At 39.4% G+C, this 144179-nt stretch overlaps 1 protein-coding gene across 1 annotated transcript; it reads right to left on the reverse strand.

The window, feature by feature from the left end:
* Positions 1–63164: 63164 nt before the first annotated feature.
* On the reverse strand, positions 63165–63320 carry LOC311625266 (large ribosomal subunit protein eL39-like; the record flags this gene model as incomplete). Its single annotated transcript, XM_084889352.1, has 1 exon — positions 63165–63320. The coding sequence occupies one exon, from the start codon at positions 63318–63320 to the stop codon at positions 63165–63167; it is 156 nt and encodes a 51-aa protein (XP_084745478.1).
* Positions 63321–144179: the final 80859 nt, after the last annotated feature.

Consider the following 144179-nt stretch of genomic DNA (forward strand, 5'->3'; position numbering starts at 1 on the left):
TAAAATATATATTTAGAATTAATCCCATTGTTTCTTTTTTTTAATGTAGCTACTAGGAAATTTGATGTTATATATGTGAATTGAATCTATAGCTCACACTATATTTCAATTGGACAGTATTGACCTAGCATCTGTGACTTACAGAGTCAGCATATCTGACAGCTCAAAGGGATCCTCTATCTTGCAGTCTTCAGTGCTAATTCTTCAGCTACGAGGCTCCTCTTGACTTAATGGATAAGGTTGGTTCTACATGGATCAGTTCTTTGTGATTTAGGAGCCTACAACAAGCACAGGCTAAGTCCAATCTTGGACAATTTTATCTAAGAGTCCATTTAAGTTAATGCTAGCTTTTCTTTATAGCAACCAAAAATGAATCCTGTTAAATTCAATGGCAATACATTGAGTCGTCATTCTTCTGATATGAACTAACTGTAATGTGCCACTAGAGCTCCTAGCAGCCTGCATTCGGAATTGCAGAACTGATCTCTAATGACTAAAAGATCTGTAGGGTCTGTGCCTGTGAATTAAAGTGATGGAATAGATTGAGCAATATTTCAAGGATGTTTGAGATTTAGAGGGAACACAATGCTTTTATAGGTGTTTCTTTCCTTTAGGTAAAGTTTAAGTTTTTCTAAAAATTTGGGAATGTTCCTATAGGCTACACAGTTAAAAGGAAAGTAGGGATAGCAAAGTTTGCCTTGAAATAGCTAGACAAGACCATGGAATAAAAGGCTGGCAACTGGTATGGACTATGGAATTGCCTCAAGAGTCCAATTAATGAAAATAAGTTTTTTTTAGATTTGGGGCCAGGTTCTAAAACATAGGTTTTAGTCACTATTCTGCTTATTACTGACCATCTAACCTGTGGACAAATCATTTATCCTTCAAGAATGTTATTCTAAACAATAGAGAAAGGCAAGTACTAGAACAGTTGATTACCAAGATCCCTTCAATGCTGACATTCCATAAAACTACCCCTTCTAGCATACACATGTACACACACACACACACACACACACACACACCCTATAAAGAATATTGGTCCTAGGTTTCTATCTATACTAATAAAAGGGCAATATGCTAATTAGACCAGGAGACCTTCCAGGACACCTTCTGGACATCCTTCTGGACAAAGCCATGGTGGCGTTGCCGAGGCAAAGGCAATTAGGGGCCATCAGGCCAGGAGAGAAGGGCAGTTGGGGGTGATCAGGCCTGCGGGGTGGGGTGGGGAGGGGGAGTTGGGGATGAGCAGGACACCAGAGAGGCCAATTGGGGGTGAGCACAAGGTGGGGCAGTTGGGGGCATGGAGGCTGGCAGGGGGGAGAAAATTTGGGGCGAGTAGGCCCGAGGCAGGGGGGGTGGCAGTTGGAAATGAGCAGGCTGGCAGGGGGGGAATTGGGGGTGATCAGGTTGGCAGGCAGAGTGGTTAGGGGCTATCAGGCAGGCAGGCAGGCAGGTGAGCAGTTAAGAGCCAGCAGTTCTGGATTGTGAGAGGGATGTCTGACTATCTGTTTAGGCCTGATTCCATTGGCAGTCGGACATCTCCTGAGATGTCCCAGATTGAAGAGGGTGCAGGCCAGGCTTAGGGACACCCCCATTCCCCATGTACAAATTTTGTGCACCAGGTCACTAGTCTTATATAATCTTATATAATAAAGTGGTAATATGCTAATTAGACCAGATGGCAGAATGACCTTTTAGATCTGGAATGGCCAGTGGGCAGGGGGCAGGGCTGTGGGGCTGCAAGGGCCAAGGCAGCCAGGCTGCCAGGACTTACCCTTGCATGAATTTTGTGCATTGAACCTCTAGTCTTAAATAATAGCTAAATGCTGAAGCTGTTTGCTGAGATGGGGAAGTTTGCAATGGGAAATATTGTGCATTCATTGGGCTGTGTTAGGTTTGAGATGCCTAAAAGGAGATGCCTCATAGTCAGGAACTGAAATACCATCTAAAGGTCAGAAGTGAGTTTTGGGTTTGAGATAGAAATTTTCAAGTCAGCAGTAGAAAGATAATATTTAAGCCCAGGGGAACTGATGTGCTCACCTAGGGAGAAAGTTTAAAAAACAAAAGGTGAAATTTCCAAAATAGGAGTTCCAGGCATGTTTTAAACAATGGAAAATTGAGGAAGTGTATGATGTCCTAAGTTGTATATTACTGTAGGCTGTCGGCCATTTGGGTGTTTGCTATTTTTTTCATTTTTAAAATTAATTTCTTTATTGATTAAAGTATCAACATATTTGTCCTCAACCCCCCATTTCAATCCCCCCTACTCATGTCCCCCCCATTGTCCTTGACCACTGGTTAGGACATAAGTCCTTTGATTCATCTCTCCCTTTTATCCCCACCCTCCCTTTGAGGTCCAACAGTCTGACCCATGGCTCCTTTTCTCTGGGTCTGTTCTTGTTCATCAGTCTATGTTGTTCACCATTTCCTCTAGATGAGTGAGATCATGTCCTACTGGAAATATACTTATAAGAATAAAAAATGAGACAAGCAATAATCATTATGCTGAAAGGTATATGAATCAGTCTGTAGTGAGCTTCTTTGTTTGTATTTTTGCTTAAAGAGCTCATAAGCTTTTTTTCTCTATTGTTATTTATTAATATAAATCCAACTCTTAAATATATTGATAGTTGAAGGAATGGAATTGTATGTTGTTTGTGTAGATAAAAGCCTAAGTGTTTTTTCTTGGATGTCTACAAGGGTTCTTGATCCTTTGTTATTATAAAATTCTACTTGTTTGTTCAGTACTTATCCCTGTGACTCAGGTAAAGTGAGGCAACTTTCAGCTCTAGCATCAGCCTAATGAGTCTAAGAGTAATCTCATGTCTTTTGCATATGATTGGTTCAGGGAATTGTCATGTGACCCAGGTAAGACTGTTATTGGAGAAAATTGTGCCTCATCTTCACTGGTTGTTGCTGGGGGTGGAGTTCTTATGATATCTCAAGAAAAGGAATTTTCCAGGACTTGCCTGGAAGGATGTGAAACAATAGAAAGCTTTATGTTTGTGGAATTATACCCCTGGGTTTTCAAAGTACCATTTCCCTTAGTACGTTCATAGAAGAAGAGTAGCTAGAGTTTCAGTAGAGCTAAAGTCAGTCAGTGTCCAGAGTTTCCTTTCCATCTTGGAGCCAGATCCAGTACCTTGTCAGATTAGTTGGAGTCCATTAGTCAATTGTGTGTGGGGTCCACATGGTCATGGGCCACACGGGAAAATGCCAAGAAGCCAAACATAAGCCATGAGCCAAGATTGCCAAGAGAAACCAAGAGAGTGAATTCCTCTCCTTAGGGAATTACATATCCCAAATCTTCATGTTCTTGCAGTGGCCATGCCTATTCTGGCCAATGACCTCTGTTCCCAGGTATGACTGACAGATAAGTATCTTCCCTTTGTCATCTCAACTTTACTGGGCATGTGTCAATCTTCCCCATGTGATTCTCTCTCCCAGTGTTTTACAGGGAACATGCCTATAATGTCTGGCCTTCCATTTGCTCTTTCCCTATTATTAATAACTAGCTAATTACAATGGTATCAAGACCAATGAAATGAGAAGAGAGATTTTTTCAGGGGTTTAATTACTTGTCTTTCTGGATTTTTCTGGGAAATTTTTGGGAATAAATATATGGACCAGAAGTGTGAAGATAAAGCTGATTAGAGAAGGGCAAATGTCAGAGAAGAGAAAGGAAAAGAGAAAAGGACCCTGGAAAAGCAATTGCTGAAACTCACCTTATGTCTAGACTTTTAGAACTGGGAGCCAATATTTTCCCTTTAGCTTAAGCAACTTTGAATTGGGTTTTTGGTGCTTGTGGCTGAAAGTGGACTTCATGAAACACATAGCTAGAAACTAGCAGTGCATAAAATGTTTGGCTCATTATATCTTGTTGCAAAACATTTCATTATTTTTTTTAAAATAAAGGTTGGAGCCACTGAAGAAGTGAAAAAAAGCATGTATATTTTCAAGGGTCTTACATTAGAAAGTTCTCACTTCCATATTTAGCTGTTACTGGCAGGCCCCTTGATAGCTGAAAGGTTCAGTTACCAGAGTCAGATCCTCAGTCCCCTTTTATCTTACTGTGAATGCTAATTCTTCCTGCCAGTTCACAAGCCCTGGAACTAGAGGTGTGCTAGGAGGGAGGGCATGAGAGTGAGGATGAGGTATAAGGATCAAAGGGTGTAGTACTTAGGAGGGTCAAAAACCTATGAAATGAATCCTATGAAATTTGCTCAGAGTGAAAGAAATAAGAGCAGGTTCATAGTTTTAATCTTCCTTACCCATAGTGGTTCTAAAATAAGGAAAAGGAAACAAACATTTATTAAGTACCTACTATTTTAAAGGCACTCTACTAGGAGCTAGGAGCTTGTCAGCCTTCATAACTGCATGAGCCAGTTCCTGAAATCATTGGCCACGGTGATTGAACTCAACCTTCAGCACCCCTTTCCCTTCGCTGAGGAGAGTATGGGAGTGAAAGTCCTAACCCTTTAGTTACATGTCTGGTTCCTCTGGTGACCAGCTGCCATCCTTAGGTGCCTTCCAAAAGTCATCTCAATACCATAACAAAAGACAATTGCTCTGCACACTTAGGAAATTCCAAGTATTTAGATGCTATGTGTTTATTTTCATAAATTTAACTAGAGGCTCACTGCACGAAATTTGTTCACTTGGGTGGGGGCTCCCTCAGCCCAGCCTGTGCCCTCTCACAGTCTGGGAGCACTTGGGAGGATGTCTGACTGATGGGGAGAGCAGTTGTCGGGGGGGCCACACATGCAGGGGAGGGCAGTTAGAGGTGACCAGGCCTGCAAGGGAGGGCAGTTAGAGGTGACCAGGCCTGCAAGGGAGGGCAGTTGGAGGTGACCAGGCCTGCAAGGGAGGGCAGTTAGGGGTGACCAGGCCTTCAGGGGAGGGCAGTTAGAGGTGACCAGGCCTGCAAGGGAGGGCAGTTAGGGATGACCAGGCCTTCAGGGGAGGGCAGTTAGAGGTGACCAGGCCTGCAAGGGAGGGCAGTTGGAGGTGACCAGGCCTGCAAGGGAGGGCAGTTAGAGGTGACCAAGCCTGCAAGGGAGGGCAGTTAGAGGTGACCAGGCCTGCAAGGGAGGGCAGTTGGAGGTGACCAAGCCTGCAAGGGAGGGCAGTTAGGGGTGACCAGGCCTTCAGGGGAGGGCAGTTAAGAATGACCAGGCCTGCAAGGGAGAGCAGTTAGGGGCAATCAGGCTGGCAGGGGAGCGGTTAGGGGTGATCAGGCTGGCAGGCAGAAGCAGTTAAAGGCAATCAGGAAGGCAGGCAGGCAAGCGGTTGGGAGCCAGCAGCCTTGGATTGCGAGAGGGATGTCTGACTGCCTGATTAGGCCCATACTAATCAGGCAGTCAGACATCCCTTGAGGGGTCCCAGATTGGAGAGGGTACAAAATGGGCTGAGGGACACCCCCCTCCCTCATGAATTTCGTGCACCAGGCCTCTAGTTGTGATTTCAATGTGTTAATATCTGTAAAACATTTAGAAGAGTCCCTGAGAAATAGCCAAAAATCAATGAAAAAATATCCTCTGGTGAGGATTAACAACAAAGTGTGTGAGGTGAACTGTATATGCACTGAAATTGGAACTATGAGAAGACGGTGACTCGAATCGAGAGCAACTGACTGGGGTGCTGACATTGTTTTGACTATGAGTTTTAAGTATCCTGTATGTATGTATGAATGTATATATATACTAGAGGCCTGGTGCATGGATTCGTGCATGAGTGGGGTCCCTCAGCCTGGACTCTACCCTCTTGCAACATAACCCCTTGGGGAATGTTGGACTGCAGGGTTTCTGCCGGACATCTCCCCTGAGGGATATAGCAGTGCCAGAGGGGCAGGCAGCTGGGGAGGAGGCCCAGCCCACTGGGTGCAGCTCCGTAGCTGTCGCTGCTTACCCCGCTTGCTGTGCCTGCCTGCCACTGCCGGGTAGTGCTGCTATGGAGGCAGGAGAGGCTCCCACTACTGCAGCTGCACTCACCAGCCATGAGCTTAGCTTCTGGCTGAGCAGCACCTCCACTGTGGGAGTGCGCTGATCAGCAGGGGGCAGCTCCTGCATTAAGTGTCTGCCCCTTGGCGGTCAGTGCACATCATAGCAACCAGTTGTTCCGTCATTCAGTCATAAAGGTCGCTTAGGCGCATATATATATATATATATATATATATATATATATATATATTCCCACCGAAAATCTTAACTGACTTTTCAACTCCTACTAGATTTTTTTCTTCACTTTAGGAGCATATTTTGCACTGAATAAATATGTGTTGAAAGGGTTTCATGAACAAATTTTTTTTCTAGTCTCCATTTAGAGCATGAGGAGGGCTTGCTCACCCACAGACCTGAATCCCTGTGAAATGTGATATTCCACACTTCAGTGCTGAAAAGCTAGCACTTATCTATTTTGGTTAGGAGAGACTCTTTCTCTAATCTCTTCACTTTTTCTTCAGTCAAATGACCAGCAGTAGCAGTTACCCTGAAGTGGGGAAAACTAGGCCGTCAGAGCACCTTACTGCATGCTGGCTTCATGAGACTAACTTCTGTCATGTGTGCTCTGCAATTACTGTTCACGTTGCTGTAATTTACTTACCCCTCTTCCTTTCCCTCAATGCCAGGGATTTCCTTCTAATCATAGCTGCCCCTTCACTCTTAGCACATATCCTGGCTAATGGAAAGTGTTCGATAAATATTTTGTTGAACAAATAATTTGTCTGAAACAAATATTGTGAGAGAGTATTTTAAGAATATCAACCAGTGTGTTTTTGCTCTTGATACATCTTTTTCACCTGTGGCTCTTCCCTTTCCCTCTGCAGCCAAGTGTGCCGCATTGGTTGCCTTCACCTCTTTGGGGATGCAGTGACACATAGAAATCGGGGGGAAAGTCACTATTTTTTCTTTCTGAGTTTAAAAAAGTCTATATCTGGAGGAGGAAGGGGAAAGACCTCAGTGCATAAAAATTAATGGAGAAGAAAATTCTCATGAGAAAGAGCCTTGTTCCCCTCCCTTTCCAATCCCTGAGGTTAGAAAGGATTCTCTGGGATGGGGAGAAGAAAAGAAATGGGAGCATGGGAAGGCCAAATGTTTATTTTAACAGGGATCAGGGTCTGAACCTGGGTGGATACCATGGGCAAGAGTAGTGCAGGATCCAGATACCGCTTAGCTGGCCTTGAGTAAACTCTAGCCATGGTCTATAAGGAGTTGTATTTTTCTGTACTTCCTGCTGTGCTCACTGAGGCCCTCCTTCAAGAGCAGCCAAATCATCATTGATTGTCCAGAGCAAATTGCACCCATCTGTGCCACAAGGATCTGCAGCAATGCCATCCGAGTTACAAGCGTAGAGTGAAAGCCAAATTCCCTCCAGTGGGCTGCACCCATCTTACTTCTCAGACCCTGTCTTATAGAGCTTTCCCTTTGCTCGCTGCACTGCAGCCACGCTGACTTCCTCACTCTTCCTGGAGACTGAGGCATGCTGTCCTCTTAAGGCCTTTTCTCTATTTGTTTCTTCTGCTTAGAAGGGTTCCCGGCTCCCCAGAAAGTCACTTGTCTTTGCTCAGGTGTGATCTTCTGCAAGAGGTCTTCATGGACCATCCTGCTTAAAGTTTCAGCCCAACCCATGTTAACCTTCATTTCTAGGTCTCTTTTTGGGGTGGCTATTTTCTCATTTTAATGCAGAATGGGTAGAGAGGCCATTCATGTGGAAAGTACTAATGAAAATTATTTATTATTGAATATGTCAGGCAATCTGACAAGAATGATATTATGAGACTTATGGAGATGAGGAAACGGAAATTTTAAGTAAGCTAGGTTCACACATTCAGTAAGAGGCTGAGCTGAAATTTGAACCTTGTTCTACACTCTGCAAACCTTCTGTTCTTTCTATTCTGCCCGATGGAGTGATCAAACAGCACTTCTGATGACCCTTGAGTTGCCGGAGGAAGGCCAACTGGAAAATATTTTCTACCCATGATAGCTGGGTAAATGGAATTGCTATGCCCTTCTCAGAGCTGTGGCTCCACTCTTTTGAAAGGCGGTTTTATTGGAGAATTTCTCTGGGTATCAGGCTACTGCTATGATGTATATCCTGTACTAAAAAATACGATATTTGGTCATAGAGTTGCGTCTGACCTAACTACAAAACCTTCATTACTAACATATAAAATACATGTGACATCCTTATGGGACCAGCAACTGGGTCACATTTGACACAAGCTCATGTTTGTTCATTTTTAAGTAGTCTTCAGCATTAAACAGGATCACACCTTGCAAACCTGAAATTCACAAATGAGGCCACCCATTAATATTTTGGGGTTATGAACCTTTTGAGATTCTAATTAACCTGACACTTTCACCTGAGGAAATATGTACATGTAAACATGCCAAATCTTGCAACATTTAGAAAATGTTCTTGGACCCTAGTTAAACCCTGGTCTGGAGGATCAAAGGCTGGGGGCCCTTGGACTTGAAAGAAGTGTTTCATCCTCTCTTCTCTCACTAGCCCATCTCCAACCAAAAATATCTTGAGGAAAAAAAGTGGCAGGTGTCTCCTTTGTAGAATCTGGCTCACAATCTTTATTCTCTAATTTGAAGTTAATGATTCTGAGCACTTATTTCCTGGAGAAGTCAGTTGAGTTTAAAACACACACACACACACACACACACACACACACACACACACACACACAGTAGAACAAGTGCTAAGTTAGAGAGAATATGAGGGGGAAAAACACACCACGATTGGTGTTCTCAAATGCTGTTATGCATCTGCGGCTGAGGCTGCATCATTCCGGTGGTCACCTACCACCTGCTGCTGACACTTGTGCCGTCCATCACAGTGGCCTGGACACTCTCAGTGATGCTGGGTCCATTTGCTCCAGAGAGGTTGGCTGCATGTAGTGAGTATTTACCTGTTAAAAATTCATTAAAAATATGGCACAAGGTGAATTGAACTTCCATGGCCAAACTTTTAAAAAAGAGTTTCATTTTTCTGCAACTGTGAACCTTTGGTGTGATTGCCCATTTCCTTGAAACTTAGAGGGTATGTTTTTATTTTTACAAAATAAATTGGTTTAAAATTAGTTTTATTTTGAAAATTTCTGAGTGTTTTCAAAACATCTACTTAGGTAATTGGAAAGAACTGGGATATTAAAAAGCTTTTTTTTTTTTTTTTTTTTTTTTTTTTTTCCAGGGCCAATACCAGCTCTGTTGTACGTGGGAAAATAACAGGCTCCACACTATGCAGAACCCCAGTTAAGTTATTACATTTTAGGCCGACAGGCAAACGTTTCAATCAATTAGATATTTGCATTGAGTTTGTAAACAGAGCTTTCAGTGCCCCAGGGACCATAGGAATCAGTGATTGTTTAACACTGTAATTAAATTGATTGTTGATTTCTCTTTGGTAAAGGAACGTCAAGATCACATAGTAATTCACCTGGAAATGTGTTTTCTTTCTTTTTTTGGAATAACTTTCTTTAGTCATGGTCTAAAAAATGTTCTTCCTGGAGTTTTGGACAATGTGATTGATTCTACGCTAAATTGATTTTAACATGTGCATTGAGTCAGAAATTAAGATTTGCAAAGCATTATTGCTTCATGTTCTGTTTCCTGTTTTGTCCTCCCCCCCCCCCCCCCAAATCTTGATCTCCCTGTACTTACTGAGCTTCCCTGAACGATTCTTGAGCATCTGTAAACATTGAAAAAGGTTTGTGAATGACCACATCCTCAGCAAGGACCAAAAGGTTAATGTCTTAATAAAGCATTTGCTTCAGTAGACTTTAAATCCATCAACCACACATTAGGATTGTGGTGGTAATTTCCACTTTATCCCCACTAAAAAATTAATAGAAACATTTACCCAGGTTAACTCTGCTGTAACCCAGGATGGATTTCTTCTGTTTTATAGTCTAGATTTTACTGACCGTTTACTCCCCATCACTCTTGTCACAGGCATTTGGACAGGACTATTTCTCTCATGTTCCATATTCTTTCTACTATTGACAAAAATTCTGTCTCTAATCTGTATGTGTTAACAGTTCATAAAAATAATAATTTAAACGAATTGTATTATCATCAAGAGCTATTTTCTTTTATATTCTGTGCAAAATGTCTGCCACTAATTCTTTATTAATGTGAGGTTGGCATCTCTTGCTGGTTGCAGCGGGCTTTGTCCCAGCAGGCACCTGGGTGCAGCCTCTCCATCCTCAGTCTGTCTGAGAGGAAGCAATGAGGAAAATGCTGGGTTTTATTACTTCCCAAGGTAGATCTTACTGTTGATGAAAAGCTTTACTTATTAGAAATGTAGCCTTATACTAATCCAAGGTCTGTCTTCTGGAACTTTTATTAGTCTCTGTTTTGATCTTTGAGTCATAGACATTGCTTGACCCCCTCAGGGCCCTATAGCTAGCCTGTGGATGTAAATAATGACTGTGGAACGAACATAAAAAGTATTTCATGAAACATGAAAAAATAATGACTGGGAAACAGTATTTACTTTGCAATTATTGTAAAAATAATGTGCTTATTGTTTAACATATGCAAAGTACAGATATATAAATGAGAAACCAAAGATAACCTATTATTTTACAAGCACAAAATACTCATTTTTATTTGATATAACTTTCTATTTCAATGTGTATTTTCCAACAGTTTGTATGGTACATGTAGTTTAAATTATGTTTTCTAAATATGAAATGGATTGACAAATTCAGTCTCTTCAGGGGAAAAATCAGATAACACGCCTATTTCAATCTTACTGATGTTAGTGATTACTACCTACACGGGGATGTGGAAATTTCATGGTCATGCTCAATATCATATTCTTTCTGTAAACACATGGTGGGGAATTTGTAAAATGCTTTACTGTAATTCTCTGCCCATGCTATGCTTTGCCTTAATCAAGTGTGGAATTCTTGACATTCACTCTTCACGCTTGGATGGAGAGGAAAATAGTGGGATGTTATTATTCACAAACACAACAAAGAAAATTTCCATTTATTTCTTTTTCTCTCTTACATCTTATCTCTGGAAAATCCCAGAACCCCTCTCCCTAGCTAGTGCATGACCAGGCAGGTTGAGGATTAATTAGAGTTGGAGTATTTTGCAGGTAGCCACGGACAAGGCTTTGGGTGACTATTGAATATTGACAAGCATCTTTCTTGGCAGTGTGGGTGCAATCAGGGGTTATCTCCTCTCCATAATCATTTACAAAGGTTTTAATTAGCACATAGCCCCTCAAATCTTGAACTTGACCCAAAATGAATTTTTCTGGGATTCCTATGGAAGCTTAAGCTCTGTACGAATTGTGAAGCTGCAGAGATTTGAGAGTAGGGACTGTCAGGGAGTAAAGTAAGCTGAATTTCAGATCAACTTGCAATGTACTAGTAACTGAAGTCACAATTTTATAGTTACAGAGGCCTTGAACATCAAGAAATTGGCTAACTTGAGTTCTCCAGAAGAGGCTAGGGAAAAACACTTACAGTAGATCTGTAACCTTTCAGAGCAAGTGTAACAGTATTCAGTTTTGATTTCAACACTTGAAAAATGGCGTGGAATACATCCAGAGAAGAAAATCTGACATTTTCTGGCATTTTAAATTGTTACTTGTACTATTTCAGTTTTTAAAAAAATTCTCCCAAAAGCAACTAACTGAAAAAGAATGTAAATTTCAGGTCTGACAGATTGCAGTTTGAATATAGGCAATATCTCTCAGCTATGTGATCTTGGGACTTCAAAGATGCTAATGTTAAACATACTAAAATATTTATAATTAACATATGATGTCATAAAATAAAACAATAAAATGAACACTTTTAGTTGTTTTGCCTCATGAGCATGTATTTCAGAATATGTGTCTGATATACTATCAGAAATGAAGTTATTAAATTTTTTTCTGAATTTCTGTTTTTGAATTTATAAAATAGACATAATATCTTTTTAAAATTGTTGATAGTATTACAGGACCCCCTTTTCCTTCCCTTCCCTGCTTCTCAGCCCCTATCTACTCCACCAGGTCTTTACCACCCTATTGCCAGAGGGATAATGATCCTTGATTAATACGATTGCTATGAAGATTACATGAGCTAGACCTGTGAAAACAGTAAGTAGAGCATCTACATAAGGACTAGTCTTACCCACTCTCTACATTCTCATGGTCCATTCACTTCTCAAGCGAGCACATCCTGACCTCTGCCCAGCCCACTTCTGGAACCAAATCTCATCAAGAGCAGTCTTAGAGCCTCTTCATTACCAACACTAATTCCAGGATAACTGTTGTCTCCTTTCTTCACTCCCTCTTTGACCCATCTGCTATTTTTTGTGCAATGCTATTAGCTCTTAGTTTTCCTCCTACTGTTCTGATTAGTCCTGCTAATTCTCCTTCTAAAGCTTTTCTTTCTTTGTTCACCCCTTCAATGCCAATGTCTCCCAGACATTTGTCCTCAGCCTCTTTTTTTCTTTTCTTTACACAGTCTCCCTGGGTGATTTATTCACTCAATGTGTAAATTACTACTTTAAGCTGGTAATAAAAATCTCTGTTGCCAGCCACATATTTCTTTTGAGCTCCAAATTTATCAATCAGCTTCCTATGGTAATTTCCACTTACAAATCTACAACACCTCTAAAACAAGTCATTATCATGTATTCATTCTCTATATATTGATTGGGTGCCTGCAATGTGTGGGTCTTGCCATTTCTCCAGTGCCATGTCCAGACTACTCCACAGCTACCTAGCACCTTGCCTTTAAGTTAAATGGCACCATGATGTCCTCCAAATCCATCACACTCCCATATGTCTCTATGCACAGGAAGAAGAGACAAGAGACCACGTGGTCTTGGACAAATAGAGAAAATTTCTTGGGGTTCTGATTTTCCAGATCCTGATTCCAGTTTTCATGAGACCCAGCTGTTCTGCCTGCTCTTGAGTTCTGTGACATAAATACCTCTGTTATTCTTCCAATAAATTTCCCTTTAAGGTTGGCCTAGTTTGGGTGGATTTATTCTTTAAGATCAAGGAGATTTGAATGTAATGGGCCATGGGGGGAACTGTTGGAGATGTGGTTCCAATGGGCTTATCTTCTCCCTTAGTAAATGAAAATCAACAGTCTGTGCAGAGTGGCATGGCTGCAGACTGTTTTCCTTTAGGGTAATTTATTTTCTAAATATAACTTATTACTATTTCATTGTCCTCCTAACTCCAGCCTCAACACAGTGCTTGCATTCACTATAAAGACTTTAGTACTGAAGAGTTCCTGGGAGATAGGAGGAGAGAGTACACTACTCTATTTATCTCTCCTGAACATCCTTGTGAGATAGTCTCTGCCCCTTCCAAGTGTCTCTTTTCAAGGATCAGTTACCAAAAATTACCTCTCTCCTAATATTTCCTGATCCTTTACATTTTCCTGTGGGCTCTCCCATCTTTTTGGGTCTCTCAATTTCCTGTCCTTTTCTTATGCACAGAACTTGCACCCTTTCCAAAGTACTGAAAGATGTGTTGATTCTAACCAAGGAGTCTTTTTTTTCCTGGTAATTTCCCTCCACTCTCCCCATCATTTATGGGTGGCTTGGACTTTGGCACACTTCCATCTGGGTAAAGCTGGTACAGCAGGCATACAAGAGAAAAAGGAAAACAGGTACTTGAGTTTCTAAGTAGCCTTTTGAACAACTCATCCCATAAGTAGAAGGAAAATGTTTTTGAGTTGCAAAAGTCAAAGTTTATGTTATAAACAACATATTTGGGAAGAATGTGTGAAATTTCAGAATCAGATTCCTGGTATAAATTTGTTCTAGAGTAATGGGCTGATGAGGGGGGAGAGATAAACTGGAGATGAAGAAGAATGAACTTTTGGTGAGTACCCTGTGCTCTCCCTCTCCTCCTCCAGCTTTTGGATAATTCTATGTAAATTCAGTGATCTGAGGTCAGAGAGGAAGGTGCTTGATTTCTGGATGTGGCTTTGAAAGACAAATAAGGCTCTAACAATCCCCACAAAATACCAGGAGAATGAGGTGATGACCGAAGTGTTTAGACCCTGTGGGCTAGAAGCCATCCCCAGCCTGTCATAGCTACCAGGTGGCTGGGAAACATGGAAAAAGGCACAGACATGCATGGGCAAGGCCTGGCAGAACTAAAGGGAGTTTGCATCCCAGGTGAAAGGGCTTGGATGGCATGGAATAATGACCCAGACTATGATCACCAGCCATGTGGACAGGGGACGATGACTGAGAACCAGGTGATTCTATGCCATGAGATGACACAAGGCATTTTGGGAGAAAAAAGAGAGGGAAGGAAGGGACTCTGTAGGGAAATGCTGGGCATTTCTCAAGCAGCAGGTATGGGATTCTTTCTCATTGCTGGTCTTCCTTTAAGCCCAAATCATCACCAAAATTGTGTTGATGTTTCAGATGGAGAAAATAGACAATAGGTTGTATTGGGGAGGGGGGATTAAAAAGAAAATACAATAGGGGTGTTTGGAAGTGATTTGGCAATGAGTGACCTGTAGGAGGAGCAGGACAAGCAGCATGGAACTGCCTGGCTGTGCTAGAAAGTCTCTTGGAGATAGTGTGAACAGTGTTAAAGGAGGCGTGTACATTATCTGAGGATTCCCGCAAATACCTATAGGAAGAGAATTCTTTATATACCTGGTTTGGTAAATTAAACTTCAAACTGCCTGAGTGATTCAAAAAGTCATTACAATTTGCATATCAAAGAAAAGTTGACCTTCTAACACTCAAAATTAGGCAATAAAATTATTTTTTCTTTAAATTCCTTTTCCATTTTAAAAACTCTATGATTTTACAAATACATTTCTTATTTTTAAAAGGATTTTTAAAATTGACTCAGAGAGGAAGGGAGAGGGAGAGAGAGACAGAGATATCAATGATCACAGAGAATCATCAATTGGCTGCCTTCTGCATGTCTTCTACTAGAAATCAAGCCCACAACGTGAGCATGTGCCCTGATTGGCAACCTCCTGTTTCATAAGTCTATGCTCAACCACTGAGCCACACCAGTTAGACACAAATACAAATTTTTAGTATAGTTCTAAAAAATGTCATCTGGACATAAATAATCGTGACCAATCCAGATCTTATGAATTTGTTACTTAATGCCAGTGACCTACTTCCAGAGATTCTGATTTAATTGGCATCATAAACATTGTTTTCAAAAGGCGATTATAATGCACAAATTAAAGGCTCCCCAGGATATTATAACCTTTGAATTAAAGACTCTGAACCACTGCAATGGTGACTGAACTCATTTCACATGTAGTTTTCAGGAAAGTATCTATCTATATAAAAAAGGCTAATATGCTAAGTGTCCCTCCAACCATCCGACCAATCGCTATGACATGCATTGACCACCAGAGGGCAGATGCTCAATGCAGGAGGTGCCATGACACTCACTGGCCATTTACAAAGAAATGGCATTGAGAACCTGGCACTGACAAAGCAACACTCAGTTTCCCCCAAGTGGGACACAAGCCCCACCACCACCCTGGAGTGACACCCCACCAAATTGCAGCCAAGACTGCTGAGACCACCTGGTGCAAAATGTGGCCCACAGCCCAGAAATGGTGGTGGGTGCCAGGCAATGATGTCACGTAGCAACAGCTGACTTCCTCTGCCTAGCAAATAGCCTCCTTGTAGTTTCTTCAGCCAAGGAACACCACTTGCTTTATAGCCAGGTGCAAACATTTTACACATTAATCAAATATCTGTGAAGCGTTTCCCATGCCTCATTTCATTTGATCCTCACAGAAGTTCTGGAGTAGGTAGTTAGGAGACTTGGTAGAATCCTATCTTCTTTTCATTAGCCAGAAAACAGAGATTTAGAAAGTTTAGAATCTTGACCCAACTGAAAAGAAGTAAGAAATGGTGGACCTTGAAAATGACTGCAGGTTTTCTCACTGTGCAGAATATAGTCAAACACTGGAGGACTTAAACATTTTACCCTTTGTTCTCCCTGTGTGATCTACAATAATAATGTGCTTTGTGTTGATATTTACTGCTGTGTTGTTGACAATTACCTGAAAGAGAAGTTGGGATGCTTCACTGGGCTGGAAAAAGTTTAGCTAAGTCAGAAAGCAGGTCTAATTAAGCAAGTTTATTCTACATATATGAACGGCTAAGTTGACTCATGCATGTGCAATACACTGGTGCCAATTGCATGCCTGTGTTTTGATCTGTCATTGTTGATTGTGAATTTGGTTGACATTTATATTATAGAGAAAGGGTGAATAGTGATATTAAAACATTTCTTCTAATTAATTTCATTTTAATGTGAACAAATTCGTGCACCGGGCCATTAGTCTTTTATAACATCCATGTCTTTTTAAATTGGAGCGAACCTATTGAACAAGATTCCTAAGTCATCAATAATCAGAGAAAAAGGAAGGAGGATGTAAGCGAAAGCTAAGATTGGTCTTCCCTCTTAATCTTTCTAAGTCTGATCATGCAGGTTGTAAATGACCCTAAGTTCTTTCTTTCTTGCCTCTTTCCCTTTAATGGCCTACCTTCAGGACATTTCATTTTCTTCAGTTCTTTTAAAAGAAGATGGATGATGACTCTATTTTGTTGTTTGATTGATTTAAAAGTTTTGGGGGATAAAATTAGAAACGATTGACTTACTTGAGATTGGGGACAGGGTACAAATTGTACTAATCTGTACTATGAACAAAAATGGAAGATATGAAAACTATTTTATGCTATCTGACCTTTCACATTTTCCAACTTAATTTAGAATTGTGAAAATTCTTAACCTTTTTAGAGTTAATAATATCCAATAGATATTTGCATAATATCACCACCTATCCTATGAACCCTAGTCTTAAAGATACTGCACAACATAGATTTGATTTAAGTTAAATGATTTAAGAGGAATTCTCCTTGAGAGATCACTGAAAATTGTTGGCTCACGTGGCTGAGATTTTGACTATTGTTCATGTCTGGTACCATCTTCCTCACCATTTGGGCAGGAAGCTTAGGTTTGCTCTTATACATTTTTTTGTTTATTGTACAGCTTTCCCCCTACCTGACTATTTTGAGTAGAAAAAGTTCTGATTTGTTTGAGTATTCTCATTATGGGGAGGAGGATTCTAGAGTGAAAGGCACTTTTATTATTTTTAATGGCAGTTAACTGTCTACTAGTCTCAAGTTTTTGTTCTGGAGAAAAGTAGAAATTATCTACATTCTGTTAGAAATAAACAATAATGTAGCAATGTTCTTTTACACTTACTTTTCAGTCTTTATTCAGGGAGCTCGTATGTTGCTGTGCAAACCAGCAGAACTCCTTCATGGCTTTACAGATGTAACCTTGGAAGTGTAATCTTTGGATCAAAGTGAATGTCATTGCACATTAATCTTATGAGCATTCAATTGTATAAGCCAATTTTTTTTTATCAGGCTGCAATGCAGAAAAATGGCAAAAGGTTATAAAGCATTGGCTTGCACTGGAATAATGTAGTCATTTTCCTTTAACCACTTACAATACTTTAAGCCATAGATATATCTTTATTAGCTTTTTACCTGGAGAAGCTAGAATTAAATTCCCAACAATGTTTTCACATTCAGATTTATTTTTGTTTTATCTTTTAGCTTATAAAGGTTGCTATTATTACAAATGAAAACTAAATCTGAAGATAGCTTGTGTTTTTTTTTTTCTATTCCTTTGGGTTTTACTTGCTAACCATAAGAACAGGTAATGTTATGGGCTACCAATAGTGAGGGCAAGAAACAGGCACAGTATAAGCCTTTTAGAAAGCCATGTATATTGATATTTTTAAATTGTTCATACTATTTGATACAGTGGTTTCACTTTATGGGCTTATATATAATAAATCACTCTAAGTAAAATGCTTCATGTGCAGTGATATTCATCATAATGCTATTTACAGCATAAGATGCTGACGAACAAAATAGAGCCAGATATATGGAGTCTTGGAACAGATTGAGGGGGATCAGAGGGGAGAGGAGTAGGAGGGACTACTTAAAATAATTTGAAGAGATTAGCCAAAGAACATACATGCAGAGCCCATGGACACAGACAATAGTGTGGTAAAGGTCAGGAGAGGGCGTGGAAGTGGAGGCTGGGTGGAGGTAGGCAAACAGGAAGGGGGAAATGGGGTCATCTGTAATAGCGCCAACAATAAATATAAAAAGTTTAAAAATATATATTTTATTGATTTTTTACAGAGAGGAAGAGAGAGGGATAGAGAGATAGATAGTTAGAAACATTGATGAGAGAGAAACACCGACCAGCTGCCTCCTGCACACCTCCTACTGGGGATGTGCCCGCAACCAAGGTACATGCCCTTGACTGGAATCGAACCTGGGACCTTTCAGTCCTCAGGCTGATGCTCTATCCGCTGACCAAACCGGTTTCGGCAAAATATAAAATTTTAAAAAGTCAAGTTAGAAGGAATCTGCATGTTCCTGTATAGTGAAAAGGCTAAGTGAATTATAGGACATCTGTTGGATGAAATATGACACCACAATTTAAAAGAGAATATAGAAATATAAGAGAATATTTATTATACTATATAAAACCAGCAGAATAAAAATTATATAAGATGTGCAAGCACAGCTCAGTTAAAAAAATAAACTCCAAATTTATGCATAAATCCCTATTAAAAAACCATTATATTGATTATGTCTGGATGGTGAGATGGGGAATCCTAAAACATTTTCCCTATTTTTCAAAATTGCTAGAAAAGATACATTTAAAATATCAAATATAATAAGTAAAATGAGGGACTAACTGGTTTATGGGCTCTGGGCTTAACAGCTGCATGGGCATTGGGAAAGAAGGGAGCTGTTCTTTCCTTGGTGGGTAAAGGGCTGTGAGAAGACATCACCAGGATGAATGGACAGGCTGTTTTGCAAATAAGAAAGCCCTCACATACTTATGGCTTTCCCAGTCTTTGCCGTCATTGGATTGTTCAGTGATGACTTTAAAATTTGTGTTAACCAAAGAGACATTTTGTTTAGAAAAAATGTCATAGGAACAGAACAAATGGAAGCAGAGCTGCTTTGATTGCAGTGAGAGCTCTGATTAGCCCACACCCTCCCCAGCTCTCTTCTGACTGTAGAGAGAGGATGATGCCGGGGAACACCTAAACTATTCACAGTATTTTTAAAAATATATTTTATTGATTTTCCACAGAGAGGAAGGGAGAGGGATAGAGAGCTAGAAATGTTGATGAGAGAGAAACATCGACCAGCTGCCTCCTGGACAGTCCCCACCGGGGATGTGCCCGCAACCAATGTACATGCCCTTGACCAGAATCGAACCTGGGACCTTTCAGTCTGCAGGCAGACGCTCTATCCACTGAGCCAAACTGGTTTCGGCTATTCACAGTATTTTGAGGAAACCATAATAAATATTATTTTTTGAAAAAGAGAAAGATAAATATCACATGATATCACTCATTTGTGGAATATAATGAACAACATAAGCTGATGAACAAAAATAGAGACAGAGACAGAGAAGCATGGAACAGACAGACTGTCAAACTTTAGAGGGAAGGCAGGGGAAGAGAGGTGGGGGTAAGAGATCAATAAAAGGACTTGTAAGCATGCATATAAGCATAACCAATGGACACAGACACTAGGAGGGTGAGGGCATGTGCTTGGGGGTGAGGGTGGCCTGGGAGAGGTCGGGGGGGGGGGGGAGGAAGGAGACATTTGTATGCTATATGTAACACTTTAAACAATAAAGAATTAAAATATATTATTTTTGAGTGACTTTTAATATAAACTCTATATTCTAGTACATGCTCTATTACTTACAATAATGCTGTGACATAGGTATTATTATTAGGTTTATTTTATAGATAGGAGACCCGGGAGTTATGGGCATGATGTGAGTTGCTGAAGATAACACATCTCAATGCCTAGATTTTGAGCTGGTTCCTGTGTGATTCCCAAACCTATTTTTTTTTTTTTTTTTTTTTACCACTATGACATGTTGCCATTCATGGATTTATAGGACAACACAGAAACTACTCTATGTTTACGATACAGTGTTTTCAAAAATAGCAGAAAGGAATTTGACAGCTAACTAGATGTGCCCAATTTTCCTCCTTACCTTTCTCTTATAATACTCATGAAATGAGGAAATGTGGAAATCTAGCCATGATGAAGACTTGGTGTATGATTGACGATCTGTCAGGCCTCAAAGAAGCATTTCTACCCCTTGAACAGGATCTAGAGTAGAGTAATAGAAGTCAGGAAGATGCAAGGTGGTTTTGGTATTCTTGCCTGAACAATAGAGTGTCTTCGTAGGCTTGGAGTTGCTTTTTGAGTTAGCCAGGGCCATTCCACACTCTTTTTCTCCATGCCTGCCTCTGCTCTTTCTACATTTCTTTGGGAAACTTAGCCTAATAATGCCTAAAGTCCATGGGGAAGCAGAAAACATTGCAGTTGGGATGAAAGGCCTGTACCAGGCAAAGATGAAGGTTGAAAGTATTCTGGGGATTCTTGTTTGTCCTGCACTGTTTGTGAAGAAGAAAATTAAAGGCTTCCTCTGGGGTTCTACCAACAGGTGGATGCCCGTGGGCACCAAGGAGAAGCTTCCCTTCTGTTTGTTGGCCAACATCAGACCTTGTCCCCTCACCCTCTCCCCAACCCCCTCCCAGATAACATAGTAGGAGTTAAAACAGTATCATTTATATTTTAAGTCACTTGAAGACAAACAAACAAAAAAGCCAAAGAAGTTGTGATTCTTATGCCAAAAGACAAAATAAAAATGCAGTAAAAAACATAAAAGTCAGAAAACATAAAACAAGTCCATATCAGTAATATCAGGTTATTATTTTTGATAATCTATAAATTAGTTAAAACCCCATAAAATACAAAGACTCTCAGATTAGATCAAAATACAGAATCAAACTATATTCTGTAGAAACTGTAAAGAAAGGCACCCAATAAAGTCAGGGGCTACAAGAGGCCCCTATTCACTGGGGTCTCAGAAGATCTCAAACATGAGAGCTAACAAGCTCCTCAATGTGCTATTTCCTTGTATCCCAGTTCTAACTAGAGCAGTGGTTCTCAACTTTTCTAATGCCATGACCCTTTAATACAGTTCCTCATGTTTGGTGACCCCCCCAACCATAAAATTATTTTCATTGCTACTTCATAACTATAATTTTGCTACTGGTATGAATCGTAATGTAAAAATCTGTGTTTTCCAATGGTCTTAGGCTACCCAGCTAATGGTTCTCAACCTGTGGGTTGTGATAGAACTAGAGGAATCTGCTTCATACGCACAAATTTCTTCACACTGATTTATTAATTTGCAGTGTGAAATATCAGCCAAGTAGTCTGTTTAGATTCTCACATCGGTCTAACCCACACATCTTCCTTACATAGCCAGCTAACATTTCCTGTGAGGCTATTGCAAGACTTCATGTATATTGACTCCACTGGGTTCTCTATGTTACAGATGGGAAACTGAAGGAACACAGTGTTTGTATGAGTTACCCAAGGTCACACAGTGAGCAGTGGTGAGGCCAGCAGCTTAGCGATGACGGAATCAGAGCAGGAGAACTTAGTTAAATGGTTCCAATGTTTGATGGTACCAAAGCACTCAATGCCTAGTGTTGTCCCTCTCTAAAGTAGACATCATGTAGTTGGTCTGACTGGACCCTGCTTCTTGGAAAAAGACTGCATATGTTCTTCAGTACTTTCCCCCCATCCCCAATTCACTCCTGACTGACATGTTCTGTAGATAAGTTAGTACCTTTGATCAGGTTTTAGACACATCTTATAGGCATGGTGCTTTCCTTCTTTTTAAGGTGACTTTGCTGCTCCTGCTCTGCATGCAGATATTGATTTATGGTTTAACTCTCATTTCTCTCCTTTCAGCTGCTAATTAATGGACCTACATTGATTTGGAGGGAGATCTCTCAAAACATATCCAAGGACTCTGTCCTTGACCAAGCAGTGTGGAGTTTTTTTTTTTAAATTAATGACATCAATGAGAATGCAAAGAGAATATTGATCAATTTGTGGATGACACAATTTGGAAGCAAAAGGTAACATATTGTCTACTCAAATCAGAATAAATATATATTAGTAGCCTGGGACAGATTTATTTACTTAAGCTTTTATTTAAAAAATGTATTGGGGTCCTACCCAGTTTGGCTCAGTGGATAGAGCGTTGGCCTGTGGACTGAAGGGTCCCAGGTTCAATTCCGATTTAGAGCATGTACCTTGCTTGCAGGCGGGCACACCCAGTGAAGGGTGTGCAGGAGGCAGCTGATCGATGTTTCTAACTCTCTCTCTCCCTTTCTCTCTGTAAAATACCAATAAAATAAATTATTTAAAAAAATGTTTTGGGGCCTAGTTATTATGGCTCAGTGGTTGAGTGTTGACTCATGAACCAGGAGGTCAAGGTTCGATTCCCAGTCAGGGCACATGCCCAGGTTGCAGGCTTGATTCTCGGTGTGTGTGTGAGGGGCGGTGGGGCGGGGCTGCAGGAAGCAGTTGATCAATGATTCTCTCTCATTATTGATGTTTCTATCTCTCTCTCCTCCCTTCCTCTCTGAAATCAATAAAACATACTAAAAATGTATTGGGTGTCTATTATGTGCCAGGAAATAAGGGGAAAATCAATAGTAAGATAGGCAGATAGGGATCCTGACTTTATGGACTTATGGGTCTTTCAGAAAAGATAAAATTTAATAGGAATAAATATAAACAATTTTACTTAAGTCTAAGAAAAACAAACAAACAGTGAAACAAATTTGTGCCTCCTTCTTTCCAATAGCACAAAAGCAAAAATGATGGAGCTGTGACCTAAAAGTGCCTGGAAAAAGATTTTTGGTTTACACTAACTTTATATAAATCAATAGTGGTAAGTGGTATAAAAAAGCTGATATGCTCTAGTTACATTAAGAAAAATATAATGCCCCAAAGAAAAGTTTTATTGTCATTATAGCCCATGGTGACCAGATCACTCCTGAAACATTGCTTTAACTTCCCCATAGCACACGTTAACATTCACAGGTTTAATGAGGTCCTGAAGACAGCAATAAAAATGGCAAAGAAAGCTTTAGAGCACACACACTACAAGAGGAAAGATGAAAAGAAACCAGGGTGTTCATCCCAGAGAAGAGAAATTCACAGGCTCTCCGAGGGCAATTTTCAAATGTGTGAAAGGCTGGAAGAGAAAGCAGATTAGCTCTGATTGACTAGTTCTCTGTGGAAAGATTAGGTTATTGGGCAGCCAGGGGCCAATATCTATGCTTGAGCCATTGGGCAGGGTAAAGACCAGCAGGTGACTAAATGTGTTCTCATTTAAGACTTGTACAGGGGAAAAGAAATACAAATATCAAGAAATCATGTCTTACTGGCATTTTTTTGAAGGAGTATATCCAAGAGAATTGATTGACATTAGTGTTCCATCTTACTTCCCGAATGACAAATTGCAAACCATATAGTTTGGATTTTCTGTGGAGCAACTGGGTTCCTATGCAATAAACCACTATGTTATATCCAGATTTCATTTTGGATATTTATATTTCACTCTGGAGTAATGACACGTCAGGCTTCTTGACAATTCCTTTCACTCAGGGTGACATAAAAATTGGGCATTAGGCTCTTTAATTTTGGCTTTCATAAATGAAATCCACAATGAGAAAGGATGGCTTGAGAGAACATTTTGTGTTTCAACCTAGAATTAAATGCCAATTAGGGTGATCTCAGAAGAACTGCAGTGCTAACTAAGGCAGTAAAATAATCCTACAGGAACGGAGTAATTAATTGTTCATCATTTGGCTCCATAAGCTTGGCATTCTCTACCATATCAGATGCTAATCTGGAAAAAACAAATATTATGAGTGATAGACAAAAGCCTTCTCCTTTTTTTTTATTTTGTGTAAAATACTGTTTTAAGGCTGGGATGTAGCTAGGAGAGACTACCTCTTACATAAAATAAACTTGAATATTGGAAAAGACAAAATAGGCCATAGCCATCTTCTAGCAGGGGAATGCCTGGCCTGCGGACCATGTCAGGCCAATAAAGTAATTTGGTCTGGCCCTGCCAAGGCATTAGGGGTGAGTTAATTAAATGTTTGACCAAATATAGCAGGCTAATTTTTAAGTTGATAATTTTTATGGCCCATGAATGATGTTATAAATATCCAAATGGCCCTTGGCAGAAAAAAGGTTTCCCACTCCTGTAATCAACAGGAATCTAGATGTACAAAGCCTTAGGTATATTGGGCTTTACAAAAACACTCTCTTTGTATGTTACATAGTTCTTCAAATGTGTAAGGTGTAAGATAAGAACTTCAAGCTATTTAGGGTGTGTTGGCCAACACACAACTTTTATGGGTTTACTGTTGTTTTCATTTCTAGTAATAACAAATAATATTTCTAGATGCAGTTGTTATATTTTAGAAATATAAATCTTGCTAAGAGTATTCCTAAATTTGGCAACACTGAATCATAGTATCAGGCATTCAATTGCAATAATAGCAACAACAATTATTAATGCTATTTAGGGCTAGGTAATGATATATTTATATGGTGTATCTCACTTTCATAATATATTATTTCATCAGATCCTGTAAGCAGTACCCCTTGAGATTTGTTTTTTTTATAATCATTATCTACACTTTACTCAAGAGGCAACTAAGAGTCAGAAAGGTTACACAACATGTTCCAGGTGTGCTTAGGAACTTGCACAGGTGGAATTCAATTCAGAACTCCAAAATAAATTCTGTTTTGACAAGCCACAAAAGAACACATCTTGAAAGAGGAGTTTCGACTGCCGAGGCAGCTGGGAGGAACGTTACAGCATCAGCTCTCGTGGGGAATGCCACTCAAAAGGAGCAAGGATAGAGACTCTATGCCACAGAGAATAGAACATGCATGCCAACCATGGACTTATGGACTTATGGTGGTGTTTGTAAGAACTGGAAGAATATATTTTCATTACTAACAACAGGAAGGAAGGCTACATTTTGTTGTTGTTGAGAATTTCACACACTGTATTTTTAAGACAGAGTTTGAGATTACAGGTCTTGAAATTGAAAAGCATTGGGATAAGAACTCATTTTTTTGTTGGTTTTGTTAAACTCTGAGTGACTGGCCCAAATACTATAGGAGAAGGAGTATTTTTGATTGCTGAGTTTGGAAGGGGAAAACCAGAGGAGTGTGACCCAGACCTTTCTCATTTCTTCCTCTTGGAAGACAGCCTCCCCATAAAGCCTGGGTCCTGAAATGCTCTTCTAGACTGTAGGTTTTACAGATGTGGTCACCATACATGGAGATTTACAGATGTAGGCACCTGCATGGAATTTTATGAATGCAGGCACCATACATGGAGACTATTGGTGACACCTATGTAATCCTGCCTAATCCAAACACTTCAAATTCATCGTGATACCCTTGTTTAAATTTTTCCAATCATTTCCCATTATGAGGGGTTAGGCTCTATGATTCTTGGAATGGTGTATTAGACCATTCACAATCTAAATTCAGATGTCTTTCTGAGTTCCTCATTATGTGCTAAATATATAAAAACTGAGGCTATTATAGAAGTTGAGATTTGTGTCTAATATTTCTCTGTGTTGTTCATGTACATATTTTTAGTCTTATTTTAAGCCTGAGAGAAAGTCACAGTATTTCAGACCCTTTCTCATTTTTCAATTCCCAGTTCAAATGTTACCTCCTCCTTGAAGTCTTTCCAAGTTCAGTAAAAGAACAAGGATATAAGACCAGTTAAATGAAAATAAGTCAGTGTGTGGAATTTGTGCTCCCTCCCTGTGCAAATCAGGTATGATTAACTACTCTGCCATGTTCCCACAATATAAAAATAAAATATAACAACAGCTACCATATAATATCATCACATTATAAAGTAGTAATTTGAACATGATTTTTATCTCCCTACATAATTTTGAACTCCTTAAGAGCATGATCCATGCTTGCTTAGTCTTTGCATCCCAGTGTCTAGCTTTAAGTCTGTGTAAATATCCCCTAAATGGAAATGAATTAGTAAACATTCTGAAATAAAAACCAAAACAAAATATCCACAGGAGGGCTTGGAGGGCAAGTCTGAATTGACCACTAGTGGTTGCTTGGTAGATGGATATTAAAATTCTCTGGTGTGTGAACATTATATTTTCCTTATCCATTAGCCAAATGTGCTATATCAACTAACTGGGGTGCGTGTGTGAAGAGATATGCATCTCTTCTAATATACGTACACGTATTCCCTTCAATATAGGGTACTAGAGGTCTGAACATATTCTTCCCTTGTGCTTCTCAATCTCTCAGGAAAGTTTCTACAGAAGGAAAAGATAAGACATGATATAAGGATGAGATCAGTTAAATAATCATACGGTCAGCTATTATAAAAACCAAGTATTTTATAAAAACAATGAAATGTTTTCCTGGTTGGCATAGTTAGAATTCTAGCATCTCAGTCATCATGGAATTTATAAAAAAATAGGTATATTTATTTTTGGGCAGTGCCCTGAAAATTTAAATGATAGGAAACATGCCAACTTCTAACATGAATACACTTTTATAAAAAGGCAAATGAAAAATAAATTCAGTTTTATAAATCCAGAATAAAAATAAAACAGGGGCTATTTTCTTCCAATGTTGAATAGCTCCACATTTGAGAAAAGACAGTTAATTTAAAACATTAAGGGGAAACTGATGGAGTTGTTAATGGAAAATGGAAGATTACAGTTTTTAGTGACATGTTAGACAAGCACATTTAAACAATTTAGAAGTACTTTTCCCTGGCAGAATTACTTATGTCTAGTTCCTGAATTGTCAGAGTCTTAAATTCATTTCACCCTTTGAAGCAATGTGGTTTTTTTGTGATGAGTTAAATGCATCTTTTCTAATGCACACGAAAAGCAGCCCTCAAAGGGTCTTATGAAGCACTCACAAAGAGTCTTATGATAATGCCTATCTCATTTTATTAACATAAGCTACATTTCAGAAGATGAGAGTTTGACTAAGTAGCCAGGACACCAGGGATGAGGTTTTCAAGAGACTAAGGATGTGCGTGTGTGTGTGTGTGTGTGTGTGTGTGTGTGTGTGTGTGTGTTAAAATAAGGCATATGTGACCCACATCCTGTTTTATGTAAGTACTACATCACCTCAAATGGCAGAAGAATGGTGCCAAAGTGCTGGAGTAGACCCAAACAAGGGTTGATGGTGGGAGAAATACCTTTTCAGCTGAGACAAAACATGCATGAGGCAGTGGGAAGTTCAGCATCAAGTCTCCAAGGTTGGAATGTGTGAGTCTAGGACTGATTTTGTCATTATAATCCTTATAAGGCCCGTGCTGCAGGAGATAGCAGGTGGCTCCCTATAGGGGTGGTTGTACTCCTATACAGTTTGACATGGAATTTGAAATGAAAGTTGGACTGCTTATGAAGAATAAAGGTGGATACATGAGGGATTCCAGAGTTGGTAAGAATACCAAAGCAATATTAGATCTCTCAACATACATCCTAATCATTATTCCATTCTGTCACTTTTTGGACTACCTTACCCCTAAACTGTCATTGCACACCTGGAAAACTGCAAATAGCCTATCAGTTATGTTTCTATCCTTCCATTTTTTTCTTCTTCTTTTTTTTTAATTTAAATTTTTTTTTATTTATTTTTTTTATAATCCATGCTTTCCATAGTAACCAGTGGAATATTCTTAAAAACAAATAAAATTATTCTACTTCCTGCTTATGACCCTTCAATGTCTTCCCATTTCACACAAGATAAAACCTAAATTCCTTGCAATGGCCTTCAAAACCCCAAGTGGCTTGGGCAATACCTCTCCAATATCATCTTCTGCCACTCTTTCCTCTGGCCACAACTTTCTTCGAGTTTCTTCCTAGAGCTTTGGAACTTGTTTTCCCCTCTACTTGGAACATTCTTTTTGAATATTTGAATCCCTCCTCTTTTTGGGGTCCCAAAAAAGAGTAATTTAAGGTATTAGCTTAAATATCTTGATCCAGTCTAAATTACACATATCCTTCCATCACATCTTTTAATTTTTCATAGCATCTATCATTTTGCCATCTATCTATCTATCTATCTATCTATCATCATCATCATCATCATCATCATCTTATCTATCTTGTTGCCATTTTAGTGTCTATTCCTTTACTACACCCACTAGAAACTTCATTAAGGTTGTGGATTTATCTATCAAACTATCCTTACCTTCCAAACACTGCAAATCTCAATACTGATCATTAATTGTGTGTTGGGGACATTTCACAGGATAATACATGTGTCCTGTGGATGCCTGACCACTCCAAATAATCCCAACCACACTCAGTGATTCCATAAAAGGAGTAGCCTCTCTCCTCAAGTCAGTTTAACTTAACAATTCTCTCTCTTCCTCTCTCCCTCTTCCTCCCTCTCCCTTGGACAGAAGTCCTGCGCTTCCCCCATCAGATGAGGCTGACCCAGTGCTCTTGGTGACCCACAAGCTGCTCTACTTAATCCATCTACCCCCCACCTTTCAGGGTCATGGTGACAAGTATTCATTTGGAGTGGTGAGAGCTGTCGTCCTTTCTGTGCCCTGGGCTAGGTCAACCCCCTTCCTCCCTGCTGGATTTTGAAGGGCAGGGCGGTGAGTATATGCTCTTTATGTGGAGATCACTTGGCTATACAAAAACCCCTGCTCATTGTTCACTTTCTGAACTAGAGAATGAGATTTAACCAGATATGGCACTGAGCAAAAGTTAGATATCAAGTGTTTTGATTATATTTCTCAGATCATTTTCATGAATGCTTCTCTAGGTTAGGATCTCAGAAGGAACCAGACATCTGGTGGCCCTGACTGAGGTGGAGGCTTTAGCAGAGGGTCAGAAACATTTCCCATTGAATGACTGATGATGCATTCAGAGGAGAAGTCAGTGCCATTTGATACTGAGATTTATCTGACAGCTCAGAGAGAATGTCTACTGCTGGTGCCTTCGGAAATTAAACGCTAAACCCCATGGCCGGAAATACAACCCATCATAAAAAGGGCCAATTAAAGTACACACATATGGTTGGTCAGGAACTCAGTATCTCCGCAGTGTGAGACCGTGCCAACTTTTTCCTTTTTCTGGAACCTATAATGAGGGTAGCAGGGAGGCAATCATTATAGAAAAAGCTTAGATATTGATATTACTGGATTACTTTTGGAGGTGCAGTTGAGGTTTAATTTTCTAATACAATTTTTTTTTGCAGTAACATTTGGAATTTAGGTGGGTGCCTTTGCATGCTTTAGAAATGGTAACTTTTATTTCTTAATGTTTGTTTACCTACTGCTTTTATAGCAAATGTAAGGTATTTCTTTTTTGTTGTTATTAATATAGTAACTGTTTATGACGGGCTTTCCCTGGAAAGCTACCCTTTGCGCTGTTTGGTGATGTTTTCACTAAGGCTTTTTGTGTAATGAGAGAGCACGTGGGTGCAAAGACACCTGTTTCTGACACATTTCTGTTCCAAGTACTGTTCTTTTATTTTAGCTTACTGTGTACCATTATTTAGTGTTGTTTTAATACCATTCTCACTGGGCACCACAGTTAGGCTACTATAGGTTGAAAATAATTAAAATTTAGCAAGTTGATGGCAAAATTAATTTTTTCAAAGTTAGGGACCATGGTAAATTTCCACTACTCAAAGGTTAACTCCTGATCATCAATCTGTAGATTCAAAAATAAAATTAAAAAAGCTAAAAAAAAAAAAAAAAAAAAGCTAGCTAAGTATCAGGACCAGGTCAAAGGTTGACAATGAAGAAAGAAGGCAGCAGAGTGTTGTTTAGTACTTGGAAGACATTGGAGTTGAGGCTTGCTTGACCGTCTGGAAGAAATACGATCATGCCAGAGTTTGGTCATCTTGTTGGGGCAGCTGACAGCCCATTGGGCCTTCTTGGATGTGTATAGCATGCTTCCCCTGAGTCCCATTTTTGATGACTTCTTTAGATGTGGTAGCATTAATTATCTCTGCAAATGTAATATTTATCAGTGTAAAGGAATTGTTAATGCAAAATGCACATATGCTCCATGACTGCCTAGGTACTGAGAGTCAGAGCTGAAATTTGAATGTAGGAGTATTTGACTCCAAGGCCCAAATTTTGTTCCCTATGCCCTGCTGCTTCTCTAATAATGTGTCTGTACTGCTAAAATGTCTGCTACCGTGACTCAAGGAGTAAATGATGGCTGCAAAGAGGGACCAGACAGCAACGGAAGGGATGGTGGGCTGCTGCTTTCATACCTTTTCAGATGCTGGTTTCTCTATGGTGCTTTAGATTTCTGAGATAGAGAGCAGATGGGGGATTCTGGCAGAGTACACAGTCGTTATCATTAGCATATAATTTCTGTCTACTCACTTGCCATAAGAAATGACCGGAGGAATGAATACCCTTCAAAAACATTTAGGTCTCCTTTCTTAAAATCTAGGAAAGAACTGGCATAAGTCATCCATTATGCTTCCTTTTACAGGGACTCCAATCAGACCCTACTCAATCATTATAACTAGGTGTCTTCCAAATGAGAGGCATCAGGCGGTTTTGCGTTCGTCCCTCTGTTGGGAAGCCACGTGGTGTCCATCTTGTCCTTGGTGCACACTGGGGTCGCTTTCCTGGGGAGACTAGGAGAAGGGAGGAGAGCAGCAAGGGCATCTGAGCACATAAAAGGAGATGAAACTCACAGAGAGGCCAGCTCTTCTTAACTGGGTGCTTAAATATACTCACTATAGCTCTCCAGGGGCAGGGTCTGGGGGCCGACCCTCTAGTATTTCTTTATTCCTTTGGTGAGAAACCAGAGAAGGGTTAACGGAAGGGTTAGTTCCTGCGAAAGCCCGGCCTGAGGAAAAGGACTTTCGAGCTAATCTTTTCCAGAGAGTAAGAGAGAGAGCTAAGAGGAGAGAGGCAGGGAGGAGGGGAGAGCTAATACAGGATACATTATTGTCAAATTTGTCATTGCTATGTACACCTGGTTGTTTGATTCCATGGGTCTGCTATCCAAGAAGCCACACAAATACATCTGAAGGTAGTTCACTCAGAATGAGAAGCTGGGAAGAATTTTTTGGTTAAAGAGTAACTCTGCAGGGTGCTAATTCGCCTGCTCTCTTTCTCAGGTTGTACCTGCTCCACCAAACGGGCTCCTGCAGTTTCCTCATGCCTTCATTTCAACGGAGGAGTCCCAGACAGAGCAAAAGGTTCAAGCCATGGGCCTGAGGTGAAGCACTGTCAGAGTTTGCCTGTTTGGGGTTGGCTCTGCAGTGGTGGTGAGGCTGAGGGGATATAAAGTGGTTCATAAGAGTGCAGCACACACTGCCCATGACTTGTGCTACTTTCTAGCTCATCTCATGGCCTCCAGTAGTACAGTCATTACAAGGTTAACAAGCCAAGCTATAGTTTCCACTGCTATAGCTGGTTGCAAGGTTACTATTGAGAGTCATCATCTTCCTTTTCCACCACCCATTGTAGTTTTCCCTCAACATCTGCAAGCACTTTGACTAGTCTAGGTTGTCTTTATTCCCCCTCTCTTCCCCCACACCCACATTCTCATTATTTCATTCTCTGGGGCCTGAACCTTTAGTTGTCCTGCCCTTGTTAAGCTATGGTTGCTGTTTTTGTCCATTCATTGTTATTACTGAGCATAGATACACCAAAAGATGCCCCAGGGATCTCATGGCTCCATTGTTTAGCAGCAACCTTGTTTCTCATGGCAAAATAAGGTCAATTACCCTTGCCAGTTTAGTAACTTCTTTCTTTGCCTCCTAATTATAGTCTCTCTGCTCCCAGTCTCTCCATGCTCCACTTCCTCTTACATCCAGCTGCCAGAGTGATGTTACTAATGCAGAGCTCACACTTGCGTTTCCCTTCACACTCTCCTCACCTCCGTGTTAAAAATTCTGGATGTGTAGAGTTACTTACTGCTCAGCCCAGCATTTCAGATTCTTGATAACATGGGCCATATCTATATTTACACTTCATTTATACTTCAAAGTTGCCTTAAAAGTTAAATAATATGTGAAACCAGTTTGGCTCAGTGGATGGAGTGTCGGCCTGCAGCCTGAAAGGTCCCAGGTTCGATTCCGGTTAAGGGCACATACCTTGGTTTTGGGCACATCCCCAGTATGGAGTGTGCAGGAGGTGGCTAACCGATGTTTCTCTCTCATCGATGTTTCTAACTCTATCCCTCTCCCTTCTTCTCTGTAAAAAAAAAAAAAAAAATCAATAAAATATATTTTTAAAGAAGGTTAGATACATACCCTACTACTCCCTGCTCCCTGAATTTGCTCTGTGGTGCCCCATCTGCATGTCTCTGTCTCCTGCTTGAAATAACAGCTCCACCGCAGCCCTTCAACTTCTTGAAATTGTAACTGTTTGCACAAGTTTCCTTCAAATGGCAACTCCTCCCGGAGGCTATGAGGCTATCCTTTGCTCTCCCTTCTTTGCCTCTTGTGTTATTCTGTCTTTCCCCCCATGGCTCTTACAAAAATTTTGTTGTTATTATTGCCTTGCTATGTTATAAGGCCCCAGAGGAAGAAAGAAGCTAGCACACAGTACTTTGCACATAGAAAATATTTCTTGATTTTATATATATTTATTTAACTTTATTGTCATAGGGTATACTTTCAAGTACTATAGATACAGCTTGCCAATAAACACTAAATACATATACATGAAATATGTTTTGCTCAGATAACAATGACATTGTCTGACCTATCTCACGTAGGTGAAAGACACTCACGCAATGGGTGTCATTGTAAAGCATTAAGCTGGAGTCACAACATTGTTAACTATGCTACAGATTCCAGGTGCTAGATCAAATGTGTCACAGAAATGATTACCTCAGGGAGAGGTAAAAGCCAATTTGCTTCTTACGAGTTTAATTGCAGGAATTAAAATACAGAACATCTGGTAAGTACGAACCCTGCTGTCCCATTCATAGTGACCATGGTGTCTGCTGTAATCATGTCAGCAGGAAAGATCAATCCAAGACTCAAAGGCCTGGCCGGGGGCAGTGCTGGGAGATGGGCAGGGTCTTTTGGGGCCCTCATGCCCTTTTATGGCCACTTTTTGGGTATCTTTTTTAGACTCACCTTCTTCCTCCACGCCTATTTCCTGTTGTCCTAGCTCTCATGACTGGTCCTCGTTGACTGGGGCACATCAGGAACCCAAACCCCCAGGTGCTCATCACCAGCAAGCTACATCTCCTCCACAGAAATGTTAAAGGTGTGTTGTTGCCTCTTGAGAAAAAAAGAGGTACCTTCTGGCCAACATCTCTTATAATGGTTTTCTTTTAAGTGTAGTACATGGACCACTTACATCAGAATCACCATATTTGGGGGAGTAGTCACTAAAAATTCAGATTCCAAGGCTCTACTATTATGACTACAAATCAAAAGTTTTGATGGTACAATCCAAGGGACCTTTATTTGCAGAATATCCTCAGTGATTTTTCTGCACACCGAAGTTAGAAAATCACTATTCTAACGACCTTTTCTTTGGGAATGGGACGATTATATACCTGTTTCTTACCCGACTAGTTGAGTTCTAATATATATGACCTGCAGCAAGGTCTGTGAAGAGTGTTTTGTCATTTTCAGAAATTATCACAAACATTTCTACAGGAGGTTGATCACCCACATTATTATATAGGTTCAGAGTAGAAACAAAATGACACTTGCATGATGGAGTGTTAAAGTGGAGGCAGCTGGGAAAGAAGAGGATGAGGAGCAAAAATAAATAAATAAATAAAATAAGGGAAAGTGGGTCAACAAGTTAAAAGCCTGTCATTTTCAATGGTCTTCTGGTACTTCCATCAACCAGTTTTGAAATTTGTTGAATCAGAATATCAACTTGGCATCACAGGCAGCCCCTTACCACAACGTGAGTTAGAGATGCTTCTTTTATACAAATGACTTCGCTTTTATACATACATGCTATGTCTTTATTAGCTTTAAGAAATACTCCTGATGCTCAGGAGCCGGCACTTTTGCTGCTGTCCAAGGATTTGGAAGCTCTGGTCACCTTCTTCCTTCTTCAGATTCCTTGTTCTGGTTCCCACATGGATTCTGCAAACTTCCCCTTTCTCACCTGGTACTGCTCTTGGCTTCTGTCGCATTGTAAGAATAGTCACTATGGTAGAATCCAAGGAACCTTTATTTGCATGGATAGTCACCATGGAAGAGACTGATTCTTGTATATATAGCCCATTATCATGGAACTTTCCCTTGGAACATTCTAGAGGCTTCAGTCCCCCTGCCGAGCCAATCCTTTCTTTCTTTAGAGTTTTTTTTTTCTACCAGAAACATTTCTCATCTCTCTTACCGGAGATACCCTGTTTCCCCGAAAATAAGACAGTGTCTTATATTAATTTTTTCTCCCAAAGTTGCGCTAGGTCTTATTTTCAGGGGATGTCTTATCTTTCCATGCACTAGGTCTTATTTTCGGAGGATGTCTTATTTTCAGGGAAACATGGTAAAATGAAAATGAAGTTGTTGTAGAGTCAGAAAATATGACTTCAGGGAAGTAATTTTAGTCTTAGAACTTGATTGAGGAAAATACATTGCCTGCACTCCCAGTTAATATTTGGAACATAAAGTTCTAGAAGAACAATCTTCTATATTAGCATCTGTATATAGCTAAAACAAGCCTATTGTCAACTTGTCTTTGAAAATATGTTTTTATTTTTGTGGGGAAAATGCAATCTGAGTCTGGAGCAAAACTTCTGAAAGTTTAATGTATACACGAATAAAAAAAGAAAAAAATATTTGAATGACAGGGGATTTTGTTAAATGCAGGTTTTGATTCAATCAGTCTGGAGAGGGACCTGAGAGTCTGCAGTACTAACAAGTTCTCAGCTGCTAGTCTACAGACTATACTTAGAAAAGCCAACTTCTAGACATAACATATAGATACATTTTTAGAATATAATCCATTATTTAGCTTGCAGGGTGGTATGTTGGAATGAACATGAGGCTCAGATTCAGAAAGGCTGGCTTCCAGTCTGGGTACTGAGGTTTGCTGTGCCAATGTTGGCAGTTCACATTATCTCTAGATCTCACATTTAAATTGAGGACATTAATTTGGAATGATCTTAATGGTTCCTTCTATTCTTATGACTTTATGGTTAGTTTTCTTGTCATTCATATTAAAAGTGGCATCTATGAACTGAAGAATTACTATAGCCTACTAAATAGTAAAATGACATATTGTGGGCAGTGTTCCTTGTTGGTAGTAATCAGAAATGCTAACAGCAAACTAGTGAAAAATGTCTTTTTCAACATGTAAGCTAATTATGGACATCTTTTGACAGAAAAGAAGTGACAAAGAGTAGATAATGAAAATTTAGGGTCAATGGCTCCTTTTTCTGACTGAGTAGTCACATGATGTTGTATTTTCCCTAAAATTTTATAGTAACTTGACCATCAAGACATTTCTGTAGCTAGTAAGCTTTCCTTACTTTCAGACCCCCCATTTGAAATCTGCCTTTAGGATCCTCTTTCTAGGACCCACTTTTAAACTTAAGTTGGTCCTTCTTGAGGTTCTGCTTTCAGACCTTTTTTCACTCATCTATTACCTAACCACCCAAACAGAGGCCACCTGATGATTTCCATGACTATAACATCTTGCACAGACTTCTCCCTAGATGTCCCACACAGGCCATCAAAACCAAAGCACTCAGAGGTGAATTTATGTTTCTTTCCCTCTAAGCTAAATCATGAAAACATTAAAAGAAAAGAAAAGGAAAGGAACCTCCACATTTCCCATCACCATTCAGTCATCCTGACCAGCAATTTGGGAGTCATTGAGATGATTGCTGAACCTCTGTTCCCATAGCCAGTGAATGAGTGGCCAACTCTGCTTGATTCTACCTTCTAAATTTCTCATACACACATCTCTTCCTCCTTTTCATCCCCTCTGTCACTGCCTTGATCCAGACTCTCATCAGTTATCACAAGACCATTGTAATAGCCTTATAATTGCTCCCTCTGAATTAAGTCAGGCCCTATCTCTCTACAATTTCCTCCTGCCTGTGGAGTAATCTTTATTAAGTCCAAATACGATTGTGTTATATTTCTTGCTAAGATTCATTCACAGTCCCTTAATCACTTACATGGTAGAAGCATCAGTGCTCCCTACCTAGTCCCTGCCACTTCTGTAGCATCATCTTCTTTTGCTCTTCTGCAGGCACACCAGTATCTTGCCACAATGAACCAGTTGGACTGTTGCTTAATTGAGAATCTCCAAGCTTTTACCCTCTTTCTTTTCCTTACTTGGAGATATCCAACTCTTCCTTGGTGCCCCATTCTAGGGATTACTGCCCTTGAAAAACTTTTCCTGATAACTTTTTTCTCCCTCAGCTAATAGGCTCGCCTCCTCTATATTTTGATATCATCTTATGTAATGACCTTACCTGAGTGTTGAGTAAATAACTAAATGTCACACAACACATACAATTAGAATGTAAACTCATCTCAGGCAAGGGACTCTATACCATCCACCTCATCCAGCAATGAGGCCATATTGGTTGATAATGCTAGCTGATACATGTTGATGAAATGAGTGACTAAATAGAATAATTTTCAATGGACTTCAGGCCATTCTTGGAAGGGTCATGCTAGGCACAATGGGCATTGCATGATAATGAGAGTCTGGTGGCTTGATGTGGGACTGCATCAGCATGGGTGTGGGAGAAGGGGGTACTTCCATAAAGACAGGCTTGATATCATAAGGGTAAAGAAATTCCCCATCCACAGGCTGGAAGCTTGGCTCATTTTAGAGATAAAATGATGAGGAAGACAGATAAAAGAAAGGAGAGTTTTGTAATAAATCAATGGCAGAATCAAAGTGAATCTTTTGGGAAATATATCAGTAGTCATGAAAAGTGTGTTGAACCATGAGGGGAAAATTGTATTAAATAATGTTGCATGCTTTTAATGGGTCACATATTATAAGGGAATATTTTATCTTGTTTCATTTTTATAGTATGTAATCCTTAGGAAAAGATAATTTTCCCATTTTACAAGTAACTTCCCCAAGATCAAATCTTTAGTAAATGGCTGAGCTGGGATTTGGGCTAGCTTTACAATTTATATCCAGAGGTCTTTATACTAGAGAAAAGAAGGAGATCTGAGTGTTAATTATGTCTCTTACCTAGCTGTGTGAACTTAACATTTCTTTTTCTCAATGTTTCTTACCTGTAAAGTTATTTGACTTAGTTGTGGGTTTGATTTAATTATGGTAGGCACTTAAATGCTTGTCAAACAGATGACTGAATGGATGAATGAGTAAATGAAAGGTTGTTGTCAATTAAGTACATAACTTAATTAGGGGCAAACAGACAAAGGCTAGGATATAGCCATTAAGTAATTAAGAGGTTATACCCTAAGTTCTTTAGTGTCTCTTATGGCTTCTCCTTTACATGAAGGATGGAATTTGTGGAAAACAATGTGGTGGTTTTATCATTATTTTAAAATTTTCTCTTTTAGATTTTGTGTAGATGTATGCAGTCTACATAAATTAGTAGTGTAATTAGCATTTCTTGTAGGGCAGATCTAGTGGTGATAAACTCTATTAGCCTTCCTTGACCTCGGGTCTCTTTCCTAAAAAATGAAGAAATGGATGAGTGAATAAATTATACCAATAGCTGGGTTGCAGCTAGGAATGTTATGGTCTCTGTTGAGAAGCAAAACTCATCAAATAGTAGTATTGTTGCCTCCCATTGGATGGCCCGCCCATCTCTGCAAAGTGAAGCTGGTGTAGCTCCCGCTGCTGTGATGGCTTAATGCCTACCACCAGCGGAGCAAGTTTCTATGTTCTTTGGAGCTACTTAGATGTCTCCATGTGTCTCCTATTAGTTCCTCCTGACTCTCCCGCAGTCTCCAGCAGGTCTTGAATTACACCCTCCATAAGTTACAAAGACCCAAGACTTTCTTTTCAGGAAGGAACAATCAAGCCTTGGATGTAACATTTTCTGAGGTGGGTTTAAACCAGCTTGGCAAACAAATCATGCAAGAGGCTTCTGAGAAGCTAACGGTATTCTCCAACAAGGTAATCTCTATCTAAAGTAAATACTTAAAAAAAAAAAAAAACCCACAAAACCTACTGGTTGGAGAAATTGAATGTTGTTTCTTTTTCTTTTTTTAAAAAAAATTGTTTTACATTTTATAGGAACACTATCTTTTGTAGGGTTATTTTGTTATCTCATGTTATGTCCCATAGTAACTTAGAAATAAATGTTCTAGAATCTAGAGAGAGCATTCAGTACCGTACAGAATTCCATGGCTCTCTGGAACAATTTGTTCTAATCAACATCTTGCATTCTCTTAGCACAAATGGAGAAAAATACAGTTATTCACATCCTAACTCTATGGCTTAATGTATAAATGAGCTTGGATATTACCACAGTGTTCATAGCTCAGGCTTGTTCTGGAGGGTCACACCGACCAGGCAGTAGGCAGTTAGAGGCTGTAAACTCTCTAAAAGCCTTCCAGCTCTGACCAGGAACCTCCTATGCTGTATGACAGCATAAGGTTTTTGGGTATCAAATGCAGAAGAAATCATCCTCAGGCTCAGAAACATTTATACACAAATCTTCAGCGCCAGCTTATTTGGTTGCTAAAACACTTTCGATGAAGTAAAAAATGAAGGACATAAGATGCAAAGGCTGGGACTCAGAGCAAGGGCTCTGGAGTTTTTCCCTTTTGGCTGGTGGGGAAATTTTTAGACACTGGAGGGCACTGAGCCTCTGCTGGGGAGTGGGGCAGGGAGAGCAAAGTGTTGCCCCTGGGAAAGAAGAGATGAGTTCTGCCTCTAGCTGCCTGTTTATTCCCCGTTGTGCGCTGGGTGGCCAGAGAGGGGATGGCTGTGTCTCATTATTCAGGACTAAGAAGGGGCCTGCCTGCAGTTGGACCTGAGTGAGCCTGTAGGTTCCAGTTTTGTAGATATGTCTGTTACTGATCTTTGTTTTTGATGTGGATTTGGAATTTAGAGTTTCCATTAATTAATCAATAAATAGATCAAGTGCTCACTTCTTTTCTAAAATATTATCACACAGCCCTAGCTGGTTTGGCTCAGTGGATAGAGTGATGGACTGCAGACTGAAGAGTCTGGGTTCGATTCCGGTCAAGGGCATGTGCCCAGGTTGTGGGCTTGATCCCCAGTAGGGGGCGTGCAGGAGGCAGCTGATCCATAATGTTCTCTTATCATTGATGTTACTATCTTTCTCTCCCTCTCCCTTCTTCTCTGAAATCAATAAAAATTATTTTTTAAAAAAGATTTGTGTTAGATTAAAAAAGAAATAAGTAAAAAATAAAATATCAAACTTTCAAACATATAGCAAAGTGGGAATTTTGCAGTGAATACTGCTATATCCATCTCCTGGTTCTCACCATTAGCACATTAGTGCATTAACACATGAGTGTGACTGACTCCTGGCTGCCAGAACCCAGGACCTACTGGCCAGCAATTAGTTTTTTTCCTTATGAAGAGGCTTCACTTCTCACAGAGCTGCCTGAGAGTGGACATTACATGCAGGAAGAGATCTGGGCATAGTCAGAGGGGAGGGGAGGACAGCTCACCAAGTCATGCTAATAGAGTGCAAGCTGAAAAAAGAATATATAGAGATATTTGAATGCCCAGGAAGGAACCAGTCTGACTTTTACGAAGGCCAGAGAGCTGTCTGTCCTCAACTGAGGGGATGGGGGAAATAAGATGAGAAGCAGCAAGGTCTTTCTAAGCTTCAAAACTTATTTTAGTTTATCTATAAACCAGTGCATCTTCTCATGATAAAACCTTAATAAAGACTTATTTTTAGAGGAAAAAGTTGAAATTTTTAAAATTAAAAATCAGATTCAAATTAACTAGTTATCTCAAATAAAGCACTGCTGCCATCTCTTAGTTTTGTATTGGCACGTCCATTCAGATGTGAGCAATTCTCACTTACTGTAACCCTGTCTTTAGCTTACAAAAAGAGCTGTGATAGTAACATTTGCCTCGTGTGCATTAGCATATGTAACATTGCTCCCTATGTGAGAGTTCATTGCCCTTTGGGAGTTTGGCTCTGCTGAGGTGGTTACCCTCCTGCACACATGCTTAGGAGAGACCAACACAGGACCCAGTGGGTGCTTCCAGTCTGTCCAAGAATGTCCCAGGATGCCAGAGGTAGGAAGGAGGAAGCTGACAAAGGAAAGCAGTGCCCACTTTAGGGATAACAACACATGTGCTGAGTTTCACTTGCCTGGTGAGGATACAGAGTCCACTGAAGAAATGTGAGTTGTTCACCAAGTGGGAAAAGTCAGGATGATTTCCGTGTTGGAAAATGATTGAAAGTGTACACTGTGGATAGGGCAGGATGAGTCTACAAGCTACACATGGCTGATTCAACAAGACCCACTGCAAAGGTTAGATAAGGTCATACAGTTGGGTCCAGCAAGATTCTGGTATAATGGGGTATTCAAAGTTTCTCATTGTTTTATCAACTTTGGTGGATGGCTCAAAGTTTACGGTTGTTTAAGTGCTTCAGGTCTGATGAAATAGAGCATTATGTTTGGTTATTGCCTAGGCAAGTGCTGTTGTAAGTGGAAAATTTTCCTTTTAAAAGTGTAGAGGTTTTCAAACGCTGTATCTACTTTTATTATTATTGTTTTAAAGCAGAGCGACCTTTCCCCCAAATATATCCTTACACAGAAGACCAATAGGTAAGACAGAGAAAAGAGCTATCAGGAGGATAATGCAGATGGGGGGTGTGAAGTCCCTCTGCTCAGTATCCAACCAGTATCCTCACCCACATACCTGGAAGGGAATGCTGGGGTGGTGTCTGGTCCTCCGTCTAGTTTCCCAGGGAAGGATGGAGATGGCTATTGGTAGAACATGAAACTGAGAAATCAAGTGGTTTGTTACTAAAAAATCTGGCCCCGTCATCATCACCATAGAACCTCAGAATCATAGGGTCAAAGAAATTCATGCTTAAATAGAGCCTTGAAAATCTTTCTTCTCTCACCCCTCAACATTCCAGCTGAGATTACATTCTCAGTGACCAGCTTGCACTCATCTGAGCTTCCCCATGCTCAGTCAGCTCTGAGCAGAGACTGTATGGCAGCAGGGATCATCTCTCCCTCCTCACATCTACTTCTTAAGGATCGCACAGAAGGAACCTGCTTCCATGGGAAACCTTGCTATAATCATCACCATTATCATCACTGTTGTCATCAAATATGTACTGTGTCAGAATTTAGTGGGAATAGACACATTTTGCTGTGGCAGAAATCCTGGTTTTGAATTCTAATTCTCTACTTATAAGCAGTGTGACCTTGAGTTAGGGACTTAAATTTTTCTACCCTCAGTTTCATCACCTGTGCAATAGAGATAAGAATGCCTGCATCAAAGGAATTGTCTCAAGACTCCATGGGATCACATTTGTAAGGCATGGGACATAGTTCCCACACAAAGTGGAGCCTTGGTTACAGACATGTGTGATTAGCTGAAGGGCATAGACTGTGTTAGCTACAGATGCTGCATCTAATTCGGTGTTTATGTGCCCATCCTTATAATCTGAAATGACTATAGTTTTCCTTTATTTTCACAGTGACACAATAAGGCATGCAGACTAGAAACAATAATTCAGTGGATTTTAGAAAACAAAAATAAATGCCTCTAGGAGAGTTTCTTTTTCTTATCAGAGAGAATGGAGATAATGTAAAGCGTTAAACCTCTGCTTTTCCCCTCCCCCCCCCCTTTGGCTATGACGCATGGACAATTAATTCCTGCGTCGAATCAGCATGCTGTCATTCATCCAGGATGTGGTAGGAGCTAAGATGATGCGGTAGAGCAGCAGATGATGGCGAAGGAGAGCTGCATTATGCTGTGTACTGGTTTTTCTTTGAAACTGCGTGTGTTTCTTGTACTAGCACCCCTGAAACTGTAGTTTACTGATGATGGCTAATAATAATACAAATAGCCGAAACCGGTTTGGCTCAGTGGATAGAGCGTCGGCCTGCGGACTGAAAGGTCCCGGGTTCGATTTCAGTCAAGGGCATGTACCTTGGTTGCGGGCACATCCCCAGTAGGGGGTGTGCAAGAGCCAGCTGGTCGATCTTTCTCTCATCGATGTTTCTAACTCTCTATCCCTCTCCCTTCCTCTCTGTGAAAAAACAAATATATATATATATATATATATATATATATATATATATATATATATGATTATTTGTATATGTGTGTATATATAATTATTCCTTTCTGATTATATTTAATTTTGATTGTTAAAATATTATACAACATAATCTGAAATTTTAATGATTCCGTTCTCTCCTCTAATATTTAGGGATAGACAGGCTTTTACACAGCTGCAAATAGAATGTTTATTACAGTTTAGTGTTCTAATTTGCTCCCATGAATATTTGTCATGTTGCTATGTTGTTTCCATGAGTACAATTTTAATAGAAGCATAATTATGCAACATCTTTTACTTAACCATCTCCCCACTGACATCTATTTGAGTTATTTTTAATGCATTTTCCTTATTAAAATTTGAGCTGCATTAATTGGGCATCTGTGATTTGTTGTCAACAGGGATTTTTCTTGGAATAGGTTGACTTCATGAAATTGATCCTGAGGCAAGTCATGAAATTCAGGAGGAGTTCGGTAACCAGTCCCAGAAAAGGGCCAAGAGGAGGCTGAGTGAAAGCACCATCGCCGAAGTTTGAGGGTTTCTTTACCCATGGTCCCTTGTGCCCCTCTCTGGGCAACTGTTTAATTGTCCTCTCCTGTGTCAGCCAGACTTGTTTTTCTCAGCCCAAATGACAGAGAGCAAGGCTGCCTACAAACTCCAGAATTTACATGCTGCAGTTTGAGCCATCGAAGAGAAACCACCTCTGTCTAGTTTCCCAGGGAAGGATAGAGATGGCTATTATAAAATGAGGTGTTCATCTCTGGATGGATCCATGTGGTCAGGAGCTGTTGTCGGGGTAAGGGTCAGGTCCCCACCTTTGGGCACGGCGGGAGCAGAGGCAGGTCCATATCTATAAAAGGATTGCTCCCATGGAAAGTATGCAAATGTGAAGGGCAGTTCCCAGAAAAGTGCGGTAATGAAAAATATAATTATATACCCAATCCAGCCCCCAAGCCATTAGTATTTTCATTTTCTCATTCTTTTGATTAATTCATTTAACAAAGTTAGAAGGATTAAAATTTATGGGCCTAAGGGTATAACCCAACTAATAATTCTTGAGATAACCTAGTAGTTTACTTTCTCCAAGCTCCCTGAAATCAACCAACCTGGAGTGTTATTTACTTTCAATGCCACTCCTCTGCTTCTTCCTTCGGATGTAAAACATGTGGGTGCAGCCAGTGTCCTTGATCTTAGGAAGAGCCATTAAGGTCAGAGTTTGGACCAGAAGAGAGTTTGCCTGTGGCTCTTTGGGGACCTCACAAGGGCTACTGGTTCTTCCTTCCCTCCCCGGGCTGCCACCTGACCTGCCTTCTTTTCTGCTGCCACTGCCTTGTTTTACTTTCTGAACTTCCTTCCCTACCCAGTCTTGCTGGAAAAGCCAACCATTTTCCTTCCTCCTTGCTGTTTCTGAAATGACCAAAGAAACCCCATTTTAATGATGTGTTCTTACAGCTGGTCACATCAGGGAAGCCAACAGGGTTGTTCGAAATGACAAACAGTGGTGAAGGTTTGGAATAGTTTACAAATCCTGAAATTGTTTCAGGACTCCATTGGAATGTTAAAAGCCCTTAAAAAGAATAGTTTTGTCCTCTTCCATAGGTCATCTGATTCTCCTAACCACTTCTATGTTTTAATTACATTTTAAAAGGCATTTACAATTATTCATTGTAGTTTGAAAATATAAAAAAGAGTGTAAAAATATCACCATTAACACCATTTGCTTGAAGATTAGACCACTTGATTCTGTTTGGTTTGTCTTGGTCTAGTGACTCAGATCAAGGTGGATTTGGTGCTGTGGTGTGTGTGTGTGTGTGTGTGTGTGTGTGTGTGTGTATGTGTGTGTGTGTTGGACCTTTTTAGAATCCATTTCCTGACATCCTGTAAAGACTTGGCTTTTTCTCCTCTGATCTCAGAGTCCTTTCTGGGCATCAGGACGTAGTGTCCACCTTGCAGTCCTCTGTGTGCACATCCTGGCTATTTCACTTTGTCCCTTTGTCCTCCTTCTGCTGTTTGTGTTCAGTTTACTTCTTTTCCTGTTTCTTCTTTTCTTTCACTACTGTGAGGCCTTCCACATTCTCTCTTAGTCTCATCTGCCTGCCTAAAGAGGACTCAGTAGTGAACTCTGAGGTCTTATAGAATCTCAAAGTCTCAGGATGGAAAGGTTTTGTGAATCTAGATGACTGCATGGAACAGAGCCTTCCCCATTTTAACCCCACTGTTCACCCACAGTGGATGGTCCTGTGAGAAATGAACCTTTATTTAATTATCTACTGAATTTTGTTGTTGCTGTTTTAACAAACAGTTGGACTGACTAATACTGCCTCTCATAACTTCAGGCAACTTCCACTTTTCCCTTTGCTTTACATTAAGTGCCCAATGCTAAGTTTCCAATAAATATAAATTTCTGCTCTGACTGAGACAGCTCTCAGTTCCTTCCAGAGTGGAGGTGGTGGCCCACTGAACTCAGTGATACAAACATTTACCAGTTCTACTCATGTTACTAGTTGTCTTCTCAGTTATTACCCCAGGCTGTCACTCCCATCCCTGCCTTCCTAGCTCTCCATTTCATTGGAGTTATCCTTCAATAAGCCAGACTGCTTTGATATCATAAGAAATACTTATGCCATGATTTTTAAATGAAAAGGCGGGCATTGTTTCTTATTCTTTTGTCCATATTTAAGAACTATTACTTCTTTCCCAAGCCTTCACAGTCAGTCCACACAAGCATATTCTTTGTCCTCCTTTACATCATAATGGCACCTTCAGCTCATTAAGTAACTTCCATGTGATAGTGTTTGTATTTAAAAAAATATTTTAAAAAACTTATTGTTGACAGTATTACAGATGTCCCCATCCTTCCTCTCCTATTCCCATCTCCTTCCAGCCTCCAACCCTCCCCAGGTGCTGTTCTTGATTACATTATCCCAGCTAGTTCTCCCAACCACCCTGCATTGTCAATATTATTATCTTTATTTTACAAGAGTTTGACTAACTTGCCTAAAGTCACACAACCTACAAGAGATAGAACCAACATTATAATTTGAATGGATCCAGATCTTTCACTTCATTATTCAACACTGTATTACTCATTTTACCACTTAATTTTGCAGACATTGGGATCTTTTTATTTATATCAGCTCCAACAATGGCTAGGGAAAAAAAGCCTAAAAGAAATGTAAAGAAAAAAATTTTGCTAGCAATAACTCTCTAAAGATATTGAAGAGCAACTGTATAAAAAGAAATTTTTTTTTACATATTTATGTCAATCATTTCCAAGATAATGAATAGTGTAGACAATATATGTCCATATACCTCACTACATGTTCTTCTTCAATTCTTTCTTATAAAAATAGTTGTGCAAGTTGCTTAAAATACCATTTTTTAGAAAAATAATTCCAGATTTAGAAACTATTTGGTGGAATTCAGTAGAGCTTAAAATTTAATTGTTTCTGAAACATGAATGACAGCTTTATGGCAAAAGCGGGACCACGCACCATCCCAGAGCCCATAGCAGAGATAAATAAATGCTATGGAACTCCTTCCTACCCACTTCAGCTCTCTCCAGGCAGTCATTTCTACCAATTGATTAGAGTTGGTGTAATAGCTCATTTATCTGACAGATATTTATTAGGCATTTGTTGTGTGTTCAGGAGTGCTCTATGAGAAGAAATCAATTTGGTCTTTGGGCCATTGTTCAAATTTATTTTGTGGTTGCCAGGCACCCTGAATCGTTCTTAGTTGATAAAGAAAGTCAATCAACCCCATCTCCAGCTTAGAGGGTAAATGACTTCTAAAAGCTTGAACAACTTCAGTTTTCCATGATCTCCACTGCAGTGGAAGAGCCCACCTTGCTCTGGGGCCAAGATAAGAAGTAAAAATGAAGTGAATTAAGAATAAGCAGACTTAACAACACCTGAAAATTTGTTTTTCTTGACCTATCTTACTTGTATGCCTCTTGGCTAAGTCTGAACCCAAATGGTTGACATGAATCAAAGACATGAATTATGGGTACTTTAGCAGTAACGACTCCTATTCTTGAATATAAGGTGACATGTTTAAGCATTAGAAACCTAACAACACTTGTTTGCCCACTACCTTCAGCCTTCCTCTTTTAGGTATCCTTGTTCTTCAGTCTCATGTCAGACTGAATATTTGCTTTAGACTTACTATTGACAGCTTAAATAAAATGTCAATATACACACTTTTAAACAAGCGATAGAAGCAAAGACTGGCCTTTTGTCAGAAGGTGTCAGGCAATCAATCCACATCACTGTGCAGGGCTGCAGTTGTGGTACTGGATGTTTAATATCTGGCCAAAGCTCTTTAAGGCGTGATGAGCAGAGTCCTGCAAAATTGGTATGAATTCCTGACTGAACTGTCCCCTCGTTCCTACTTCCAATGAAATGGAAGTGCTGGGGAAGGTTACACAGAGTAACTAAACTATTAAGCACAACTTCTGGCTATTATTACTTTTTGTTTTTAGGCAGGGAAGAGGGGGAATTCCCGGGTGGGTTTTGTACTAAGATGGCCTCCACACAAAAGAGTAAATAAGTCAACTTGATGCTTTGTAAAAAGCTAGACTGCTTCCAGTAGTTTCTTAACTGTGTATCTTCTCTGAATCAAGCATAAGACATTAGCCAACATTGAGTCACATTCATCTATTATATAATTTGAACACGTTGAAGAAATACAACAGAGAATTCTTTTGAAGTGAAGCTTCCCAACAGAGACAGTTTAAATAAATTTAGATTTCCAGTAAGAAATCAGCTTTGATAGAACAGACATCAGCTTAATACTGCATTTCAAAGTTTGAAGGTAAGTATGTAGATGGACAAGGGTGTCATTAATGAGGGTGCAAGTTTTCTTTATAAAATGGTCCTCACCTTATAATTAGCTTGGGTACTGCCTATTACCTGAAATGAATGAGGCACAAAAGTATTATTAATTTTTCTGTCTTTTTGTATCATTCCAGTCAACGTACTAACATAGTAATTTTCCTTGAAGGGAGGAAGGAAACAAATTGAAATTGCTTTTCTTCACCTCATTGCTGTCAATTTATTTTCCTATTTCTCTGCTCCCTTTAATAACAGAAGTTCTCTGAGTTGACTGTATGCACAACCTCTACATCTCCACCTACAATTTATTTAAATATCTTATAACTTGAAAAAATTGTGTGCATAATTTCACAATAATTTAGAAAAGGACTTATATCAATAAAGAGCATCCATATTTTGTCTTCCCATTCCCCTGCTCCTCCCTCTTTTATCTTTTCTACTTTGAAATATTTTGATGCTTATATTTATCTACTTAAATCCTGAGTTTCTGGAATAATAGTTGATGATTTAGCTCATTTATATCATCACCTCTTTCCTTCCCTTCTCTCAATATAGTTGTATTAGTACTTTCAGTTACTTTATTACTTACTTTTGTAACTTTATATAATAAATGTATGCAGCATAAGGAATACAGTCAATAATATTGTAATAACTATGTGTGGTGCCAAGTGGGTACTAGACTTATTAGGTGAATTACTTCATGAGATATATAAATGTCTAACTACTATGCTACACCTGAAACTAATATAATATTGAATTTCAACTGTAATTAAAAAATAAAAAAGAAAACCTTATATACCAGCTTCATGTATTTAACACTTTTACCTATGTTTAAAGATAATATTACTAGAAACTCTTTTCATATAGCATGAGTTTAGTTGTGAAACCTACTAAAATCTAAAATTAAATTCTGCCAGTTAACTCTCATGAGCAATAAGAAACTATACTTTTTCTTATTTTTTGGCTTGCTTTTATTATTATTACTAGAGGCCTGGTGCACAAAATTCATGTATGGAGGGGGGGTTCCCTCAACCCAGCCTGGACCTCTCCAATCTGAGACTCTTCAGAGGAAGGCCGAAACCAGCAGTCAGACATTCCTCTCACAATCCAGGACTGCTAGCTCCTACCTATTCATCTGCCTGCCTGCCAGCCTGAACACCCCTAACTGCCTCTGCCTGCCAAGCCTGATCACTCCTCACTACCACCCCTGCTGACCTGGTCACCCCCAATTGCCCCCCTCTGCTGGCCTGGTCATCTCCAACTGCCCCCCACCCTCCCCTTCTAGCCTGGTTGCCCCATGCAGCCTGCTGTTCAGTTGCTACTATGAGGGCATCATGACCAATTTGCATATTATCCTTTTATTAGTATAGATTATTATTTTAATCCTTACCTGAGGAGTGAGGATATTTTTTTTAAAATAGAGAGTGAAAGGGAGAGGGAAGGAGGACAGAGAGAGGAGAGAGAAAGAGAGAAACATCAATGTGAGAGAGACACATCAATTGGTTGCCTCTCCTGCATGCCAACCATGGGTAGGGATTGGACTTGCAACCCAGGTGCATGCTCATGACCAGAATTGAATGTGACCTTCTGGTGCACATGCTGAATCAAACCCTCAATCCTCTGGTGTGCAGGCCAACACTGTAACCATGGAGCAATGCCAGCCAGGGCTTGCTTTTAAAAATAATAAATTGTTTAAGAAATGAAAAAAAGTACATGTATATATATCTTCTTGTCCCATCAATTATAAATATAGACTATCTTTTGACTTAAATTTCTAAGGAAGAGTGTGGGCATTAACTTTCTGTGCTTTTCATGTCTGGATATATCTTTATTCTGTCTTCATATTTGATTTATGTCTTTATTTTATTCTCACATTTGGTTTAATTTATAGTTCTGTTGTAAATTGACTTTCAGGTTGCAAATCTGTTCTTTCAAAACTCTGAAGACATTGGTACGTTGTCTTCTAGCATTAACAGTTTTGAATAAGAAGATGCCATTTTTTTTTTAAACTGGCAAGAGCATATAAAGAAACTATACTATAACATTGTTTAGATTTTGGTGTAAATGACAGTGGTTTTCCATTTTTAGTAATGATATAAGGCATCTTTTAAAATACAATCATACTTCGCTTTAGTGTGCTTTGCTTTTTGCACTTCCCAGTTATTGCATTTTTTGCAAATTGAAGATTTGTGGCAACCCTGCATTAAGCAAGTCTATCAGTGCTATTTTCCCTACAGACTCAGATGATAGTTAGCATTTTTTAGCAATAAAGTATATTTAATTAAGGTACATACATTGCCTTTAAAAAAAAGATATAATGTTATTATACACATAATAGACTATAGTACAGTGTAGCCATTTTCATTTCATAGGTGGTTTTCATTTATTTTGCGGTCTCCACAGGGAGGTAGTGGCTTGCTTGTTAATTAATATTTGTGCTGGTCCCACAAATACTATCATGTGGGAGGTTTTCCCAGTGTTGCTGACACAAAAGTTTTTCTAAATTTCCTTTAAAACTGTTTTGTTTGTTTGTTTTATTTTTTTAAACAGATTGTCCCCATGTTTTGTCTCTGTATGGGGCATAAATACTTGCCTTTGGGTGACAGGTGGAAAACGACATTGGGTGGGTTTATGGCTTTATATATTGACTTCTAATTAATACTTTATTTTCAATCTGCATCTTTTACTTTCCATTATATTTATTATATTTTTTTCAAGTTTGGGGCCTCTCTCTCTCTCTCTCTCTCTCTCTCTCTCTCTCTCTCTCTCTCTCTCTCCTTTCTCCATGCTACGATACAGATATTTTTCCCTTAAATTTTTTCATGTGTTTAAAATTAAAATATAGTAAATGTACATTATTATAGCTACCAAAAATTTGCCGAAACCTCTTGCTTCCTGAAGAACCCTCTGCTGTTCTTTTCATCCCCACAATCATGTATTATGCTCTTGAGAGTTAACATGAACTCTCAAAGAGGGTCAGTTGCTTCCTGGAAAGAAGAATCACCAGAACTCGGTGGAAATGGAGAAACATTGATTACAAGGAATCCCAGGGATTTCCCTCCCACCCCCAAATAGCCCAAACTGGCAATCAAAAAGAGGGGGAAAAGAAGTATTTGAACAAAAAAATGTCCTAAATTACTGCCAATAATTTCTGTGCTCATGAATAACCTCATTTAAATTTTTTTTCTGTTCTTTTTCCAAATGTGTGTCTGGTCATTCAGTTGCTTATCAAACAACTAAAACAAAACTCTTTGATTTAAACAATGTATGGACTCTGTAGAGCATTTGAAAATGCATAATACAATAGTACCAAGAAAGCATAAAAATTGAGCAGGTATGATGCCTCTTACCATTTTGGCAAATTTTCTTAAATTCAAGTATATCCATATGCATTAAAAAAAATCATAATACAACTCTAACCTCTATTTTTAATTAGAATATGTTTAGCAATTCCACATTATTAAATAATTTTACAAATCATATATTTTAAAATAATTCTAACAGTTGCATAATATTCCTATAGATTGGTATTTTATAGTTATTTGGCTCATCTATTATTGGACATCAGGAAATATGTAGTTTTTACTAACAAAATAGTGTTTCAACAAAACTAATTATGTATTGCTATTTGTCTACATCCTAATTATATTTTTTAGGATAATTTTAAATAATTTAATTTAGTTTGTCTTAGGCTATGAACTTATATCAGCTCCCTTATGTTTCTTTTTTCCAGAAACATTTCACAAACTAATGCGTTTCTGACTCATCACACCCAGCCCAACTCTAATATTAATTTTTAAAATATTAATCAATTTTAAGTGCAAACCAGTATTATGCTTATAAATATCTTTAATATTATAAAGGCTTATAAATAATTTAGAGTTGAATATTACATTTTTATTCTTTTATTCATGGAGTTAAATCTATCTTTTAAATTATAATGCATTTATTATTTTCTCATTGTTTTCTTTTTTTGTGTGTGTTTTTATTAATTTTTACTTTTGTTTTCTTTCTTGGAGATTTGAAAGGTTTTTATCTATTTTTAATTCTACCTCCAATTACCTTGAAAGTGTTTAAAAATATATTTATTCACATGTTAATATTGAAAAAATGAAGAATAAATATTTGAACTCCTTTTTTTTTTAATCCTTTTCAGATGAAGAATTTAGTGTGTGTTTTTTGTTTTTCATTCCAACTTCTCCTCAGCCTCATCTTCCAGCTTCTCTTGATATCCTACAGTGTGTTTCCCCCCTTTTAGAATGATAACTTAAAAACTACTTTTTTTCTACTACTTATCTTCTCTTCCAGGAATTATTTTAACATTTGGTTTTACTTTTTGTTACCAATGTTACATCAACCTCTTTAATTTTATGGTTTGATTTTATGGTCTTCATGTTCATTGGAAAGCTTATTAAAAGCATAATTTTTATATTGGATTTTCAATATGTATTTATTTTTATCTTAGTAGGTGGAGAATAACTTCAAGGAAAGTTTTAAAAAAGTAAAAACCTGTGAGTGGTTTATATACTGTGACTTTGCACATAGGAGAACAATATTTTATTATTGTTTATGAATAATAAATTAGTTGGGACTCAGCTTTTTTAGTAAAAACATTTTTTATCCTAAAAACTCTGTTGATGTTGTTTTACTGTTTCTTGATATTTAGCAATAGAGGAACGCTCTGATAGTTTTTTGTAAATAATTTGTAAGTTTTTTTTTCTCCCCTGTACCCTTATATTCAACAGTATTATAGGAGATTTATTGGTATGGATCTCTTCATTATTTTCCTGGTACTTTAAATAAAAATCTTTGCAAATTGTTTTGTTTCCAGTTTAGTGATTTTCCACCCCTGTAACTATACCTATAATTCTCTCTCTCTTTTTTTCTTTCTTCTCTGATCATTTAAATACCTTTGTTCTTTTTCTCTACACTCTTGAAAAGCTGCTCAGGTTTGTCCTTCATAAGCAAAGTATGTGTTTTTATCCACAAAGCTAAACTTTTTTTTTTACTTTCAGTGTAGATTTTAATAATGCTATTGCCATTTTGGCTTCCTTGCAGGCTTTATCTCTCGCACCCAATTTTCATATCATGACATTGAAAAATCTCATTATTTCAATTTTCTTTCTTCTCAGAGATACATCTGCTTATTTCTGGTTTCTGAGTTCTGATGGCTACAGAGGGAGCTCTGGCACCAATGTAGTTTTCAGGACGCCTTTTTCCCAGTGGGCCAGCAGGAGCTGTTGTGGGTGAGTCTTGGTTGCATGCTGCAGTGCCAACGGCTTGAGTCTTCTTTTGATCAAGACTTTGAGCAAAACTATTATCACCTTTCCTCCCATGTTTTAAAACAGGGCCTCTCATAGTTGGCACTATGGACATTTGGGCGGGATAATTCTTTGTTGTAGCCATGTCTTGTGCCTTGTAGGTTGTTCAGCAGTACCACTGGACCCTACCCAACACAGGCCATATGTGTCACTTCTGCCACCCCCCATGCCTGTTTCTCCAGACACTGCTACATGGAGCAAAAATTTACCTCATTGAGAACCACTGTCCTAAAGGAACTTTGCAAGTTCAACTCAAGTAAAGAAAGCTTAAACAAGATTGCTAAATAATTACATAGGGTGGAGATAAAAATAAGTCAAGAATCATGAAAAGACACATTTTAAAAGATTTTAAAGCAACATTTACATTCACAGAAACAGTTTGGTATTTCTAAGAATGGCCAAAGGTCATAAATGCTCAGAGAGGTGGATAGTTTTGTGAATGATGCCATTAGTCTGATAATTACACAACAGTAAAGACAGCAAGAGCTGAGATGTGACAGCCAAGCCACTGTTCCAATCTTCAGTGTGGAACTGACATGGATCTAAAAACCAAAAGGTCAATAGTTGCATAGATAAATCAATATTTTGTTCCAGAAGATCAGTTTCAAGAGCAGGATAGTACATTTCAGTGTCTCCAGATACTCTGAAAATTGGGGACTGAAGGCAAGAGGTGGGTGGATGTGATTTTTAATGAGCCATGTAGCATGATATGAGTCATTTATATCAGTTGATACAGTTGGCATTTTTCTAGACAGAAGTTTTATGTCCTCATAGCAATATAATCTGAAGCTCACCCATTTGAGATAGTTTTCACTGTTTGAATAAAAGTTCATTGTCTTAATTCAACCAGCCATACTATGTGGCACAACTAATATGATTACATAATTTTTGGCAAGTATTATATATTTTCTCCTTTAAAATTTAAAGGAAAAAATCTGCACACACTTAATTATATTGTCATCTAAATAAATGTATATTTTGAAATGGTTCCAATGTTTGATTATGAAATGCATTTTGCCATTGCTTTCTTTATTATTCTTGTTCAGAAAGAAAATGACTAATGTCTTCTAGTAATAGCACTTATAGGAAAGATGGTTCATGTAGCAACAGTTAACTTCTGATAGTCCTTTTTCATTTCACTGTCTAACTTGCTTGAATAGTCTAATTGTGTGTAAAATGTCCAAATTTTAGATTTTGTGCAAAATAATCAAAACACTGAACACTGGTTCCAATTATAAAAGTGCCTGCATTATTTGTCATCAGGTGAAATGTATTTGGGAATGTAAAGAAACCATGAAGCTTAAGGGGCTAAAAAAGGGAAATCAAAGAAAAAATTTTCCCCATTTGAAACTATATTTTGAATAATGTAAATAGTCAATATTGTTACCTCAAACAAAAGCCTTAACATTTTTGGCAGGCTGTAAGAATACAAGACAATGAACCAGAGGAAGAATTCTTTGGCCTCCCTCTTCCCTCTCTCAGTTGGTGCAGGAGTCTGAGGCATCTCTACATATGCTAATTATCCCTCTGTTTGACCAGTCGCTCTGACATGTACTGACAACCAGGGGGCAGATGCTCCAACCAGTAGGCTAGCTTCCTGCATCCTGGGCCCTCCTATGGTTCCTCCCTGGCCCCATTGTGCACTGGTGGGGTCCCTCAGCCTGGTCTGCACCCTCTCACAAACTGGAGAGCCAGTTTCTGCCTGATCCTCGCAGGCCAGGCTGAGGGACCCCACTGCTGCACTAATCTGTACACTGGGCTTTATTCAACTACAAAGGTACTATTGGCTTCTACGTGTCTGCAAAGTATTCTGGTGCATTAAGTAGGCCTGTATCCCTCTGCCCCCTACTCCATGCAGCATATTTTGTATCAAAGCACCCCCCTCTCATTCCATTCCTCTGAGGAGGAGTTGGCCAGGGGACATTAAACTCCATTTTGCGACGAAGCGGGTTTGGCTCAGTGGTAGAGCATTGGTCTGCGGACTGAAAGGTCCCGGGTTTGATTCCGGTCAAGGGCATGTATGTTGGTTGCGGGCACATCCCCGGTAGGGGGTGTGCAAGAGGCAGCTGGTCGAGTTTCTCTTTTATTGACGTTTCTAGCTCTCTATCTCTCTCTGCTCCTCTCTGTAAAAAAATCAATAAAATATGTTTTAAAAAACAAACAAACAAACAAACAAACAAACAAACAAAAAACCCCCTCCATTTTGCAATTTCTAGCCAAGTCTGGTTGAAGAGCACCTAGGGCACTGGGGAGAGTTAGGGTTAGAGATGTCTCTGTCAATAGCAATTGCAGCCTGTGACGTGCCTTTGGTTTTTCAGAGGCCCTGCAGTGACTGGATGTAACTTGTGGGCCTGAAAGGGCATTTTTATGTCCTAAAACTGAGAACTACTTTTCTTGCAATTGCTAGATTCCCATTATAACAGAAAACCTTTCTTCCATTTTGGTTTCAACAGTCACCAAACATAAGAATTATTCATGAACGAGACGTAGTCATTCATGAAACTTCAAGAAGATTCCAGAAGAGAACAGAAAGTAATGTGGGAGGGGTATGCTTTCATTTTTGATGAGAAATCTGACAGACAAAAAGTCAAACCGCTGACTGAAGGGTTTGACTGAGCCATTATTTTTAAGGCTTTTCTGATACTATTACAACTATACTTGTAAAAACACTTTTATTGATTTTATAATCTACTTAAAATTTCTATACATATAAAACATACGTAGTTTTTTCTGCATAGTTTAAAAGCTGATTAATTCTATGAAGTTTGTAATGAAAATCAGCATTTTCTTACTTACCTCTCTCCCACCTCTTCTCACTGCTGTTCAATACTTAGCCATTCTTATTTCTTTTAAAATGTGACATTTTTAGAGTATTGCTTTGTATGATAACCAGAAAAAAAATCAATAAAGGAAGTTCACAAAACCTTTTTCTTTATAATACTTTTTATTATGAAACAACACCTATAAAAACTCATATTTGTAGGTCAATACAATATCACAAAGTGACCATGTTAAAGCATCAGAAATAGAAAATTGCACCTCAGAAAAACTCTCTTCATGGTCCCTAATTATTACCTCCCATCTGCATTGGCAGGTGCTGTCATAATTTTTATTTTTATCAATTAATAACTAATAGTTTTATTAATAATTCTATTGCTTTTAAAAAATCATTTTACTCTGAGCAAGCATTCCCTAAAGTTACTGATTAGTTTCATATAGTTTTGAACTAATATAAATAAGTTATACATACAATCATTTTCTGTGACTAAGTTCTTTTTTTTTATTGATTTTTTACAGAGAGGAGGAGAGAGGGCTAGAGAGCTAGAAACGTCGATGAGAGAGAAACATCAACCAGCTGCCTCTTGCACACCCCCCACTGGGGATGTGCCCGCAACCAATGTACATGCCCTTGACCGGAATCGAACCTGGGACCTTTCAGTCCGCGGGCGACGCTCTATCCTCTGAGCCAAACCGGTTTCGGCAGTTCTTTTAATCAATATCATACTTATAAGATTCCTGCATGTTATTTTTGTGTAGCTGTATTCATGTATTTTCATGACCATATCATAATTTCTTTATCCATTCTATTGAAGAACACTTGGATGGTTTACAGTTACATCAATAATAAAGTTATGTATATTTTCACATTTCTTAGTACACATGTGCATATATCTCTGTATGTGATACACTTATTACTTTTATAGCCACAATTCTTCATCCCACCCTATATCTACACCTATTTCCATATAACTTTGTGCTGCCCTCTCACTCTGAACCTGGACTTTGTCATGTGATTTTTTTTTACTAAGAGATTTTAGCAGCAGTAGTATAAACAGGCTTAACATCACCTGTGCTGTTGAGCTTTCTTGCTCTTATTTCTGTACCATCACCATAAGAATAATGCAAGTGTAGCTTAAAATAAGATGACAAGCATGTAGCTCATAGTCCCGTTGCCCAGCAGAGACACTGCCAAACACATGGGTGAATCTTGAGCGAAAGATGGGCCCATTGGAGCCCAGCTGTATCACCAGCTTGTAGATGTTAGTGCAGGGGTCCTCAAACTTTTTAAAGTGGGGGCCAGATCACGGTCCCTCAGAGAGCTGGAGGGCTGGACTATATAAACTACTAATTCCTACTGTAACACCTTGGCTGCGCTCACTGCCCAAAAAACCTGGCGGGCAGGATCAGACTCCCCTGGGGGCTGCATGTGGCCCTCGGGCCGTAGTTTGAAGACCCCTGTAGTGGGTTTGTGATTAGGTATCTGCTGACATTTCAAATGCTTGCTGTCTCCTTCAGCACCTGCACCTGGGCTTTCTGTGCTCTCAGAGTAATACCATCGTTCTTCTCTGAGATGAGCCAGGTCTCACTGGCTTCAACATGAGGCCTTCAGGAATCCAGACCCAAAAGGAGGAAAATAGGACCCATCACATGGAGTCCCAAAGGTCTGATTCACATAGCCAAGGACTGTGGTGGACTGGCAGGGCCATGGCATACTCAGCCCCAGGGCGCCTATGTGCTCAGCCAGGTTCAGTGACCCTGCGTGGGGGCGGTGAAGAATTAGAAAAGACAGACAAGACAAGAAAGCTGGGTCTTGGTGGGATGCTGCCTGCTCTGATGAGAGGCAGTGCCACGGATTGTAAATGGTGTCTTTATTTTATAGCCAGGTGCCACCAGGCAAAGTAAGGGCGTGGTCAAGATGTTTACAGCATTCTCTGGATCCTACTCAACTACATGCACCTGGACTCTATCAAGCCCACATCACTCAGGCACCTGGGGCCACGTGTTCGGACCATAGGTTCAAGCTTATAACCATAGCTGTTGGCTATAATTGTGCTGGGAGGGCTCTGCCCTTCAACCTGGGACTTGCACGTGGCCATGGGAGGACTGTGCCCTCTCATTAGTCCGAGGCTTGAACTATCCAAACACCAACCAGACTTTTATCCTAAACTGCTATGGTTATATAAGAAAAGAGCAGGTAACTCTTATGAAAGTTTATGAACTGCTTCCTCTGTGATATCATAAACCTGTTGCTTTTTTTTTTTCCAGTAGGACAATAAAACCGTTTTAATAAAAATGATCCCACCTACAAAAAGCTGGTAATCCTCAGCTTGCAATCTAAGGCCCTGCAGTTCTGGGTTAGTGAGTAAGGGAATTAATTGGTGCTGTGTTAGATACAAAGGGATTCCCCAGTGTTCTGTGATGGTGGCAGAAGCGTTATTAAAAACCACCAGTAAAAACAGCAGGACAATTAAAATACAATGTAAAAGCCAAGAAGTTTAAAACTCTGCCTGATTTATGTTTATCTTGAGTCCTCCTGAAAAGAGCAGGGTCAAAAATTTTGCTTTGTGAAGAAATCTCATTTTAATGTTTTAAATTAAATGCAGACTATTGTGGAAACAGTATAACTCTAAAGTAATAAACACTATGTTACTTTAATTTGCTTCTTTCCTGAAGATTCTAAAATAACCCTGGCAGATCTACATATGTTACTGGCACCAGGTCATTCATCTAGTGCTAATGATTTGTGGGGATCCTGGTGCAATTAAAAGGGACATAGAGACCTCCATGTGTATCATGTTAGGTGTTTTGTGAATGACATAGTATCTACTGTTCTGTGGAATCTAGTCAGGACCCTGGATCAAGCTTGACTTGCAAATTTCACATATTTTTATTAGACCTAATATTGAATATCTTCTTTTATTGCTTCTCAGGTTTACCTACTTCCTGTCATCATGCCACACACATAATAGGGCAAGGGGAGGAGATCTTGATGCTTACCTGGTCTAGAAGTCTTATCTTGCTTGATATATTATGATATATATATTACAGCACTACCAATAAGTTCGGCATTCTGCATTCTCTATTTTTAAAGAAATATATTTTATTGATTTTTTTACAGAGAGGAAGAGAGAGGGATAGAGAGTTAGAAACATTGATGAAAGAGAATCATTGAACAGCTACCTCTTGCACACCCGCTACTGGGGATGTGCCTGCAACCAAGGTACATGCCCTTGAACGGAATCGAACCCGGGACCTTTCAGTCTGCAGGCCGATGCTCTATCCTAGGGGTGTCGAACTCAATCAGAGAAGGGGCCAAAATCTAAAATCCAGCCTAAATCGCGGGCCGAATGGTTTACTGAACAGTCATAAACTGACAATGTCATAAACTGACAGCGAAGTGCAGTGATGACAGCGCGGTGCGGGCCACATTGCAAGGCCTGGCGGGCTGGATTTGGCCCGCGGGCCTTGTGTTTGACACATGTGCTCTATCCATTGAGCCAAACCGGTTTCGGCTCCCCTCTATTTTTTTAACTGAGGCATAAAATGCATAAATGAGGAAAATGATTAGAATAAAATGATTTTGATACAAATATGCTCACTTGATGAGAAATATGAAACAAACTTCCATGAGTTGTTGCCAATATTCTCATTGAGAAATAGGAATAAGTCTAATTGTCATGCAAGTCTCTTTAAACATTTTTTTTTTTTTTAACATTTTCTAGACATAAAGTTAAAGAATGAGTAGTGAGAGATTTCAAGTGAGATGTCATGTGTGAGGCTGCTCCTTAGCTTACAATAGATTTGTTGAAAAGGTTTATTAAGTAAAAACAATGTGGAAATAGCAAATTTATTTATCAGTGTGATGAAAACTGCTGTTTACATAGGTGCTTTCAATCTTTTATTTCCTTTTTATCAACAATAAAGCAATAAGAAATTATTATTGCTGCAGTTTAAAAATGAGAGAAGTTTAAACACAGAGGATTAAATAATTGGCCTATAAACATAGCTAGTAGAGTTTGGTTATTCCTAAGTGATGTCGGCTGGGGCTGCAGTCATCTGGGGACTGTGAGACTGGAACATCCAGGAGGACTCACTCACAGAACTACCAGTTTGTGCAGCTTTTGACTGGGAGCTCAGCTGGGACTGTCAACCCCAAAATCTCCATTTTCATCTACATGACTGCTTCATGGGGCTAGGACAAAGAAAGTGTTTCAAGCATTAAGGCAAAAGCTGAAGGTTTTTAAGGCTTCACCTCTGAAACTATACAGTATTATTTATGCTGCATTCTGTTGGTTACAACTGTCACAGGGCCAGCTGAGATTAAAATGGAGGGGATATCAGAGGGAGGGCAAAAATTTGTGGCTCCTTTTAGTCCATCATAAGTATTGACTAATTCAAACAAGGAGAATGATCTAGGTCCTAGATTCCAGGACAACTGTTGTTTTAATTATTCAGAATGATCTGATATTTGGTATGACTTCATTTTGTTGTACCTGACAAACCCTGATGTTTAGAGTTGGAGATTCAATTTACCAATATAATTTCATGAATAGAATATTTCAAAATGTATTATTTCTTTTTTTAAAAAAATATATTTTATTGATTTTGTATAGAGAGGAAGGGAGAGAGATAGAGAATCAGAAACATCGATGAGAGTCATTGATCAGCTGCCTCTTGCACCCCCCCCCCCCCCCCCGGGGATATTCCCGCAACCAAGGTACATGCCCTTGACCGGAATCGAACCTGGGACCCTTCGGTCCCCAAGCCGACTCTCTATCCATTGAGCCAAACTGGTTCGGCTCAAAATGTATTATTTCTAAGGTGAATTTTGGAAAACTCACAATTTTACATTTATCAGCTGAAATGGAATCAGGTGTAGATTTTACCATCAGTCAATCCTCTCTTCTCTTTATGGGAGCTAGAGGCCATGAGGGGCCTTGTGATGTTTTAAGCAGAACTATGAAGTACTGAAACTGGTTTTTAAAAACATAATCATGCAACTAGTGCTGCCCTATCTAAATAATTATCTTGGAAGCTCTATCATTATTCCAATGACACTGTTTTATTTTAAAAGTTCTGGAAATATTATTTTGGAACATTCACTTTGAAAATCCTGACCAGTTATCTTTTTTGAGTGTGACTAATTTTTTAAGTGCTATAGGCCAAACAGACCTAAGTCTGATGAATATGTTGGGTGGTCAAAGTAGGAGTCCTGGTTTTGATGCTAAATAATATTTAATGACAAACAAATTAGGATTTACTTTTTTTTGTGTGTGCTTAAAAATTGGTAGTAAGACCAAAAAACAAAGCATTCAAACATGTTTTGAGCAGTAGCATCCTATTAAATAAACTGCTTTTCAAGTTATCTATTCTGGGGGAAAAACACTTTTGGATGTGTAAATTCTGGTATATTTATTTAAAAACAGATTTTGTCATTATCTTTTATCACTTATAGTCTGATCATGTTTTTTACCTCATGTTTAATGTTAATATACTGTGTATATAATATTAACATGTATGTCATGCTTTTAAAAGCATTTTACTCTTAATGTTTAAATCTTCATAAGGTCACATACATATTATTTAATAAATATATTATTCTATTTAGAAATAAGGAAATCTAATTAAAGAGCATTTGAGACTTTTTTAATGGTGCTTTAGGTGTGCTATAATAGCAATAAAATTAAGTGCTTTCATTTCCTGCCTCTCATATTGCAGCAATTGTTCTTACCATGAAATGGTATTAGAAATAGTGGAAGAATGCAGTTATTTTATAAAGATGTAAAGATATTTGGATCTAAAAGAATTAGTTAAAATAACATTTTATGGAAGAGCATTTTTAAAAAAAGTATTTGTAAGACTGACTGAAACCACTAATTTTTCTCATAGAAATTTCAATTGATTCAGTTCATAATTCTAGTTTCATCACTTTTAAGTGGATTTTCCCGTGTCTAACAGCATATTCTAAGCAGGATGCTTTTGTAGTGCTTTAAACCAGGCCATTTGGTTTTTCTAAAAACTAGTCAACAAGATCAATAGTGCCTGCACCCTATGCCAGCCTGGGAACATGGTAGTTGTTCAATAAGTGCCTATGGAAAAAGAGATCCATAACCTTGAGTCACCAGAACAATACATCCTTCCTCAGGAGGAGAAATTGCATTTCACCATAAATGGCTGTGCCACCATGTGTTACAATCCCCGAGCCTGTCCGAAGTATTTCAGCAACTCCCTGCAAACACTTCTCTACAGGTTGCTCAACAGAGTGAAGAACACAGCTCATTGCAATTAAGTCCTACTTCAGAAGTTGTCCCTGTAATCATGAACATGGCTGTCCTTGTATTGTCTGCATTTTTTTTGCTTTAATTAAAGAATGAGTTTCCTAATAACATTAGCCAGAAGAACTGCAACCAGATATCTCTATTTAAATACTCTCTCAACTCACGTTCAGCTATATATCAATCTTACAGGTAATCCAAGACCGATTTGTTAGAATTCTGCAGGACCTTGCTTTTCCTTCTGGCATGGATTAAAAATTTCTGTCTTCAATCCTATCCTTATAGACATTGTCTTCCTGTTTAGTCCAGCAAGGCTAGGGTATTGGGTGTAGTAAATGGGAATGAGTAGGAGTAGGTAGTCTTTCCCCATGAAAATGTTCCAAAGGTAAGAGACTTTTGCAGAACTATTGGCTTTTATTTTTTACTTTTAAACAAGGAACAAAATTCTTATGATAAATTGTAGCTTCTAGATTGTAAATAATAAGGGAAAAATTCTCAGATAGCTTGACAGCTTAAACATACCCAGGCCTCTTCTGTATAAGGAAAGCATAGACAGGCTCCGAAATGGGAAAAATAGCTGCAGACTGTGCCAAACAGGTTGCAGGTCTGTCAAGTCTCGGCTCTTAAATTTGTTGAAGGGCCAATTCTCTAAAACTTCCTTGAGGTAAACCTTTCATCAAGACTCAGAGAAGCCACGATTCCTAAAACAGGGTTTGGGACATCTTTCTGTGCGGTTCAGATAGTACCTGCTCTCCAAATATGGAAACATGGATGTATGTGTGTCTATATGGAGCATATAGACAAGGGTTCAGAGAGGAAGACTGTTAAAATGCAGCGATTTCTTCTGAGGATTGAGCTGGTTATGTAAAGATTAAGTGAGTTGAGCTATTGTCACCAAAGTCACAAAGATAATAATGAAGATCATAATGTTCAGATCCAAGTGAGTAAGGTCTTTTTTTTTTCACATGTAGCCGCGGTCTTTATAAAAAACGAAATGCTTTTAAGGGAAACTTTTTTATTTTTTATTTTTTATTTATGAAAAGCATAATGAGAACAAAGTGGAAGAGGCAGAATTTGATGACACAAGGCTGGCTGTATGAAGCTTATTTTCCAAATAACAAAAAGGGGGGGGGGGGGGAGATGAAATGAGTGGGGACTGGAGTATTTGTGTTTTGAGGAGGAGAAAGGTAGGAGATGAGAAAAAGGGGAGGGCAGAGCCTGGAAACAGGCGCCGCTCCTGTCTCACATCGAGGGGCATAGCCATGGCTCGGGGCGAAGACAGCCTGGCGCCCCAAGTGTGAAGCCAGGGGACCCCCCCCCTCCCAACTTTCGCCCCCCCCCCCGCCCCCGCCTCCAAAGCGCCCCTGACCGAGCCTGCGGATAGGAAGTTGTGTTCAGAGATTAAGAATCCCCCCCTTCCCCCCCCCCTTTTTTTTTATAGCAGATACCCAGTTCGGTGGGGCTAATTTTTAAGTTTAGTTCTATCCCATGTTGCCTAATGAGCGAAAACAAGATGGACGGGACCCGGCATTTGTCCTTAAAGACTTCTATGACGCCACACTTTTTTTTTTTTAAGGTCTCACATATTTATTACCGAACCAACCTCTGGGTGCAGGAAAACATTCACCAAGAGAAAACTCGCATTCTTCCAACAATTCACCCCCCAAAATGGCCATGTTTGTTATCAAAGTCACAAAGTCACTGTCCAGGGAGGAGCCATCTTTTCAGGAACGGGCGGGTGCGGGGTGCCGGCAGCGCCGACGCGGGAGCCCGGAGCCGTGGGGCGTCCTCACAGGCCCAGCTTGGTTCTTCTCCAGTGCCGCCTCTTGGCGTTGTACCGGATTCGGTTGCCGGTCTTCATCCAGATCCACTGGGGAATGGGCCGGTTCTGCTTCTGCTTCTTGGCCAGGAACCTCTTGATCCTGAAGGTCTTGTGAGAAGACATGGCGAAGGGCACAGTCAACCGCTCGCACCAGCCAAGCCGCTCGCAGGAGTCCGCCGTCAGCGCCCGTCACCGTCAACCGTCGGCGGCACCACCACAGCAATGGCGGAGAGAGGAGGATGTGGGCGGAAGTACGTGCTTAGCGGAGCTTCCGGGGCGGGGCCTGGCGGCTGACGTTTCGTGCTCCCCCCCCCTCACGCGCAGGCGCTCTTAGAGCGGAGGGGGAACTGTGCCTGCTCCCTAGGCGGGTCCTTTGGGTGCGTCACTTCCGGGAGCACCTGCTTCTTCGGTGAGGACGGCAGCCATTACAAACACCGAAGCAAATGGTAAGAGCTCCTTCTTTTTATTTGTAAACTCTTAACCATTTGCAACAGCAGGGATGGACCTGGAGAGTATATTACGCTAACAAAAGAAGCCCGTCAGAGACAGACAAGTATCCCATGATCTGACTCGTGTGGGATTGAATGAACAAGGTAAACTGATGAACAAAATAGATGCAGAGACACAGAAGCGTGGGACAGGCTGTCCAGCCTCAGAGGGAAGGCGGTGGCGGGTGGGTGGGTGGAGAGAGATTAACCTGGGAATTTACATGCATCTATTCATAGTCCATGGACACAGACAGTAGTGTGGTAAAGGCTTGGGAGGGGTAGGTGCAGGGTAGAGGGGGTCTGTGGAGGAAAAAAATTTAAAGGGACATCTGTAATACTTTCAAAGTAAAGGTTAAAAATAAAAAAGAAATACTCAAGCAGAAGCCCTCCCAAAAGCAGAGGAAGCAGAGTGGTGGCATAACACTTAAATCTTTTTAAAAATTAGTTTTAATATTTAGCATTCATATATGTGTCAAAAATTACAGAAATGGGTAGGGAAATTTTATGAAATGCCTTCTACACAGCGTCCAGCATTCATTCTTCCCTGTTCTCATTCTTTTATGGGGGTGCAGGGAGGAGGGGGGAGATATTTTTAGCCTAACAACACATTGCCGGATTTTCCCGGTAGCACATCAGATGACTGTGACCTAGGCATCTGCAGGCATTTGGGCAACAAACCCTTATTCTAGGTCTGTGGCTCTAATTTCAGGGAAGTATGTGTAAGGGGTGGTGAGGGATTTGTGTGTGTGGGGATCAGCAGGACTCATGCACATGCCTGAAACTGTGGTCACGCGGCTTATTGTACCCTGACTGATAGTATGTATCTGGTTCAGATCGGTAGTCTTTTGCACATGCAGAACTGTTCCAGCCATATAAGCACATAAATTTGTCGTATATAACTTTGGCCTTAAAGGGAGACAGCTGAGCTTCCACAAGCTCTGATGTGATGTTATTACCACCTTAGCTACCAGAACTGTGCACTTACTTTCTTCTTTGTCCTTTTAAAAATATATATATTTTTATTGATTTCAGAGAGGAAGGGAGAGGGAGAGAGAGACAGAAACATCAATGATGAGGGAGAATCATTGATTGGCTGCCTCCAACAAATCCCACAAGGGGGATTGAGCCTGAAACCTGTGCTTGTGCCCTGATCTGGAATCAAACCATGACCTAGTTAGTTCATGGGTCGATGCTCAACCACTGACCCATGCTGGCCAGGCTTCTCGTCCTTCTGATAAGTGAACCTTGTATGGTTTACCCAAAGCTGTATGTCTTCTCCTTTCTTCAATCCAGTCCTACTCCTGAGCTTTGTCAATATTCTTGTTACCCACACATTTGAGTTTCTCTGAGAGAGGCAATAAACATTAGCCAGAAAGAGATTGGCTTATCTTGTTGGTACTGTGTTTGTTTGTTTTTAAAAATATATTTTATTGATTTTGTACAGAGGAAGGGCGAGAGATAGAGTTAGAAACATCGATGAGAGAGAGTCACCGATCAGCTGCCTCTTGCACACCCCCTACTGGGGATATGCCCACAACCAAGGTATCGAACCCGGGGCCCTTCAGTCCCCAAGCCAAAGCTCTATCCATTGAGCCAAATCGGTTTCGGCGGTACTGTGTTTTGAAGAACAGGAGGATCCACATTCTTTTTTCCAGGAGAAAACCAGGAATATATCTCTCCAGCCTCGTTCATACCAGGCAATAGGTCTCCTGGATTACAATAATTAAGGGCAATATGGAGTAGAAACCCCGAAGGCAGGCTTAAGTTGTGAAAAAGCAGAGGAGCAGAAAGGTCAAAGGGGAGGAAATTCCAGGTGTCCAAAAGAGGCTGACTCTGTGAATTTAATTTGTCCTGATGTCAACGGTAAGAGAATATTTTGCATCATCTTGAAATTCCTATATGTATTTATCTTATAGATTATCTTTCTAGTAAGTCACTGAACCAGTATTTTTCCAAGTTCATGAAGATAAAAGTAAATTAGAAAATATTAATCAGTTTTGTGTACTCTACTAGATTAACTTTTTTTTTTTCCAAAATAACTTCATGATGTGTATATTTTTAAATATTTTGAATGGCCATCCATAGATTTTATAATTTAAATAATCATGCAAACATGGACCTTAGCTTTTACCCTATAAGCAAATGACATTTATAAAAGCAGTATCTACACTCAGTGTGACAGGCTCAGCAGCATTTAGCATTATTCTTTACATACATGCTTTCTGTTGGTTGTTTCCCTTTTCATAGTGACTTGTCCAGATCACCAGGTCTTATCCAATCTTTTGATGCAATGCAATACCCAGCTCTAATTTGATCCTCAATATGTTAAGGTGCCCAGACTTTTTGCAGACACCTATTGCTACTATTTTGAATTATTCTCAATTAGCAGATCCCACAAGGCCAGAGGCAAGCTTTTGCTGAGATGATAGTATTGCTTACAATATAATTTTTTGATAGTGCCCCAAATATGAAGCCCAAAGACTATTCTCCTACGTATCTCATAATAATTGCTTTATCACAAAGGATATTTGGCAGGCTTTTGAAGTGTTGATGCCTCTGGCAAGGTTAGATGATTCCCCCAGAGGAGGCAGGAAGCGTGTTTTTTTTGTTTGTTTTTTTTGTTTTCTGAAGCTAGTCTTTGAGGTAGTTCCTGGGGTAGCTGACCTGCTGCTTCCTCTCTCAGATATTTATGTCAAAATTGCCTCAATAAAGTGATGAAAAAATTCTTGATTATTCCCAATTTTCTAATTGTCCTTGAAAATGACTACTTTATATCATTTTGGTACAAAGTTCTTAGATTTTTTAAGGGCATGAAGGATAAACTGAATTTATATAATAATTTTCCAGTTTTTGACAGAGGTGGATACCAAAGTCAATTCCTTTTTTTGTTCTTGCTATCTTCTACACACATATGTCACTGGGTTGCAAAAGAATAAGCATATACTACCCTCAAAAACTCATAGTCTTTTGGGAATGAGTTATGTAGATGACATTAGAAGTGTTAAAGAAGCCGAAACCGGTTTGGCTCAGTGGATAGAGCGTTGGCCTGCGGACTGAAAGGTCCAGGTTCAATTCCGGTCAAGGGCATGTTCCTTGGTTGTGGGCATATCCCCAGTAGGGGGTGTGCAAGAGGCAGCTGATCGATGTTTCTCTCCCATCGATGTTTTTAACTTTCTATCCCTATCTCTTCCTCTCTGTAAAAACTCAATAAAATATATTAAAAAAAAAAAAGAAGTGTTAAAGAAGACAAATGGCTGGAATAAAACCTCCTTTAACTGTGAATGTGTGCGTGGGGACTTGCACATATATGTATACAGCCCTCATGTACTGGAGGAAGGGCTGTTGAAGATGATATGGAAGAGAAGGACTTACGCTCTTCTAAAGAATGGATGATGTTTCACCAGATAAAGTTGGAGGGGGGAAAAAAGAGGCTTTTCAAGTGGAGAGAGGAGCATGAGCTAAAGCCAGGAATGGGAGAAGTAAGGTTCTAGAATTATATTTTATTTATTTTCATGGTGTTAACATAACTACCTTATTATAAACTGCACAACAGAGGTTAAATCTTATAATTAAACATACTTGAAGAGGCTAATGAAATGAAAGTGAAATCAATTCTTCGAACTCATAATCTCTTCATATCAAATTTCCAAGGGAAATATATGTGAGCCATCTCACCCAAAATTTGGAGGAGGAAGTAAGCTAAATGCTATGCTCTCTACGACCAGCTCTGGTCCCATGTTGAAAGAAACAGGGCCCAGTCTGTATAGCTCAACAGTTAAGTGTCAAGCCAGGAACCAAGAGGCCACCGGTTTTGGCACATGCCCGGGTTGTGGGCTTGATCCCCTGTGGGGGGCATACTGTATCTTTTTCATCGATGATTCTATCTCCCTCCTTCTCTCTCTAAAGAAATCAATAAAAACATAAAAAAAGAAAGAAAGAGGGAAATGAGGCAATATTTATGGAGTATCTATCAGATGACATATATTTAGTCATTTAATGCTTATGATAATTGATTTTATAGACTTCAGGGCTATGATTCAAAAGAGTACCTTTATTTTTGTGCTGTTCCCACAAAAACACCACCATGTAAGCAAAAGATAAAATGGATTTCATGTGGAGAACTGAAGAGTAAATAGGTTTCCCCTAGGCCAAGGAAACTGGAAGAGGCAAAATATTGGAGAGGCATGTTGATGTTAGATAGGGCCATATCAATGAACAATCAACATATTCATTAATTTATTAATTCATTAAATGTACAAATATTTATTGAACTCTTACAGTGTAAAACACACTGCCTAGTGGACTCTTGATACAACAATAACAACATAGACCAGAGATTCCTCTTCTTATAGAGCTTACATTATGGTGGGTAGAGACATGCAAATAAAAAAAACATGAAAAATAGAAGATAGTGATAATAAATGCTACAGAGAGAATTGTAACATTAACATTATAAAGGCATGGCTACTTTACATTAAATTGAATGGTTAGGGAAGGTAATACATAAGCTGAGGTCTGAATGACATAAAAACAAAACAAAACAAAAAACTAACACCCACCCCCCCAAAAAAAAAAGAGAAAAAAACAAAAACAAAAAAAACACATGAAGAAAAACAAATCAACAAACACCTACCAAAACCAAACTCTATCTAGCCATGTAAAAATTAGAAAAAAATGAAATCCTGGGTGCAGTGTCCCCAAGGATTTAGACTTAGTTTAATATGCTTAAGGACCATAGAGAAGGCTAGGGTACCCAGAGTGTAGTGGAAAACAGAGAGAATAATATGAGCTGAAATCAGATGAGCAAACAGGGGCCAGATCATTTATGGATTTCTGAGAAGTTCAGATTTTATTCTAAAGGACATGTGAAGCTGTTGAAGAGTCATACATTAGAAATTATTTGATATAAATATTTTTAAAGACCTCTCTTAATGCTGTGTGGAAAGTGAATCTGGAGGCTCAAGAATGGAATCAAGACAAGCTGGAAATCATCGCTTTGTGAGACAATGTTGTCTTGGACCTATATGGTTGCTTACAAAGTTATGAGAGTAGAACAGGCTCAATTTAATCATATATGCCAATGAAGTCTTACGCAAGCCTTGATGATATAGAGTTACAAGTTGTCAAGCATTTGGAGTGCAGACATTTGTGCAGAAAGATATTGTTTTCTGGCAAAGAGCAACCCCCCCACCCCCCACCCCCCACCCCCACTTTTCAAAGACATTGATAACTATTGAAGTTTCCAAAAGAGGCTCATAAAATTGGGAAAAAAGATAGTATCAATGTACAAGTAATGATTAAAAACTCTGCACTGCCTTCATGGATAGATAGAATTTCAGCTAGATTCATGCTGAGAGGAAATTGTGTAATAGCCGATTCCTCCATAAATGAAACACAAAATATTAGAAAATATAGTAAGAAACTATTTAGAATTTCATGGACTAAATAATGTCACTTGACAAAGGCATAGTTTCCATTTTCCTCTGCTGCTCTGCCATTGCCACAGAGCATTTGGACAATCACCGGACACAATGGAACAAATGAATGGAAATCTAAGCCTCATTGTATTTTATTTTCTTTGAAATATTCCATTTTAAGCTAATGTAAACTTAATATAAACCAAGGCAGCTATTATCATAACAACATATGTTTTCCTTAATCACTATCAATTTAAAATGATTTTCGACTTTAAATCATGGAGGTGATCGCATTTAACCAGTATACAGTAGAATATATCATTTCACAAACGTTTGCGGTGAAATAATACCTAACTCAGACTTGCATAATTCTTTCTTTCTTTTAATTTATCTTTATTGTTGAAAGTATTACAGATGTCCCTTCCCTACCCCCTCAGTTAGCACCCCCTCTTCTGCCCCACTCACTTCCCCTCCCCAGACCTTTACTCCACTATTACCTGTGTCCATGGGTTATTCATATATGCATATAAGTTCTTTAGTTGATCTCTTCCCTCCACACCTCCTTACTTCCATGTTTCAGGATCTACTTTGTCAGTTTATTTTGTTCATTATATTCCACATATAAGTGACATAATGTGATACTTGTCTTTCTCTGACTGACTTGCTTCATTTATCATGATACTCTCCAGGTCCTTCCATGCTGTCTCAAAGGGTAGGAAACTGCTTTTTTAAACAGCTGCATTGTCTTCCTTTGTGTAAACCCCAGTTTTTGTTGTTGTTTTTTTTTAAATCCATTCATCTACTGACAGGAACTGGGTTGTCTCCAGATCTTGGCAATTGTAAATAATGCTTCTATGAACATAGGAGGCCATTGGATAATGGGGGGTACATAGAGCAAAGATTCTCTGAATGAATAACTATGGTAGGCACTGGGTATATGTTGGAGAAGTTTTAGCAAGATCAAAAAAGAAAATGATGGCGTCACTTAGTGAAGTGTAGCAAATTAGAGGCAGGAGGTTTAGTATAAATAATGTGGATAGGTGAGCCAGTGCTATCTCAATTACTGTTGTGAGTCTCTGGTGTTATTTGTAAGAGAGTTTCACAGTTGGTAAAGAATTAATATGTGTATTAGTTATTTTTACTTTTGAGAAGATGTCAGGAAGAAAATGATTGCACAGATGCCTCACTAAGTTTGGGAGCTACTGTTCTAGAGAAAATATAAACATCATCACCCTTTTTAGTACGTAGAAGACTCAAACATCTCTAATACATGCTTAGAGATACAGCTGGACCAAAGTATTAGAGCAAGAAATTAAGAAATATGGCCTGGGTTCTGTAAAAAATTTTATTAGCTTGGGTTTATCTCCCTATACCTCTTCTTACATAAGAACGGCAAGTTCTCAGTACCCAAGGTAAAGTTGTAAACATAGGGTTAAGGTGAGCCACAAAACTCACCAATATTACTCCGGATATAAATATGAAAGTTGATGGTCCATCTAGAAGTTATTTCCTCCCTCTTCTTTACTAACAGATCCTGCTTTTCTTCAGAAACTGGATAGCTAAATGCTTCTGGGGAGCTGAACAAATCCACAGACTCACAGGATGAGTCCCGGGGTAATTCCATTCCCCTTGCCAGTAATTGGTTTAGAAATAGCAAGTGACCCAAGTCTATTAATAAAAAGTGAAAGCTAATGCCAGAGGAACTTGAAGCTGGTGGTATACTAAAAGTTACTATAGCAACAGTAAAAATTAAATGTAGCCCCTGACTAAATTGATTCAAGTTTTCAGGCATAAATATTATTTACCTCAGACTCTACTGTTAGATACACTATGTCTGAAAATCACAAATTTATGAACCACACAAAAATAAAGAACAGAATGCCTACTGTGATAACACAAAACAACATATATATATAGACCAAAAATTGATCCAGATATTGGGATTGCTAGTTAGGGATTTAAAAACACATATGATTAATATGTTGAATGCTCAAGTATGGAAAGGCTGGTGGTGGTTGTGCATGTATGGTCAATTTGCATATTTCCTTTTTATTAGTGTAGATAATCTGAAACAATCACCACTAGTTGGGTGCAAACAGCTTCCTGTCTGTACCATTAAAAGTGACTATGAATGAACATGTTTTCAAATTTAAATTTTACAAAGTTTAATTTTTTACAAGCAATAAACATTAATGTCTCAAGAAAAACAATTTAAAATATGATACTGTTACAAGCAATAAATACCAATTATTTATGAAAAATTATCTAACAAATAATAATATTACATGCAATAAACATGAATATTTCAAGGCTTAGTTTTAAGTCAAGGGACCAGACACAGCACAATTTCTTGTAGCTACAAGTTAGGTTTAATTTGAAAGATCAGTTACTAATCTTCTCTGGAAGGTTAAGTAAAAATCACTTAACTTTTCTTTATTTCTGCTTCTTTTATATCAAATAGGACTAATTTTTCCCCTCTAACTTCCTACACAGATATAAACTGAAAATTAAAAGATTTAGTGCCAATGGTTTGGATGAAACAACAAGCCACACCTCTATAAAGGCAGTCTTATGTTTAATCTTGGCTTCCAATCAAGAGTTCTGATTCTGAAGAAGATAGGTCCTCAAGACATTGGAAATCAACTGTAATCTCATCTCCAGCAATCTCACTTACTGCAGCACTTCAAATCACCTTTCATTTCTTTTTACCTTTAATCAATAATACATAAAAAAAGGCAGCAGACTAAATGATACCGTTTTTCAAGTTTTTAAAAATACATTAGCATTTTTGGCTTGTTATACGTCCGATTTATCCTACTTGAACTCTGCTTTGTGGAACTTTTCTATCACAGTGGCCAAAACATAGAGTTTTCTATAAATATTAGTCCCCCCCCCCCCTCTCTTTTTCTTTTGCTTGCCATAAATATTTTATAAACTACATTACATTATTTTAACATCTTTAACTTAATTCTCTGCAGTGGTCAAACACATTTGGGAACTTCTTTCTCTCATTCTTGGCCTGGAGCTTCCACACAAGTATTAGCATAATCCTTACCTGTCATCTCAAAGGCCCTGCCTGTGCTGCTTTCTGCTCCCTGCTCCCTCTTGAACATCACCTAAACCTCACTCCCCCTCACTTCCTGTGCTCCAGATATCCGTGTTTTCTCTCAGCTCCTCAAACATACTGAATTCTTTTCTTCACCTAGGACCTTTGTACATGCAGTTCCCTCTACGCAAAGTTTTCTTTTCTCTTCATCAACCTGAAAAGTATTTCTGTGCGAAGTCTTTCAATACAACTTTTATTTATTCCAGGCAAAATCATAGACTTTTTTTGGGGGGCGGGGGGGGGGTGGTGGTTAGAAGGATCATATAATAAAAACTGAACTTTGTCCTTATTTCATAACTACACAGTTATTGACATTTATTTTATTTTTATGTGGGGGATGGATTGTGGAACTGACACATTTTGGGCAGAGCAAGGGAAATCAAGAAATATTCTGCACTGCACCCTTTGGGTTATATTTTCAAAGAGTTGGGTTCTTTTATTCTAATGCCATTGAAAATTTGTTTTTTCCCCCTAGATCCAGCTTTCAGGGATATAGTATCCATCCTTGCTGTTTTCATGGTTTGGCAGACACATCTGGCTCTGAGTGTCAAGGGTACAAAAGTCTTATTAAAGGCACTAAAAATATGCTTGCATACTTCTCAGAATGCAGATGCCAAGTCAAGCACTTTAATAACTACCTAAGGACCCATTTTACTCTCTGGAGAAACAACCTAACTTATCCACACTTTTGATTCTCATCTGTATAAAAAATATTCTTCTTAAAGAAAGGAAAAGAAGCAAGAGCATGAGCAGTCTGGACATGTTGGGAGTTTTTAGCATTTAAACAAAGAGAAAATGCTGGTCAGGATTGGCCTAATTCTTAGACATGTCACTCTCTGTGGCCTGGTGATCAATGAGTTGTGGACAGACGTTAGAAATAAAATCATCCAACTCTTTCTTTTCCCCCCCCCCCTTTATTGATTAAGATATTACATATATGTCCTAAAACTCCCTTGCACCCTCTACCCCGCCCTCCCCCCTCCCTCATGCACTCACCCCCTTGGTGTCTATGTCCATTGGTTATACTTATATGTATCATATAATACATACAAGTCCTTTGGTTGATCTCTCCCCCTTAACCCCACCTTCCCCTATATTCCCTCTGAGGCTTGACAGTCTGATCGATGCTCCCCTGTCTCTGGATCTGTTTTTGTTCATCAGTTTATGTTGTTCCAACTCTTTCTTAAAAACCTCTTTCACATCTGGTAGCAATGGCAGAGCTAAAGAAAATCTGAAGAAGCCAACAAAAGAGTTTAAGGCTGTGGTGAAACCCAGGGGGTGTGGCCAGGCAGAAGAAAGGTTTGTCTTTCAGATATCAGTGTAACTAGTTGGAAGGCATAACTTGACCTTTGAGAGATTCATATTGAAGGGCAATTAAAAGCAAAGGACAACTATATAGGAACGAGCAAGAATTAAAGAGGCAGAGATAAATGGCTTCCTAGTTTTGCTTCATAGTTGGACAAAAAAGATTGGAAGAGGCGTTTAAGCAGAGAAAATTGAGCTAGGCTTGGTCAGTGTGGCAGGCAGAGATCTTAAAGTTCAGTCCCTTCCACCTCTACGCCTGCCAATGAGGTCAGGGATGAAGGGCAGGGCTCACAGTGGGAGAACCATTATAAACCAGCATTGCTCCTGTACATGCTGACTTGCAGGTCTCATCTTTGAGGTCTGATACTTTAGGGATATTGTATCTATTTTGTAAAAACATCTTCCTTTAGAAAATTGTTCACGAGAAGGTAATTAGATGTGCAGACAGAAATAGAATGTGCAGTAATGAGAGTATGCTATGCAATCCATGAAGATGTGTCATGCTTATTCTGGGGAGAAGGCAAACATAAGATTGTTGGTGTTCAGGAAAGTAGGAGGTACCATCACTTCATTTCCCTAATCAAACTACAACCTCCTTCTCATTCCACTTCCTGACTTAAAATTCTTTTATAAAGTAATACTAACTGGAGAAATGGAATGTCTTATTGATGCTATTGTAATAACCTGATTATTATTTAACAGAAAAGGAGGAAAGGAAAGACCAAATAGTATAGGCATGCCATCCATACAGCTTTGCCAAAAAAAAAAATGCACTTAACATTCTCCAAATCTGTTCCCCACTGATGGATGGGGGAAGGGACTGAACAAAGGCAGTTTAGATACATACCCAGTAAGGTCTGAGTGACGTGATAAGGTGCCTACCTGTCTGCCAGTCATACCTGAGAACAGATGGCATGGTGTTTAACAATGGAAGCGCTCTCGCTCGCTCTCTCGCTCTCTCTCTCTCTCTCTCTCTCTCTCTCTCTCTCTCACACACACACACACACACACACACACACACACACTCACCAGGCCCTCTTGGGACTCCTGTTGCAGGACTCTGCACCCACAGCCATGTGGGGCACTACATATGGACTAATGGACTTTAATTAGCTTGGATACTAAACCACACCCGGCTACAACATGGAATGGAAGCTCTGGACACTGGCCTTGTTTCTGGCTGTGCTGGAACCCTAATTGCACCTTTTCCAGGATAGGCAGGGGACTCTGGAACCCAAGAAATGTAACTTTACACAAATAAAGCCTTCTTCCTCATCCCATCCTTCTGTGTGAATCTTAGAAAATTCATTTTCTGAAGATATCGAAAGAACCTCACTCCCAGGAGTGATGGAGGAGTTTGATTCTCTGGTAACATTATAATTGCTATTAATATATAAATTACATCTAAAATAAAAATATATGTTAATTTCTATTACAGACACAAGTGAAAATGTATTTGAATTTTAATGCTTTGTATTTTTCTACAATATTTCTTTTGTGGTTTCCCTTTCTGAGTCCTAGGTACCTTATCTGTATATCAAAAGCATAGCAAGAGGGAGAACGGGAGGAATATGCCTGTGGGCCTGACCTTGGGATACAGCAGGAGAAAGACTCCTTTGCTGCCACCACAGAGGGTAGGAATAGGAAGTGATGGTGATGGCCTGTTTTTTATTTATTTATTTATTTATTTTATTTTATTTTATTTTTTTATAGCCTCACAGCTGCCTTTAAATCATTTAGTTGTAAGATGTGAATTTATTTAAATAATTAAAAAAGAGTAATAACAAAAAGCAGTGTTTTGTATACTTCTTAGAAAAGAAATGACTAATTTGGCTAAATATTATAAGAAGTGAATGACAGCACCAGAAAAAATTTACATGTCTGCTTTCTTCCAAATCTTCTATAAGTCGACAGTAGCTCTTATTGTCATATTAGGAAAACTGGGAAGAAAAAAATAGATCTAATTTTCCATTCTTGTCATTGCATTGCTCAGGATCCTTGAGTAGCTTCTTAGATTTACTCTGGGCATCAAATGAAAACTTCTAGTCACAGCCTCCAAAACTGCATGCCTGGCTTGCCTTTCTTATCTGCTCTCATCTCTTTCTGTAGCGATGAAGGAACTCTGTCATGTCTAAAGCAAAAACAATCTTGCTGAAGGATCCTGAGGTCAGATTTTAACTCCCTAATTCATTGAGTGCACACTCTGGTGCAGGTGCCCAACTGGCTCTAGGGCTTTTGCCTAGGTGCCTTATATGCACTGAAGTTTCCCAATTTCTCATGGGGTCTGTTCTGACCCAGATCAGATTTGCATTTTGGGAAGATCATCCTGACAGTGGTTTTGAGAATGAGGGCTGGGTTGGTGACTAGGTAGTGTAGGGGGAAATACAAGTAGTTGGGGGTAGAAAATGAGCACCAGGGATTGCTTCTCTACACATTCGCAAATTAGAGGGAAAATGACTTAGTGCCCAATTCAACATAAAAAGTGAAGAGGAAAAGGGACTATGTCTATTTTCATTTGCTCATATTATCTATTAATTGTCCAGATTTATCATTAATTGAAACATTTTGTCTTTCTATTATGGTTGCATTTAATAGTTATCAGAATTTAATTTTTAGAAGCACAAGTATTATCTTTAGATCATGTTTAGCTATTCAGATAAAGATATAGTCATACTTTGAACATGAAAATTACTTACAGACTGTGAATATTAAATATGGGTAATTCACAAAGTTACAATAAGAATTTATTTTCTGCAGTTTTAGTACTTTGTTTTTTCGAAAAGCTCCTGATATTTTTTCTAAATTATACCTCAAAATCAATACTAGTTATACAATTGTATCATAAAATAATACAGACTAATTATAAATATCTCAAAAGCAGACTTTTAAAAGAAAAAGATATTAATCACTTCTAATCCTTTTTTCCCCCCAAGGAAAACCACTGAATTCAGAGTTTTTTGTCTTTCTATTGGCATAGAAGTATATGTAAATGTGTACATATATACTATGAATATTATGTATATAATTGGGATCACAGTGTATATTTTATCTTATATTTTTTCACATTTAATGTTATATCATAAGCATTTTCCATTAACATTAACATCTTTGCAAAAGCAACATTATAATAAATATGTAATATTCCAACATAAGGACATGCCACAATTTAATAGTTTTTCTATTGATCACACTCTGGCACAGACAGGTTAGATGGTCATAAATGCTAATAAGGAGAAAATATGCTAATTGACTGCCATGCCCTCAAAGATGGTGGCGCCCACAGCCACAAGATGGTGGCACCCAGTTCCCTCAGCCTGCCTTCAGAGTCCCACAGTCCCCTTAGCCCCCTAACCCTCCAGGGCCGGTACGAGGCACAGGCAAGTCTCACTTGTTGGCTGCTGAGCTGACGCCCGAGGCGCAGGCAAGCCTCTGATGGCAACTGCCCAGTTGCCCAGGGCTGCCTGAGGCTCAGGTAACCAGGGCCAATCGAGGCTTGCATTGCTGGCAGTGGCAGCAGCAGAGGTGTGATGGGCATTGCCTTCTCCTGATTGCCAGGTCCCCTCCCGCCCCTGAGGGCTCCTGGACTATGAAAGGGTACAGGCACTGGGCATCTAGTGTTCATATATAAATGATTTCCTAAACATATCATTGATTATTTATCTATTGGGTAGGTAGAGAAGATTTTATTATTTAATCTTACAGATGAAAAAACTAATTGCAAATGTTACACAATTGTATAATTTATAAATGTATTGCTCTTTCCATTGTTTCATGCTACATCCTTTGCTTGGTCCTTCAGGATCTTTTCCCTGAAATCAGTCTGAAATATCCAGCTGATAGGATATTATGTTATCCCTCAGGTCAAGCATTTGCATAATTAACAGGAACATTGGATATCTTTACATAAAAGAAATGATTAGCAGTAAGATTTCTAGACCACTTGCACAATAATGTTATTTCTAGGTATAATAAAATGGAAGAAGTCTCTTTAGCTTACTGCCCCAGAATTTACAATTGAATTATTCCTGAGCTTAAAAATAAAAGACTATATGTGAACTGTGCCATCTTCTTCCAGACCTTTGTGGCAAGGTATACTATTGTATTTACTGCAGAGATAAGCCACAATTAAGGCCATTATAACATACCTGGAGATATGGTGCACAAAATTCATGAATGGAAGGAGGTCCCTCAGCCCAGCCTGCACCCTCTCCAATCTGGGACCCCTGGCTCCTAACTGCTCGCCTTCCTGCCTGCCTGATCACCCCAACCCCTCTGCATGCCTGCCTGATCACACCTAACTGCCTCTGCCTGCCTGCCAGCCTGATTGCTCCTAACTGCCCCTCTGTCAGCCTGATTGCCCTTACCTTGCCCCCCTGCCAGCCTGATTGCCCCTACCTTGCCCCCTGCCAGTCTGATTGCTCTTACCTTGCCCTCCTGCCAGCCTGATTGCCCCTACTTTGCCTATTCCACTCCTAACTGCCTCTGGCTTGGCCCCCAGCCTAAGCTGCAGCCTGGCCTCCCTCTGCCGGAGACGACCTGGCTGATCAGGGGAAGGTGCCAACACATCACCCCACTGCTGCTGCCACTGGCAGCCTCCATGGTTGGGCCTTGCATCCATGCATGGCTTGCCTGAGACTCGGGCAGGCCCTGGGCAGCTGCAGCTGCCATTCTTGGCTTGTCAGAGCCTCAGGCAGCTGCTGAGGCTTTGTCTGGAAGGATGACCATCCGTTCACCCTAATTAGCATATTACCCTTTTATTAGTATAGATTTCATAGAAGGCCAGTGCTAGAAGGGACCTTAGCATCCATCCAGCCCAAAGCCTCATTTTGGGTCAAGCCAGGCAAGGTGGGTAGAGAGCCTGCCCAAATCACATGGTTAGCTGGCAGGAAAGCTGAGACTAGGGCCTGGGTCTCCATCCTTATGTTTCATCAACTGCACATTGTTACCTAATCCAGAATTTTTATCCTCTGAGGTACTTGTACAAATAGGGTTTGCAAAAAATAAAGATGTTACTAAAAGCCAATCTCTGCTAAAGAGAGCTAGCCTAACTTTACTTCATATATAGATATAGATAGATATGTACATTAACTTTTAAGTGCATATTCCATAGCAGAGTGAAAAGAATTTGCAAATGACAGAATTCTAACAAGTTCATTACTTGAAGAAGAACACAGGGCACTATTTTTGAATCTTGCCTGTGGGCAGGATGAATACATATTTCAATTGGTCAATCAGCAAGTGATCATTGAGCACTGTTTATGTTCAGCAGCTGTGAAGGCTGCCAAGAAGGGTTCCTGCCCTTGGGAACTTTTAATGCTTTTGGGGACACAACTAACACCCACAAAATAAGAACAATTAAATTATAACACAGAATAGTGTTGACTCAAACTTCAACAGATGAAATCTGTATGTTTAGCTGTCCCCCACCCCCATTAGTACAACCACAACTTTAGTTGGATTTGATCAATGAGCAAAGTGGGGAAATGTCAGCAATCTCTTGCACAGGTGGCATGGCAGTGAGGGAACAATTCTTGGCACATCAGGATAACATCCCTGATTTAACTCAGAACTGTGGGGGCCTGATGCGGTGGGGGCCAGACATGGCGGGGATCTCCCTTTTCCGTATCCGGCACGGAAAGAGAGATGAATGAATCGGTTCTAAGTGGAGCCGGCCAGGGATTGAGAAATATTAGAAATAAAGAGAGAAGACACAGATAGATTTTAAACTGGGAGCTGGGTGGGACGCCATCCTGTCTGCTGGAGAGGCTGGAAGAAGACCATGATGATGACCCCTCCCAGCACATTTATTTTATATCCCAATACCAGGAAGTAACACCAACTTATTTGCATTCTTAAGTAGGCCCTAGCTTGCCTGGATTTACATATCTAGTCCCACCCCTGCTGACACCTGGGTTGATATGAAGGCCAAGCTAACAACATGTCCACCATCTTGGGGAAACATGTTCCCAAGGTGTGGCTCTGCCTATGCCTTGAGTTCAGCTGACGATAATTAAGGAAAATTGCCCATGTGCCTTCCCAGGTGGCCCTCTATACAGGACTAGATCTCTGACCAGCCCAATCTTGTGTATTTTAGCCATTCTGTCTTTTATGTGTCAGGGGTGGGAGTGGGATGGGGTGTCAGGAAAGGTGTCTGACCAGAGCTGACCTAATATATCTGCTGAAATTGTTCAATGTCCATGAAGGTGATTGTCTTCTCACAAGGCCCTGGAAGGCCAACACACATCTTTGTATTTGGCAATAAGTCACTTCACTCCTTGTCATCTCAACTGAATTGTTTGTGAGTAGGTGCAGGGTTAATAGACAGCCCCTATTAAATGTTAGTGAGAGGAGTACATTTATAAAAAATGCCTAAGCCCAGCTTAGTGGTTGAGTGTCGACCTATGAACCAGGAGGTGGTGGTTTGATTCCTGATCAGGGCACATGCCTGGTTTGTTGGCTCAATCTGCAGTAGGGGTGTGCAGAAGGCAGCCGATCAATGATTCTCTCTCACCATTGATGTTTCTCTCTCTCTCCCTCTCCCTTCCTCTCTGAAATCAATGAGATTATATCTATATCTATATCTATATCTATATCTATATCTATATCTATATCTATCTATATAATCTATATCTATAATCTATCTGTCTATCATCTTTCTATATTTAAAGCCTAGTATTTTTTGGAAGTATCACAGAAACTACCAAGGAATATTAAATCCTATTGGAGCCAGCAATTCTAGGGAAACAAAAATGAATTGAGGAGATGAGAGGAGGTGAACAGATATATTTCTCTCTTTTTACTTATTTGAGAGAGAGAGAGAGAGAGAGAGAGAGAGAGAGAGAGAGAGAGAGAGAGAGAGAGAGATTGCTTTGTTGTTCCACTTATTTAGGCATTCATTGGCTCCTTCTTGTATGTGTCCTGATGGGGGATGGAATCCACAACCTTGACATATTAGATGACACTGTAACCAACTGAGCTACCAAGTCAGAGCTACTTCTCTTTCGAACAGGTATTTCATGCACATGACAAAACTTTTAAAAGATACAAGAGGTTTATGGTATGAAGGGAGTCTAATTCCTATCCTTTTAGGAGTCATTTGCTTTTTTTCTATGAGCTATCTGTTCATACCCTCTACTCTCCTATTGTATCAATGGACTTTTATTTATTGGTTATAGAGCTCATTTACATATCAAGGAAAATATTCCTTAACTATGATATGAATTGCAAATATTTTCCTCATTTTGTTAGTTTTCTTTTGACTCTGCTTATGCATTTTTGCCACATTGCATACATTTTCTTTATTTTTATGTAATTGAGTATATCAATCTTTTATTTTATGATTTTCATGTTTTCTGTCAAGTAATGTCTCTTCTTTTCATGGGAGACCACTATGTGGAAATATCCTTAGGAAAAGAATCACAGTTTTATTCACAATATAGCTCCTTGTAGACAGCAACACCTGAAACTTATTAAAAGTCTGTTATTACATATGAAAACTTTATTAGGATTGAGGTTCAAAATAGCCTATAAAATTCTGAAAAATGAGATCAGAGTAAATGGAAATAAAAGAAAACACAGCAGTGTGAAATAGTACTGAGTTTTGGATAACTCACCATGTTGGGATGGGGAAACAAAGTCAAAAGATGTGAATATGCCCGGAAATCTATGATATGTGAAATTCATTGTTCAGAAACTACTTTAAAATTCTTATGCTATTAGATTAAATTGCCAGTTTATTAACAATGTTATAGTATCTGATACTTACTGAAAAATTTTGTGTAGATAAGAATTCTGTGGGTTACTTCCTAACCATTGTACATTACCAACTATAGATTGTCTGGTTTCAGTAAAATAGCTAGAAATTGTACTCATTTTGCCACTTTCACTTGAATACATAAAGAAAGAAATAATCCTAAAATGGACTATTATGCAAGGTTTAATCTCTTTGGGTACTTTGCTATTGCTGGAGAGATTTGGATATATAGAATTGCAGGGCATCACTCAGGTGTAACTATAAACAAGAAAATGAATTAGGGAGATTAAAATTATTAGCTGCTTGGAGGAGACTAGTCATATAATTAGAGTGCTTTAATTAGCATCAACAAATTGGAGGGGCAACATGGAATGAGGCCCAGAAAGGATGTTTAGACAAATCAAGATGCAAACTCTAGCTGTTTGCATCAAAAGAGCTACACTATTATGACAAATTTTCTAGTTAAATTCAAAGGGGAAATAGCATATGCTCAAAATAGGAAAACAGCTTGAAAGGGGAAGGGGTTAATTTACCTCAATATTCAAGTAAATCAAATTTTATAATTTCATGAAGGAATGCAAACAGGAAGGGAAAAAGTAGCTTGGAAGGTATGTTAAATGTCAGCTCCCTTCCCTCGCTTGATTCCTTTCTGCAGAAGCTTCACAAAGTCACACCAAGTCTGAGCTTGTACACCTCCTATTGTGGGTACTAGTTTTCTCCCGAGGCGGAGTCTATCCAATATTTGCTGAGTTCTGGCTCTTACATTGTCCTGCAAATTGATCCCAAGTCTGTTTTGCTATAGTTTCTACCCAATCACTTCCCTTGGGGAGGAATGAGCACATTTAATCTTGGCTCCATATAATAGCTCTTCACCTCTCTATAACTGGCTGTCATTTTCACAATGTTGTGTTTTCAGCTGGCTAAAGAGCTCTAGCTCCTTCAACTACTTTTAACAGAACAAGTGATCAAATTTCTTCATCATCCTTGTCTCCTTTTTGTGAATGTGCATGAGTTTCTCTTTGTCATTTCAGGCAATTAACTTAATAAGTTAGATATGAACTACTAGTTGCTGACCAGAGCATACTCATTGTTGTTATAAATCCTTGTCATCAAAGTGTGTTCTGTGGCTAGAGGATTACCCAGGAACTTGTTAAAAATGAAAACTCTACAGACCACCCAGACCTTCTGAATTGCAACTTGTATTTTAATAAGATCCCAGGTGACTCATGAACTTTAAAGTTTGAAAACCACTGTTCTACATCAGTGGTTCTCACACTTGACAGCACATTTGAATACTGGTGTCTGGGTCCTTCCTGACACATTGCTGAAAAAAGGTGAATTCTCTAAGAAGCATCAATACCTCTTTTCTTTTTATAAGAATGTTGAAAAATACAGGCTATTATGGGATGCACAGCATGTAATTGGCCAAGAGTACTAACAATTTGTGACCCTGTTCCTTTCAAATGTAACATAAAATTCATTGGTAATTATAGTGACTTCTCTTTTTTATTGATATAAGAATCTGGTTAACAAAAGAGAAAACTCATCCCATTGAACTTAGAAGTCACAATGACTAACATATCAAATTTGATAACCTATGAAGGCTTACTGTTTTATGTTACTAACTTGTTTTATACAAAATAATTTTGTATTTATTTCCTTATCCAAAAAACACACTCCAACAGATGTAGCAGAGTCTGGAAGGCGTATTCAGATCCTCTCCTGTTGTAGAATTTTGAGGCAATGTTTTGCAAACTATTCATCTGTCATTTTTAAGGCAGTACAGAGTCTTTATGAAAAAAAATATAGTTTAAACTTTTTGTTTGTTTACTATCCACAAAAATTCGATTAACTTTACCTACTCACTGGGAACAGAAAGAGAACAAAATAAAAATAAGATTTTTAGGACTCTCTTGAGGAATCAGACAGGAAAGGATTTTTACCTCATGACTCTGCTTTTTGAATAATGTCTTATCTGTTGAGAATAAATGAGTAGACGTATTTTATCAAATCCCACAAAGCAAATTCTCTCAGCTTCATTAGAAAGAAAAAAATGTGTTATTTTTAGCACATCATCTGGTTTTATAGGAAAAACACACAATTGTTTGGACTGTGTACACTGTGAGGTGTTTCTCCTCTACAAAATGCCACATCATGTGGTAAAAAATTCACCAAACCATCATAAGGTGCAAAGACATTTCCTAAGGATATAAAATATCAGGGATTTGTCTGGGGACCACATTCTTCTGAAATCTCATTCTTCTATATCATGTGACAGATGGGAATTGTGCTCATTTTAGTCTCTAGTAAAAGGCTGAGGAGAAGGCTAAAAGAAGTTAAAAAACTCTTGCCCTGGCATCTGGATAAACCTGCAGTTGAGATGAGAGCTAGAAGTCAGAGGAGAGGCTTAACACAGCACCTTTTCGATGCTTTATGCTCTCTTCCTCTTGTGGTATCTCTCAGTCATGCACTCATTCTGTTGTTCTTTCACTTACTCCTTCATTCATGCATTCATTCAGAAAATAATGACTGAACACTTACTACATGCCCAGCACAGTGCTGGCCTCTAAGCATACAGCAGAGAGCAAGATCTACCTTTGTGGAGCTGATTGCTAAGCACAGAAGATATGCTATTAATTAACAAATTACAATGAAGTATCTAGCACTGCCTCCTCCATCTAGGTGTCATTTTACTCCCAAAGCCCATATCTTTTTTTCCTCTGTCTGGGCATGTAGAAATTAGGGGTGAGGGGAGAAAAGATCAGATGAGGTGACTCTCTTGTTCCTTGAACCTTGTATTTTTCAGGGTAGAGTACTCACTTTTCCATTTAATGTTAAAGATTTGTTTTTAATTTCCAAAATAATGTTGCAATTAGTATAATAATATTACCTTACAAGCTATATAACATTGTAGAGTTTGCAAAGTACTTTCACAGTCATTACTACATTGGACTAAAACTAATACTGTATGTGAGATGAGTGGAGGAGAAAACCAAGGCTTCTGGAGACTAACCTACTGAATCATTAGTGGCAGAGCTGAAACTCAAACTCTTCTGCCTAAATTATAATGGTCATGGGCAAAAACTAGATTTAAACCTGTCTTTGCCTTAGTGATGCTTTATGAACACCTACTGTGCTAGGAAAATGTTAAAAATTGTAGTTCGTGTTACGTTAGTAAATCATTACAGAGGCAATGAGTAGCTTTTGTCTTGACGGTTTTCTGAAATCACACAGCAGGCGGTGCACTAGAGTATTCACACCCAGGAATGCATTTGCCAAGTGGCTTGGGAGCTCCCTGCTTTTGATTTCCTTGCCAACTCTAGTTGTAGAAGGCTGGAGGTCTGCAAAGGGAATCGGGACAGAGAAGAGCAGGAGATTACTGGAGCTAGGGCCTGAGATACCTACACAGGTCAAAGTTTTATCATGTAAAGTGGCTTAAAACAGGGAAAACAGTGAGAGAAGGTGCCCAAATGTGAGAATTCCATGGCTGGTTACAATGAGTGAACCAGCAGAAGGAAGGACAAATGCACAGTAGGCTGGGCCCAGGCTGACTTCACGGGGCTGTGACGTATGCAGTCCTGCGAAAAAATGATGCTCAAAAGGGCCCTGTGATCAAAAGACTCTCACACTTGGTTTAATGTTCTCCTGTGGCCATCCAGAAATTCTTGATAATTCAATCTTTATATGGTTATTAGGAGAAGTACAATGTGACAATGGAGGATGCAATATGCATGTCCTCAATTACTTCCCTCCTCATTTGCATATAGCACTCACCATGCCTCAGGAGCACAGATGCCCCATGAGCATAGGGTATCCCATGAGTACAGGATGCCGTCAGCAGAGAGTAATCATAACTTCAGGGTGCATGGAAGATCAGTAAGAAGACAGTGGCATCCTAAGAAACACAAATGACTAAGGATCTCTGTCATGTTCTTTCTTATTCCCTGTGCTTTCCTGCCTCAGCCAACCAGTTATACTGAAAATAATGACATAGAAGGAAAGGGAAAGGTAGGACAGCACAGAGTTTAAATGGTCAGGGGAGTATAATCCTTGGTGAGTCTTCCTAGTCCATTTTCTGGCGTTTGTGTAGTTTCTGTGAAGACCAGGGAAGGAAAGGGCCTTGGAAGAGGAGAAGGAAGAACCAGGTGGCTGTGAGATGTGATGTCTGAGTTGAGGTGTTTTATGACATCCTCTCAACTTCTCATACTTTTATTGTTGCGCTTGAGGTCAGCCAATTATGTTTTATGAGTTTTGAAGTAGCCCAGGGAAAAAAATTCTCTTTGCTCCAGATGTCTAAGTAATAAAAGATCATGAACGCTTTTGCTTTGCTGACCCTGGGGTACATGGGTGCAGTGAGACAAGAAAGCAAAGATGTTATTGGAGGTTGGATCTGAGCCCCACCTGGTAGCAGCTGGCAAGCAGGATTACTAAACGTATCTAAACCTCACAGCTCTCACTGTCCACATCTGGCAAATAGAGTGAGGTTCATAGGCATTTGCAGACAGAATGCTCTTTGCTTCCCACTCTCAGCTTCTGACTTTGAGCCTGTCCCTTGGAAGCTGTTAGAAATACCAAGGCACACCTCTCCTTCTTCCTTCCTGCTAACACATCACAGCAGGAGGAGATATATTCATGCAAAACAACTACTATGGCAAACTGTCCTTAACATCTTTTATTTCACTGTGTGCTTCGCCACTAATGCTACCAGCTTACAAAAATAAATATACACCATGTAAGGATTTTCACCAAATATAGGAACTTGAGAAGTTTCAGAATGACCTTTCCCCAACCTTATTTGTACCACACATTGAATATTGCTTCTGGAAAATACAAAGATGCCTTTTAACCTTAGAAATTCCAGAAGTGCTGAGGTAGGAAACATATTGCATTTACTATCAAAACTTGCCACTAGGGCACCTAAAAACGTTTCTTTGACATCGGTGAGCCTTCTCTGTTAAACAGGAAAAAAAGTTCATTGTCTCTGCAGAATGTATGAGTAGCTTTGTTAGAGGTAGAGTCCATACAAGTGTTAATTATTGTTATTACAGTAGGTGCATAAACTTCTGTTGAGCTTTGAATGCTTGAAGAAACTTGCTGGGGAAGTCCCGTAAGTCATTGCTCTAAAAATCATAGACCTCTGCTTGGCACTAGATGTCCCAAAGGGAAAATGTGACTGAGGATAAAATGATGAGGACTTGTGATTGGAACATCCTGGTTAATTCTTAAAATAAATTTAACATACTCAAAATGAATGAGGAGGTATGTTAGAACATAGCCAATTGCAAAATGAAACACTAAACAAATTTACAGTTCAAAAAACTCCATCTTGTATAGTTCACATTTGTACTTTTTCTTACCTGAGGATATTTTTTCCATTGATTTTTAGAGAGAGTAGAAGGGAAGGATGGGGGAAATAGAGAGATACACACACATATTAATCGGTTGCCTTCTGCCATGTCCCGAGCTGGGATCTGGCTGGCAACCCAGGTACACACCATTGACTAGGAATAGAACCTGGACCCTTAGGCTCTATAACCACTGAGCAAACCCGGCCAGGGCCATTGTGAGGACCTTAAAAATTGTTGTCTTAATTTTGTGGGTGACACAAAATTCTATTAAATTTTATGCAAAAAGTTGGAAAGCTAATTGTCAGAAAGATTAATGTCTATATGATGTGTTAGTATTTATAAAGTATTTAATTCAAAACTTGTTTGTTTCTCACAATAAGCTATTGGTAGAAGTAACTATTATTCTACCTGTTCTATAGGTGACAATACTAGACTCAGTTTCTTATCAGGAAGAACTAGACATTGGTAGGTCTGGAAATTGAACTTAGGTGTTTTGACTCCAAAGTTTATAAATTTTAACAAAATGTACAATTAACAGTCATATACCAGGTGTTAGAGATCAAACTGGCCCAGCACTGAGAAAATACAGTCCCGACTCTGTCACCATCTAGAGTTGCCTCACTCACTCACACCCTTTTGCTAGGTCTCAATTTCTTCATTAGCAAAATAAGGAGACTCAGTTGAACACCCCTAAGTTGTATTCCATTCCTTAATAATTTATTTGGTGCAAAGAAAAGATTCAATTAATCAACATTGAAAAGGAATTGTACTTCAGTGCTGTCTGTTTTAGAATGTGTTGTTTGTTTGGATTATGGGAAGTAGAGGACAAGGGGGAACACCCGAGCAAACTCTCTCACTGAGCAACAGTCCTCCAGGAGAAAACGCCTGGGCCCTGAGTACAAAGGCCTCCTACAGGGATTCATGCAGAACCACAGCGGAACCAGCTGGAGTGATGCACCCAGCACACATGCAAGTCGCTGAGCCCAGAGACAGGAGAAGGCTCCATCAGGAGGGTGGGAGTTGATACAAAGGCTTTGGAGGAACCTGAACCTACTCCACGTGCATCATCCTTTCTGAGAGGACAGCATACTCATTAGTCATACAGAAGTCCTGTGAGATGCCTCCCACCTACCATGTGAATATTTCAGATATTATGCTTAGCCAAAAAAGAACAAAGGAAAAAAAGAGATGTTTGCCATTTAGACTTTTAATATTATTTCTTTATCACCAGTTTTATTCAACTGAAAAAAATTTTATGACATCTTTAAGTTTGTTCCTCCTTGACATTTCCAAGTGCGACCCAAATATTCAGGCAAAAGCCCCATCAACTCTTCTTTGTACCCCTCCCGCTTCCCACTGCTGGGATCTTTCCACATGGGTGGGGCAGTCAGGATGCTGTGAGTGAATCTGTGGTGGGGAAGTGGGTTTCCCTAGAGTCACCGCACTTAGGCATGCAAGCTGTTGGTGTGTACTTCTATAGCGTGTAACAAAGATCTGTTGCACAGTCACTATATATCATGCACTGCTCTACACAGTAGTGGGTGGGGAAAAGATGATTAAGGCAGCTTCTTTCTCATGGAGCCCCAGCTTAGGTGAGGATGAGCAGCTGGGTAAAGGAATTTAATGCAGCATTGTTAAGATATGTGCTCAGAGAATAGAAAGGTTGGCATCGGCATGCAGGAGAAAACACAGTTGTGCTTAAAAGCAGAAGGAATTCAGAAAAGCCTCAGAGAGCAGATGGCATTTGAGCTGGGTATTAAAAGAAGTGTTCCACATAAAGAGGAGGTAGGGGAGGAGAAGAACCTCCAGAGAGAAAATAAGGCATGCACAAGGCAGGGAAGTGAAAAACACTGTCCCTTCTGGAAGCCGGTGCCTGTTGGTGTGGCAGGAGCCTGGGATTTGTGTGTGGAAGGGGTGTGATTTCTGCCTGGAAGGTTGAACATGAGTCAGAGGTGAAGATAGTTTGTATGCTATGGTGGTGGGGGTTAGATATTTTCTTTGAGGCAAAGAGAAGCCTTCTTCTGGATTACTATTCTGTCAGAAATAGAAAAAAATGGATTAGTGGGACAAAAGGCTAGAGGTAGGAAGATCTCTCAGGAAATTTATGTAGTATCAAGGCAAAGCAGGGACCCATGTGAGAGAGATTTCAGAGGTAGAATTAGTAGGACTTTTTGGCCAGCTGAAGAGATCCTATAGCAGTAGGGTCATGGGATATGGGATGGGGCACGATCATGGTAGAAGAGGGTGGTGAGCAATGCCTGCCTCTTGACTAATGGGCTAACAAATACTGTTATTTTTTGGTATTGAGGTTGACAACTGTGGGTAAGGCGTCTTCCCTCTGCCCGAGCCTGTGCTGCCTCTCTGCTCAGGGATGGTCTGAGGTCTGTGGACTGGCAGCATCAGCACCACCTGGCAGCCTGCCCAGCTTCTCAGGTCCCACTCTGGATACTAAATCAGGCTCTGCTTCCTAACCAGATCCCAGATCAGTTATACACACATTAAAGTTTGGTCCAGGATAACTCTTGGAGTAACAAGAAAGAAATAGCACAGAGCATAAATAAACATGCTGAAGGGACACATTGTTCATTACAAGGATATGGAGTCAGAGAATGATTTTTTTTTTTTTTTTTGTTCCTGAAGTTTGTACCTGATGGGAATTATGCTAACTATGAATCTAGATTCCACTTCATATTTCTACTGCTATTGTTTGTGTACATATGGCACTTAGAGGTACTTAAAAGATCATAAAGTGAACAAAACTATTTGGGAGCAATAAAGATAACAAAAAGTGAATAAAAAACAACAAACTTAGGGTCTATCCACATGGCATCTTTATGAACTCATTATTCCTGGGATGTAAGGAGCTGGTGATATAGCTTTAATAAGGACTGAGCTAAATTCTCCAACTTCTAGATCAGAGAATAAATGCACAGAGCTCAGGCAGGGTCACATGGTTCTGGGGCTTGGCTGGGAGCCAGGCAGCTTCAGACATGGAGCATGAGTCTTTGCAATCGTAATAACTCCTTTATGCCTCAGGAGCTGCTCTTTGCTCCAGACACAAACTTGGGTGATTGTGGCTCTTGCTTTTCAGCCTCTCATCTATTCTGTTGGTATGGATTTATTGGAATGGAAACTCGATGTGGATCTAAAAATCTATGGACACATGATAACATTTCATTGAAATTATAAAGATGATTTAGGCAAATAAAAGAAAAGAAAAAGGCTCTCAAAATGCCTAAAGCACACCAAGATAAAGAACAGAATATGTTGCCTTTTCACAAGCTCAAAATGGCATTCAGCTCTGGAAATGGGCTTAATTTAAGTTTTGACATGCACCATCAAACACTTGACTTTCAAAATCTGATGATGTATTAGTTGCATCAAAAGCGTAGTGGAAGGTAGATCACATTGAATTGTCCCTGTGACGACTGGAATGACTATGTGGTAAAGCAGAGCAGTGGCAAAGAATAATGCATTAACTCCATAAGCCCAAGAGAGATGCAGTCTAAACAAATCACAGATGACTTCAGTGACAATGTTGTTTTTTCAAGTACATAATAAATGATAGGATATTCTGTTCTGAACTATTCTAGTATCTATGAGCCACAGCTGTGAATAGAATTTATTTCTCAGGGACAGGACAAAGACTTTGAAATAGTCAAAACACAACACAGCTCATAAAGCACTCTGAAGGAAGGGCTATTTCACATTACAGGAATCATTTTGGGATTTTTTTTACAGCACTGTCCTAGGAGGCACTAACATGGGCCCTCGTCCTGACTGCCACTAGCTGTTTGCACTTAGACAAGTTATTTCCACTCAGTTTTCTCATCTGTAAAATGAGAAGCTCCCTAACGCAGACTGAAGGGGTCCATCAAACCATCCTGTGGTTATTTCTCCAGTTCCTGGGTATACAATAAATAATTATGCTCATCAGCTTTCAGAATTTCTATTTGTAGCTTAAGATATCATGGTAGCAAAGGCTGAATGATAATTCCTGAAGTTCCCTTTCCCATCCCTCCCATACCAAAATTGCAAATATGTGATAATTGTCATCATATTCTAATTTTACCCAATTGTTTGACCTGTGCAGAAGCTATAAGATTAGCAAGTTTAATTAGCTGGTGGCTTGAATCATAGTTGCTCTTCTAGATGTCATGTCTTTACTAGCATAAAAAGACAAATTATTTGACACTTGTTATGTAGCCACAGATCTGGCCATATCCAAAGTCATATTTAACACTACGTACTACACACTAGTGTAGTAACACTACACACTTCAGAGAGTGGGATCTAACTTTGTGGGAGGAGACCAAAGTGAAAGGCTGGATGTTGCAATTATAAGTATGGGGGAGTTAATTCTTCACAGTAAGAATCTTGACCAATAGGAGATATTGGACAGGAGAGCTCCAGACAAATAGCAGATCCCAGAAGGAATTTCCTGTGGCTTGTTGGATACGTGCATCTAGAGTGAGGGGGGCGAAAATCTCTGTAGAAATTCAAGGGCATACCACTGCTGTTTTCTTCCTCCCCGTTATAGACTGTCCTGAGTTTTGGCTCTTTGCATAGCCTGTCTGAAGTCTTCTTGCATGGCTGAACAGAAATGCCTGTGTCTTGTGATGACTTATGGTGAAGCAGTGGCTAACATAGTAAACCATCACCTTGTATTGCTTCTTATCCTTCCCTTCCTCACTTCCCTTTCCTTCACTTTTAGTGCCTGGGATATAAACTATCTGTCCTATTATTAATATACTAGAGGCCCAATGCATGAATTTGTGCACTGGTGGGGTCTAGCTGGCCTGGCCCAAATCAGTGCCGATCAGGGCCCAGCCTGTCAGGAGGAGAGATGGCCCAAATGGGGATGGGTCGGCTGGGGGGAGGGGCAGTGGGCGATTGAACGGTGGGCCCTGCCCCCAGTTGGGATGGGGTGGGCCTATTGGGGGTGAGGCGAGCTGTGAGGAGGGGCTGTGGGTGGTGGGTGGTGGGCTGGTGGAAGGGTGATTGGGGATCAGCAGCCAGGGGAGGGGCTGTGGGAGGTTGGCTGGCCAGCCCCATCCCCAGTTGGTGTGTGTGGGGCAGTCAGGGGTAGAGTTGGCTGGGGGGAGGGGCGGGATGATTGGGTGGTGGGGGCCCATTAGGGGCAGGGGCAGCCAGGGGGAGGGGCTTCAGGATATTGGCTGGCTAGCCTACCACTATTGGAGTGGGAGGGGGGTAATCAGGGGCAGTGCTGGCAAGGAGGAAGGGTGACATGGGGGGGGGGGGGCTGGCTAGCCCCCTGCCCTCAATCGGGGTGGGAGAGGCTGATTAGTGGTGGGGCAGGCTGAGGGAGGGGCCACAAGAGGTTGGCCGGCCTGCCCCACCCCTAGATTGGCAGTTCACAGTCTGCATTGGGCATCATAGTGACCTGTCATTCTGGTCATTAGGGTGTTCTGGTTGCTGGCTTTTTAGTATATATATATAGATAGTAATAGTGTGATTGAAATACATATTCCTTTAAGCAAATGCCAGCCCGAAGTTTTCTGTCTGAAGGGAAGGCAAGGATTGGTGAATTAAGAAAAAAGAATTGAAACACATGTGCTGTTTGATGTCTTAACACAACTAATAGTTATCTTAACACAACTAATAGTTATCTTGCACACATTTATCAATATCATTCTCATTCACCCACATAATCTTTTGATATTTTTTAGTGAAAAAGAAACTTCTAGGTTAGAACCTGAAACTGTATCACAGATCAGGGGTTAGAAGCCTTTCAGGGGCAGAATATTGATTTCTGGTGAGTTGGGCAGACTGAAGATGAAGCATCGCAACTTACAGTGGAGGGGGAGTGGTGAGCAGTGGGCAGTGGTGCTCAGGAGAGGTTTGTGTGTATTTCGGGGGAGGGTAAAATAATAATGGGGAGGGTCATAAGCCGCTGATATGAAGCCTTTGCTGTCTTGGTGCATGTTTCATAGATTTAACCTGTGCTGCTGTATATCTTTTAAATTTAAGTAAAGAGCTTCTCTCGGGTGGTTAGCTAAGTCAAGAGCATGAATCTAGGAAAAGGAATCTAAGAAGGTGGCTTTCAGGGGATCAGATCTGTAGAAAGAGAATGAAATTCATCTGTGGTTTTGATGGAATGAATGCCCTTGTGGAATTTCATTTGTCCAGAATTCAAGAGTGGTTTTCTTAAAGATCTGTGTCTGTGTTAATGTTTTACAATCTCAGCTTTGATAGACTCTCTTGAGGTCATTTATCAATTGGTGTTCTTTTGGCCGGAGATCTATATCAAGTAATGCTCTGCAGTTCTCAGGAGAGTAACCCAGAGGCTTTTTTAATGAGAAAATGTCCTTGGAGTCACAATTCTGTTTAAATTCTTTGGCAGTGATTTGCCATTATGCACTTTCTGGTAAACACAAACTCCCATCCATGCTAATCTAGTTCCTCATTGACATAATACAAAATAATTTTCAAATTAAATATTACAAATAGTATCATCTTTAAATTTTTATGTTATATTGCATTATTGCAGTCACTAAATTTATATTACTTCAAATGTCATAAATAATTCATAATAATGAAAATAATTATCCATTACTATTTCTTTAACAGCACCCAATACTTGAATAGTTTTGCTATTGTTAAGTCACCTTTGAGGATCACCTTTCATTGATTATGATGGTAATACAGCCATCAACCTGCATTTAATTTTGTATCACCTAGATTTCACAACCAAAATATGGCAGCTAAAACCAACTTCTCCCTGTTCCATGGTTCCTAAGAAAATAAAAATTTTGTATGAAACTGACCCTTTGTTTCTTCTGTGCCTAGAGAAAAATTACCAAATAGTTCAGGTTAAGTGCTGCCTTAACTCATGATTAAATTTGGAAGAATACTTATTATCCATCCTCTTCTGTTTTCCATGAAGAGTGATATTTCTAGTAAATGGTATTTCCCTTAATGCTCTTTGTTCTGTCCTAACCAGGCCAAGAGAATAGCCTTTTCTGATCAGAGAGTATGAGGGGCGAATCGGAGTGTGTCCGTTGGCTCAGTCCTTCCTTTTCCCTTTCTTGTTTCAGTGTGTCCAGCTGCAGAGAGCACACATTCTGCTCTGCTGTTCCAAGCTGTGTGAATTTCAGGAACAGGCTCACCTTTCCATTGTAAGGAGATGGAGAACAGAGGTGTCCTTAAATGACCCTTCTCAGATCTCAAAATCTGGTACATGGGCTGAGGATTTTGAGAAATGAACAAGGAGTGGAATTTGAGGTGCAGAGGAACACTTGAGATTGAGACTTTGGAATGGGTCAGGTCACTTGTTTTGTTAAGGTTGGCAGCTGAAGGTGGCTGTATTGTGTTATACTGTTTCTTTTTATAATTGTGGGTAGAGTTGGGGGTTGGGGAGATGGGCTTTTAATATGTGTGACTAGGGGAAGTGAGTTTAGGTTTTAAAGTATAGGCGTTTTAGTTTGAGTTGGTATTGCAAGAAAGCTGAGATGAGATTAGATATTTCCAGTGTTGGTTGGATAAACAATATGTGCTGTATCAACAGTATCTCCCAGCCAGGTTGGATATGTGGGAGCTTAAATGTCAAGGATCTAAGAGTAATATGGTGGCATTTGTAGAACACAAGGATATAAGCAGAAGTAATGATATAATTTATTAACTACCTATTTAGTATTTTGTTGTTTAATTTTAATATATTTTATTGATTTTTTACAGAAAGGAAGAGAGAGGGATAGAGAGAAACATTGATGAGAGAGAATCATTGATCAGCTGCCTCTTGCACACCCCCTACTGGGGATGTGCCCGTAACCAAGGTACATGCCCTTGACCGGAATCGAACCCGGGACCTTTCAGTCCGCAGGCTGATGCTCAGTATTTTGTTGTTTAAAAACATATACACATTATCTACTTTTGAGTCTAACAATGCTCTGTGATATAGAATCAGTTATAATAGTTTCAGAATTATAAATGATGAAACTGAAGTTCAGCAAGTTGTTACTTGATAAAGAGGATTCAACTAGTAACTACCGTAAGTTATCATCCAGATCTCTCTGAGTTCTGCCATTTAATTAATTCCTCTGAGCCACACTGTTCTTCCCAACACTAAGATGGGTTATTGGGTCTGAAGAATGACCATCAGTGATGTAGGATCTGGGTAGTGTAGTTAAGATAAAAATATTTGAGAACCAATACTGTGCAAGAGAGCAAGTGACCAAACCAGTGCCACACTTGATACTTTGGCCTCTTAAATCATTGAAGACTGACTCAATTTGTTTTGAGGGAATAACAGTCTTTTCAACCAACAATTTTGAACATATTTGAGCAGATTCAGAAAATGCTTGCACATAATAAGAACATCCCATTCTCCAGCCAGCCTGCACACTTATTATTATGAATAATTTATATTTCTCTAGGGGATTGTGCTATTTATTGCTCTTAATTATTTGCTTTTCAAGTGCCACTATAGGTTCCCTGGGGAAACCCTTGAGCGAAGGAAGCTGTCATGCTGAGGGAAGTATCCGCTGATGACTCACTGGTACTAGAGCCACAGGTCTGCGGGTGACAACAATTACCCTCCATTAGCCCAGCAACTTCTTCTAGATGGGCACTTGACATGGGTAATAACTTTATCTTTTCCAAAGAAAAACGTCTTTAGGGGAGGGCATACAAAAATAGAAATAGAATTTTGAGAAGAAAGAATTTCAAGTTGTTTATTTTTGTACTAAATCAAATAATACTTTATCAAATACGCTTTCAGAGAACAGTATGGGTACTGAAAAGAATAAGTTGGGAATCCTGATATTTGGGTTTTGTTACAGAGTGCCATTAACCCATTAGGACTTTTGTGCTGTGGATTCTTAATTTATAAAATGGGTGTGGGAGGTGGATTATGAGGAAGAATTGGAACAAATAGAGGAAGTCTTGTTTCAATACCATGGAGCTGAACAAAAGACAATCTAACCCCGGAAAAAAGACATGCCTCAAAGCAATTTACTCAGGCAGTGGCCTGGGAGGCAGGCGGCCACCACCCAGGCCACTGCCAGGGTTGCAGCTGGGAGCAGATTGTGCCAGGGGTGCATGCTGCCTGTCTCTCAGGTCATTGCCCGGGCCACGGCTGGGAGCAGATTGTGCCTCCCAAGCCAACAGCCTGGGCCACATGCTGCCTGCTCTCAGCAGCAGCCCTCCCTGGGACTGGGGGACTCTGCAGGCCTGAGAGGACTGGGCGCCATCATCTTGTGTCTATGAGTGCCACCATTTTTGTCGAAGGTTAATTTGCATATTACTCTTTTATTAGATAGGATGAGCTGCCCTGCCCATTGCAACTAGTTAGCTTCCATGGTTGACACAAGACCACCAGATATCACTACCCACTTTGACACTAGGGCTGTCTCTCTGGTGTCTGAAGCACCTTGCCTTTGCATGATGACAAATCACCCTATTTCAATTATAGATGTTGTTTATGACATTACTATAAGTGCTAAGAACCTTGTTTCATGTGCTGGATTTATTTATTCATCTATTTTTACCAATAAAAAGCTGTCATTTCTCACATTGTTTTTATCTTTAATTTCTTGAAAGGATGATGACTTCTTAAATTACTAGAAACATTTGCTCATTTGGAATGATTACTATTTTTCAAATCATATACTACCCCTGACAGTTTATTATACTCTGATGTAAATCCCAAGGATGAGCTTTCTTTTCCTTCATGGGAAGAGCAGGATAGAGAAGATTTCATCTCAAGTGTCAATCTCAAAACTGTGGATGAAGTCATTGAGTAGGTAGTTTATTCCTACCCAGCAATCTCACTTCACTGATTGGATTATTTAATGGAAAATTTGGGAGGGGAAGAGAGGATACAGGAGGTTGACAAGATTCATGGAAATTGGTCTGTGCTATGCTTGAAGGCAGGACTTCTGGTTAGCATATAATCAGCTTGCTATTTCCTTACCTAAAGACCACACTGTTGTTTTTAGTATTCAATTGCAAAAAGAAAATCAGTAGGTATGAAATAATCTGGGACTTGGCCTTTCAGAATTAGAAATATAGAAATGCAGGGGAAGAGACTAAATTGAAGATCAATAGAAGCACCTGAGCCTACGTTATGAAGGTGACACAAAGGTGTGGGTCACTGTGGCATCTTGGTACACTTGGGCAACTGGAGTCAAGATAAAAGTAGCAAAGCTGAAATGTACAGCCTATTCTCAGAACCAAGAAATTTAAGAAAACCCTAGAGGTTGGATTTGTGAGCTAGAATACCCACAAGCAGGGATTGTAAATGAGTGAGACAGGTAAACACACTGCTCCACAACAGAAGACTCTGGGGAAAGGTGGAGGCCATCGGGGAGCCAGCCCATGCCCTGTGTGAACAGACAGTTGCTGCTCAGTCTCCATTGTCGTTGTGCCCTGAGTTGAGCAAGAACTGGCAAGATTTTAAAGAAACTATTTAAAGAAGCTTTTTATTTTTTACCATAAAAAGTTATTTTAAAAAGACAATGTGAAATATCTCCCATTTTCAAATGCTTTCAACAAATTTAAATTGTGTAGATCAAATGAAACATTTCTGTCATTTGAATTTAGCCAATAGGCCAACAATTCTTACCTCTGGTATCTGAGGAGCCACAGAAGGTGTTTGTTTGTTTCTCAGCAAAGGGAGCAATGTTTATTCTCTTATTCATCCATCTACCTGTAAGTGCCTGCTGTACAGTATAGTAGTCTGTGACATAGTACCAGCCTTTGTGAAACTGACATTCTAGGGAGAGAGGCAGATGATAAGTGGAAAAGGAGGTAAGTAGGTAACACAGTTCAAGTAGTGACAAGTATTATGGAGAATAGAAATCAGGCTAGGAGGGCAGAGGAGGGTGGAGGGTGCTATTTTAAGTATCATTGGCAAAGGTCTCTGAATACAATCTATCAGAACAGAGATCCACACAAAGTAAGGGGGCACATTGTGTGCATGGAGTGGAAGGTAGAAGTGGGAGTCCCCAGGCAGCCTTCAGAAGCCCTGAGGCAAAGCTGTACCTCAGACTATTGTATGTGGAAGGAGGAGGCCAGGAGGGTAAGTAACCTGACCAAGGAAAAGAGGGGTAGGCAAGAAAGAAAAGAGGCAAGCAGGGTTATCCACAGGGGACACACGGAACTGCCTTTCAGTGCTGCCCGTCTTCAAAGTGCATTTCACGGAGGATGCTGAAAACCATAGAGGGACATACTGAGAGTTGTTGAAGCTAAGTGATGGGTATGTGAGTTACCAAAAAGTGTGTTGTATCTTCTACTTTTGTGTGAGTTTGGTTGTTTTAAAACAAAATTTTAAAAAGTTCCAGTTCAAGTTCTAAATTTTCTCCTTTTATTTTATTTGTTTCTCTGAACTCCCAAAATATCTTATTTTTTTGAATAATTCAATCAAATGGTGCCATAATTTAGTAATTTATGTCATGTGCCTTTTCTTCTCAGTTAATTTGTAAGTACCTGACAATCAGGACCATGGCTCACATTTTTTTTTTTTTTTTTTTTTTTTTGTCTTAGCATTTAGTACATTGGTGCTAGAATTCACTTAATACCGTTGAAGAGTGGACTCATCATTTGAGTGTCTACTTTATGTCCATTTGTGTGATAGATGAGGGTGGGAGAAGAGATACTAAGACACAGTTCTTATCCTTTAAAAACTTCCAATATTCAAGTAGACACTGATGTTACAGGAAAGAATGTGGAGAATCAGGGTGGATGTGTTAAATGGTAAAAAGGGAATCTATGGGCCAGATACTCAGAGAAAATGTTGACAATTTTATGCATATCTGCTCTGTACACCTTTACAGGTTACTTGCTGTTGCCCAGTTAAAGGTGAATGAAACAAAAACAAAACAAATGCTTTTATTTCAGTATGGTCACCATAATTTGATAAATGTTTAATAGTTCCTTTGAACTACGCTCAGTATTTTTAATAAAACAAAAACCAATAACACTAGCATCTTAGAAATTTTTTTTCTATTTCTTTCTCCACTGTCAAAGAAAAACTATACTGGGCAAAGTTAAACTGGAGAGAAAAACTTTATTTAGGGCTATTGCAATACCAGAGTGAGGCAGAATTAAGTCTGAACTCAATTCGCCCAAAACAAAGAGTGGGCAGATTTTAAAGCACTAGAGTGAGAGGGAGAACATAGGCAGTTTATGTGTTTGCTAATTAGATTTACTCTCCTCAAAAGTAAACTTTCTCATGTCTTTGTGGGTAGTGGTAGTTTTACTACTTGGAGCCAAGCGCCTGCTGAATGAAGTTAGGCTCACAGACAACAGGAGGTAGGGATGCTATCTCCCTTGATGCTCACATTTCAAAGAGATGGCTCTTACATTTTTGAAAAAAAAAAAAAAAACACTTTTGGGTTGTAAAACTGGCAAGAGGCTTTTTAAAAGGTTTATATATATCTCAAAGAGACAGAAGAATTTTCAATGACAAGTTTTCTAAAATAAATGCTGTAAGTAAAGGGGGGTCAGGACCAAAAGCCAGGAAGGCCCTGTCTAAGGGTTAGTTAGGCTGAGTCTTCTTAGTTACCATCTTCTCCTTTCCAACGTGGCATCCGGGAGTATGGGCAGATATATGGCTTATATGATCTCTGGTGACTGGAAAATGTGGTTCTCAAATCTTCTGGTTTCTCTGTCTCCATGGTGATATCCCTTGTCTGCCTGGCTGCTGCTCATACTGCTAGCACTTGTGGCTGACTTGTCAGTCTTTCTCTTGGCTCGATGAGAGTCTAAAGCAGTGGCTATCAACTATGAGTGTTCTCCCCACCCCACTTACCCAGATTTGGGGTGAAGTAGGCATGGATAGTATGTGAGATGAGGTCTTCCAGGAATATTCCTTTTCTCTAGGCAGAAATCTGAAGAGTGTGAATAGAATATCCATGGCTGATTCTACCGCTTCCCTTCCCCATCCCCCCTCCCCATTTCCCTTTATGTACCTCTCTTCTTCCTGCAATACTCTGGGACAGGCTGGACAGGCTTTTCTTTTACTTCCCCTACTTGATGTCCCCCATCTCTCTGTAAGGCAGGAAGCCTCAGGGTCCAGCTTGCATGGGAGTAAGGGTCAAAGTCCTCATGGGAGACAACTCAATGATCTCAAGGTTTAGTTCTTAATAAACCAAAGGAATTTGAAACATATCGCTTTAGGCTTACATTTTTTCCCCTGGGACTTAAACCTCAAGATTTGGCCACAGAGGGTAGAAGGCTACAAGGCAATAATATTTAAGAAGAAAGTTAAAATATATTAGTTTAATATTTTAAAAATGTGATTCTCATTGCAAATAGTCTACTTCTATTTTAAAAGTTGCTAAAGAGTGCCAGAGACCACCGAATAGCAGCATTGGCATCAAAGTGCAGCAAGGAACTTGGAAGGTCATGGACCTTGGCGTCAGCAGGGCTGATGCCAGCAGATTGCTCTTGCTAAGATTTTGGGGTCTTGAAGCCATTTCCAGACCGGATAAATTTTGAGTAAATGTTTACCGAGATTTAATGAACTTTGATACTCTCTGCTTACTGTGTGCTCTGACTACATGCTTTACTAAGATCAATTGTGTGTCCAAATTGAATAAAAACAGACAAGACTAGGACTCATGGTTCCTCGTCCCAAAAAGAGGTTCCACCTGGTCCCCATGCTTAAAACTTATTTCCTGTGTGGTGTCTTCATTGTGCGTCAGCCCTCCTACAGGTCCTCCTGAACCCGCCATGCAGGCCACAGCAAAAGAGAGCATCCTCGTGCAGGCGAACTGTCAGTTAAAGGAAGAGCATAGCAGAAATAAGAATGCCTGAGTACAGGCTGGGTAAGGAAGGAAAATCCTGAGGGAGATAAAGGTTTCAAGTGAATAAGGTCAGGTTTCAAATCTGAAAATAGCACTTATTAAGGTCAGGGAATGGGAGACTCTCCCCAGAGTGTTTAACATTTTGGTGTTTGAGCAGCACTAGGTGGCAATTTCTCAGATATATCTTTCAGTTAATGAATGAATTCTAGTTTCATTCTGGAGACTCATGTGCTCCTAACATGGTAGTATGTAATGAAAAGTGGTAACCAAGACCAGCACCATCACCAGGCAAAGGAAATCCTACATTTGAACATTAGATGGCTTAAGACTTCAAAAAAGTCACCTTAAGTTGTAAGTTTCCTTTTTCCCTCTCCCTCTTTACATCCTATTTGCAACCACAGCACCCATTCTCTTAATTAAGATCAGCCTGTAGGTAATCAAGGTATGCATATCTGAAACAGTTTCAGAAACTTATTTTTCTGAGACTATGGTAATGTCTTAACATGTGTGTGTTGAATTTTTGTGAGATCGATAGTGGATAAGGAGCCTCAGGATACAAATTTCCTGAAATAACTTGCAGTCACCTGGGATCTGCACACAGAGCTCCCGAGGTTCTCCATCTGTACAAACAGCCCATGATTCCGTTATTCACACCACACTCCTCACTGAGATGCCTTTTAATGTACAGAGATCAATAAAAACTGAACCAGTACTTTTATTTAAATGTCATCTCATAAAGGCAGGCAACACAGATAACCTTTTCCCAGAGTGATTCTTTTCTAATGCACTCATCACAGATGGCAAAGCCTTCTCTTCATCACAGTCCCTTGACCAAATCTGCTCACATCTATTTCCCTAACAGTTATATATTGCCCATTGAAAATAAGGAACATGCAGAAATAATTTTATAAGAGGAAAACCACTGGAATACACAAAAAATCAAGTTAGTTTTTTTCCTGGATTGCTTCCTCTTCAAGAGTCTATCTTTTAGTCTTTGAATTTCATGATTAGTGGGACATGACTAGTTTGTCAGCGGGACATGTCAAGGAAGAGCCACATCTACACACTGTGAGGCAAATGTGAAGATTGAAGGGAACTTTCTAGACTATGCTTTATTGTCATTGTTTTTCTAATGGCTTTTCAAAAAATAACTGGCCTGAAAACTAATTTTCTCTCATGTTATTTTGTATTTTTAGACCAAGCAGAGTGGAGGACAATGAAGCAAATAACAAAGACAGCAATCATGAAAATTAATAGCTCCAAACTCTTCTTACCCTTATTTGCTTTTTGAAAACATCTGCCTACAGTGTTTCTTTCCATTTATTATGAGCATGTCTGATCAATGCTTTGCATGCCATGTAGACAATTTGATTATCTGAAAATTCACAAATTATATTTTTTTCTCTCTACAACTGTTGTCATAAAGTATGTCAGCAGTGGAATCCTGTAGTTGTAAAAGTTCAAAAAAAGTTTTTAGGTTTTTCTCCTTACCTCCCTTTCTCTTTGTCTCCCCCACTTCCTCCATCTCTTCTTTCATTTAAGGAACCAGATTTTTTGACAAGAGTATCAAAACACTATGTAACAAATAGCAGACTTCATCATAGGCAAAGCCAAGGCAAGCTGCCAGTTTTGACTTATGATCTAACTCCCTGATGTGATGGGGGACAGTCTCTTCAAGCTCTGTTGACATATAGTCAACATTAGTTGTCATCCATGGAAAGGGTGTAGCTTCAGTTGTGAAAACTTTTTATACATTAAGACTATAAGGATAGTCAAATCCTTAATTTCTGTCAAATTTTATAGGAAAAAGCTGAACAAGAATTTTTGTTTCTTGACTTTCAGTAGACTAAATAAACTGTATAGATATAGATAGCTGCTTCTATGATAGTAGGTTTTGCTTTTATGTATACATATGTGCTAAACACAAAGCTTACATTTATATCTTGAAACGGGCCAACTGAGAATAAAATAATCTCAACTGCTAACTGTACTTCTTTGCTTCTTTGGTTCAGGTGCTTATATTTTATGTTTGAAAATAAAATTCTAATTCTTACTTTGTCATTCCCCAAATTAATGCTACATATCGTGCCAGTTCAGAATATATTGCGGGTCCAGCTCTCCTGTGACATTGCTCATTTCTCTGATGAACTGGTTGAGGGCTAGGAAGATGCTGTGAGGCAGATTGCCATTTTCCCCGGAGGAATGACTGGGGCTGTAGTGGGCTGCTCAGGCAGCTGGGAGGGAAGATGGTTGCCAAGGACCCAGCCTGCTTCATGGACTGTCTGCTCTGACGCTTCACCCTCAAGGTTCTCACATGTTCGATCTCTTGTTCTCTTACTTTTGCTTTCTATTTCTTGCTCTTCCTTTCTCTCTGTCTCTCCTCCTCTCTCTCTAGCTTCCTTTGCATGCTTGTGCCATAGCGTGCATTGTTTGGTCTCTTTATTTCTATGGCATCAATCTCCATGGAATCTAGCCACTTAGACAAACACATTAGGTTAAATATAGGCCTGTGTAGGAAGAGAAGGAGCTGTCACTCTTGCTTCCTTCCCTCTGGAATGATCTATGCTTGATTAAATGAAATAGAGAGAGGAAAATGATTACCATTCCATGAGGGCTGAAGAGCAATACTTTCTCTCCATCTGAAATGACTGCTCCAAAGGTCTGAGATGGCTTTAGGGAGACAGAATGGAATATGGCAGGGGCTACTTATTGGCATTGTGGCCTTGAGCAAGCCACCTCACTTGTAATTTTGCCTGCTGAGAATGTAGGGATTGGTCAGGTGATTGCTGAGGATGGCTTTACCCCCAGCTTTGAGTGTTTCAGAAGCTCCTCAAATGATCCAGGCTTTCCAGGAAGGCTTTCTTCTGGTCACACTAGTCAAGACCAGGGTTATAAATAGATAGATCAAAATCACACTCAAAAGTCTCCCAATCAAAGGATTGATAGGCTTGAGTAAGGATACTGAGCTTCTTCCTTTCCCCTGCAAGTATGCTGCTAGGGGCAACCTGGAGATGGTCATAAAGTCAGAAGACCTTGAAGCATGGGGGCAAGTTAGAAGGCTATTTAGGTTGTCCAAATTGATGAAAATGGTGGCCTGGAAAAGGGGAATGGCAGTGACAATGGAGAAAGTAAATCTGGGCATATATTCATTAGCATATGATCATTGACTAGATGTGGAGAGACTGACTAGAAGTAACTACCAAATACCTTACTAAGACACTGGCATTACCATTGGGGAACACAAAAGAACAGTAGGTTTCAGGTGGGAGAGAATGAATTTAATTCCCTTTGGACAATTGCTAGCATGTGTGGACATACCCAGGTAGTGGATGTGTGACATGGAAGCTTAGGAGAAAATTATAAGTTGCAAATATATTTTTTTGAATCATCAGCATAAACATGACAGTTGAGGCCATGGAGAGTAGATGGAATGTTCCAGGAAGAATATGAGGAGACATAATTCTGAGCAGCAGTGTTATAACCTTTAACATTTATAAGATAAAAAGAGAAAGAAAAAGCTGAAAAGAGACTGAAAAAGAATAACCAAGGGAGTAAGAGGGTGGTGACATAGAAACCCATTTTGGGATGGGGGGTATTTCAGAGAAGATGAAGTGGTCTCTAATGTTACCATGACTGCTGAGAAATACCTTAATCAATAAAGAAATTAAAAAAAAAAGAGTAAAGGAGAATGGAAGCCATTTTGCAATGAGTAGAAATGGGTAGGGGAAGAAAGGTGGAGACACCAAAGGAAAATAAGTATTTGAAGATGTTAATTAATATCAGCAATTGAGAGGGATAGCTACGGAAATTGAAGAGGGGGGAGGAATAATTTATTTTTCTTGTTGAGGTGGGAGCACTGAGCATATTAAATTGTGATGGGAAGGAGCCACTAGAGAGTGAGAGATTGAAGATAATGGAGAGAAGTTACTTGAAATATTCAAGTCCTTGAGAAAGTGGGAGGACAAAATTCAGGGTAGAGCAGAGGATTAATATTAGATAGGGGAAGATATTAATTTTCTCCTGAGTGGGAGGGAAGGAAAAAGGGTGGGTGTGGATGCAGGCAAAATTGCAGGTTTAATTCTGAAACCAAGGGATTCTATTTTCTCTGTGACTGAGAAGAGAAAATCTGCTTCAAACAAAGGCCAAATGGCAGGATTGGGATTGTGAGAAGTGAAGGCATGAAACAGTCCCTACAGTGAATGGAGAAGCTTGAGGATGGAGAAGCAGAAGTATTACCTGTGGCACTAAAGGCTCCTAGTAAGTAGGAGCTTGTGATTTTCAAGTGGAGCCCACCTGGGAGGCTGTGATTCCCGGCAACCTGTTATCCATTCCAAGAACTGGGCATGTGGGTTTGCTAAGGGTTGGGATATTTTCTGGGCAAGTCAGTGGAACGACAGTGGAGCAAAGGAGTTGATAAATAATAGTTGATGTGACAGAACATGAGATCTGTAATGGAAAGAGAGTGAAGAAAGAAGGCTGGTGATTGAAAAGGAAAACAATGGGAGGGGAGGTTAAAGAAGAATCTCAGTGAAGTCAGCAGCTGGAATAGGAGTACCTGAGTAGAAAAGCTGTACAGTATGGAGTTAAGAAAAGAAGAGCAATATATTGAGAAACTTTACTGATGACCTTGCTGAATTATGCCTCTTTTATGGTTCAATTTGGCTTATGCTAATAGTATGGTTAGCGAATCTTCTATAATTATAAATGGAACATTTCTTACATTCCCATTGAATGTTCAGGAAATGATAAATGTAAATATTAGCATGAGGGGTTTGATGAGTGCAGTGATGAAGAGCTCAAGTTCTGAGGTTGGGTTCTTGGGTTCAATCCTATCACTTGAATCTCTTTGTTCATTTATAAAATTGGGATAAATTAACATCTACTAAAAAATAGCTAAATGAGTCAACGCATATAAAATATTTAGAATAGTTTCTGGCACATAGTAGGTACGAAATAAATGTTAGCTACTATTACCATTATTTTTAGAACTCATATCATGTAGATCCAAAAAGGGCCCTGGTCAGTTTTATCTAATTAGCTTATTCTATAGGTGAGAAACCTGAGGGTCACTCAGAAATAGTGACATTCCCAAGACAGGCAGTAGACCTGGGTCTAAATAACAGCTCTAGATTCCTAGTCATTCTCTATCTTTTCTGTGTCATGATGTTTGGATTTTACAAGGAGCCAGACCTTTCCCATCCCTGCTCCTCAAACAGAGGGATGTATAACACATAGAGACGAAACCCAGCAGAGAGTTACCCCACGGGCCACTCATGTACCTTCACCATGGTGTGAGGCAGTGCAAATAGACCCAGAGATAGATCTATGGCTAAGTCACCAAACTTCCTCTTCATGGGCCTTGTGCCATCTTGTCATAACAAAGAAAATTGTACTTTCATAAGCTTCAGTGAATTTTCTGTTGCTCTATGAAACGAAGACAGCAGCAGTCCTCATCCAATTTACTGTCTTGTCCAGATGGTGGAAGAAAAGACATAATTGAAGTCATTGATGGTATTTTTAACATCAGAGCTCTGTAAGCACCTACACTTTTCAGCTTTTGATTGCTTACATTGGATGCAAAGCGACCTGTCCTGCTCTGAAATAATGGAGCTAATGTTAAGAAAAATTGCTGATTACTTTCTCAATTCTTATGCCTCTGAAGATTGTGTGCACAATATTTTTCTGAGTGATGGCCTCTGGGAATTTGTTGGGACTGAATACTCAGGCAATCCTAGTTGGGAAGTATGTCACTTCTAAAACTTGCCCAAGTTGATTATTGAAAACTTAAACTGAAGCAATGGAAATCATACAGGATAAATCATGCTGATGAAATTTCCAAAGCAATTTTGGTTCAGGTGGCTCAATTTCATTCAAATCCCTGTGGCCTCCAAATTAGAATCTTAATGTGTGGTTCTCAGCTGTGGCACTAGGCTTCCTGCACAATGTCCAGATTGTGTGTGTGTGTGTGTGTGTGTGTTATTGTTGTGTTTTTTTAAATTTCTAATTGAATTAAAAAAACAAATGCTATGTGAACTATTTATAATGTTGCATTTGCCATTATAATATGCATTTAGATCTAGAGAAGTAGTTAATATTCATTGTGCAGCAGAATTATCTCATAAGCTTTTAAAAAACAGATTTCGAGGTGTTATTTTTCAAGTATTTATAAGGTGGTTCAAATGTTAGGCATGGTTGAGAACCGATACTCTAGATCTTTGCTTCTTAAACTTCAATGGGCATGTAAATTTTGTTATTGTCCAGCTAACAGATTTTACTTTTCAAAGTGTGATCTGCACACCAGCACCATTGATACCACTCACGAGCGTGTTAGAACTTTGCAATCTCAGGTCCCACCCCAGACTTACTCAATCAGAACTTTTACTTTCACAGCACCCCAGATGTGTCATGTATGTCTTAAGGTTTGAGAAGTACTTCTCCAAAGAGTTCTACCTCCTCCTGAAGATCGTGATTTAGATATACTGTCTCCAAGTAGAGAGTATACTCTCCTGGACCCTTTGTCCAGGCTGTGGCATGGAGACTCCAACAACTAGGCATCCCTGAATCAATGATTATCAAAGGCTTTCTGTGTTACCAAAATCATATAATATGAATTTTTTAAAAATTAAGGTGTAAAACTACATATAGAATGATACATTATAGAAAATGCAAATATAATATAGAAAATATATATTATTGTCTTTGAGTTATAAAAATGTGGGTGATTTTTATTTGTTTTATATTTCTTTGTATATTATTAGTTTTCTAGGATACACATATATGATACTACTAGTGAGCCAGTGCATGGATTTGTGCACATTGGAAGGAAATTAATTAGAAAAAATATTTTAATATCGCTATTTGCCCTTTCTCCATAATAGAAATGTCAACCAAATTCATGATTGACAATGACAGATCAAAACACAGGTGTGCAATTGGCACCAGTGAGAGATTTATATGTATTGCATATGTGTGAGTCAACTTAGCTTTTTATATATATACTAGAGGCCTGGTTAATGAAATTTGTGCAGGGCGTGGGGTTCCATCAACCTAGTATGCACTCTATCCAATCTGGGATGCCTTGTGGGATGTCCAAATGCTTCTTGAAATCTGGGACCACTGGCTCCTAACCACTTTCCTGCCTGCCTGCCTGATCACCCCTAACCACCTCTGCCTGCCTACCTGATTGCCCCTAAATCTTCCCCTGCTGGACATATTGCCCCTAACTGCTCCCCTGCTGGCCTGATTGCTCCTAACCACCTCTGCCTTGCCCTGTGCCTGAGACCCAGGATTCCTTCCTCCAGCTGGTCACAGACACCTGGGACTCAGGCTTCCCTCCCTCTGCCCAGCTGCAGGCACCCAGGACCTGGGCCAGCTTGAACCGGGCCAGCTACAGAGGACTGTGGGCAACCACAGGCACTGGTGCCCAGGACTGTGGGGTGGGTGGCTTGTCCCTCTCCCGGGCTGTAGCCTGGCTGGTCCCCATTCCTCTATTGCAAGCTCATTTGTGTCTGGCTGGTCCCCACTCCTCTCTTCCCAGTGTTGAGTGTCTGTGCCGTTAAGGTGTGACAGTGTGAGGGTGTGACGGCCATTTGCATATTATCTCTTTATTGTATAGTATATAGAATAAACTTGCTTAATTAGACCTGCTTTCTGATGTAGCTAAACTTTTTCCAGCCCAATGAAGTACCCTAACTTCTCTTTCAGGTAATTGTCAGCGACACAGCTGTAAATATCATCATGAAGCACTTTATTATTGTAGATCATGCAGGGAGAACAAAGGGTAAAATATTTAACTGTAGCAGTGTTTGACTATATTCTGAGTAGTGAGAAAACCTGAAGTCATTTTCTAGTTCTACTATTTCTTCTTTTCAGTTGGGTCAAATTTCTAAACTTTCTAAATCTCCATTTTCTGGCTAATGAAAAGAAAATAGGGTTCTACTAAGTTTCTTATTTACTTACTCCAGGACTTCTGTGAGGGTCAAATGAGATGAGGCATGTGAAAACACTTCACAAATATTTGGTTAAAGTGCAAAATGTTTGCACCTGGCTATAAAGCAAGCCATGTTCCTAGGCTGAAGAAACTCTAAGGAGGCTTTTCACTAGGGAGAGCAAGCTGAGTGTTGCTATGTGACATCATTACCTGGCACCCACAGGGATCATTTCCAGGCTGGGTTGGATTGTGGCTGCATTTGTGCCATGGGGTCTTGGCAGTGTTGGCTTTGATTTGGTGGGGTATCACTCTGGGATGGTAGCAGGGCCTGTGTCCCACTTGGGGGAAGCTGAGGGTTGGTTTGTTGGTGCCACGTCCATGTGCCATTTATTTTTAAATGGTCAGTGTGCCTCATGGCAACTCCCACATTGAGTGTCTGCCCCCTGGTGATCAGTGAATGTCATAGTTACTGGTCGGATGGACACTTAGCCTTATATATATATATAGTCAGTAAATCTAGCAACGTTCCTTAATATATTTATCCTCAAAGCCTTTCTAGTTTAGGCAAGAGACTAAGTATTTCAAATCATATAGTAATAAACTTCTTGCTAGTCTTGAGAAAAATTTCAGGAAGAAAATATTTCATTCTTAGAGATTGAGAGGAGGTGACTATTGGAAGCTAGCATTAATAGCAAAAAAGTGATGCAGGATTACCCTATTTTCTTGTATATATGAGTCAATAGAATGGTCAATAAAGGGAATAATTTAAATATTATGAATCTTGATTCTCCCCCAATGCATTTCATGGTGTTTTCATTAAAATATTAAAAATATAAAGAACTGTGGTCTGGATTATATTGCAGTTGGTAGTGATCAGTCAGAATCCCAGAAGAAATGAAATATTCAAACAAGTTAACTGAAGAGCATTTAATAAAGGGACTATTTGTAGCCTAGCTGGAGAGGCTTAGTTGCTTAAGCATAGTCCTATTGGTGGTTCGATTCCAGGTCAGGGCACATACCTGGGTTAAAGGTTCTATCCCCAGTCAGGGCACATACAGAAGGCAAAGGATCAATGTTTCTCTCACTTTCTCCCTCTCCCTCCCATCCTCCCTCCCTCCCTCCCTCCTTCTTTACCTCCCTCCCTCTCTTTCTCTCTGCCTCTCTCTAAACATGTCCACATGTCCTCCTCCAGTGAGGATTTACAAAAAAAGGACTATTTGTAGAGATGGGGTATATTTTAGGGAAACCACAAAGGATAGTGCAGTGCCTAAAGATTAGAAACAGTGGGGAATTGTTGTCATCTGGTGTCTGAAAGGTGAAGGGGAGGAGTTGTACCAGGTGGTAGGAAAAGCTCATGTATAGAGCTCTGACAGGAGAACAAAGCCAAGCTATAGCATCCTGGTGGAGGCATTACTTCACCTCAAGCTTCATCTTGGAATTTCAGCTGGTGTCACTTATTGGCCAAACTTACCCACAGAACAGAGGCCAGGGAGACTGTCCATGCAGGTCAGCCTCCTATGCATCAGGCAAGATGGTAGGTAGATAAACCCACATATACAATAAACCTAAGTAGATTTCTAATGGGTTGAAGGATAAAAAATAATGAAATAATTGGTTAACGGTTTAAAAATCCATCCATTGCTTTGTTCCATTCAACATTTCATCAGTGATTTGGATGAAGATAGGGCATATGTAGCAAATTTAAAGATGTCACAAAAATGGGAAATATAGAAAACATCAGAAGACAGCCTCAGCACAGTATTCAAAAGAATCATGTCTGGTACTAATATAAAATATTTAATAGATATTAATTAAAGGCTATCATTAGAGTTAAAAGCACCATCTGCATAACTGTAGAAGAGATAAGACTGAGTACTATGTTTTATCAATAAGATTTTTTAAAGTGACAAGATCAGTGTAAGTAATCAGAGATGTAAGAAGACTTGACCCACTTGCCAACTAATGTGATTTTAGTCTGAATTAGAAACAATGGGCTTAGGAAAAAAGAGAGTTGATAGTATTGCGTTATTTTGTGCTGTACAGACAAATAATAAACTGGATTATGTGCAGAGGGCTTATGACCAGGTTGCAAATATTTGCCCTGGAGAAAGAGACCTTGTTCAGGAAAGAAGGTGGAGGGCTGAATCCTGAGGTATGTCTCCTCCACATGTTTGCAGGACTCTCCTGTGAAAGAGAGGTGGGGCTTTTTTCCAGCTCTGGGGCAGAAGGTCGTAGGCACAGGGATCAGAAATCGGATTACATAGAGGATGATCAGCTAAACAACCTGTGCCATCCGAAAATCAAATGGATCTGCTTGTGGGGTGATAAATTTCTCATTCTATTCAAACAAAGGCCACTTACTCAAAATGTTGCTAAGGATCTTGGTTGTAGAGAACTGTGTTAACTGTGTTTTGGGTGAACTTGGAAATGAGACCCCACCACACCTCAGGGTTATGGTGGCTCCTGTGGTCCTGTTTTTCTCTCTATGCCTCCATCAACTATGCAGCTTCTCTTTCCAAGAGCCAAGCAGAAATAGAGGCTTAAGCTATGGAGATTTTAGGTCTTTGAAGCTGTAAAGCTATTGTTCCTAATTTCCACAAGTGGTTTACACCTTCTCATTAAACATAAAATGCTGCAGCAGTAATTCTGACCGATTACCGGTTATTCTTTTTAAACAAAAAGGCACCCACAACTCCAAATATAATAGTTAAAAACAAATTTTAACTTAGGCCTTTATTTTTTTTTTTAATTTATTTTTTCTGTTTATAAGAGTTCAAGTAAACTGAAAAGATATAAAAATGAGAGCAAAAACAATCTCTGGAAACACCCACTATGAATGTTTTAGTGAACACTCTTCCAGTCCTCTGTCTGAGTCCTACCATATGGCTTTCTGGATCCACAGAAAACTAACTTTACATAGGCAGGTTTATATTATACATGCTGCTATGCCATCTGCTTTTTGTATGCAACATTATGTTGTTGAAATATTTCCATGTTAGTGAGTGCTTTTAATACGCAGTATGGATTTGAATACAATCTCTAAAAAAAACCATTTAAAGGGAACATAGTCATGTTTTTATAATGCGTACATTGGTTCTTTTAAAAATGGGCCAGTGAGAAAAGATGGTTTTCCAGGGATAGAAATGCAGTCCCCTTCCTGGAGGACAGCCTCCTCAGAGGACGGTCTGTGATTACATAGCGAGGCGAATGCTGGAGCTGTGAGACTTAAATGACAATTAACTATCTAACTCAATTTCAGGAGTGAAAAAGTGCTTATTGACTCACTGCTGTGTTAAGATGAAATTTTTAGTGTTGTTCTCCCTTTTTCTCTCCCAGTTGCACATATTGAGTGGATTTAATCAACTTTATATTATTTATAACATGCTTACTTTTAGGTGTCTATCAGATTGTATTATCTGTAGTTCTTTAAGATCTAAATATTTTGTTTCTTTCCATCTAAAAACTATTGTTCATGTTGGATATTTTTTTCTCCGATGCTTTGTTGTTTCAGATTGTCAGTATATCCTCAGTGGGCCTTTATCTACAAAAATCTTGTGCCCCATGGGCCAGGATGTGTCCCTCCGAATAGGCTTAGCATGTAATTATGCTAACTGTCCCAGTGATGGACTGCTAAGGTGGTTTCTATTCAAGGGGCTTTCTACACCACGTAGGTAGTTTAAACTCAGCCCAAATCTAAGTTTAGGCATGTGGTTGTTATTGCTTACATTTCACCCAAAGCCCTGGCCAGGATGAAGGCCCTGTTATCAGCTGGTTGTGTTGGTGAAAAGAATTTGCATTTCCCTTTTCACTGAGTGTCTGGTCTGGTCTTCACTGAGAGGGTCACAGAGGGACAGCCATCACTGCACTCACTCAGTGGAAAATACTGAAGACCCTCTTTCTCCCTCCCCTCCCCACCCCAGACTGACAAGACAAGGATGTTCACTGTCAACACCTCTATGTGTCATTGTACTGGAGGAACTAGCCAGGGCAATAATGCAAGAGAAAAAAACAGAAGGCATGTGGACTAGCAGGAAGAAATAAAACTTTTTATTCTTAGACAATATGATTATTTCATGAAGAATCCAAAAGAACCTATAGACCATTATAAATAACGAGTGGCGTTAGCAATACTGCAGAATACCAGGTCGATGTATAAAATCAATTGTATTTCTATATAGTCGCTGTTAACAGTTTTATAAAATAGTATTTATAAAAGGATCAAAGCATCAAATACCTAGGGATAAATCTAATAAAATATATGTGAAATCTCTACATTATTAAAAATAATATTGGAGAAATTAAGGAAAATCTGAATGGAGTATAAATGAAGAGATATCATATGTTAATGGTTGGAAGATTTCACATAAATAAGTTGTGAATTTGCTTAAAATTGATTTTTGAATTCAAAGTAGCCCTAATCAAAATCCTGGTAGTGTGTGTGTGTGTGTGTGTGTGTGTGTGTGTGTGAATTGGAAGGTATGATTCTAAACAGTATATGAGAGAATATAAAGGATGTAAATGGCCAAGATAGTCTTGAAAAAGAACAAATTGGAAAGTCTTCTTCTACTACATTTTGACTTACTATAAAGATGTAATATTAGAGTAGTTAAAAATCTTGGTGTTGCCGAAGCCGGTTTGGCTCAGTGGATAGAGCGTCGGCCTGCGGACTGAAATGTCCCGGGTTCGATTCCGGTCAAGGGCATGTACCTTGGTTGCGGGCACATCCCCAGTGGGGGGTGTGCAAGAGGCAGCTGATCGATGATTCTCTCTCATCGATGTTTCCAACTCTCTATCCCTCTCTCTTCCTCTCTGTAAAATATCAATAAAATATATATTAAAAAAAAAAAATCTTGGTGTTGATGCAAAGCTAAACAAATAGAACAACAGAATAGAGAGAGACACCAGAAATAGGCACATACATATATAGTCATTTGATTTACTAAAATATACTGCTTCTATTCAGTGAGGAGAAAAGATAATCTTTTGAATGAATAGTGCTAAGCAAATAGAAACATGAGGAAAAGAAAAACCTTTGACTTTTATATCAAATCATATACAAAAGTTAGTTTGAAGTGGATCATAGACCTTTAGCTTCTTAGTGGAAACTAAAAATAAATTAAACTCTAGATAAGACAGGAAACTATTTTCATGACCTTGAGGTTGGCTGTGATTCTTAAAGTTAACACAAAAGGTACTAATCATAAAAGTGAAAGAACAGAGAAACTTACTACTGGACTTTATTAAAATTAAGAACTTTTTAAATTAAAGACTGTGTGACCTCAGATAAATTACTATATATGTGAATAGGAAATCCACAGACCAGATTTTATTTGCAACAGAGTCTTATATATAGAATATTTAAAGAACTTTTTAAAACTAATAAAAAGACAAAGTGCCTATAAAAACAATAAAAGGCTGAAACATGTACTTTATAAAAGACACAACCAATAAGCATACAAAATGGCTAAAATGATTAGTCATCAGAGGAATACAAGTTTAAACCACAATGAGATATTAACTCATGTCTATCAGGAGTGGCTACAATTTTTAAAAATTGACAGTATCTAGTGTTGGTGAGGCTGTGAAGCAACTGTAATTCTCATATATTGCTGGAAAACTGGTTCAACCACTTTAGAAAACATTTTGGCAGTATCAGCAATTCTACTCTTAGATACATATCCAAAAGAAATTAGTGGCTTTTTTTTTTTTCCACTGAAAACTATGTACAAAAATACTCATAGCAGCTTTATTTTTTTTTTTTATAGTCAACTACTGGAAATGACTTAAATGTCCATTAAGAGGAGAATGGATCACATCATAGTATATTTATACAATGTAATGCTACACCCCAAAATAAAGAAAAAAAGGTAAGAATAAAAGAAAACGTGTATGAATAAAAAACATCATGAGTGAAAGAAGTCAGACACTGCATGATTCATTTATATGAAGTTCAAGAACAGGTGAAACCATCTATGGTGTTAGAACTCAAAATAGTGGTTAACCCTGCAGAAGGTCAGTGACTGGGAAGGGGCAGGAGGATAACTTCTGAGTGCTAGAAATGCTCTATATCTTGATTTGGGTGATGGTTACATAGCTCATAGTGACCTAAAAATGTATCTAGCTCTGTACATAAGATTTATGAACTTATTGTATATAAATTACACCTCATTCAAAAGATTTACAAAATGAAACTGTAAATAAATATTAATTTATGGGAGAATTAACATCTTTTTGATACCAGGCTCCTACAACGAAATTATTAGTTTATGAGATAATTAAAATCTTTATGATACCAAGATGCCAAGACAGCTACAATGAAATTTTTTATTAGACTCAAAACTTTCAACAAAGTTGTCTTTATTAGCTTTGATCATTTTCTTTTCACGTATTCATTCTTCACTGCATTCTGGTTTTTACACCCTTCCCTCATAGAGTCTCTCTGGGGTCATCATTATCCGTATGCAGTTTAAGACTATGAATACTGATCAATCCCTAATATCTTTGACATTTAAGCAGCCTTCAGTGCTAGTGAACAGCCTTCCTTCTTAAAACATGCTTTGCTCTTTGGCTTTTGTGACATTCCTTTTCTGGGTTTCCAACTCAGTCTTTGGTTATTTATGCCACTAATCCTTATCTAACTGATCTTTAAATGTTGGTATTTCTCAGAACTTGGCCCTTGCTTTCTCTAGATTCGAATTCTTCATCTCTATTTCTTGAAACCCTTTTTAAATCTTTTTATAAGTCAGTTAAAATTATAAAGAGCACAACTGAATTAGGCAGACCTACAGAGTATCCCTAGCTCTGGCTTATCCTCTTAAAACCAGATGCAAAATCCTGGCTGGTTTGGCTCAGTGGATAGAGTGTCAGCCTGTCCCCGGTCCTGGGTTCGATTCCAGTTAAGGGCACATGCCTGGGTTTTGGGCTTGATCCCCAGGAGGGGGTATGCAGGAGGTAGCTGATTGGTGATTTTCTCTCATCATTGATGTTTCTCTCTCTCTCTCCCTCCCTCTCCCTTTCTCTCTGAAATCAATTATATACACACACACACACACACTGTGTCTCCCCAAAAATAAGACATCCTCTGAAAATAAGACCTAGCACATGGAAAGATAAGACATCCCCTGAAAATAAGATCTAGCGCAACTTTGGGAGAAAAAAATTAATATAAGACACTGTCTTATTTTTGGGGAAACAGGGTATATATTATATATAAAGAATAAAGCCAGATGCAAAGAGGATTAGTCTCTGTTTGCACTTCCAGACCTGTCATCCACACTTTTCTACCCTGTCCTGTATTTGGGAAGCTCTCCTTAGCTTCTTGAGTACATAAGCTCACTGTTTATTTGGTCTTCTTGAATTCAACTAATAGCAGGCACCACCAAAATATGTAAGAAAGGGGAGGGAAAGATAGGAGAGAAGAGGAGAGAAGAAGGGAGCAGGGGAGGGGAGGGGAAGGGAGAGGAAAGAGGAGAGGAGGGAGATTCCTCCTCCTGATTCCCTGTCGGACCATGACTTGGCATTTTCTGTGTTCCTCTATCGAAGGCCACAACTCTTGTCAGGAGGCCCTCTCTTTTATCCAAAGCTTTCTCATTGAGATTTAGTGATTTCTCTCTTTTCTTGGCTCTTCATGTCAAAAGCTTCTCACCTCTGTGCCATTTGTGAACTTGGGGTGTGTGCTTTGTCCACTCATGTGTTAATAGTCCCTTCATTAAACTCTCCTCAATCACTCCATTAGAGGGTGCCATCTGTTTCCTCTCAGGGCCAGGCCAACACCATGCAACTCAACCCGTGGGTCAGATGTCCATCCACACACAGTTCACTTGCGTACTGTGATGGCTGCTGAAGCAGGGCCTGATGGGGGTGGGGTAGGTTTCTCAGAGGAAAGGGCTATGATTGTGCTGACAACCATAATACAACCCTAATAAGTGGTCACCCATTTTTTAGGCCCCTCTTGATCAAAGCTATGGAGTTTAAAAAATTTTTTAGAACCAGGCTCTAATAATCAAGCTACCGTATTTTTTGGACCATAAGACGCACTTTTTTCCCCCCAGAAGTGGGGGGAAAAAGTCCCTGTGTCTTATGGTCCAAATATAGCCTACACATATACTGTAAAAAAAAAGTTTTTTTACTTGCCCGGCTCTGTGTGGTCTCTGTGTGCTTGCCCGGCTCTAAAATGGTTCTAAATGCTGCTGTTTACTTTACGGGTTGATTACATGTGTTTATGACTGTGATGTTGGGTTTTAATGCACATAAAATATTTTAGGACACTATTTGTTTCAGAATCTTTTTTTCTTCATTTCCCTTCTCTAAAAACTGGTGTGTCTTATGGTCCGGTGCGTCTTATGGTCCGAAAAATACGGTATATTTGATTTCTAACCTGAGCTTTGCTACCAACCAGCTCTGTGACTTTGGACATATCTTTTTCCCCCTTAAGGTCTTAGTCCTTTCTGTAAATTAGATGTTTTCTATTTCTATGATTCTATCTCAATATATTACTCATTGCATTAGTATGCAATACATATATTAATATTATTTATTACATTATATTATGCTAGAGACTGGTGTACAAATTCGTGCATGGGTGAGGTCTGGCCAGCCTGCCCCAATGGGAACCTATGGGGCTGGGCCAATGGCGGGGAGGGGGCTGATCGGGGCCCAGATCAGGCTGGTTGACTGCCACAGTGTGTGTCGTGGGCACTGGTTGTTCTGGTCGTTCTGGTTGCTGGGATTTTATGTATATGGATTAAACAGATACATTTATATTTTATTTTTGTTGGAATAAGAGTATTATAGGTTAAAATTAGATAATGAATTTTAGGGTTTATAAAGTGTTTTTACTTGCTCTTGTTCTAATTATGTATATATAAATGGTTTAGAGAGGAAAATATGCAAGAGTTTAAAATAACCTGGACCTTATGTTTTCAAAAACAAAACAACAACCCCAAACTGCTCTAGGGAAATTATAAAAGTCACACTAAATAGTAATTATTCCTTTCCTGAAACCAAAACAAAATTTAAGTTATAAGTTACTATCATGTGTAGCAGGATATAGAAATGCTCTGTCTTCATATTCATAGCTTATCTTTTTCTAAATAATTAAAATTATATTACATTTTAAATGAATATTTTTATATTTCAAATTAGGAATAAAGTTTAATGAACGTATTATCTCATTTGGCAGGTAATTAGAACTTTTCAGAGAGCAAATGCAATAGCTGAGAGCTTGAAAGCTATGGATTCTCATCTTTTATTCTTTGCCTTTCCAAGAGCCTAGACAAGTTTTGGTGTTTGATGCTTGTCATTTAAAAAATATTTACTGGGAAAGAATAACTTTGCTTGGAATATTAATAAGCAATATATAATACATAACTATAGTTTTAAAAAATCCCTTTAAATAAAAATATCAAACAAAGAAAACCTTTTAGTCATCTAAGGACTCAAAAAACAAACAAACCAAAAAACCCCTCCACAAAACCCAAATGCTGAATTCTAACAAGTGAGGAGCCCTTCCAGGGGGAGAAGAAACCCACGTTGTTTCCCCCGCTAGCCTAGCTCAGGAGTAGGTGAGGGCAAAACAAGCCAAACTTAACAAGCCTAATGGCTGCGTGTGGGTTTGGGTGACGGATTAGAAGCTGTAGTCACAGAGCAGTCCTTGTCAACCATCATGGACCTTCACCAAGTGTGCCAAGTAAGTAAGCTTGGGGTCAGGAGGAAGAGGTGAGAGCCATCTCCATGAGGCCTTCTCCTTGTGCAAGGCAGCAGCTACGGAAGGCTGTGCAAGGCAGGATGGTAGAGAGGAACTCCTCAGTCATACGGGTGCTTTGTTGGTCTGAATCCCATCACAGAGAAGAGGAGAGCCTTCTCTACCTGGCATTAGGAATTATAAAATCTGTGCCCTGTTTGATCATTCAAGGTTATGGCTCTTTGGTTTACAACCACATGCTTCAGCCACAGTTACCAGAAAGTGTGCTGGCTGCTGGAAAGGCTGTACTCAGAGGCTGTACTAGGGATGATAACAAATTTCCTGGGTTCTCAAGACTTAAAAAATCTTACAATGTTTAACTTGACTCCTTTGCCAATGCCAAGAGACTGAACTTCTTAAATGGTCACATTAAGGGGATAGGACTGGGGGTTACTGTGAAGACAGCTGGCTTTTCCTGGGCTGTTCATGGCAACAGAGAAGAACATTTAGAATCCTGGAAAAAATGCTATCTGACCTGTTCTGTGTTTCAATGTGATTTAATGGATATTTCATGTTATAAAGTGTCTTATGAGGTCACTTGGAGGACATTTGGCATCTGCCCTCAGATGTAGATGATGAGAAAGAGAGATGAAAAGGCAGCACAAAGCATGAGCTATGCAGATCAGAGTCTGTGGAGCAGTGAGTCTTTGCAGAGCTGGGATGTGAAGGGTCCTCTTGCCAAAAACATGCCCTCAAGGATCAACAGTGATCTTTGTCTGAAGTCACCCAACAAGCCGAGGGACCTGGGCCAACATTAGACAGGTCTTAGTTAAAGTGAAAAAATCAGTTAGTCCAGTGAGAAATAGAGTTTGTTAGAAGTCAGACCAGGAATGGAGTGGCTTGGTCTCTGTTCTCTGGTTTACTATCCGAGAAGAATGTAGAATCACAGGATCATAAACTTTTTGTCATTTCAGACACAGAGAAAGCCAGACGGATTTCTCAGGGGAAGCATGTAACCGTCACTGATTGCATTATCTTCAGAGGCAAAGTAGAGTGAGGTATTAGGACAAATATTTGGGCAAACTCAGTAAGTCTACCATCCTGAGTAAGAAAACATCTTTTAAAAGTCTGTATCCTCTAGAAAGTTGTCTGTCTATATTCATCTAAGGATAGTAACAAATGCTAATAATAAAAACCAAATAGAATAAGAGAATAATGAGTAACTGGCTATGTTAGATAAGGAAGCCATTTATGAGGAGATGACATTTGAGCAAAAAACTGAACAAGGAGATGTCTTTTGCATAGAAACTCACTCAGCTATCCTGTGCCTTTTATCCCACCAGGCCACTGAGTTTTTTAGAGTACTGAAGTGATTCCAAAACAGATAAGAATGCCAACATTTGGTGGATAGCAGCTCAAAAATATGTGGATTGTGCAGCTGTTCTTTTTTATCCTTGGGACAATAAATGGAAATTATTGAGCATATACATAATTAGTGAATAAATGAATGCTATTGGCATGTTCTCCTGGGCACATCTGGCAAACCTGATTACCTAGCAGCAACACTAGCCTTATCTTAAGGAGTTATACCTCCCAAGGACCCACAGCATACAGCATCACAAACTAAATTGCTATATACCAGACATGGAATAATAATGAAGATACATCAAAGGAAAAACATTGGCTTTGGGGTTTTGTAAAAATCCTGCTTTATCTCTCCTTTGCTGTGGGCTAATAGATGTAAAATTCTACTCTTGTCTGAGCTCCCCTGTGTTGTCTTCTTCCATTCCCAGAATACCAATGCCCATTTTAAAGCTTATCCTGCACCCCCCTCTTTGGTACAAGCAAATCATTGGTGATTTCCTTTCTCTGTCTTTTAAATTTTATTTTTGTTGTTTAAGAATTACAGATGTCCTCTTCATTTGTTTGTGTATTTTCTCCATTGACACCCTCCACCCTGCACCTGCCCCTCCCAGGCCTTCATCACTCTGTTGTATCTGCGTATATGCATATAACTCCCTCCGTCCCCTGCCTTCCCTCTGAAATTCGTCAGTCTGTTCCATGTTTCTATGTCTCTGGTTCTATTTTATTTATCAGTTTATTTTGTTCATTAGATTCCACATATGAGTGAAATTATGTGGTACTTATCTTTCTCTGACTGGCTTATTTCACTTGGCGTAACACTCTCTATGTCCATCCATGCTGTTGCAAATGGAAAGAGTTCTTTCTTTTTTATAGCTTTGTAGTATTTTATTGTGTAAATGTACCACAGCTTTTTTTTTTATCCATTCATCTGCTGGTGGGCACTTGTGATTTCCTTTCTCTTTCAGTTAGACTAAGACCATACTTCAGTCTTCTATTTCCATAGCCATGTTCCAGACAGAAGCTTCCTTGTTCTAAAATGAAGGGTGGTTGTAGAAACCGGTTTGGCTCAGTGGATAGAACGTCGGCCTGCGGACTGAAAGGTCCCTGGTTCGATTCCCGTCAAGGGCATGTACCTTGGTTGCGGGCACATCCCCAATAGGGGCATGCAAGAGGCAGCTGATTGATGACTCTCTCTCATCGATGTTTCAAACTATCTCTCTCCCTCTCTGTAAAAAATCAATAATAATATTTTATATATATATATATATATATATATATATATATATATATAAAATAAAATGAAGGGTGGCTCCACACAAGGATTATTTTTAGTGACTTAGGCATAAAAATGAAAAATAAGGTCAGAGGGGCATCCTTAAGGAACTTCCTTCTCAGATATCCTTAGAAGCAAAAGACCAAGAAAATTAAGAATCATCAGTGACTCTAAGTTATCCAGGCCCATTCTAATCATGGATACCTAGAAGAGCAGCAGAATATGCCACTCCCCAAATATGCCACTTTGGTGTAAGGATTATTTTGACCTAAAGGCACTTGAAAACAGCAGGTTCAAGAAGGGCACTCTGACCCTCTTTTTCCTGAAAGTAGGAGTTAAAACTCCCGTGTGAAGATCCCTTCCCTGTACAAGGAAGAAGGAAACATTGTTATCACCAGAGAGAGGAGTGAAGGCCAAATAGATCTGGGTAAAATAATTCTTATCTTCCTTTAGTGTCTCCATGTATTTTAGTTACTTTTCCACAGTTTCTTCTTTGTTCAATCTAATCTAAAAGCATTTAGGCTTTGGCACTCATTTAAAAATGTTTTTATTTACTTTAGGGAGAGGATGAGAGAGAATCATTGATTAGCTGCTTCCTGTAAGCCCTCTACTGGGAATTGAATCTGCAACCTAGGCATGTACCCTGACCTGGAATTGAACCATGACCTCCTGATTCATGGGTTGTTGCTCAACCACTGAGCCACACTGGCTGGGTAGGTTTTAACTCTTTGGGATCTTCAGTTTCTTATTAGGGCTTCTGTGTCATGTTAAATTTACATGAAAGAAATTAGCATGCTGTTCTCCTGTAAATCTGTCTTATGTCAATTTAATTCTCAGGCTCACCCAGAGATCCTAATAAAGTAGGGTTAAAGTTTTACCTCCCTTACCACATAGAAAGGTAGTCATTATGTAAACCTACAGCACAGTTTCATTTATGGGGATCAAATGTCAGTTAAAGGCCTAACTGGTTAAGCTCAGTGGCTAGAGCATCGGCCTGCAGACTGAAGGGTCTCGGGTTCAATTCCAGTCAAGGGCATATGGCCTGCGTTGTGAGCTTGATCCGCATTGGGGGGCGTACAGGAGGCAGCCAATCAATGATTCTCTCTCATCATTGATGTTCCTATCTCTCTTTCCCTCTCCCTTTCTGAAATCAATAAAGATATATTAAAATAAATAAATAAATAAATAATCAGTTAGATCCATTATGTAGTCACAGTCCAAATACCAGTGTAGTACTTCTCCCAAGCTGTCCACAACATATACCAGCAGGAAATATCCAGTCATGCTGTAGAGACTATTTTCCCAATATCATTACTAGCAAATCCCTAACATCATTGGCAAAATTTCACAGTAATTTTCAAACAAAATGAAAGCAGAGCTCTCAGCCAATTAAGGAGTACAATCATTTAGCATTGTAAAATAAAGTCCATTTTAGCCTAGATGAAACATTCCCAGAACTGTGTATGTTGTATTAACCATCTGTTATTTTGACGTCCAGCTTTTATTTGCTATTCTTCTGTAAGTACTGTATGATTTCCTGAGGGGTCTGCTTCTCCACCACTTGCTACTAAAGGTAAAGAATTCAACTTCAGCTAAGTTAATCAAGTTTTTTATTCCCTTGGCCATGGTGATCACTCAGGGATTGCCACATAACCTAATTTAAGCCAAACAACTTCAAAAAATGTATTTTAGGCTTGCACTACTGTATGGAAAGTAATTCTTCCTTAGGGATTTTTAGGTATAAAGGGGCAAAAGAATCAAGAGCTATTAGAAACCCAAAGACAGTCCAGAAATAGCTTTTACAACTGTGGATTTCCCATGAGCTATGTGGCTGGCCAATGTGCATATATTGTGGCTTGTCTGCTGATAACTTCATGTGAAAGTGGCATCAATTTGGTAATACCCAACTTAGTGAGATCCTGGCAAGAAAGATGCAGCTGGCCAAGAGTCATGCCAGCCTCACCACCTGCCATCTTGTCAGGAGAGAGGACAGGCCATTTTAAATAAAGTCTACTTAAACTCATGACATATACTTCAAAATACTTGTTGATTAACCACCTCATGACTCAATATGCTATATTAAAATAGAGTATATTGATACTTCATGGCCTAATGCTTCCAGATATGTACCCCAGTGAAATTGTCACACACGGAGACAAACACAAATATATTCATTATATCATTGCTTGTGGTAGCAAGAATTAGAGGCTTTCTAGGTATCATCCTAGAAATGGATAAATAAAATATCAAGTAAGTCTATAGTGCAATGTTATCTCTGAATAAGACATGAAAACAATGTTTTAAAAAAAGGACTCAGAATAAGTATATGGTAGAAAACCACTTACATAAGAGTTTTAAAGTACATCTGTGACACTTGAATCTCCCTTCAAGAAAGGACCTGCCATTCAATTGCTGGTAGTATAGTTAGCTGACAACCTCCATCTGTTAGAGCTTTCAGAATGCCTCTCAGCTTTCCAACGCAGGCAACATTCTTCTAGGGAGGCCTCCAATCAGAGTCTGAGGAAGAGGGGAAAACAAAGACACAACCATTTCTGCCCATTGTGGGGCTCCACTAATGGGCAGTCTTTGCTGTGAAGCTCCCTATCAGTATTGGCTGAAAGTTTTTAAGGGCACCCTCACCTAAGGCTCTCCCTTTCTAAGCTACTGTCTTTTATTTCATTGGTAGTGGAAAAGGTCCAAGATAGGATTTATGAAAAGCCACAATAGGAGAATTACAATGCAAGTCCTTGAGTTTCTGGAATAAGGCCAAGTCACCTGCAGCTGAAAGTTATAAGCCTTTTGAAAAATAGCTCTTGACATGCTACAGTGCCATGGTAAAGATGGAACACCTGACAAAAGAATGTCAAATGACAATGCACCTGAAACTGCATATCATGAGCTGGGTTCTGTTGAAGCCACTATGTTATAAAAGTCAGGTGAATCCAGGAGTAATCTATGAAATGGGAAAGGTACATCAGAATCAGCCCAAAGGGAACCAGATGACATGAGTAACTAACTACACGAGAAATTAGCCCAGAAAGCTGTATTACCCACCATAGTTGCTCGTCTCCCTACTACAGTTCACATCCATGGCTGTCCGAGGGATCTTTTCATGTGGCCAGACAAAGAACAAGAAAAAGCCCAATTTGGGTTTATGGATGCACAGGCTTTCATTGGTCACACTCAAGGTTGGCTTTAAATAATAGTGGTAAGGGAAAATCTTACAAATTGGTAGGCTTTGAACGGTGCATGGCTCATCCACTGTGTGCACAAAGAGAAGTAGCCCAAGGTAAGAATATAAGTGGATTTATGGACAGGGTGAGTGGACTGGATGACTGTTCAGGGACCTTGAAGTGTAAAGACTGGAAAATCAGAGACATGAAGGTCTGGGGTAGTATGGTGGGACTAGGTGGAGGTTTCTGGCAGGATGGATAAATGAGAGTGAAAATCCTTGTGTCATATGTACATACATACCAGAAATCATCCACCTTGGCAGAGGCACTAAATAACGAAGTAGGAGTAGAGAAAATTACTTGGCCAGTAGACTTGGGCAATTCTGTTGTTGGTCATCTCAGAAGTAGCATGATAAGCACATGATGGGACCACTGTGACAGAGAAGGAGGCCACACATGAGACTCCCACTTGTCAAGGTCAGATTAACAATTGCTGCTTTGAGTGTCCCAACCCATTTGCAACACGGAGTTCCTAATATGGTGATACCAAACCTCAAGCAGGACAATGGACCACTTTTTGGCAAGTTGCCTATCTTGGACCACTTCTAGCCTGCTTTCTCTCCTTTTCCTTTGAGGGTGTCAGATCTGTACCACACTCTGAAGTCTTTCCCTGTCCAGTTCTTCTTCTCCCCCCCCCCCCCTTTTTTTTTTTTATCTCTCACTGGCATACTCTCTGATAAAGGTTAACTCTCTAATATTCATCTTAATATATGTTACCCAGGTGACACAATATTTAAAAAATACTATATATTATTCACAAATATATTTATATTAGAGACCCAGTGCATGAAATTTGTGCATGGGGTGGGGGAGGGGAGTTCCTTCAGCCCACCATGGACCCTCTCCAATCCAGGACATCCCTTTCACAATCCAGGACCGCTGGCTCCCAACTGCTCACCTGCCTACCTGCCCGATCGCCCCTAACTGCCCCCCCCCACCCCCTGCTGGCCTGGTTGCCCCACGCAGCCTGCTGGTCAATCATTTGGTTGTCCCTCGATAACCTCCCTGCTGGCCTTGTTGCCCCACACAGCCTGCTGTTTGATTGTTGCTGTGAGGGCATCTTGACCAATTTGCATATTACTCTTTTATTAGTATAGATATAAATAATTTATGAAACACATTAAATACATAAGAATGAGTGTTAACAGGGAAGTGAGGGGGAGTGTGATAAATGGAGTCAAAATAAAAGGAAACAAAACAAATATAAAAATTTTAAACATGAAAAGCCAAGATTGTATAGAGAATTGTGTGACACAAACTGAAATACGACTGCTTGTCGATCCAGTTACATGTGACTGAGGTTTACTGGGGGAGAAGAGGGAAGGGAAATTTATGATTTACATTTATTGCTTTTCTCCTGAGGACCTGAGTTTTTCAGCTCATCTTCTAATTCTGAATGTACTGTGACAGACTCAGTCATGGGCTGACTCTAGGGTGAGCTTTGGTTGAGCAACCTCTCACTTTTCTTTAAAGGAAGAAACAGTATTCTTAGGTCCAGTCTCCAGAACTCTCCCAAATGGTTTTCAGGGTTCATGAGTGTTATTTATATTCTGGAAGATTCCCACATTTTGTTTTTAAAGGGGTGGTTAGCAGTCTTAAATCTGGGGCTAAACTCTGGTATTGTTTTTGTTTGTTTGTTTTGAATACTCATTCCCAGTGTTCAACTGCTACCTTATCCCTAGTCCCTACCATAGAGAGATTTCCCTTATCATTCCTGCCGTAATTTTGGCTACTTCCATTTGTCCTAAGCTGGGAGATTGATGTTCTTTTTTAAAATATATATTTTCATTGATTTTAGAAAGGAAGGGAGAGGGAGAGAGTTAGAAACATCTATGATGAGAGAGGATTTTGATCCTCCATTGATCAGCTGCCTCCTGCACAACTCCTACTGGGGATCAAGCTTGCAACCTGGGTATGTGCCCTAATGGGGGAATCTAACCATGACCTACTGGTTCATAGGTCAATGCTCATCAACTGAGCCACCCTGGCCAGGCAGGAGATTCCTTTCCTTTATTCTAGAAAAACCTCACACTTTTCTCATTTGATTGGATTACCAAATTCCAAAGGGCTAACCACAGGGATCTCCCACTGTGTTGCTCTTAAAGAACTATTGAGTACACTCTGATTTTAGGTCACAAGTTTCTCCATTTGTTCCTTCTTTGCTATCTTTGGCTTATTAAAGGGGAACCATAAACACTGAAAAGTTAAGAGAATTATTCAAATTTACTTACAAACCAAAGGTTCTCCTGAGGGTGTTCCCCTATGGTCAGATAGTATGATATCTCCTGAAAAGTGGCACATTGGGAGCCAGTGAATTCTATTCTAAGTTGGTAATTCTTATCTACTAGAGCAGCTGTGGCTACAGAGACTATTGTTGACTTGTCTGAGTTTTAGGACAAGGACATTGCCCTTTACATAGTTACGGTCTCTTTTAGATGTATCTCTAGGAAGAAGCATCTCTAATAACCACAGAAAGCCATCCCATTGAGAAAAGATCCCTAAGAAGTGTGGCTCAAGGTAGAGACACTGGAGAGGACTTTTGTTCCAAAACAGCACCTGTTATATCATTCCTTAGGAACACAAGGTACCCTTTTAAATTGAGCTGTTCCCCAAGTAGACACCAAGATAGCAATTTATACACCTCACTGTGCATGAAAATACCTGGGGAGATTATTAAAAAGCACAGTGTTCAGACACCACCATCAGAGATTGGGTTTGAATTGGTCTGTGTGGGACCTAGGCATCAGCATGTTTTGAAGTTTCTCAGGTTATTCTAATGTGCAGACAAGTTCAGAACCAAAGTGCCAACATCTTAATTTTCAAAGAATTATTTCCTTAGAAGATAGAAATTAAATCCAGGAAGAATTCAGATCAGGAGAGTATCCGATGAATGCTTTCCTCTGGAATAGAAGTTTACTAATAGGAGGAAAGAGAACTAAAAGTTGAGTTGAAAAATGCTAAAGATATATTTCTACTCCCAAACTGTACAAGAGCTCCTGACTATTTCCTGGCCCAATGACAGTTGTGCCAGCTCAACATTAACAAATTATAGTTATTCTGAGGGACTTGGTATTTTATGTTAATTGACACAAATTATGTGATTTATAATTGATTTTAGAATTCAAAAGAGCATAATGATTTGTCTGGCTCTCAGAGTGGACACATGTTGGTGGTCTGCCCAGTTTTCCTTCCACTAGCGAAATGCATTCCTCCACTTCATGTGGTCCTGACATCCTGTAGACCCAGAAGTGGGGGTGGGTCTGTGACTCAGGCTGGTCTCTGGGTCATGTGTGAATTTCTAGCCTAAATTCATGTCTGATTTCTCAGAAGTGAAATTACTGGGTTCTAGGATATGCATATTTTTCATCTAAGTGCCATTCAAAATGTGTGTATTGACTTACAGATTTCATGAGAAACAGATGAAACCATCTGTTTGCCTCTTCAACACTTAATATCATCAAACTTAAAACAATTTATCTCTCTAAATTTTTATCCCTCTAAATATTTATCTTAAAATATTTTATAGGTAAAGTGGGTGAAGTGGTATGATTGGTAATTTTTATTTCTTGATAATTGAAAGTAAGCACATTTTCAATGTTTTTTGGACATCCTATATAATAAAAACCTAATATTGCAAATTGTCCCCTCAGGTGGGAGTTTGACTGATTGGGAGTTTGACTACTTGCTATGACATGCACTGACCACCAGGGGGTAGCATGTAACATGGTGGGGGGAGGTGATGTGGCGCTGGCAGCAGGTGACGAGAAGGGGTCACAGTGGAATGGTGATGGTGACCTGTGGCAGTGGCAGGGGGGCAGGGCCGGCGAGTGTGCTGAACCAGGCCAATGCAGGTGCTAGCGGGAGCTCCAATTGTCCTGCTGATCACTCTGCAGATGGCAGCTCGGCCCATGGTGGCAGCATGAGGTGGGGTAAGTGGGCAGTGCCAAACCAAGGCGGGTTCCAGGTGAGGCTGTGGAGGGTGGGAGGCTGGGGGCATGAGCTAGGGCCAGATCTCCACTGGCCACCCCGAGGGACCCCTCCTATTAATGAATTTTGTGCACCGGGCCTCTAGTTTTTATATATTCTTCTGTAAAATATCTCTTATTGTCCTTTACTTAAATTGTGGTTCAGAGTTTAGATCAATTTTTTTATGGAGGACTTTGAATTCTTGCTTATGTTGTGAGATAACACTTACACTTATAGAAATTAAATAAATTGTATATTATTAGACATGTGCCAAGGACCTTCTTCACAGCACTGGTTATTTATTTATTTTTAAGCACACATTTTATTGATTTTTTACAGAGAGGAAGGGAGAGAGATAGAGAGTTAGAAACATTGATGAGAGAGAAACATTGACCAGCTGCCTCCTGCACACCCACTACTGGGGATGTGCCCGCAACCAAGGTACATGCCCTTGACCGGAATTGAACCCGGGACCCTTCAGTCCGCAGGCTGACGCTCTATCCACTGAGCCAAACTGGTTTCCGCACTGGTTATTTTTGCAAAGAAAAAAATAAGTATACAGCAAGGGATTGGTCAAATAATTTATGATAATAATAATTATTAATTTATGATATATAATTATAAAAATATGTAATATATAAGATATGATAGGGCATAGTAGTCACTGTGTGTGTGTGTGTGTATGTGTGTGTGTGTGTGATTAAAAGTAGAATATATATGCTTCTCTCTTTGTAAAAGTAAATTATGTATGTAAATATATACTGTTTTTAAAAGCCTGGATGGAAATTAAAAATATGTGACAATGATTATCATCAAGGTAAGATCTCAGATGATTTTTCTTTTTCCTCTTGATGAATTGTATTTTCTAAGTTTTGTGTAAAAAATTCTGTGCAATTTTGTATTTAAGACAATATAATAAAAGTAATTTTAAATTATTGATAAAGCTGAACCTTTTGTTTGGCCATACAAAATCTGGCTATTTAATTTCTTTCCTTAGTGTTTGTCATTTTATTGATTTATTTACTTATTTATTTATTTTTATCTTTTCCATGAGGCTTTATCGTTGAAAGTATTACAGATGTCCCCCTTTTTTCCCTATAGACTCCCTCCCACCTGCACCTGTTTCTCTCAGGCCTTCACCACACTATTGCCTGTGTCCATGGGTTATATATATTTGCATATAAGATGCCCAGTTAATCATTTCAAATGTGTTAATCATGCCTTCGTATTGCAGTTTGCATTGAAAATTTGCCTCAAGTCCATTGGCATCATGTTGCTATAATCTATCAACATGGTAATTACAATAAGTAGAAATTATATGGTTTAAAAAAATGAATGTTATTAGATTCTCTTGCAGCTGCTTCAATTATATCCTCGAAGAAGTAAACAGTTGTGGTCACACTCCTTTCCATGAAGCTTTTGAAAATACATGACGGTCTATTATTAATATTGTTACAAATTGAGTCAAAGGGTTATGAAAACAACATATTGTTTGTTTGTTGATAGTAACAATTTCCTCAAGTTCTTTATCCCTACTGAGCATCTTTGCTATATTCTGAAATGAGCTAATTTAAAACCATGCTTTGAAAGAACTTTCCATTGGTATGGTCTTTTTTTTTTTTTTTAATGTTTTTTATTGATTTTAGAGAGAGGAAAGGAGAGTGAGATAGAAACATCTATGAGAGAGAATCAACATTGATCTGCTGCCTCCTGGCACACTTCCTGCTGGGGATTGAGCCAGAAACCCACAGATGTGCCCTGGCCAGAAATTGAAATGGTGACCTCTTGGCTCATTGGTTGATGCCTGTGGAGAGCTGTTACAGTGTTTGGACAGGTTCAAGCCTCGGACTAATGAGAGGGCACAGTCCTCTGATGGCAAAGTCACATGCAAGTCCCAGCTTGGAGGGCAAAGCACAGTTATTGCCAGAGGCTATAGTTGTAAGCTTGAACCTATGATCAGAACACGTGGCCCCTCGTGAGTGATGTGGGCTTGATAGCGTTCAGGTGCATGTAATTTGAATAGATTCAAAACTCACCAGAATTTATAACCATACCCATACTTTGGAATCTGGCTATAAAATAAAGAGACAGCTTACAGGCTGTGGCACTGTCTCTCTCCATCAGAGAGGGCAGTGACCACCCAGACCCAGCTTTCTTCTCTTGTCTGTCTTTTCTAACTCCTTCACCACCTCCACTCATCTTCACCTTGGCCATTCTGGCACAGCACAGGTGCCCAACCATTGAGCCACACAGGCTGGACTCCACTGGTAGGTATGCTCTTGATAAATCTTTTATTATGACTGAGCCATAGTTGGCCACTTAGTTGAGGATTAACAAATAATGTCAACAATAGATTTATCATATTAGCAGAAAACAACCACTTTCATAAGTTATTAATGACTATTTTTACTCAGATAACAGACATTTCTGTTCCTTTTCTGTGTTGCACTCATTGGGAAAATTCTTATATAATATGCAGTTAGCACTGTCCAAGGGTGCCGTGTACTGTCCTATGAATGTCATACCAGAGAGTTATGTATTGTTCTCTAGAGACATAAATTAGATTCTAACACATGGAAAACACTTAAAATAGCTTCTGCTATATAGTATGTATTCACAATCACAAATATGTTCATTTCTTTTATGGAGGATAATGGGCAAGGAAAAATAATTTAGCATGAGACTCACAGTCCTTTTCATTATCTGGATCTTAGTGAATATACAGAACAATCTGTAGATATACAATTTAGCAAGTGCCTCATATTTATCTCTAAAACACGTATTTGGTAGCTCTAGCTGTAGATATGAGAAAGCATTGTTCTGGGCCTAGGGTATATCTGAGACACACATATACCAGTGTTGTACATTTTGGGGGGTGGTTCAGATGCCATCACCTCTAATAATTCTTCCATATTTCTTTCTTTCTTTCTTTCTTTCTTTCTTTCTTTCTTTCTTTCTTTCTTTCTTTCTTTCTTTCTTTTTAATATTAGAAGCATTTTATCATACATGCATTGAAAATCTGTGTCTGACTGATTGGGAGTTGGAAGACCAGTGGTTCCTGGGGGTGGGTGGGTGGGGAACTAAAAATTCCTAATTCTCAGAGTGTGGAAACTGTCCAGTGCTTCTGGAGGTGCCATTAGATAAATCCTGGGGGAGTTGATTACAGCTTCTTCCTGCAGGCATTGGAATGGGGAGCTGGGAAATGTTCCAAGCACATGCCTTCATCTTCCAAATTGAGAAGGAAAGATGGTTGGCAAACACCAGCTGACCCTTCTAATCAGCCCCAACCAGGAGAGGACAAGTTCCAGCCTCTACTTTTGGGAATAAATGCTACTCACAGATCAGTAAGATCTGAAAAATGCTGTGGAAAGTAGCTAAGTGATTCCAGTGGTCCTGCCTATTTCTCACATCAGCGCACTGAAAACTGAACAGGGGCTATGGTCTCCAAGCGGAGTCCCAGACTGGTCCCCTGATGTGGGCAGGGAGAGCCACTGGGTTTGTGGTGAAATCTTCAAGTGGTGAAGTTACCTGCACCTCTACCCAGCCCCTCGGGCCTAAAGGTCTTCAGATGTCTTGCTTCCTTGTGGCTACAAGTTTTATTTTCTTTTCTATCCAACTTTGATGAGATGATCAAAGAATATTTAGGTGACTCTTCAGAGAGGCAATGGCATCTGTTTTTGTTGATTAATTTCTAATTCTTCATTCTCCTTGCCAAACATGGCTTAGCTATGCTTCTAAGCTTTCAAATGCTTTCTCTAATAACTTTTTCTGCTGGGGATGTGAAGTCAGAGGCTCTCTGCTCACTGATGCACTGTTATGAATTGGCACACGCCTCTCTGTTCCTGCCGACCTGACAGATTCCAGGACACTGAGGCTGATGACTCAAGTTTCTTAACAACACTAAGGGGCTTCCATCTCTACCTTTGGACCTAGCATTCCTGCAGTGTCTCTGAGGCATGTCCTACCCATTACTCAAAGTCGCTTTTATTCCATTCTCAGCAGAATATTCCCAAGTGTGCCTCCAGGTTCTGGGAGAAAGTAATCAGATAGCTGATTGCAACACCTAAGTATTGGCAGCCCTAGTGTATCAGTAGGTGGCAGAATCAAATACCTTGGCAGAGAAAGATACACAATTGAACCGGTCCCAATCTCTGTATCTAACTCTCTGGCTCCATGTGGAAAGGACTCCAAATTCATAAACAAAGGTTGTGTTAAAATGGAAATTCCCAGGTAGCAGTTTGGCGAGAACTTTTTTGTAGACTTTCTCAACCTAATGTCCTAAATCTTCTGTCTGAAACCTTTTGCATTTGACTTACGTTATAAATCCATTTTGGGCATGTAATTGTACTTCCAATTTGGGTCTTGGTAGAGAGGTACCCCCAAGAATCCTGGCTGTTTCCACTGGGTCTCCTTTATCTCTTATACTTAAAAGTTCAGCATTTGACACACACAATGAAAATGCATATTTATTCACTCATTGTTAGGCCAATGATTTTCTATGTAATTTCTATGTAATTACTAGTAAGTATAAGGCGAGTCTCACATTACCGTATTTTCCGGCGTATAAGACGACCCCCTAATTTTACAGTTAAAACATACCGGTAGGTTTAGGCTTATATTCGCTGTATAAGACTACCCCCCACTTCAAAGAAAAGACTTACTTTGCCGTCAAGATCTGCAGGTAATTTTTGTGCAATTTTGGTCTTTTGCCCCTGATTTTCGGTTGACTTCTTTTTGTTTCAAAAGTCGTCTTATACGCCGGAAAATAGTTTCAAAATCAAGAAAGATAATCACTTTGATAATCATTGCCCATTCCCTGCATGTGATGAATTTAAAGAGACACAGTCCAAAAACACATACACACCATGAAAACAAAAATACCTCACCTTCAGAGCTCTTCCAAAAATTTAAAGGATACACAGAAGTTCTTACTAAAATCTTCTACCCTCTGCTATTCTCCAGTACCCTCAAACTCCAAGAAACTCTCAATTTCTTACCCTAAGAGAGTGCTCTCTCTCATCCACATGTGTATCTTCCTAGCATCCTGTTTATTTATGCAGCACTCTGAGGCATACGGCCCTCTCAGACCCCCCACTCCCACTCGTTATATTTCTCTCTCCATGTGCAGCATCCGGGAACATTTTTTCTCCATTGGGTCACTGCTTAGCTTTCATGACTCTGTATCTTTTATTTTGTCTTTTATCCTCAGAGAGCAGGGGAATGAACCGATTGTTAATCCCAAATATTAGTAATTTAAATTCTATCATTCACATATTATCTCTAATCTCTACAACATCTTCATTATTATTCTTGTCCTCATTTTCCAGGTGACAAGCTGATTCATCGAAACAAGGCCATGTAACATGGGTTCAAATCTGGGTCTGCTTGGCTCATGCTGCCTCCCAAATAGCAGGGCAGTGGCTTTGCCCATGGCATGGACCACATCCTGGTTTCCATTGGCACTCTTATCTCCTCCACAAAATAAATAAAAAAATCCCAAACTATATTCACAGTTTTGTCCATAAAGAACAAATTATTTGATTAATTAGAAAAAGGAAATAGGTTTTCTTAAAAAAAAAAAAAGTGTTCCTGAAAGCTTATGCTGCATTTCAGGGTGACAGTATTGTATGGTAGAACACAGGCTATATTTCCCAAATCATTTTGGTAAAATAATTATGTTATAATGTACTAATCCTGCTTTCAAGCATGTTAAAATGTGATATTTTTTCCCCATTTCGGTTTTTAATGCTTTATTTTTTAGGATTAAAAATTAATTTAAGGTGATTAATTTAAACTTTTGTCATTTTGTTATGGTCCTTTCAACTGTGAAAAAGTAACACTTTTCTATAATTATGGTGCCACTGTTGTTTTGAATTACCCCAGCAAGAAATATGCTAGCAATAAAAGTCAGCCTCTATTGCTATTTCTAGTGACTTTTTTAAAATAGAAGGTTACCTAGTGATGTTATTTTATCAACAGAAAGAAATAATTGAATTTTTTAAAATTTATCTTTATTGTTGAAAGTATTACAGATGTCCCTCTTTTTTCCCCACTGACACCTTCTAGCCCACACTCGCCCCCCAGTCCTAGGCCTTCATCACCCTCTTGTCTGTGTCTATGGGTTATTTATATATGCATTTAAATTCTTTGGTTAATCTCTCTCACTCGCCCTTAATTTTAATTTTTAAAATTGTTAAATATATCACTCATGTTGAAGAGTATATTGTGATGGCTTTTTGATATGTCAACTTGGATGAATTATAGTCCCAAGAATTCCATTTCTAGTCTCTTTCTAGTTAAGGAGGGCTACTGAGATAGTCTCCCAGGACAGCTGGATGACAGAAGAGAGGCCCTGGCGATTTCTTCCTGCTTTTCAATCAAACACTAATCTAAGCTCTGCTGTGAAAGGATTCTGTAGATGTAAGTCAATTGGCTCTAAGCTAAACAAAAGGAAGATTATCTTATGTGGGCCCAACTTAATCAGAAGTTCTTTAAAACAGGACTTTAAGACTTCCCTGAGCTCAGAGACTTCAAATAGTAGCTGGGCTCTCAACTTCTCTTACCTGCCTCTCCATCTTCCTTCCTCACTGACTGCTGTGAACAATCTTCAGCTCATGCCCTAGGATCCCAGGCTGCTCCTGACTTTCCCTTTCTGCTTGCCTGCCTATGGACTTTGCATATGATTAGCCAGCCCCCCACTATTGCATTAGTCAATTCCTTGTAATAAATTCATATGTATCTCCTACTGGTTTTGCTTCTCTAATTGAACCTTGATACACATACAAAATATTGTCAAGTTATAAATGATTAAACATTAAAACCACTTAGTCTTCACTGAAGTAAGCTAAGAAATAGAATATTGCCATTTTTCTAGATTCTCCCTTTGTGTTCCTTTCTCCTTTTACCTCTCTCCCTCCCTCTTCTCTAGAAGTAACCATAATTTGAATTAAATTCTCTTTTACTACATATGCATCTCTAAGCAATATATCGGTTAAAGTTTTGTTTTTTTTTTAATTACTGATTAGGAAGCACACATCTAACTGTGTGAAGAAAGGGTAATACTGTCACTCTTAGATGAAGACTCCCAGAAGAAAATATGCCACACATAGTAGCTAGATTACTGTCCAGAGAAATCAATGGGCAAGGTCATGAATGAACACTGGGAAAAACAATGACAACTGAGTACCTGGCGTAGAGAGAACAGATAGAAGTAATGTGATTCAGGAGCTGTTATTCCCATTCTACCATTTTTTTTTTTTTTTAAACAAAATGCCCATGGGAGCCTGGCCCACGTTCTTGGCTTGTCCTGACATATGTTAATGAAGCTCTGCTCTCTCCTTCATGCCCTGCTTCGTAGATTGGCTGAGGACACTCATCCCAGTTGAGTTCTCTTTGACCTATTCAGGAGAATTGTATGTAGTCAGCATCAAATTTAGATACTATTTAGAGGCCTGTCCCTGGCTTCCAATTCCCTATGGTGAGCTCTCTGTTTCTCAGAGTAAGTCACTCAACCTCTTTCCTCATGAACTCTTTTTTAATGGGCTCATGATCTAACTAGTCCAGATGGCAGGAATCATGCTGTGTAAATAGTACATGGGTAGAATCTTGACTGTCTCAAGTATTCAATTTAGAAAAAATATCAAAAATAGAGTGTATAGGATCTGCCGATGCATAAGATATGAGGTGAGAGAGAGGGAGGTGTCAAGGATGACTTCAAGGAATTTTGCCTGAGCCAAACAAAATGCCATTTACTTCAGAAGAAAGAGCAAATTTGGAGTGAGCTCATGGTTTAATCTGGACAGTCACATGCTTGCTCCCAGGAATCTCAATCTTAAGCAAGTGGCAGAGAGAGGAATATAACATCACATTCATCACAATGGCAGTGGCAGAGCTAGGCCAGATTGCTGCTGGCCACTGCTGTGATTTCTGATGCCCAAATCCTGGGGGTTCCCCTGATGTGGCCCAGTGTCCAGGCCTGGTTCTCCAGCTTCTCACTCATTTTATCAGCTCTCTGTAGTTTTTAATGGCTTCCCAATGAATTCCACCCGGTTTAGCTGCAGTTGCTATCTGACTGACAGGGTGGGTGAGCATGCTGCGAGGCACTATTTTATAGTCAGCTGGTGGTCTCAGAACAATCGGCATCCTGCTTCTGTAGCAACTCAACTAACAGAAGCTAGGTGGAGTTTCTATAACATAAAATGTGATGTGTATGTTTAACCTGAAATATATTGTTTTATGGGAATACTGAATATCATACTGATCCCTGCCTGTCAGGTCTACCATCTTTATTACATCTCCCTGAAAACCACACTTATAGGAAAAAAACAATCTTGACAGTATTCTTAAACTTGATCTAATGATGAGGGTTATAGAGATTTAAAAATAATAATAATAATGACCTGAATTATAAACAGATTGTCTTACACCAAAGTGCAATTTAGTTAAAATATCCTTGGTGTATGTGTGTGTGTAGGAGCAATAATCTAATATTATTTTTAAATTTGGGGGTTTTAGTTTTATATTGTGTTTTATTTTACATTTTCTTAAAAACCACTTCAACTTTGTGTGTGTGTGTGTGAAATAAGACAGGGAATATATTAATCAATCTTCATGGGAGATTATAATTAAACTACACAAATCCATGTAAGTCTTTATTTTAAAGATATTCTACAGGCTATATCAAGCATTAAAGCCCTTGTTGTTAAAAAATTATTCCATATAATCTAGCATCAACTTACTTTAACTTATCATAATTATCACTTGTCTTATCATTAATAAGTCTATGATCTTTGAACAGCTTATCATCTTTCTTTATGTCAAACTATGTAACATAAATTTTTACTTTATGGATTATTAGCTTCATTGAGTTCCTTTGTAATAAGTAGGGTTTTCCAGTGTTTCCTATTTACCTGTGAATCAGTACCTATCCAAATGTCATTATCAGAGATAGAAAAATTATTAAAAGAGTAACAGATAATCTGCTTTCACATATATAGACACATTTGTATATTCTGAAAATGGCTCTTTACCAAAAGGAGTTATTTTTCCTAATTTGGACAATATTCTCTTTATAATTGCAGACCACATCCCTACCACATCCTTTCATCTTGCAAAGATATAACTTTGTTCAACATCAAGGGAACTGGGTAATATTTGGTGGGGGGAAGATGGGGGATTCCAGAGGGCAAGGCTTCTTGATGTTAAAATTTGGAGAAATGAAATTTGCATAATGCCAAGTATCCTTACAGTAGAAGTGTTGGGGTAATGTGGAATGAATCTTTAAGAACTCACAAAGACTTAGAATTACTCTTATTCATGGCACCTCAGTATCACAGATGCTTTAGACAGCCTCATCTAACATAGTACCATGTAAGGCAGAGAGGGAAGCAGAGGGAAAGCTGGAGGGGGTTGAGGGTGGAGAGGACAGCACATGTGTCAACATCACAGAGACACTGATACAAGTGGCTCCTGGGGAAAGAGGAAGAGCATCTTGGAAGGACCAGTGGCCCTTCAGGGAGGGCTAGGGATGGGATTCATATCTCCCCACAATCTTCATCCTAAACCCAGCCCCCATCATCATCCCCCAAAAATCAATTTAAAAGATGTATATTTTCAGCCCTGTGAAGGAATCACAAATATTTCTTAGTGAATTAAACTGACATAGCAATGAAATAGAATGGCCCATTAACAAGATTATTTGAAGAGAAAGCTTTGAGAAGAAGATTCGTAATTATTTCTGAAATTAGCCTGCTGTTTTAGAAGTGACTGAAGCATCAGATCCGTATTGGAGTAGTCAGGCATCATAATGAGCCTGCTACCCCAGTCATTTTCTCTTGCTGTTGATCCTCAGGATTATTGAAGTGATTTATTTTCTTGGCAGCACCATAGCTTTGGCGGTGGAATTAACTACAGGGAAATTATATTTGCATTAGCATCTTTCAGTATTGTCCCTCTCTTCATAACATAAAAACAATATAGTAAACAATGCTCTTCTTGACAGTGCAGCAATAGTAATTCTCACAGGAGTCTCACACTTTCATAGGTATGAATGCCTAAAATTGACCACTAAAACTTAACGAGGCCTAAAACTTTCCTGCTCCAAATCAGCTTTATTTATTTTCTAAAAACATTTAAAAAAACAACATGCCCATCATAGTAGCCTAAGATAGTATTGTCTTTCAGATATCCAGCTGCCAACCTAACCTGAAAACAAATGAATGGCATCTGATAGGACTCTACAATGGCTGCTGTATAAGGTTCCACCTCAACAATTTCACTTCTTTTGTTTGCTCACCTGAGATACCCCATCTTCTCTTTCTCCTTATCTAAATAGGTATTATTACATTCTTACAACCATATTCTGATATCATATTATTTTACAAGGAAACTGATGTTTATCCAATTAACAATCATTATTATCTATTAAGTTTCAGACAGTATGAACTGGAAATGTGGAGATTTTAAGGGGGTGTGGGGGAGTGATTGCTATCCTTCAAGAGAAAGCAAGAGTCTGCCTGCCCTCTATAAATATTTATTGAAAGAAGGTATGGGTTTGCTCCACCATTGCATGCATCTGTGTTATGATTCTCTTCTTGGGGCTTTGTAGAGCAATGAAATCTGGCATGGACACTTGTCTTGGTCTGTTTGGGCTGTTACCACAAAATACCATAGCCTGGGTGCTTGTAAACAATTATTTCTTACAGTTCTTGAGGCTGAGAAGTCTGAGCCATGGCGCTAACAAATTTGGCACCAGGTGAGAGCCTACTACTTGACTCCTAGATAGCCATCTTCCTCACCTGGCAAAGGCCGCCATGGATCTCTAATCCCAATATGTCTTCTCTAATTCCATTCATGAAAGCTCTGCCCTTATGATCTGTTACCTGCCAAAGGCCCACCTCCTAAGATGATTATCCCTTAGAGTTTAGAATTTCAACATAGGAATTTTAGAAAGACACAAATATATGGTCCATAGCCATGGTCGGCAAACTGTGGCTCCAGAGCCACATGCTGTTTTTTGGCCCCTTGAGTGTGACTCTTCCACAAAATACCACAGCCTGGGTGAGTCTAGTTTGAAGAAGTGACATTGGAAGAAATTTAAGTTTAAAAAATTTGGCTCTCAAAAGAAATTTCAATCATTGTACTGTTGATATTTGGCTCTGTTGACTAATGAGTTTGCTGACAACTGATCTATAGTATTAGCCCAATTTTTTAAGTGTCTAAAATCTATAATCTTCTTAACCTATGTATATAATAAAGTTCCAGTTGATTCTGTTTCAAACAATTGATGCAAATATAATTCACAAGAAAGCTATAGCTTACAAATAAGAGGATCTACAAATGATAGAGGATCCCTGCACAAATGAGTTAGTAACAAAAAATATCCATTAAAATAATTACATAGATTAATTTATAGATCAATAAACTGTTCTCTCTGAACATAAAAATAAATTTAACTGCACACTTAATTAATTTCAAAGCTAATGATAGGAGGAATATAAGCATAATTTAGATTTATATAGTATAGTAAAAGCAGGCTTCATCAACTATTGTAATGAAATATGTGGCAATTTTGTCTACATTAAACACTTATTGAAGAAATTGAGCCTCAACTTTTAATCTAAAAACAAACAAACACCCAAAATAACCTACCAGTGGTTATTATTATTCAGTGCTTGTTATTCAGGTTAAAAATGTTATGTAGCAGGTCACGGTGTGGAGGCAGAAAAGTGGAATTGGGCACCAACCTGTGGTAGAGGGCAGATCATCAGCACAGAGAGGACTTAGAGGCAAAAGGAGTCCCTATACCCATTCAGTGTTCAGTACTTCCTCTCCTTAGCCCGAAGGGGGCTCACAAGTCAATCCCAGCTTATCCAACAAGTTTGCAGAACACTGATGTGGGAGACCTGATAAAATTGCAGGGAAAATAAAAACATGTCATCAGAGCACCAACTGCATTTTAAAAGCATTTGATAGGAAACATCAATATCCCTGCCAAGTAGTCCTTTTCTTCTTTGCACCATCTCAGTGATAATTAGTTTATAATTTCCCAGGGCAGTTGATTGTATATTATGACAATTCTGCCTCTTAGACCATATTTGTATCATGAGGTAAAGTGTGCCTTCCCTGGGTTCTATCCATTGGTCTTAATTCTTGAGTTTCAAGGGCCAATTTTATATTCTTCCTCTATGTGGTAGCTCTTCAAAATCAGAAGACAGTTATCATACCCATCTTCTTTAGATTTTTCTTCTCCAGACTAAAAATGATATTTTGTTTAAAAAGAATCATTAAGCATGTTTTTAAATATGGCATGGCTTTAAGTTGTGGTAGAATAATTAATAATTTGAACTAGCCACCACTTTCTTCCTTCTAATAATATCTTTGCTTGTCCCACAGTACTCCCATCCCATATCATAGTCAGGATGTTCTTGCCTCAGATTAAGGATGTGACAACAGAAAGTGCAGAGAAAAAGATCTTATCCTGGATTTTGAGTTTCAGAAAGCACAATCTCTGAGAAGAGAAAAAAATCATGGCATATTAGACATGTGTTCTCCACTCCCAACACTTAGGCTAGAAAAGAATTGCCAGGGTTTGAGTTGGGAAATAGAGAGGAGGAGGACAAGGGGAAAACTAAGAGGGAGAAAGCCATAGAGCTAAGACTGAGATGGGCTCTACCACAGTGACTCCACAAGCATAGACGAAGTCAGCATCCTCAGACCACCCAGTTAACAAGCTCCCTCTAGTAGCCTTGCCTGCAGCCCTGTGCGAGGGAGTCCACATCTGCAAGCTGTAATTTTCTCAAGTGAGTGAGCCCATGGAGGTTATGAGAGCCCCAAAGCATGGCCATTATCCTTCTCAATGGCTGGGAGGCCTTCCTTCAACATCAAGGCTACTTTGTTCTTCCTGAGAAACACCACCATTGCTCAGGGTCTGCCAGTCCTTCTCATGAGGACTTCTTTTTAATATCCTGGGCATAAGCAAGGGCCAGCAAAGAAGAGCACAGAGCTTTTCCAGAATAGTTCCCAGTACAGAGGGTAGTGCCATGGTTCTGGTCTACCCATGCAACTTCCTTTATTGTGGTATCCTATCTAATAAAAGAGTAATATGCAAATTAACCATCACTCTGCTCAAGTTATGCCCACCACCCACACCCACCAGCCAATCAGAGCGAGTATGCAAATTAACCCCAACCAAGATGGCTGCAGCCACAGAGAGCAGTTGAGAGGCTTGGGTTTCCCTGGCAATAGAGGAAGCCAACCTTTCCACAATGAAGTACTGTCATTTGGGACAACATGGATGGACCTTAAGAGTATCAGTGAAAGTTTTCTGAATAAAGAAGTTAATAAATGCAATATCAATGATAAAGAAAAAACTTTATAATATTTACTGTGCATTAATTTAGATAAGCATTGTTTTGTTTATATAATTGAAGTTAATAAAGATGCAAAGGAGTAACAAGATTAACCATCCAAGAAACATTTATCTCGTAATTGTTTAAAGAACATCTCCTTTAAAGTACATCTTAATTTTTGTAATTTCTCTCTGTCCAGCTCTCTGGTGTGTGTGTGTGTGTGTGTGTGTGTGTGTGTGTGTGTGTGTGTGTGTAAATCAAGCCAAAGCTTCATGAATGCATCAATGAGGCTGCCATCTTCAAGAAAGGAGGATGTGTATAAGTTTAAGTAGTGAAACTTTAAAGTGGGAGTTGTCTGTTTGAAGTGGAGATATTTCACAGGAAGGAGGCTTCCTGAGTCCTTGCCTAATGAGGACTACTGCAACCCACCTTCCTCCTCCCAACCTCTCTCACCAACCCCTCTTCCACATGTGCATTTTAGGGGGAAAATGTAAGGAAGCCAAATTGCAGAGGCACACCACCTACTCCTCTCAGTAATCTTCCTTGGGAAGTTTGCATGATCTCACCTAACAAATACTGAATATTTGAAACCATCAATTACAAGTTAAGAAGGTAGTTTTCTGTATTACTGTCAGATTCATTCATGCTACAACTCACAAGTATACTTGCTCCCTTCTGGAGTCTCCTCCTCCTCCTCTTCTTTCTTCTCTCTGTCTCTCTCTCTCTGTCTCTCTCTCTCTCTCTCTCTCTCTCTCTCTCTCTCTCTCACACACACACACACACACACACACACAGTTTGCATAATTTTGGTTGAAATTTACAGCCCAGAAATATGCAGAGACAGTACCTGGTAAACCAAAATGCCTAGCAGTATTCATCATGCCTGTGAGAAAAAGAAAGATGGGTAATGAACTGTTTTCAACACTGCCTTGCCTGAGAGGAATTACTTTGATGAAAATTACTTGATGAAAATTGCAGGTGACATGACTGTCCCTTGAAAAGAAAACATGCTCCAAATCACTGTATTATGGCACATTTTCATAATCAATGTAAGTGATTTCAGAACCAGGGATTTCTGTCACACGTGATGGCCTAATCAAATTAAGGTAAATGAATACATCATGACTATATATTAAATTTAATCAAAGGCACGGACTGCATGTATGACATTTAAATCAGAAGTGGAGATCTCTGTTTATCTAATCCAGTCATTTCTGGATCTCCACGAAGAATAGTTGCATATCTTATAACATCATAGCATAACATAACATAACATAACATAACATAACATAACATAACATAACATAACAGTAGGAAAGAAGTAGGTAAAAGGACATCTAGTGAAGAAATGGGGAGTAAAAGGAGACTAGATGGGAAGGCAACAAAGGAATAAAAGTTAAAAAAGAAAAAGAAAGTGTAGCTGGGCAGAATGGGAAGAAAGGCTTCTTCTCAACTCTGCCCAATAGTCTCTAACTCAGTTTGGCCTTCACAATAAGCACATGGGGTAGGAATTTGTGTTCGTCTGCTTCCTGATTCAAATACTTATTTAAAACCTGCTCTGTGCCAGGCCTTGTTCCTAGGTTCAAGGAAGAAAACAGAGGACAACAGGGATTTTGCCTTTTCTATTCTATAACTTATAGTTTAGTATGGAGTGATATTAACAGCAACAAAGAAAGAAAAGTAAGTAAATAGGACACATTTTAGAGATGAATCTCTAACATTTTAGAGCTTATGTTCAATTCCTATTCCTATTCCTATAATAAATTATCAAAATCCAGTGGCTTAAAGGAACACACATTTATTCTCTTACAGTTGTGGGCTGTCAGGCTGGTTCCTTCTGAGGGCTCTAGGAGATCCATTTCCTTGCCTTTTCCAGCTTCTAAGGCTGCCAGCACTCCTCACCTCATGGCCTCAAATTGCTTTCTGTCATCACGTCTCCATCTCTGACCCTGGCTCTCCTGTTTTCCTCTTACCAGGTCTCTTGTGATTAAATTGGGCACACCTGAAAAAGCCAGGATTGTTTCAAAATCCTTAACTCAATAATATATACCAAGTCTCTTTTGGCTTGTAAAATAACATCCTCATAGGTTCCAGGGATTAGATTAGGGGCCCCTTTGAAGAATCATTATTCAACTTGCCACAGGGCCCTAAGTGAATTATTCAAATTCCCACATTTCGTAAAACCTCCTAACTCCAAATGCACTCACTCATCTTTCTTCTTTGCCAAGGCTAAATCCCTTCACCCTCTCTTCTGATGTTCTTTGGTGCTTTCTTGCATTTTTTAGTTACCCTCCTTCACTTATGTAGTGTTCTGGAGATGGTGAGAATAAACCAAATTTGTTCTAAGCCTGCACATGTGTCAAACACAAGGCCCGCGGGCCAAATCCAGCCCGCCAGGCCTTGCAATGTGGCCCGCACCGCGCTGTCATCACTGCACTCCGCTGTCAGTTTATGACATGGTCAGTTTATGACTGTTCAGTAAACCATTCGGCCCGCGATTTAGGCTGGATTTTAGATTTTGGCCCCTTCTCTGATTGAGTTCGACACCCCTAAACAGTAACTGACAACTGGTTAATACGTCTATCCCTTCAACAAATATTTACTGGGTGTTACTTCTGTGCTAAATGCAGAACTGGAGCAGAAAACAAAACAGATGTTGTCTTGGAACTTTTCCTCTTGTGGGAGATATAGATATTAAATTATCTAACCCATAGGTAATTATGCATTCTAGTAAGAGGTACGAAAGAAATGAAAAGGGTTTGATGGCAGATTATAATTAGACGATTTAATTAGGCAGGGGGATCAGGAACGGACTTTATCTGGGGGGGCGGGGGGGGGAGGAGGAGGGAGCATTGAAGCACAGAGTGAAGGATGAGCAGAGCCTTCCATGTGCAGGGAGTGTGGGCAAAGGAAGGTTATCTCTGTGTGTAGGTGGGTGAGGGTGCTGTTACAGGCAGGGCAAGCTCAAAGGCTCAAATGGAAAAACGCTTGATAACTT

This window comes from Pipistrellus hanaki (assembly GCF_964339955.1).
Source record: "Pipistrellus hanaki genome assembly, chromosome: 7".
NCBI classification, from domain to species: domain Eukaryota; kingdom Metazoa; phylum Chordata; class Mammalia; order Chiroptera; family Vespertilionidae; genus Pipistrellus; species Pipistrellus hanaki.